Raw genomic sequence first — 121896 nt, 5'->3', positions numbered from 1 at the left:
TATAAATATATATATAAAAGCATATTATATAAAAAAAATACTGTACCACAAGAAGATAGAACCAAACACTACGGAGCAGATTAATTTAAACAACACTGTGTACTTCCAGATCCTCATTGAGGCCATTGGACGTTAAAGAACCGAATTTATAAATCCAGAACACCTCCCTTCTACAAAGAAGGGAGAAACGTTCATTGTCTCCAAGTGTACCCTTAGGTATGGTCTCAATCGCCATCACCTTTAGACACTTGAAATTCTTATTGTGTGTTTTGAGGAAGTGATGAGGGACACTGTGTTTATCACATCCTTTCTGTATCAGCCTACGGTGCTCCCCTATGCACTTACGCAATGTGTGCATAGTGCGCCCAACATATAGTAAGCCGCAAGGGCACCTTAGGACGTAGATGACGTATTCTGTAGAGCACGTAATAAACTGCTTGATAGTGAAGACATTGCTCTTGTGATCATCAATAGTTGTGCATGCATGTGTAATGGACTGACAGGTTAAGCAACCCCGTTTTTTGCATTGAAAGATGCCAGTCCTACTATCAAAGTAGGATCTGATATCGTTCAAGAACCTTGCATTTAGAATTTTTAGCTTGCTGGAAGTCAAAATGTTTTTAATAGTACGGGCTCTTTTAAAGGTAACCTGTGGGGTTGAGGGTAGAACAGGGGCCAATCTCTGATCTAACTGGAGGATGTCAAAATGTTTTTTTATGATATGAGATATGGCTCTATATTGGTTATTAAAACCCATGGTAAACCTCACCATGTTATTAGTCTTTGGTACGCTTCTTGGTAGGGACGGGGACCATCAGATGTTCATTAAAGGCACCTTCAACAAGGGATATGGGATAGCTCTTGTCTGCAAAGCACCTCATCATGGTTGGGCCTTGACTGAGATAAGTCAGTTGGATCAGAGCAGTTCCTACGAAGTCTGTGAAACTGACCACTAGGAATTTTAAGTTTCCAAGCCAGATGGTGGCAGCTGGAAAAGTGGAGGTAGGAATAGCCACTGGTAGGTTTGGTATGGTTCCTGCTGGTGATATGGGAACCAGCATTAAACAAAACCAAATCAAGGAAAACTATCTCCTTCGGGTCAATCACGTGGGATAAAGAAAGCCCCAAAGAGTTGGCATTACAATGGGAGACAAAGGTGTTGAAAGCATCAATGCCCCCGCTCCAGATCAAAAGGACATCATCGATATATCGGCCATAAAAGACGATATAGCGAGCAAATGGGTTGTTGGTCCAAATGGACTTCTCCGCCCAAAGACCCATAGTTAGGTTTGCATACACGGGGGCAAAATTAGCCCCCATGGCAGTGCCTTTGACCTGTAAATAAAACTGATCCAAAAAAGAAAAATAATTATGTCGTAAGCAAAATTCCGTACCTTCAACTATAAAAATAGACTGTTCGGAATTGAAGGTGCCCGACTTGATCAGAAAGTGTTGAATGGCCACCAATCCTACCTTATGTGGAATGGAGGTGTATAATGAGGTGACCTCCAATGATGCTCACATGTAGTTGTCATACCATGTGTAAGACCCCAAAGTGTCCATTATCTGACTGGAATCTCTAATGTAAGAGGGCAGTTGACATACAAGTGGTTGAAGAAAAAAACCAATATATTTAGAAATACCACTGGTGAAACTGTTAGTACTGGCAACTATGGGCCTCCCAGGTGGATTGTCCAATGATTTGTGTACCTTGGTAAATGATAGAAATATGGGGTACTACATTCTACAGGAAGCAACAATTTATTGTCTCTCTACTAGATGTTTCAATTCCCGCTGGAACCCAGGGAGTGGGTCCCCAGTTAGTTTGATGTGGGTATTGGTATCGGCCAAAAGGCGGCAAGCTTCCTGAAGGTAGTCTGGTTGTACAAAACAGGGCAGACTACCTCCTTTGTCATTTTATGCTTTCCACTGTGCTATTCAAGTGCCACAGTACTATATCACACTGTTGTGCGCCATCCCTCTTTCTAGCCATTTTACATTTCATACATCATCCTGTGTCAGGGATTTGGCAGCATCACGTGTATCACCTATTTTCCATCCCCATTTTCAAACTGTTGGGACTATTGACTCCCATCATCTCAAAGGGGGTCGTCCAGAAGACCAGTGCCAGGACTTTTTCTGTTTGCACAAAGATGGATGCCCATACAAAACATAGGAAGCTGCAGGGAAAATGACTGCCCCATACAAGTCTATGGGAAAAAATTCCATTGGCCACACCTAAGATGACGGCGCACCATGCGGCTAGGGACCGACACATGAAGGGCTCAGGAACCACAACAGGGACCAGCAAGCCCAAGGTACCACCATGTCACCCCCCCCCAGCACCAGAGCACTCCAGGCACACAGCCCCCGCAGGAACAGAGAGAGGGAAGGACACACAGACCGGGCAGACATGGGGGATCTCTTGGGAAGCACAAGTCCCATTATCCCCAGGGGAGGGCCCACAACACCCCCTGAGGCCAGCAGGGGCAAGGGGGACACAGTTACTCACCCCCGAAGTGGGGGTGCTGCCAGCCAAGGGGTACGCTGCGACTAAGGGCGTTCCAGCTCGTTGCGTCCCGGCGAGGCATCCGCTCGCAGGTTCATTCCCTTTCGGACAATGGGGCACCGTCATGGCTAGGCCTATAACTATAACCTGCTCACACTCGTAGGCAAGACTGGGCGGACCATAAGGATCTAGATTATCCAGTACGAAGCCCCAGCCGGCATCAATGCTTTTAGATCACCAGGAAATTCTTCCCTGAACACTAGGTAGCAAGTGAGTAAAGAGAAATGAAAGAAAATATTCTAAAAAGAATTAAAAAAACTGAGATCGGAGTCCCAGCAGGAAACCTAGGTCCACTCCTTCTCTAGGCAGAAAACAAACTGATGTGCTGGGGGTTTATGCCTGGAGGGACAGCCCCCTAAGTGTATATGCTATATTGTTTTTTTCTTTATTTGCTGATTTTTTTTTTCCCCTCATGAAAGTGGAGTTACCCTTTAATGCAGAAGATGAAAAACACATTGGAAGATGTCCAGCGGTACCATCAGCACAGAACTGGCAGAAACCAGCAGAACCCAGGTACACCCATCTACTGTCTGGAGAAGTCTGTCCAGAAGTGGCCTTCATGGAAGAATTGCGCCCAAAAAGCTATACCTTCGACGTAGAAACATGGCTAAGTGATTCAACTATGCACAAAAACATTGGAACTGGGGTACAGAAAAATGGTAGCAGGTGCTCTGGACTGAGGAGTCAAAACATGAAGTATTTGGCTGTAGCAGGAGGCAGTTTGCACGTGAAGGGCTGGAGAGCAGTACAATAAGGAGTGTCTGCAGGAAACCGTGAAGGTTGCGTGGTTCCTTGCAAGTTTGGGGTTGCATTTCCGCAAATGGAGTTGGAGATTTGGTCAGGATCTATGATGACCCCAATGCTGAGAAATACCCACCATGCCATACCATTAGGAATGCGTATGATTGGCCCCAAATGTATTCTGTAGCAGGACAACGACCCTAAACATACAGCCATGTCATTAAGAACTATCTTCAGCACAAAGAACAACAGGGAGATCTCAACATCAAGTCTGTCTGGGACATAAGGATTTGAGGCAGCCTACATCCACAAAAGATGTGGTTAGTTCTCCAAGATGTTTGAAACAACCTACCTGCCGAGTTCCTTCAAAATCTGTGTGCAAGTGTACCTAGAAGAATTTATGCTGGTTTGAAGGCAAAGGGCGATCACACCACCAAATATTGATTTGATTTGGATTTCTCTTCTATTAAATTACTTTCCATTTTGTTAAATTGATAAACTATTAACACTATTTCTAAAAGCATTCTTAATTAGAGTTCATGCCACTCCTTCCCTCATATATGGAGAATAGTGAATTCTTGGAAGTACTGCGCAATTCAATGTCGCAGAGTAGTGCTTTAGGCCTCTGTGTTCATCCGATTATATCAAGGCTCAAATCAAGATGGTCATTCTACAGCATGGGCCCATTTACATCTTCCAGGCCTGCTGCAGTGCATTAGGGCAGCCTAAAGTCTATTGGTAGGTCTGTGCGGGAGAACCGCAGACCAAACAGGAATAAACATAACCAATCACGTTTAACTTCCGTAAAACTAAGAGGGGTATATGCTAATGCCAGGAGCCTAGCTAATAAAATGGATGAGTTGGAAATGTTAGTACATGAGGAGGACATAGACCTAGTGGGAATAACGGAGACTTGGTTCGACCCCTCACATGACTGGCTGGCAAATATCCAAGGGTATTCAGTGTACCGGAAGGACAGGGTAGGAAAAAGAGGGGGAGGGGTATGTCTCTACGTCAAGAATAATGTAAGGGTGATAGAGAGGAGTGACATTACGGAAGGGATGAGTATGGAGTTAGAATCCGTGTGGGTAGAACTCCATAGGGAAGGAGAAAAGGGAAAAGTAATTGTGGGGGTTTGCTATAGGCCACCTAAACAAGGGGAGGAGGTAGAGCTGGAATTTTTAGCACTTTTGGGTAAAGTGGCAAAGCTAGGATCAGTCATCATATTGGGGGACTTCAATTATCCCGACATTGACTGGGGAGAGGGGACTACACACTCACATAAGGGCCGTCAATTCACGGAAACCTTACAGGATAATTACATGTCACAGTTGGTGGATTCCCCTACCAGAGAAAACACAATCCTGGATCTATTGATCACTAATGACCCAGACCTAATCTCGGAGGTAGGAGTCCAGGACAACCTGGGCTCTAGCGATCACAGGATGATCACATTTAGCGTAAATAACAATATAGCAAGGCAAGTGGGGAACATAAGAACCCTTAACTTCAGAAGGGCAAACTTTCCAAAATTGTACTTGTTGATGGAAAGGGTAAACTGGGACCGAACCCTGGGATCCCTGACCACAGAGGAAAAATGGTAATGCTTTAGGAACATATTAAGCAAAGACATCTTGCAGTGCATTCCTATGGGAAATAAATTTAGAAGGGACGAAGCCAAACCTGGCTGGCTAAACCGGAGCGTTAAAAAACTTATTAGGGGAAAAAAATTGGCCTTCAGGAAATATAAATCAGAGGGCACAGTATTGGCTTTCGACCAATACAAGGAGGCAAATAGGAAGTGTAAACACAAAATCAAGATGGCTAAAATAGACTTTGAGAGACAAATAGCGGAGGATAGCAAAAAAAACCCAAAGAAATTCTTTAAGTATATCAACAGCAAAAAAACTAGGGCAGAGCATATTGCACACATAATTAACAATGATGGGAGGATGGTTACAGAGGACACTAAAAAAGCAACCGTACTGAATGCTTTTTTCTCATCAGTCTTTACACAGGAATCGGAGGGGTACACTGACCATGACTGTATAGTTAGTAGTAATACACAGGACTTGCCACTATGGCTAACAGAGGGTGAAATCAGGGAAAGGCTGGATAAACTCAACACAAACAAATCACCAGGCCCGGATGGCGTACATCCGAGAGTACTCAAGGAACTCAGTAAGGTTATATCCAGACCACTGTTCCTGATCTTTGCGGACAGTATTAGGACAGGAGATGTACCAGGGGAGTGGAGGAAAGCTAACGTGATTCCGATATTCAAAAAGGGTCAGAGGCATATACCGGGAAATTATAGGCCTGTCAGTCTGACATCAGTAGTATGTAAACTTCTGGAGGGGATGATAAGGGACTATATCGTAGAGTTTGCTAAGGACAACAGCATCATCAGTAGTAACCAGCACGGGTTTACAAATGGGCGTTCTTGTCAAACCAATCTCTTAACATTCTACGAGGAGGTGAGCTGTGAGCTAGATAGGGGCAGACCAGTGGATGTGGTGTACCTAGATTTTGCTAAGGCGTTTGATACAGTTCCCCATAAGCGCTTAATTTATAAAATAAGGTCTGCAGGTATCGACAGCAGGGTTTGCTCTTGGATACGGAACTGGCTAAAAGGGTGGTAATAAACAGCGCGTACTCAGACTGGTCTGAGGTAGTAAGCGGGGTCCCCCAAGGCTCAGTCCTAGGACCAACCTTGTTCAATTTATTCATAAACAGCATTGAGGACGGGATCAGTAGTTCAATATCAGTTTTTGCAGATGACACAAAATTAGGCAGGACAATAACAGCACAGCATGAAGCAGATATCCTACAGAATGACCTGGACAAAATAACGGAGTGGGTAAAGACATGGCAAATGAGGTTTAACGTGGAGAAATGTAAGGTTTTACACTTGGGGACTAGAAACATAAAAGCACAATACACGTTAGGAGGGGAACCCTTGGGAGAATCAAAAATGGAGAAGGATCTGGGAGTCTTGGTTGATGATAGACTAAGCAACAGCATGCAATGTCAAGCGGCAGCTGCCAAGGCTAGCAGAATATTAGCATGCATAAAGAAAGGGATGTATTCCAGAGATAAGACTATAATCCTTCCACTTTATAAAACTCTGGTCCGACCTCATCTGGAGTATTCCGTCCAGTTCTGGGCACCAGTCCTCAGAAGGGATGTGTTGGAGCTGGAGAGAGTCCAGAGAAGGGCAACTAAACTAATTAGGGGATTGGAGGACCTTGATTATGAGGAGCGTCTGCAATCGCTTGATTTATTCTCCCTGGAGAAGAGACGCCTGAGGGGGGACATGATAGCAATTTTTAAATATCTAAATGGGGATCTAGGCTTAGAAAAAAAGCTGTTCAGTCGAAGGGATTGCATGAGAACTCGGGGGCATACAATGCGATTAGAGGAGAAGCGTTTTAACCTCAGGCAACGTGGGGGGTTCTTTACTGTTAGGTCTACAAGCGCGGTCGGGAAGTGATTAAAAAAAAAAAAAAAAAGAAGTAGTTGCACTAAAACAGTATTTTGGAGCAATTAAATTAAAACCAAAAGGCAAAACATATTTTTAATTTTTTTTTATTTTGGATAGAGCGTACAGGGATTAGAACACCTGTCAGGTTGTTATGGCTGTCTGTGCTCCCCTTGGGAAATTTACCCTCTCTATTTGTCCTAGTGATTGAAGAGTGGAAGAAAAAATTATGGAATTTTGGGTTGACACCAGAATATAAATAGAGGGTAAATCTTCCAATGGGGATATTTGTTGTGGGGACAACCAGGGATTCCCTCCCTTCCCAGGACAGGAAGTGAAAACTGATAGAGGTTAGGCTTACTGTACCCAAAATCATTAAAAAAAAAAAAAACTCTCGTGGTGGTGTTGTGCACCACAGTTTTACCCAGATTGTAATGGGTTTCAAAGATTTTAGAAGTTATAACCACATCTATTAATAATAAAAAAAAAAAAAACCTTCAGTTTTGTAAAGAAAATATTCAATACATCAAAGGCATTGGACAATCAACTAATAAGCATCTGCCATATACAAAGCACCAATATTTACATCCTCTACTATACAAGTCTTTACAGGTGCCTGGCTGTACACTATGTATAGCTCCAGAAATCTAATGGGAACATTAAATACAGATTATTCACAAACTATACAGATTTTTTTTCCTTTTCATATTAAATACTGTCTTGACAAATCTAAGCTGGTCACCATCCAGCGTACACAGGTTCAGCATCGTACGTGATTCCGTATATGGAGCTTGAACGTTGTGGCTGTAGTAGGGGAGACTTTGGGGTAAAAGCGGTCAGAGGTGGTCTTTGCACTGCCTTTTTGTGCTTCCGCACCACATAAATCACAGCAAACAGCAGCACTGCATAGGAAAAGAAGAGAATGGAAATAATTACTAAAACCATGGCAGTAATGAGAATTTCATTAAATATGGACAAATGTTAATTATTAGGATATCAAGATTCCCCAAATTCTTCCATGACTAAATAAAGACTGCAGACCACAGCTAAAATATGCTCATAAGGGTCGGAATCTGTGAAGAATTCTAATTTCTTTATTCTATAGGAGGGAAATATAAGGATTATTGTATTCTAAAGCTGTAATTTCATAGGGACACACTGTGAGCAATTCAGGTACATAGGGTTATGCTGCCTTCAGGAGATTGGACAATGGCAAATAAAGCTGTAAGGCCTAGTATACAGTGCCTTGCAAAAGTATTCACTCCCCTTGACTTTTCACCAATTTTGTTACATTACAACCTTAATTAAGATCAGTGTTTTGTTAATTTGAATGTTATGTGATGGATCAGAACACAATAGTCTAAGTTGGTGAAGTGAAATGAGAAAAATATATACATAAAAAATTTTTTAGAAATAGAAAACCGAAAATTTTCATGTGCGTATGTATTCACCCCTTTGTTATGAAGCCCATAAAAAGCTCTGGTGCAACCAATTACCTTCAGAAGTCACATAATTTGTGAAATGATGTCCACCTGTGTGCAATCTAAGTGTCACATGATCTGTCATTACATATACACACCTTTTTTGAAAGGCCCCAGAGGCTGCAACACCTAAGCAAGAGGCACCACTAACCAAACACTGCCATGAAGACCAATGAACTCTCCAAACAAGGGACAATGCCGTTGAGAAGTACAAGTCAGGGTTAGGTTATAAAAAAATATCCAAATCTTTGATGATCCCCAGGAGCGCCATCAAATCTATCATAACCAAATGGAAAGAACATGGCACAACAGCAAACCTGCCAAGAGACGGCCGCCCACCAAAACTCACGGACCAGGCAAGGAGGGCATTATTCAAAGAGGCAGCACAAAGACCTAAGGTAACCCTGGAGGAGCTGCAGAGACTGGAGTATCTGTACATAGGAGGACAATAAGCCGTACGCTCCATAGAGTTGGGCTTTACTTTCAGCAAAAAAAAATTGCACGTTTTGAGTTTGCGAAAAGGCATGTGGGAGACTCCCAAAAACGTATGGAGCAAGGTGCTCTGGTGATGAGACTAAAATTTAACTTTTCGGCCAAAGAAAACGCTATGTCTGGCGCAAACCCAACACATCACCCAACACCATCCCCACAGTGAAACATGGTCATGGTGGTGGCAGCATCATGCTGTGGGGATGTTTTTCAGCAGCTGGGACTGGGAAACTGGTCAGGGTTGAGGGAAAGATGGATGGTGCTAAATACAGGGATATTCTTGAGCAAAACCTGTACCACTCTGTGCGTGATTTGAGGCTAGGGCGAAGGTTCACCTTCCAGCAGGACAATGACCCCAAACACACCGCTAAAGCAACACTTTGTGCAATTGGATGTGCAAACGATTGCACAAACTATTCTCTCCCTGCCTGAAACACCTTCCTGGCCCTCCCTACACTGCTAGGAATGAATCACTGGCACTGTCTGACAAACTGCAAAGAAACAAATCTCTCCCTGCCTCAAACACTTTCCTATTCCTCCCTACACTGCTAGGAATGTCTCTCTGGCTGCACTGTGACAAACTCCAAAAAAAGCTACTCTCGCCCTGCCTCAAATTCCTTCCTCTCCCTGTCTCCTCACCTGCACAATCACACTACACGCAGTGGCTGCGTGCGCAGCCTTTATGTAGTGTGGGGAGTGTACTTGGCCCCTGAGCCATGATTGGCTAAAGGCAGCCTGCCTTTAGTCCAATCATGGCAGAGATCATTTGATTGGCCAAAGCATGAGGTCAGGGTGCATGCTTTGGCCAATCACATAACGTGCTGCACGAGCAGTGCATTATGGGAATCTCTAATTTCCCACGAAGAAGCACATTTGTTCGTCATTCGACGAACGATCGAACAACCGATGTTCGAGTCGAAGTTAGCTTCGACTCAAACTCGAAGCTCATCCCTTGTCTTGATAATACATGTCAAAAACAGCCAGTGTAGACAATTTGCCACATCAATTGAGTATTATTAATTATTGAAGACAAACTGGAAAGTGTGACAACTGTATGCCCCAGGGCCCCTTGTGCTACTTCACTCTTGACCTCAGGAACATGATAAACTAACTCCTCATAGTCAACGTTAGTAATTATGGCCAATGGAGAACCAAAATGATCCAGAAGAAAACGGAAGTGCTCACTGAATATAGATTAACAGCATTATAACAGAGATATTTAGGCAAGATGCTTGTAAAGTAATTCAAATATAACCCTACATGGGTTTAGGTAGGAAGAATGGGGGAAAAAAAAGTCACCTCTACATAAGTAAGGCATTGTGTTCCAGCTTACCAGCTGCACAGGCGACAAGAAGCACGATAGTGAGAGGGGCCAGTCTACAGGAGTCCCCAGACTTCCGCAAGAACGTCTCCATACAGTAACTGGGCTCTGTGCTTCCCTCAGGGCAGAAGGCATCTTCTGGACATGGTATAGGACTGACGTCAGGGCTCTACACACAGAAAACATTGTATTTAGGTTACTTGACAGCTTCTGTATCCTTTGGAAAAACAAGCAGAAAAAGAAAAAGAGCTGTCTTTTTTGAGATTCAGAAGGTTCTAGATTTATTACAACCTATACTTTACCTTGAAGATCCACCCTTCTTGTATATTACCATAGTAGTTATTTGCTATCTTTCAGTCTATTGAATATACCATTAAAAGCATTTTGTTATACATGTTTGGGGAGTGAAAAAAAAAAAAAAAAAAAAAAAGAAGAAGATCCAGTTGATTCTGCCAGGTATCTAGCACAATATGGAAGAATTATCTAATGTTGATTTGGAATAACCACATACTAAAACAGAAAACATCAAAGTAATCTGGAATAATGTATCAGCAATCTACTTACCGGACAATAGTGATCTATAGGACACAAGTTACAGTGTTCCGCTCCTGACTCCACTTGGTATTCACCATTTTGGCAATACAGACATCTTGAGTCTCTGGGTCCTTTATACATTCCTAACAGGAGGGGGAGAAATACAGATTATTCATGCTACATTTACACAGGTCCCTACCATTGTGATATTTCCTCAAGTTCAGCTCACTGTATGCTGCCACAATTCACAAAGATTGTACTGACAGGTATATGAATGTTGCCATTGCTAGTCTTCACTAAATGCCGTTTGACTTACTGTCCCTATTTGATCTAATGACGTTACACTCATTAGGGTTGATTTACTAAAGGAAAAAAAAACTATTCACTTTGTATTGGAAGTCGAACTTTGCAAGGGAATTTTCCCCAGAGCTTAGTGAATGTGGTAAAATTCTACTTTGCAAAGAATACTAAATCACATGCAAGAAAAAATTGAACAAGATTGTATCACGGAAGTCAGCAGAACTTCCCCCCATTCAACCCCATTAACTTAGAAGTGAAAATTTAAACTTTTTTGGCTGCATACTTGTTCTAGGTATGGGACTCAGAATAATAAAGCCAAAGGCAGCCAGGTACCTAGTACTTTCAGTAGGTAAACCAAAGCTGCCTACGTACAGTATACCTTGCAAGGGAGGTATCCTTTACAGTCAAATTTAACTTGACTTGCGTGGGTCATTTCTCAAAAGTGCCCTCTATTCTGTCTGCAAGTGGTGAGCACCTCCCTTATCCACAACAGAAAGCTTCCTACCTGGTTTGCAGTGGCTGCCCCCTCCCTTATCCACAGCAGGTAGGGCTATGCACTTTCTACAGTGTAGAGCCCCTTACTCTGTCTGCAGAGGTGAGCCCCTATCGTACATGAAGAGGAAAGCCTCCTATCCAGCTTCAATGGTGGGCTTTTCCTATATGCTTGGCAGAGAGCCACCTGCCTGTCTGCAGTAGTGAGCCCCTCCCCTATCCCCAGTGGGGAGTCCCCTACCCTGTATGCAGTGGGGAGCCCTTTACCTGTCCACAGCGGAGGGGACCCTACCCAGCCAACGATGGCCAGCCCCTACCTTATCCACAGTCTTGAGCCCCTATTTTAACAGTGTCAAGGTGCCAGGAACCCAGACCACATGGAAATGCTGGTAAAATAAGGCAGTTTATTGGAGCAAACAATAAACGCACAGCAAGAGAAAGGAGCGAGATCAGGAAAAGCCAGGGGCCAAGTCCAGAAGAGGTTGGTCATCCAAAGCGGGGGTTGAGTCCAAAAGTGGGTAGTCCTCCAAGCCAGGGTCGAGTCCAGGAGTTGTTAAGTCATCCAAGCAGGGGGTCGAGTCCAGGAGCGGGTAGTCTACTGATGCCGGGCCGTCTGCCGATGCTGGTTCGAGAGCCAGGAGAGTCATCAGCCAAGCGTGGTCAGACACTGAGAACAGAAGACTGCTAGCAGTGATGCACCTTGGAGCACAAACGCAAGGGCAAGGACTGCAACCCATCGATTGATTGATATTGTCAGGTGTGCAGCATCATCACTGTGTGATACCCAAGCAACAGTGATAATGCAATCAGAGTTTATAAGAGGCAGCAGTCTGCACATGTCCAAGATGGCTGCCAACAGGAGGGCAAGGTAAGACCTTTACACACAGGACAGAGCACCAACTCCATTCACATAAATTATAAATACAAAATGCTACTTTGCATGTGCTTAGCGGTGCCTAGAAACTGCCAGTCTGACATGTTCTTGTTATTTACATGAGCAGCGTAAATGCACATGGTCCATGGAACTAGTTGGCAACCACAATAATGGAAACAGAACCATCTGCCTATACTGTCTTACTTTTATTTTCATCACATGCACTTACTGTATTTATATACAATATTAAATAAATTACATACCAGCTAAACAGCTACACGAGTAGTTGAATTACCTGTGTGCTAAATCACACCATCATAAATTATAACCTGTGTCCAAATCACACATCCATTTAATGCTACATAGACTGTGGGGTGACACCACTAATTCCTGTTGTAGCTTTGTAACTTCCTGAGTATCCAGAGTGCTCTTTGGACCCTAAGCAAGCATCGTCAACCTGCTAAAGTCCTTTTTTTTTTTATCATCACCCTGCCGAGGTCCTCTCTTTTTCATCATCACCCTGCGAAGGACCTCTCTTTTCGTCCAACAAGTTTCCCAAGCTGCTACTTGAAAGAATGCTATATTGGCAGCACTGCACAATAAAATACATTAGTTACATAGACAGTTTGACAACTTAGTTCTGCACAATGCAGGACACAGTTGGACAACTCACAGACAAGTGCCTCCCCCTCTCTGCCTCAACCTGGCCCTGGCTGTGAGTATCTGTATTTAACCTAGTATTAGCAGTGGGTGAACTGGTGCTTTATTTTCACTAGGGTGGCAAGTTTACAACCTTGTACTACAGTTGAGAAAATGGTGTCATGCTGTCTCCATTGTTTAACATGGCCAAGTAAGTCTCAAGACTGGATGGACAGAAATACAAATCCTTTTGTAGGGTTAAACATTTCCCACATATGCACTTCCTTTGTGTATAAAGCAGTTTTCCTGGAGATCAGCTTTCAATATCATAAGAAAATAAATATGTATTTTACCAGGACTACATAGAGTGCAGTCTGCCGAGCCGCCATTTACAGCCTCCTCCCCAGCAGGACATGGAGCACAGCTGGTACAGCTGCTAGTACTGGGAAAATGCAGAAATAGATGATTAGTACATCACCCCTTGATGTGTATATTACATCACAGAAACACATCAAACAATACATTTTCCCCTTGTTGAAGCTCACAGAATAGGAGTCCTGACAAATTTATACAGACAAGCCACCAGACTACATGCGCTGTGGGTTTTTAACTTTTTGGTTTACATTTTCAAGTGTTCCCCCCCCCCTTTTGTTTTCCATGGGGAGAAGACACCTCCTCTATAAACTGAATTTAAAAATTCCTGTATTGTAAACCTGTAATGCAGCTCCTTTAATTTCCATGGCATTTCCTGCATACACTACCAGTCAAAACTTTTAGAACACCCCCAATTTTCCATTTTGTATTGAAATTTACCAAGTTTAGGTCCAGTGAATAAATTGAAATGGTACAAAAGATGAGCAGTAAATTGCCAGAGATGAAAAAAGGAAAAGAAAAAAAAGTTTAGTTTAACAAAAAATGAAAACTACATTTCAGAGTTGTACAAAAAGACCTTTTCAGAGAAGAAGTAATGGGTTAACAACTCACAGTTATTCTGCAGCAATTTAAGTAAATCAAGATTTGAAAGTTTATGCTAAACAATTCCTACAGGTGTTCCATATTTTCTTGATTACTTTTTGTCTGTATAAAAGCAGTGTTGAAACAGACTGTTACTACACTCTCTCAATGTTTGGACAGTATTGTACAGCAGGAAGTAGTATATTGCTCTCAAAATGGTGGGAAAAAAGGCAATTAACACAGAAAGACCATTATAAGCCTTAAAAGTGTAGGTCTTTCTTTAGAGAAATTGCAAAGAAAATCAAGGTGTCAGTGAGTACAGTTTCCTAAACCATCAAAAGGCACTTGGAAACTGGAGGAAACTGACAGGAGGTGGTCTGGCAGACCAAAAGGCACAACAGTCTCAGAAGAAAAAAAAGTCAACCGCTTGCATGAGAGTGAACCAATTGCATGACAGGCAGCTCACAGGACAACAGCTTCAAGCACTGCTTAACACTGATCAGCAAGTTTCAGCTTCAACTGTGAAGAGAAGACTTCAAGCTGCAGCTGAAGGAAAATCATTACTAAGATGGCAAAAAAATAAAACGAGGCTGGCCTGGGCCATGAAGCTCTGCCAGCAAACTACAGGACTGAAGAAGGTCTTTTGGACCTATGAATCAAAATTTGAGATCTTCGGCTCATCACGCAGGGTACTTGTACGCTGCCGAGTAGGTGAAAGGATGGTTCCTTAGTGTGTGACACTAAATGTCAAACATGGAGAAGGAAGTGTGATTGTCTGTGAATCTTTTGCTGGATCCAGAGTCGATGACTTGCACAGATCGAGTGGCATCCTAAACCAAAACCACTACCGCAGCATTTTGCAGTGCCATACAATACCCTCGGAATTACGTCTACTTGGTCAGGGGTTCATTTTACAGCCAGATAATGACCCAAAACATACCTCCAGGCTGTGTCAGAACTACCTTAGAAAAAAAAAAAAACAAGAGGGTTCAAACCAGGGAATGACAAGTACAGTCTCCAGACCTAAACCCCATCAAGCTAGTTTGGGATAATCTGGAAAGAAGGGGAAAAGCAAAGCAACCTACAAGTGAAACACATTTGTGGCAATGTCTGCAACAGTGCTGGGAAGAACCTTTAGAAAAATAATTTAGTTTCTGTTGTAGAAAGAATGCCACAAGTGTATTTGGCTGTTCTATCTTCAAAAGGTGGCTACTTTGAGGAGTTAAACATTTTTTTTTTCACAATAAAAAAAGTTTATTGAAAAATGTATAGAAACATAACATAGATAAATGCAGAAACATTAATGAGTAGACAATGTTTCAGTGAACAAAGATAACAAAGTAAAATTTACCAGAATAGTAGGTAAAGGTGCATATTTACAGACATATGTGTTGTAAAGATGAAGAGGGATACAAACTTTCTAATCACACGTCAATCACATCTCAAAAATGATATATTATTTGTGAGTTTGGACCGTTTATTTCTGTAAGAGGGCATTCGGATGCACCAAGATACCTGAGATTCATAAGTTCTAGAAAAGAAAGAGAAAGAAAAAAAGAGGGAAAAGTAGAGCTAGAATAAAGTAGTGATTAAGGGAGGGGGGGGGGGGGAGATGGGAAGTGAGGTGTTGTATAACCCAAAGATCTTTAGTTCAAAGTTCAAGTTCCGAAGGTGACCATCTGGTATTGATCTAGGTATTCATAAGAGCCTCATAATCAGGTGTAAGAGTGAATATCATCCAGGGGTACCATATTTTATGGAAAGTGGCTTCATTTTCTCTTTTGATGGCTAGGGTTTCCTCCATTTCAAAAAGATTTTTAACCTTCATTAACCAGCTTTGTATAGAGGGGACCCGTGTTGAGTTCCAGTTTGTCAGGATTTTAGCTGCATTCAGCAAATGTCTAATTGGCAATTTTTTAGAAACTCTATATGAGAGATCATTTAAATGGAGAAGACAACTAGCTGCATCTAAAGTCATTTTTGTGTCAGTAATTTGTCTGATCAAGTCATTCACATTGGTCCAGAATTTTTAGATTTCTGAACATTCCCACCATATGTGTAAGAAAGTGCCTACGTTTCCACCGCACCTCCAACAGGTATTATGTTGAGCATCCGACCAATAAACATTTAGATTACATTCTTTTAAAGAAAATTATTCTGTGATTTATTTTCAGAGTACATTGAGACATTAAACTGTATACATTCCAATTAAATTGGAAAATTGGGCGTTTTTAAACTTGTGACCGGTAGTGTAGTTGTTCCGTAAACCTATTGCAGATTGCACAGTTAGACTTTATTAATTCCTTATAGAAGCCAGCTATTAAAGGAGTTGTAAAAAGTCAGAAGGTTTTTTATCTTAATGCATTCTATGCATTTGGATAAAAAGCCTTCTGTGTTGTTAAACTTTCAGTGCGAAATAGAAATACATTTTTATTATTACAGGTCAAGAATTGTGAACTTTGAGGCCTCCATTGACCTTGCTACATATTGAGTCAAAACTCTTTCAGTTTGAAACACACATTGCGTCCATTGTTTGACATGGTTTTGTTTGCCTGAACTTTGAGATGAGAAGCTGTGTCATCTGCCCCAAAAGGAAAATGTGTTTGACAAACTTTTAAATACAATACTCAGAAAGACAGATAAATAAATCGCTTATCACAGGTGGATCGGCCTTTGGGGGAAAAGGTTTACATAAGACATCCTTCCCCTGGTCTTGAAACACGAAAAACCAGAGAGGTCGTAAAACTTTATGTTCAGGCCATGACTCACACAATGGGCGAAACTCAATTTCAGGATAACACCTGTGTTCAACCATACACAATGCAAGTAAACTATTGTTTCCACCCTGAGAAGACAAACAAAACTGTCTGGACAAAGACGAGAATCTGTCATTTATTTACCTAAACACAAACAGGGGGATAAAGTTGTTGAAATCTACACGGAGTCACATAAACATTGTCACTTAGATTGATGAGAACTGCAAATCTCAAAATGAATTTCAGAAAATCATAAATTGATATCTCTGCCCCATCATATACAAAAGGTGTTTTGGAACTATGATGTTATGACAACCTCCTACTGAGAAGTACATTATATTCTATCATATAGTAGTGTCAAATGGTCAGAAATTTCACCCATATTTTATCATCCAGTCCAAATCATAAATGTACTGTTGTTAACATAGTAATCCCTTAAATGGATAATACTCTAATTGGAAACAAACCATGTATAGAAAAAGTTACATATACAAGCTGTTGTGTATCAATATATATAACTGTATATGTATCTATACAATTCTTACTGCTACTAATTGAAGTCTTGGGTTAAAAAGTAAAGTCCAATATATATATTACATAAGATATATTAAATATTAGAATAGTGTTACCAAGATTAATCTTTATTCAGATACCTGGTGGATTAAATGGACGTCATAGATGAGAGCATGATTACATTTTATGTTTTTTTTTATAATAGTCTTAAATGGAGAAATTTTAATTAATTTTAATATACTGGTTAACCAAGAGGTGTCACCCTATGACATCACCAGTTAATGAATAAGATGTTCCAACCAATAGGAATAATGTTCCTCCCACTGGGTTTGGCTTATGATAATTTTTACTGCCCTTTTGTTCAACACAAAATAAAAAGAAACCAGAGATGTAATAAGAGAACACAACACAACAGACACACACAAGACACAAGACACATCACACTTACAACATACACACTACTAACAGCCATGCATAGACTCATCTACACAGACGCCATCTTGGTCCACCCTGTATCTGAACCTTTGAGGGACGCCAAAAGAAGCTCCTCCCTAATTGGCCACCATCTTGGAAATGCAGCCATCTTAAAGGAACCTGGTAACTACTATTCTAAGCTAAGCGGCCATTTTAAATATGGTAATTATGCCTTGCTGTTATTTGATTATTATTCAATATTGTTTATGTACTTCCTTAAATGTTTTACATTTCCTATTTAAAGGGTAACGAAAGTACAATCCCAGCCGTATAAACCATATGTAGATTTTTCTCTAAAGAGATGATTTTTGTTTTTATAACATTTTTTAATATCAGATTAAGCGCATTATTTGCAATTTTACGTCTTCCGTTTTGCATGGCTTATTCTCACTTCATCTGCAGTGGAATGACTTTCGGCCATGTGATTCGCAGACTATTGTGGTCTGATTATATAGAATATTAATGTATGGTTCATACTACACCTGGGAAAAACATAATCTTGTTTTATTTTACTTCATCGTTTAGCTAAATATCACATTGCATTTATCGTTTTAAGTTGGTATTTTATGTAAGGTTATCTCTTTGTGTCACTCAAGTATGATCATTTATGGTGAAAATATGTCTTGCGAATAAATATTCTTATATATATATTCCCTACTGTAGACTGCTTCACTAAGATTGGTATATGCTTTTAAAAAGAAATTAACTGATATAAAAAAAAGAACTTGGGAAAATTGCGTGGTATACTATGAGTGTCTGAACAAAATTAATTGGGTTTTTTTTCTTAGATATTAAATTATTTGCCGTAATCGGCTGGAGGCACTGCGTCATAATTCTATTGATAGTTCAGACACCGCCTTTTAGTAATAAATTAAAAATAGTCAAATTTTATACCAAAACGCACAACATATTAAATGGAGTTGCACTGCTGAGATATCATTAATTTCTTACATATGCCAATCATAATTTTGATCATGGTGACATAATTAATAACTTTGCAAAAAAAAAAAATAGAATTTTTTTTTAATATTTTTTTTTTTTAATTATTTAATTGTGAATATTAATAGTAATGCCCTAAAATGTCTACATAAGGTAAGGTTCACGCTGCCAACTCTGGCTAGATGTTAATCCCACAGCCCCAGTAGATTCGGCACAGATCTAGAATATGTAGAGACACCTCTCTGAGTCTAAAATGGTGGTGTATGTATAGGCTAGTTGGAGTCATACCAAAATCCTCAGAAAAAGTCGGGCCAAAAATGGGCACCAGACGTGGGTAGGGGAAAACCTGATGTATGAACTCACCGAAAGCTTCTCTAACCCCAAAGACGTCAGGAAGCGTGATCACATACTTTTAGAATCATGGCCAATCTTACTGTATCTCTGTGAGGAACTGCACCATAAGGCTCAGCAAAAAGGAATTTAGTAAAGTTCTAATCTCCACTCCAAATAATAAGAAGTGAGATAAGGAACCTCCTTGAGCAGGTGAAAGTGACCTCTATTGGGACACATAGGTTAAGAGAATGTAGCGTGAAACTGTAGGAAAAAGTAGAACTGTGGCAGAAGTTTTATTCAGAAAGCTGTAATATAAGCAACCATTTGAAAGAACAATGTAAACGATTAATGCAATAAGTAGGAAGTTTTGAGCAAGGAAATTTTTTTTTTTATTAGTGGAAGTTGCAGAGTAATCAGTAGTTGAAAATTAAGTTGCCGAGTAACCAGCAGTGGAAAATTTATAAATAAATAAATAAAAATAAAAATGTAACAGTTCCAGTAAGGACAGGAATTCATAAATAAATAAATAGGAAAGTTCAAAAAGGTTATGGTGGCCATACAAAAGGGTACTGCTTATCAGTCCTGCATTATAAATAAAATGAAGTAATTAATTAGACCCAGATATGACTCCCAGTCTGATGGTTAAGACCCAGACAAGGGGGGGAGAGTTAGGCAAAGAGTCCACGTCCTACCCCAGCCATATTCCTAAGATAGGAGGGCAGAAATTGGGCAGCCATACATAACTAGGTATGAGTCATATCGGGTCACCGCAAAACGACTAGCACCCCTAAAAAGATACCATACACCTCTAGAATTTAAAAAGTTTGTTTTAAAAAGAGTACTGTCCCGATTTTTATTAAGACAGGGTCCTTAGATATTACTAATCATTTTGAGGCCTATGAAAACAGCCTTTCTGTGTTGTGCCTCAAGGATGTAATTTAAAAGTCGGCCCACACATAAAAAAAAAAAAAATCCTTAACGCTGCTAGAGCTGCTATATATAATTTAAAAGGTACACAGCACCAAAGCCCACTGAATTTTTGCTGTACTGTACTCAAAAGTGCCTAACACCCTTCAATGGAGGAGCCTGAGTACAACTATCCAGAATTTAAAACCCTGTGCTTTGAGGCATCGGCCAGGTACATAAAAATAAGTTTGGCCAGGGACTACAAGTTGGGATGTTCACTGGAATGGTTGGCAAAAGAGAGCGACAATTTGCACTCCATCCAACAGACCAGTGAACCTAAGAAAGGCGTGAGCCTGTCACCAAAATTGTGGCAGAAACACACCTTTCTCCTCAACCTTAACACTAAAAAAAAAATAATAATAATAAATAAATAAATAAAAAGGAGCAAGATTTTATACCGGATACCTCAAGGAGGACACCGGACACCCCACAAATAAGGAGGGGGGAGGCCATTTTAGGATTTCTTTCCAAGGGGACAGAGCCCAAGGTTCAAAGAATCTCCAGGGAGCATCCCCAAAGAGCCCAATTCACCCTTGAGGATGGAAATCCTCGCTATGCCAAATATCCTCAACAAAAGGGGGGACCCCACAAATAAATAGGGATTTGCCCTATCTTAGGGCTCCTCAAAACCCTCGGGAAGATGAAGAGACATTGAGGCCCAGACCCCTGCCAGAACCGAGCAAATGGTTCTGAGGGGGATCTGTCCCATCTGTCTGTACCCGAGAGACAAAGGCACCGCAGGAAGCGGAGCCAAATAAAAAAAAAAAAAAAGCCAATAATTCTATTTCTGAAAAGATTTTTCAGCAGAGTAGATGCCAAGGTGGATCGGATGATCACTTGGTTCACTCAGGGCACTGTAGCCCGAACTAAAATAATTCCTCTTTAGGAACAAATCTTGTGGCCAGCCAAAGGCCACAAAATCCTTAAATGCCCAAATAGCAAGGGATCAGAGGGACACACTGAATGGATGCATAGGAGACAGAGGTTCTAACACCATTTTATCCCCAGGTCACAGTATTGAGGATCCTGAAAATCCCTGCCAGGGGGATCTTGGTTGTTAGATAATAACTACTCTCCTATTTTTCAGTGGTCACTTCATCCCTCTGACTCAAACAGGTCGCTCAAAGCGGGCACATTTCGAAAAATCGCCAATGGCGGTGATACAAGGAGGATCAAACCCTAATGACGTAATGAAGTCAAGAGATTAAAGGTGGTATTACGGTAACCAAGAAAAATCCTCAATGTCAGGTAGTTTTGTTGCCTACCATGAATTGCATTGATGCCCCAAAGGGGGGATATTATATTTTTTTTCCTCCCAAGTAGAAGGTAAATTCTAACAAAATAGTATATCACTGTTCAATTGTTCAATGTGTGGTATCCATGGTGATGAATACGTCCCCATGTTAATGGGCCCCAGAAGTCAGTCTCCCCTGGGAAAGGTTGCATATATAGTCTCACCATCCATGGTGGTCAGATAAAAGGCTGATCACACAATGGAATAAAAGGAGGACTCTGAGGAAGCTCAGGATACCAACCTCACATTGAAATCCCAACTAAAAGTTATGGCTGAAAACTGTATGTATCATTTTCTCATGGAATCCATTTCCCTTTATAGGACTAAGAGACCCAGGAAGTAAGCAGGAAACCGAGAGTCTGATGTATCTGAGACACCCAAAGGGGGGTACAGTGTGAAGGACCCCGGGATACCCCTGATGGCCAGTCTACCAAGACAAACCCGTCAAGACAGCCAAAGGCAAAAGTGCCCGGAGAAATCCACATTCCACTGGCCAACAGATGATAACCCTTGGATCCACACCTCACTCGGAGTCACCATGCTTGTTTACTGAAGTCACTACACCTACTTGCAGGTGTCTACACCCCATTCAACTATTCCATACCTATCTACAAAGCTGTCAAAGTCCGATTTAAGCCCTATTTCTTCAAAAGTTCTGCCTTGGAAAAATGTTTCAAACGGCTACGGCAATTTTCACAATTTTTCCAAGAGGGGGGATTTGTTAAACTTTCAGTGCGAAATAGAAATACATTTTTATTATTACAGGTCAAGAATTGTGAACTTTGAGGCCTCCATTGACCTTGCTACATATTGAGTCAAAACTCTTTCAGTTTGAAACACACATTGCGTCCATTGTTTGACATGGTTTTGTTTGCCTGAACTTTGAGATGAGAAGCTGTGTCATCTGCCCCAAAAGGAAAATGTGTTTGACAAACTTTTAAATACAATACTCAGAAAGACAGATAAATAAATCGCTTATCACAGGTGGATCGGCCTTTGGGGGAAAAGGTTTACATAAGACATCCTTCCCCTGGTCTTGAAACACGAAAAACCAGAGAGGTCGTAAAACTTTATGTTCAGGCCATGACTCACACAATGGGCGAAACTCAATTTCAGGATAACACCTGTGTTCAACCATACACAATGCAAGTAAACTATTGTTTCCACCCTGAGAAGACAAACAAAACTGTCTGGACAAAGACGAGAATCTGTCATTTATTTACCTAAACACAAACAGGGGGATAAAGTTGTTGAAATCTACACGGAGTCACATAAACATTGTCACTTAGATTGATGAGAACTGCAAATCTCAAAATGAATTTCAGAAAATCATAAATTGATATCTCTGCCCCATCATATACAAAAGGTGTTTTGGAACTATGATGTTATGACAACCTCCTACTGAGAAGTACATTATATTCTATCATATAGTAGTGTCAAATGGTCAGAAATTTCACCCATATTTTATCATCCAGTCCAAATCATAAATGTACTGTTGTTAACATAGTAATCCCTTAAATGGATAATACTCTAATTGGAAACAAACCATGTATAGAAAAAGTTACATATACAAGCTGTTGTGTATCAATATATATAACTGTATATGTATCTATACAATTCTTACTGCTACTAATTGAAGTCTTGGGTTAAAAAGTAAAGTCCAATATATATATTACATAAGATATATTAAATATTAGAATAGTGTTACCAAGATTAATCTTTATTCAGATACCTGGTGGATTAAATGGACGTCATAGATGAGAGCATGATTACATTTTATGTTTTTTTTATAATAGTCTTAAATGGAGAAATTTTAATTAATTTTAATATACTGGTTAACCAAGAGGTGTCACCCTATGACATCACCAGTTAATGAATAAGATGTTCCAACCAATAGGAATAATGTTCCTCCCACTGGGTTTGGCTTATGATAATTTTTACTGCCCTTTTGTTCAACACAAAATAAAAAGAAACCAGAGATGTAATAAGAGAACACAACACAACAGACACACACAAGACACAAGACACATCACACTTACAACATACACACTACTAACAGCCATGCATAGACTCATCTACACAGACGCCATCTTGGTCCACCCTGTATCTGAACCTTTGAGGGACGCCAAAAGAAGCTCCTCCCTAATTGGCCACCATCTTGGAAATGCAGCCATCTTAAAGGAACCTGGTAACTACTATTCTAAGCTAAGCGGCCATTTTAAATATGGTAATTATGCCTTGCTGTTATTTGATTATTATTCAATATTGTTTATGTACTTCCTTAAATGTTTTACATTTCCTATTTAAAGGGTAACGAAAGTACAATCCCAGCCGTATAAACCATATGTAGATTTTTCTCTAAAGAGATGATTTTTGTTTTTATAACATTTTTTAATATCAGATTAAGCGCATTATTTGCAATTTTACGTCTTCCGTTTTGCATGGCTTATTCTCACTTCATCTGCAGTGGAATGACTTTCGGCCATGTGATTCGCAGACTATTGTGGTCTGATTATATAGAATATTAATGTATGGTTCATACTACACCTGGGAAAAACATAATCTTGTTTTATTTTACTTCATCGTTTAGCTAAATATCACATTGCATTTATCGTTTTAAGTTGGTATTTTATGTAAGGTTATCTCTTTGTGTCACTCAAGTATGATCATTTATGGTGAAAATATGTCTTGCGAATAAATATTCTTATATATATATTCCCTACTGTAGACTGCTTCACTAAGATTGGTATATGCTTTTAAAAAGAAATTAACTGATATAAAAAAAAGAACTTGGGAAAATTGCGTGGTATACTATGAGTGTCTGAACAAAATTAATTGGGTTTTTTTTCTTAGATATTAAATTATTTGCCGTAATCGGCTGGAGGCACTGCGTCATAATTCTATTGATAGTTCAGACACCGCCTTTTAGTAATAAATTAAAAATAGTCAAATTTTATACCAAAACGCACAACAGTGTGCAGCAGCCTCTTCAGCACCCCCTAATACTTACCTGAGCCCCATCTCTATCCAGCGATGTGCACGAGTCCCTCGGCCATCTGGGACTCTCCCTCCTGATTGGCTCCCGGGGCTGTCAATCAAAGTCAGTTAGTCAATCAGGAGAGAGAGGGGGCAGGGCCGAACTGCAGCTCCGTGTCTGAGTGGACACAGGGACCTGCAGCTCTACTCAGGTGCCCCCAAAGCAAGTTGTTTGCTGTGAGGGCACTTGACAGGAGAGAGGGGTTCGGAGCAGCTAAAAGGGACCCGAGAAGATAGGATCCAGGCTGATCTTTGCAAACGCAACTTCACAGAGGAGGTAAGTATTTCATTGTAAAAAAACAAACAAATAAAAATGAGACTTTACAATCACTTTAAGTTCAAAGCCACATTGTACAATTGGCAATTAGGCAATTATTCAGAGTCCGAGCATCAGGAGGAAGATTGACCCATCCTACATGCAAGCAACTATCTGGAATCCAGATGAGTGGGTTACACAGAAATTAGATTAAGGAAAGGTAAGCTGACTTGCGGTCTTCAATGAGTTTTATTTGCTGTCCATGTTCACCGGAGTTTTACTTGCTGTCTTGTTTCTTGGCAAATTGGAAACAGCACTATGCATACTCTTACTACATCTTTAGTAACCCTAGAAAGTCCAAGCAGGATAGAAAGAGCTCTGTTTAAAAAGTTATAGTTTAATAGGAAAGAAAAAATTAACTTACTTGCAAAATGACCCTGGTGCACATGGCTGGCATTGTGTGGCATTCTGAATTGAAGAGAAGTAACCTTTAGGAAGAAACAAATTTTGGGTTAGATCATGGCATAACTAGGGAAGTGTGGCCTACCCCACAACTTTAATGGATGTGTTTAACAGTTTAAACCTTAAAACAATGAACAAGCTTTAAACCGCTGTATGGGTTTTGGATATGTCTATTATTCACATAGTATGAATGGGGGGAGAGGTACAAGAACCAGGCTAATATAACCTGCTGGATGCAGCGAGACATTGAAGGAAGTGGCTGGTGCTGGAGAAGAGGAGCTGTGGCAACATATTTCCAATAGGACACAACTACCCAGAGGCAGGGCTGCTTCTAAAAAGATATATACGGAAAGGAGAATGTTCAGCTGATCTGGCCATCTATGATCAGATCAGGTAAAATTTATAAAAGTCCTCCCCGAAACTCAAGGGAAGGAATTGGGAAGGAATTGGCAAGGATGGATTTTGTCCCAATCAATCACTATTGGTTGTGGCAGAGGGTGTCAACTGAGGAACAAGTATCCATGACTATCTAAAGTAAATATGCATGTTCCTCCAGCACTAACTGCTACATTAACCTTCCAAACACTGGATCATACAACACCCAAGTCTGGTGTCTGATGCTCGGATGGGTCAAAAAATGTTGTTAACAATGGTATAGTGGTACTCCAGCTCGTATAAATTATTGGTTTTAAATTTTAAATGTGCTTATTCACTTTTCAAATCAATGGATCAAGGACTATCCAGTGTCCTGTGCAGCAAAAATATTGTACATGTTAAAATAATGCTTCTTCAAGGTCTACTTTATGTAAACATTGATGCCTTACAGCACTCTACCTCAGCAAAGCAACAGACAGAGGGGTCAAATCTGATAAAAATCAATTTGTCTTTTCCAAATTAACTAGGGCATTTCTGCTGGGGCACACATGTTAAATTCTGCATTTTTTTCTAGAAATAACTTTAAACTCCCAAATAATGGGACTTTTGACTTACCGTAAAAGCCATTTCTCTGATGTTCATTGACGGACACAGCTCCTGATTCTTCTTAACCATTGGGTTTAACAGCCCCCTACAGGAGTTACGGTAAGCTTGACCCAGGGGGTATACACACACTCTCAGCTATAGGCACTCAGTTTTATTACAAGCAGTGTCAGAAGAAAGCCAACTCCACAGAGGGGTGGGTGCTGTGTCTGTCAATGAACAGAGAAATGGATTTTACGGTAAGTCATTTTGTTCATTGACGGACACAGCTCTTGATTCTTTTTAACCATTGGGATGTCCCAAAGCAGTGTTAAACATGAGGGGTGGGGAAAAAAGCAGAACAAAATTCCCAAGGCTAACAATAGCCAACCAGGTAACATGGAGCTCAACCATAAACAACTGGAGCTCACCTGAAAAAAACAATATAACCTCAAAGAGGACCAGATCCTCTAAACAGCAGCCAGCAAAACCTTGCGGCCAAAAGAAGCATCCGCAGATGCCAACACATCCACTTTATAAAAATGTTGTAAAGTGTGCAACGACGGCCAGGTGGCCGCCTTGCAAACCTGCATCCCTTACGCTTGATGACGGAAGCCCAGGAGACACTAAGCGCCCTAGTAGAGTGCTCCTTGACAGGGAAAGGAGGAACCTGACCCCTGATGCAATAGGCCTGAACCACCATCTGTCTGATCCATCTTGAAATGGTCGCAGAAGAAGCGGACAACCCCTTGTGAGGTCTATCCGTGAGCACAAAAATAGAGAGTCTGACTTCCTAAAAGACTCCATAGCTGCAAGGTACACCCTTAATTGCCCGGACCACATCCAAGGCATGCAAGGCAATTTCTTTCAGATGTGTAGGCCTGGGACACAGGAAAGGCAACACAATGACTTCATTCAAAGACAATCAGGAGACCACCTTAGAAAGGAATGACAGACAAGGGCATAGCACCACCTTATCCTTGTGAATCACCAATAAGGCGGACAGGATAATACCGCCAGTTCCAAAACCCTGCATGTAGAGGTGATAGCCACTAAAAAAGGCCACCTTCTGGGGCAGTGCAAGCAGGGAAATCTCCCGAATATTTTCAAAGGGAGGCTTCTGTAGAGTGGAAGGCACCACACTAAGATCCCAGGGTGGCAACGGAGCCCGCACTGAAGGAACCAAATGTCGGACACCCTGAAGAAAGATATACACCAGGGAGTGTGAGGCCAAAGGTCATTGGCAAAAGACCACCAAAAGCGAAACCTGGCCCTTGATGGTACTCCAGGCCAATTTCTGTTCAATCCCCATTGAAGGAAGGTTAAGATCCGAGCCACCGAGAAGGAGCAAGGATGAACCCCAAGAAACTCACACCATGCAATGTACGTCTTCCACGTAGGATGGTAGATCTTCCTAGAAGTAGATTTCCTAGCTTTCAACAGCATAAAAAAATCACAGACTCAGACAAACCTCCATCCAAGTCGTCAAAGCCAGCTACTGTAAAGCAGGAGTGAAGATCAGTCCTTGGGACAGCAGATCCTCCCTGAGAGGAAGTCCCCAAGAAGCAGCGGCAACCAGCCATAGCTGATCAGCGTACCAACACCAGCGAGGTCAGTCTGGACGGAATCCCTTCTGCTTTGAACCTGCACTGGAGTCGTGACACAAATTTGAGAGGGCTGGAAGGAACTGGTCAGCCCACCTTAGAATGCTGGCTACTTACAGAGCCGCCAGGACACTACTTTTGCCCCCCTTGGTGATTGGCATAGACCACGGCCGTGACATTGTCCAAATGAATTCGTACCATACACCCCTGAAGATGAATTGTCCAATGAACAAAGGCTGATCACTCGAATTTCCAGAACATTAAAATCGGTAGTCTGGATTCTGCCAGAGTCCGGACCCCCTGAGCACATCTGCTGAGGAGGCCTCCCCACCCAGACAGGGTGGGATCCGTTGGGACAACTGTCCAGTACAGGGGGAGAAAGGATTATCCCTGTCGAAGTGCCTGAGAACTAAGCCATCTCTAGAGACCGTGGATCCTTGCCCCATTTCACCACAATCTCTTTAGCAGAGATCTTGTGTGGAACTGTGCAAACAGACCGCCTCGAGGGTGGACAACAACATCAGGCCCAGCACCCGCATGCAAGCCCAGAGGGATAACCATCTGCTGAACAACAGAAGCTGAATTGCCTCCTGCAAGGTCTGGAGTTTTTCCAGAGGAAGAAACACCCTGGCTGAGGCCGAATCCAGAGTCAGACCCAGACAGTCCAGTTTTGGTGGACAGAACCAAAGAAGACTCCTGAAGGTTTAGAATCCAACCAAACTCCCTTAGAGTTTGCAGAGCAATCTCCAGTTGTCCATCAGAGCAGTCCAGAAGATAATCGTCCAGGTACCCCAGTACCACAATCCCCCGCTGACTCAAACAATGCGAGCACCAGGGCCAACACTTTTGTAAACACCCGAGGTGGCTAGACCAAAAGTTCACAAATCGATAATGCTCCTCGCCCACAGCAAAACAGAGGAAGCATTGGCGATCTGCATATATTGGAATGTGCAGGTAGGCGTCCTTGATGTCGATAGAAGCGAGAAAATCCCCCTGACGTAGGGGCGCCACTACCGTGTAAATGGACTCCACACTGAACTTCTGTACTCGCACAAGCAGTTTAGCGCCTTGAGGTCCAGAGACATCCAAAGACGTACCTTGTCTTTCTTCCTGGGAACTGTAAAGAGGTTTGAGTAAAAACCCCTTAAAACTTTCCTAATCGGAACAATCACCCCTTGAAGGAACAAGGCTTGCACTACCCCAAAGAGACCCGTAAGTAAACTGGGGACAAGTGCAGGTTGGAAAGGAAGAACCTTTCCACAGGATAAGACCGAACTCGATCTCGTAGCCTGACTGAATAACTTTGTGGACCCACGTGTCCTATACCAGGGAGTTCCATGGATCCAGACACCAGCGAAGACGTTCCCTCACCCCAAATACTGGAGAGGGTGCCCCTTCATGCGAAGGTGAGACCTGAGGTGGGACTTGAGGAAGGAGGCTCCGCCTCTGAAACGCGTTGTCCATAGCAACAGCAGAGGCAGTGTACCCGTGTTTGTACCCTCCACCTCGAAGCTCTCTGCAGTTTGTGGCTTCGGCTCCGGCTGAGGCTTCCCCGAGTCGCTGTAGATGACGTCGGCATAGTGCGCAGGCGCACTGGTACTGGCACTCGGTGACCCGGCGGTACAGGAAGTGGAGTGCGGGGTCATAGCGGCGGTAGCCGCAGGTTAGGAGACCAGAGTGTCACCATCTGGAGGGACGGGAGGAGCGAGCAGCTCTTGTTGGAATGCTGATATGCGATTGCCAAGAAGATAAAGTGTGAGTGCATTTTAACTGTACTGTGTTAATTGTCCTATAATAAAGCGTTATTGCCCGAGGTCTGCGTGCGCTTCCCTTTATAGATTGGAACCCCTTCATGCAAAACCTCTTATGAGCCAAGGAGAATGGCCCACATCTACGACAGGGCTCCTTCCCTTTGGTAGCCTGCGGAAGAAGAGTACTCTTCCCCCTGCGAGACCCTTAATGTCAAGGAAGCTCCAAACAGAAAATCCCCTACAAAGGAGGAGATCAGATAGAGGTCTGGTCTGCAGACCGGTATTTCAGCCAAATAATATGCCAAAGAACCACTGCTGATAAAGACAGGCTAAAAATCAAAAGGAGCCGCATCCAAACAGGCATCATAGATAAACTGTAGCCCCTGGACCAACATATCCAACAGCTCGGTAAGACAGGGGGAAGCAGTTTCCCCTCCAGGTCCCGCCATGAAAGTTTAGCCCACTTGGACAGAGCTTGCGACACCAGGGCAATAGTAAATACTGGTCTAAGTGCCGAACCAGCCACAGTGAACATATGGCAGGCCAGAGCCTCCGCTCTCCTATCAGCTGGATATTTAAAAGCCTGGGACTCTTCAACCGGAATGAAGGTAGCTTTATTTGACCTGGAAACCGATGAGTCCACTACAGGTGGGACCGTCCACCTTTAATGCAGTTAATCCTCAAAGACACCGCAGCAAAAAATGCTTATGAACCACTGCATTTTGGACAACCCCACTGTTTTGTGACAATGTTGTCAAAGTAAGCGTAAAAGGGAACACCCTTACTGCTTTGGAGGGCCTGTGGGTGCCAAAAGGGACCGAGCCTCCGGAGCAGCATAAACTGCAACCTCCACTTTTAAAAGTGTCATACACTGACACATACAGTGCATCTACCAGCGCCTTTTTATGGGCAGCTAAAAGGAGCAGAGGAATCATCCTCACTATCGGAGCACTCAGGGTGCGTGGACGCAGACCCAGTAGGGTCGTTATATTCTAAGCTCATCCGTAAAAAACATAACAATCAGGGGAGGCCACCAACTGCGATCCCGCAAAGGGGACGCCGACTAAAGGGTCCACGAATGGACCACACAAAAAAAAAAAACAAGGGGGTCGCCCTGCGAGCCCTCTATAGAGGGCATAATAGGAAATAGCGTCCTTAAAAAGGGGTCCACCCGCCGTGACATAAACGCGCAGGCAGGGTACCCTGATGGTCCCACAGCACTAAAAGGGGTAGGTGCCCCACACAATAATGGTGACAAGGCTGTCATTTAAAAAATTAAGCGCCCCCACAGTACCACCTCTTCCAACGGAGGAGCCAAGCTGACCACAGGGCCTAGCAGGCCGGAAGACGCGGCCTAAATTTTGGGAAGGCCCAGCCGCAAGTGCATAGATCCAAGCCTAGCAGATGCCCAAAGGAAGATTGGGGGCTTCAGCTAAATGCACTGGGGCCGCCCCCCAACTGAGGCGCCCGACTCGGCCGCAAGGCCTAGTAGGCCGCAGCCTAAATTTTTGTTGGCGCTCAGCAACTTGCTTGTGAGCCCCAGCGGTGCAGGGGAGGGCGGATGCCCAAACGGGAGGCAGTGGATTAAGCCACCCTCACAGGGGCCGCCTCACTTAGTTTCTGACCAGTAGGCCGCAAAGCCGCGGCCTAAATTTTTGGCCAGATCTGGCCGCATGTTTTGTGTACCTGCGGATGCTAAACTAGCACTTCCCCAGCCCAAAAACCGCCACAGGGAGCCCAGAGGACATCCCTGCCCCAGTCACCAACCCTCGTTGCTCACAAGGAAAAACCCGGTCAGCAGCAACTCCAACCAGCCCCCCCTAATAGCATGTGGTAACAGCCAGCTCATAACCTCACCCAGGGGGGAGGGGCCAAAATAACCAACAGTGACCACCAAAATTTTAGAGGGGCTGGGGGGGAGAGGAACCCGGGGTTCCCACCGTCCCAGGGAGGGACCCATGTCCACCCCGAAATCCTCCAGGAGTAGAGGGGGGGGGGGGGGACAGATACTTACCATACCAGGAAGAGGGTGGCCACTTCCCTGGACAGACCACCGCTCCATCGTAATGTGAGTGCTGTCGGCCAGGAGAAATGCTGTGATCAGGCCAGGTCCTATGCATCCTAAAGAGACGTTTAACTCGCAGGCCAGCCCCTGTCCAACGGGGTTATGTCGCGGCCAAACTAGCGTGGAGCTCCGGTCTGCACGCGTTTGCTGGCCAGACTGGGGGGGGGGGGGGAATCTCTGGATCTAGATTATCCAGTCCGTTGCCCAGTCCTAAAATTGATTGTAGTTTCTCACAGGAACAAAATAACATAGGAAAGATAGGAAAAAAAGAAAATCGCTAGGACCAGAGATCCCAGCAAGGAACTAGGTCCTTACTCCCGACTAGGCAGAAAAAAACTGAATGCCTATAACTGAGAGTGGGTGTATACCCCCTGGGACTGCCCATAGGCGTAGTCAAGCTTTTTCCTGCCTAGAGTCTTACTGCTGTAGGGGGCAGTATAACCCAATGGTTAAGAAGAATCAGGAGCTGTGTACGCCAATGGACGAAAGAGAAAATATTTTCTGAAAGCAAAGACCATGGAGAATAAAATAGTGGCAGTTGCAATTTTGTATGTCACACTATATATGCATAGCTGTTAATCCAAAGCATATTTTCAGGAAAAAATATACTAAAACAAATTTTAGGGCAAACAACCAACTTTTGGTAAAATCTAAAAGATGTGGTTGTGCCAAGTAAATAGATACCGAGCATGTCATGCCTTAAAGAGGAAGTAAACCCTCCTCTGCAACTTGTACTAATAAGGCTTACCTATAGGTACTGTAAATATCTCCTAAACATGTACCCTTTAGGAGATATTTACTTTGCATGCAGCCAGTGACATCACTGGCGCATGCGCTCGTGCCATTCCTTCAGAGCCCCGTGCCATGACCGTCGGCTCCCGCATGCATGCGTGGGAGTGACATCATCGCGGCTCCAGCCACTCAGATGGCCGGATGCCGCAAACCCGGAAGAAAGGCGACAGAACAGGTCACCCATGAGACAGGTGAGCGGTCGGCACTGCGAGGCTTCGTTCTAAGGTAAGCATTTCATAATGAGCTAGTATGCGATGCATACTAGCTCAATATGTGTTTGTCTTTCAGGTGTTTGTTTTTTTTTTTTTTTTTTTTTTTTTTTTAATTCTGAGGTTTACCACCTCTTTAAAAAAGTGTACATGCCTGCGAAATTGCAAAAGACTACAATACCCCAAATGTTCTATATGTCTTAAAAGCCTTTACAGGACATAGGTTAAGAGTTAAACATGAATTATGGCCCTAGAACTACTGCTTTCACTCTGATGTTTGAGGCAATACCTCACTTGTGTTATTTTACAGACATGTGCATGCCCTGCAAGTTTGCATTGAATGCGGGTGCATACATTTTTTTACATTTTTCCACTTCTGTTCTTATAATATTATTGCTATCACAAGAGGACTAAGAAGCCAGCTTGGGCAGATGACAGGTACCCTTTATGGAGACATCAGGGGTCTATTGCACCCTCAATGTCTCCCCTGCCCTCCACACTTCAGCTACTCAAGCACAGATTGTGCTTGAATATCTTCTGCTTGGTTCATTGATCTTCTCCAGCTTTCGATGTTACAGCATTTTACCACAGCCCTGAGATCCCAGAAGGAATGGGAGCCTGAGAAACTGCAAGAGCCAGCGATGGCCTACACCTTCAGGTCCCCTTAAAAGTGAATGGTTGGCTCTAGAAAGTTGCCTGAAAGCTGATCGCTGGCAGTAGACAAAATCAATACCAAGCTTACAGCAGAAACCATGAACTTGCTATAACCCCTAGACACTTGATATCTTTTGCACTGCCAGAGCTGGGCTTTAATCCTGTAAGTTCTGCTATTGCATTCCATCATATAAATACATGAACATACCTTTTTCACACGATGTACACAACACGGATGCGCTTGCATTAGAAAAAGATCCTGGCTGACATGACTGGCAAACCTCACTTTTTGAAGTGCTACAGGAAGAATAGCAAAAAAAAAAAATATATATTACTTCCATATTTATTGTATCACATAGACATAATGAGCCTGTTAAAAGAGGAGTAGATATGTGGGGTTTATACATCTGGCCTGTAGATGTCACCATTTACAATCGTTACATCTATAATACTTTCTATAAACTGTAAAAGTTAAATGCAGTTCCTGTTATGGGATACTCAGAAGCCTGCATAGATATTACTGACATCTGAACTTGTTACTAAAGCATTCTATAAATCTTTATTAACATTTTCTCCCTTTAATAAGATATGCACCAATATAGATAAATGGAGTAATTTTGGTGAAAATGATTTGCCAAAGGTACCAATTTCACCGCCTGCAAAATGTCACTCAAATTCCACCTGTGCCCAGATTATGGACAGTAAATCATTCCTAAACAAAACAAGAGATTTAAAACAAATCTATCACTGACCACTATAGTTGCATAAAAACTGAATTTAAAAATATAACTAAGACTCACAGAAATCACAGCCCTTTTTGTGTTTTTTGTGCCTCTGTTGTGAACTTTGAAGATTAATTTCTCCACAATGCCCATAGCTACAGAGACTTTTACTGATTCTTTACAATATGTAAATACTTTTAGTGTACATAATCTGGGCCCAGAATCACTTAATTGAAAACTTAGTGTTGCTCAATAACTGCTTGTTCCTTTCAATACACGTTTATAGCCTATGATAAATTACAAGCAGTTCTGCTTTAAGTGCCAGTTCACAATATCTGCATTTTTCTTCAAGGATAAACACAGGTAACTACAATGACACAAAGAAAATAGTCATGTGTGTCATGTTCACTCCAGAACACCGCTGTGTTTCAGAGCTGTGTGATATTATGCAACATGTCTACATAATATCCCACTACTCTGAGTGACCCTGCATGCCACTGAACCATAAGTGCAGTGCATCGGCTGCTGTGCAGTAATGTGAATGAAGTGTCACTTTTTAAACTTTGAATACATTTTGATAAAAAAAAAAAGGGGGGGGGGGCTGTGTGATGCGATAAAATGTATACCCCTGTGCAGGCAGCAGTGTTTTGGGCTGCGGGCTAGTATGAAAGTGTTAAGTAAAAATTAAATGTCAAATTTATATGACTTACTTGGTATAAAAGCCCTGTGGACATGGCAGGCAATCAGCTTGACCACTCTGTGGCTGATAATATCCAGACTGGCAAGGTAAGCAATATGAGGCGTTTACACAGGCACCGCTGGAACAGCACAGACAAACTTCTATACCTGTTGTAAAGAAAGGACATATGAGTATAAAGGATTTATTTTTTTCCTCCCTCTTTCTCGATCTCCCTCTCTCTCGAAAAATTTCTGCAGCATTGAAGGTCCCAATGAGCACAGTGGCCTCCATCATCCGTAAATGGAAGAAGTTTGGAACTACCAGGACTCTTCATGGAGCGGGCAGCCCGGCAAAACTGAGCGATCGGGGGAGAAGGGCCTTAGCCAGGGAGGTGACCAAGAACCCGATGATCATTCTGACAGAGCTCCAGCATTTCTCTGTGGAGAACAACAAAAGAAAAAAAATCTCTGCAGCACTCCACCAATCAGGCCTGTATGGTAGAGTGGCCAGACGGAAGCCACTCTGCCTGGAGTTTGCCAAAAGGCACCTGAAGGACTCTCAGACCACAAGAAACAAAATTCTCTGGTCTGATGAAACAAAGTTTGAACTCTTTGGCCTGAATGGCAAGCGTCATGTCTGGAGGAAAACAGGCAATGCTTATCACCTGGCTAATATCATCATTACAGTGAAATGTGGTGGTAGCAGCATCATGCTGCAGGGATGTTTTTTAGCGGCAGGAACTGGGAAACTAGTCAGGTTTGAGGAAAAGATGAATGCAGCATTGTACAGAGATATCCTTGATGAAACCATGCTCCAGAGCACTCTGGAGCTCAGACCAGGGTGAAGGTTCATCTTCAAACAGGACAACGCCCCCAAGCACACAGCCAAGATAACAAAGGAATGGTTACGGGACAACTCTGTGAATGTCCTTAAGTGGCACAGTTAAGAGTCCAGACTTGAACCCAATTGAACATCTCTGGAAAGATATGAAACCGGTTGTGCACCGACGCTCCCCATCCAACCGGATGGAGCTTGAGAAGGCCTGCAAAGAAGAATGGTAGAAACTTACCAAAAATAGGTGTGCCAAGCTTGCAGCATCATATTTAAAAGGACATGAGGCTGTAACTGGTGCCAAAGGTGCTTCAACAAAGTATTGAGCAAAAGCTGTAAATACCTATGTACATGTGATTTTTTTTCATTTTTTATTTTTAATAAATTTGCAAAGATTTCAAACAAACTTCTTTCATGTTGTCATTATGGGGTATGGTTTGTAGAAAATAATGAATTTAATCCATTTTGGAATAAGGCTGTAACATAACAAAATGTGCAAAAAGTGAAGTGCTGTAAATACTTTTCGGATGCACTGTATATACACACACTGTAGCCATTTTATTAGATACATATTTGATACGCATTGTCACCAAGAATACTCAAGTAGACTGGTGCACTGGGATAATGCCAACATATGCAAAGAACATCATTCCCCCACACTATTACATCATCCTTTACCTCTGACACAAGTGGTAGAGGGGCGCTGGACAGATTTTCACAGGTTATCAAAATGTGGACAGAGTCATTACTTGACCCCAATTGGCCTTTATTTGGCAGCTCACCGTAAAGATGGGAATACCCAAGGAGAGAACTTGAGAAAACCAAGCGCAATAGGTCAAATAGTGTCAAATGTAAAATTCTTAGAACAAAGTCTTTATTGCTCAACTGGTTACAACAAGCTTGGCAAAGGACATCCAATGCATTTTGGGGGTCACACAAGCCTCCTTCTTCAGAGTTGGGTGAAAAGGCAGAATGTTAAATGGACTCCAGAGTAGACTGATCTGCAGGCAGAAATGTTATAAAACAGTGCTGTTGTTTAAGCTTGCTACTTCTACGGTGAACACCAGCACTGACTGTTGTTTAGAACATGTAGATCAGTCTGCTTTGGAGTACCTTGAGGCCAAATTTGTCTTTTTGTAAATTTGTAATCATTTAGGCAATACAATTCTAAGGACGTTTCATTCGGCGCTCTTTAACCTCTGACACAAGATATGGGTTCATAAATGCATATAGTCATGCATTTCAAAGATTACATAATTAAGCTGGTTGAAAAAAGATCATCCAGTTCAATCAATAAAGAGGAAAAAAAAACAAACATACAAATTGAAAACCTCCCTGTACACTATCCAATACCCACAGTTGATCCAGAGGAAGGCAAAAAAACCCCAATAAATCATGATCCATTTGCTCCAGCGGGGGGGGGGGGTGGGTTCTGTAAATAATTCCTGATCCCCCAAGAGGCGATGGGATATTCCCTGGATTAAGTTTACCTATACATACTAGTACTCAGTTATCTTATATGCATTTGGGAAAGAATCCAGGCCAACATAACCGGGGTTCTTGAGGGAGTCAATTCCACATCTTCACAGCTCTTACTGTGAAGACTTTCCATATTTGAAGATTAAGTCTTTTTTCCTTGAGATGTAAAGAGAGCCCCCTTGACCACTGTGATGACCTTAAATGTGAATAATTCAACACCAAGTTTACTATATGGACCATTTATGTATTTATACATGTTGATCATATCTCCCTTCCCTTTAATCTCCTCTTCTCAAGAGAATAAATTCAGTTTTTCTAATCTTTCCTCATAGCGGAGCTCCTCCATGCCTCTTACATTGGTTGCCCTTCTCTTCACTTACTCCAGTTCCCGGATATCCTTTTTGAGAATCAGTGCCCAAAACTGAACTGCATAGTCCAGATGAGGTCTTGCTAATGATTTGTACAGGGACAAAATTATATATCTCTCTCTCCGCAGTCTATACCTTTTTTAATACAAGAAAGGGTTTTGCTTGCTTTGGGAACAGCAGCTTGGTATTGCATGCTATTAAGCTTATGATCTACCAAATAGCCCAGATCTTTCTCCACTATTGGTTCCCTCAGTTGTACTCCCTCTAGTATGCATGATGTATGCATATTCTTAGCCCCCCAGGTGCATAACTTTAAATTCATCAACAATTAACCTCATTTGCCACATATATGCCCAATTAAACAGTGCATTAACCACTTGCCGACCGCCGCACGACTATCTACGTCGGCGGTCAGCCCCTCACAGGCAAACTAACGTAGGGCTACGTTGCTTGCTTGTGAGGGTCTAGGGAGCGAGCGCGCGCCCCCGGAGGCGCGCTCCCGCGTGGTCACGGACCCCCCCGCGCGTGTGACCAGCGGACCCGATGTCCGCCGGTCACTCGGCGATCGGCGGGGGAGAGGGAGAATGTCAGGCAGCTTGTGTAAACAAACTGCCTGTCATTCTCCTCGCTGCAAAGACACTGATAAAACGGATCTGGTATGTAGATCCGTTGATCAGTGTCCTTACAGCTAGAGCCACAGCCAATCACAGTAGAAACCACGCCCCTAGGGACACACACAGCCCCTCCCTTCCAAATAAAGTTAACCCCTTCACTACCAGTGTATTTTTACAGTAACAGTGCATATGTATAGCACTGATTACTGTAGAAATGTCACTGGTAACCCCAAAAGTGTCAAAAATGTCAGTCAAGGGTCCGATCTGTCCGCCGCAATGTCGCAGTACCGCAAAAAAAATCGCAGATCGCCGCCATTACGCGTTAAAAAAAAAAACAACAAAAATGACAAAAATCTTTCCCTTTGTTAGTAAACGCGATAACTTTTGCGCAAACCAATCAAAATACGCTTTTTGCGATTTTTTTTACCAAACATAGGTAGCATAAAACAAATTGGCCGAAAATTTTTAAAAATTTTGATTTTTACATTTTTTTTGGGGGGAATTTCATATAAAAAAATGTGAAAAATATTGCTATTTTTGCAAAATTGACGCTCTTTTTTTGTTTATAGCGCGTGATCAAAAAAATCGCACAGGTGATCAAATACCACCAAAAGAAAGCTCTGTTTGTGGGAAAAAAAGGACGTCAAATTAGTTTAGGTACAGCGTCGCACGACCGCGCAATTGTGCGTTAAATTCACGCAGTGCCGAATCGCAAAATACCCCCTGGTTGGAATGGGGGTAAAATCTTCCGGGGCTTAAGTGGTTAAGGTCAGCTTGTAAGTTGGAGACATCCTGTAAGGACTTTATTCCACTGCATAGCTTGGTGTCATCTGCAAAGACTGAAATGGTAATTTTAATCCCAGACCCTAGATTATTTATAAATGTATTAAAAAGTAATGGTCCCAACACTAAACCTTGGGGTTACACCACTGATAACCTTAGACCATTCTGAGTGAGAATCATTAACAACTACTCTCTGAATTCGGTCTTTTAGCCAGTTTTCTATCCATTTACAAACTGATCTTTCCAAGCCTGTAGACTTTATCTTACACATTAGCCATCTCTCGGGAACTGTGTCAAATGCTTTTTCAAAATCCAAGTGTGAGGAGTGTCACTTTGGGTGGGGGGGCACGTGGATCCCAGCTTCCCTTGGAGAGGTTGGGAAAATTGGATTTTTGACTTACCATAAAATCCTTTTCTCTTAAGCTCATTGACAGACACAGTCCTCTTTGATTAATATCAGTAGGGTTATACTGCCCCCTACAGGAGTAGGACACTAGGCAGGAAAAACTTTCTGGCCACACCTTTGGGGCAGTCCCAGAGGGTATATCCTCTCTCTCCCTGCTACAGGATGTCAGTTATGTCACAAAGCAGTGTCAGAGAATTTAACCCAACCCAACTCAAAATAGAGGGGTGGGTACTGCGTCTGTCAATGAGCTTAAGAGAAAAGGATTTTACGGTAAGTCAAAAATCAATTTTTCTCTGTCGCTCATTGACAGACGCAGTCCTCTTTGATTAATATCAGTAGGGACGTCCCAAAGCAGTGCCACAAATGAGGGGTGGGATAACAGAAATCAAAATCCAATCCAGAAGGCCCAACCGGAGCCAACCAGAAGCATCAAGGACTCATCGAGCAAAAAGATGAGAGCCAAGTGAAGAACCCAACAAACCCTCGAGGTAGACCAACGGTCTCCTCAAACAGCGGCCTGCAGAGCCTTGCGGCCAAAAGAGGCATCTGCCGATGCCAGCACATCAACCTTATAAAATTTTGTAAAGGTATGAACCGACGATCAGGTAGCCGCCTTGCAAACCTGAACCACTGACACCTGATGGCGGAAGGCCCAGGAAGCACTAAGCGCCCGAGTGGAGTGCGCCTTAACAGGGAACCCGACCCTTAATAGAATAAGGCCGGTACCACCGTCTGTCTGATCCATCTGGAGATAGTCGCGGCAGACGCAGGCAACCCCTTTCTAGGGCCATCCGTGATCACTAACAGTGAATCCGTCTTACGGAAAGATTCCGTAGTAGTCAAGTACACCCTAATCGCCCGAACCACATCCAAGGAGTGTAACGCAAACTCCCGAGGATGACTGGGCTTAGGACACAGGGAAGGTAGCACAATATCCTCATTTAGATGAAAATCTGAAACCACCTTAGGGAGGAAAGATGGATTCGGACGAAGAACCACCTTATCCCTATGAACCACCAGATATGGGGAACGACAGGACAATGCAGCCACTTCTGACACCCTGCGTGCAGAAGTGATAGCCACCAGAAAGGCCACCTTCTGGGATAAAGTAAGCAAGGGAATCTCCCTAATATTTTCAAAGGGAGGTTTCTAAAGAACCGACAACACCAAATTAAGATCCCAGGGCGGCAAGGGCGCGCGCATCGGCGGAGCCAGGTGTCGCACCCCCTGGATGAAATTCCGCACCAAGGAATGAGTAGCCAGAGGCTTCTGAAAAGATTGCTAATGCTGAAACCTGACCCTTGATAGTGCTCAAGGCCAGTTTCTGCTCAACCCCCTGTTGCAGAAAAGCCAATATTCGGGTCACCGAGGAAGAACGTGGAGGAAACCCAAGGGATTCACACCACGCGATATAAGAATTCCATGTGCGATGATAGACTTTTCTGGAAGTCGCTTTCCTCGCTTTAATAAGAGTAGGAATAACTGAAGCTGACAACCCCTTGTCCTTCAGCACCTGGGTCTCAACAGCCAGGCCGTTAAAGCCAGCAATCGTAAAGCAGGATGGAAGATCGGTCCTTGAGACAACAGATGCTACCTGAGAGGAAGTCGCCAAGGAGCGTCTGCGACCAGCCTGACCAGGTCGGCGTACCAAGCCCGACGAGGCCAGTCCGGAGCCACCAGGATCACTGGAATTCCCTCCACCTCTATCCTGCGAAGAAGTTTCGGAAGCAATTTGAGAGGAGGAAAAGCATACAGTAGCTGATACTGCCCCCACGGGGAGACCAGCGCGTCTGCGGCGTCCGCTAGAGGATCGCGGGAGCGGGCTACAAACCTCCGCGCCTTCCTGTTGAGTCGAGATGCCAACAGATCCACATCCGGGGTGCCCCAACGAAGGCACAGTTGATGAAATACCTCTGGATGAAGAGACCATTCCCCTTGATCCAGAATCTGACGGCTGAGAAAATCTGCCTGCCAATTCTCCACCCCCGGAATGAATACCGCGGAGAGGGCTGGAACAAATCGTTCCGCCCAACGAAGGATGCTGGCCACTTCCATGGCCGCCAGGACACTCTTGGTGCCCCCCTGGTGATTGACGTAAGCCACGGCCGTGGCATTGTCCGACTGGATCCGCACCGGGCTGCCCCGGAGCTGCTCGGTCCAGTGAATCAGACAAAGTCTGATCGCTCTCAGTTCCAATACATTTATCGGTAACCTGGATTCTTCCAGGGACCAGAGCCCCTGAGCAGATTGTCTGCCGAGAACCCCACCCCACCCGGATAGACTGGCATCCGTGGGGACAATCGTCCAATAGATTGGAAGAAATTACTTCCCCTGACTGAGCATTGGTGACCGAAGCCACCAAACCAGAGATTCCCTGGTCCGTTCGCTCAGCCGGATCCGATTGTCCAGGGAATCGGGATTCCGGTTCCATTTGAGAAGAATCTCTTTTTGAAGAATCCGGGTATGAGACCGGGCAAACGGTACTGCCTCGAAGGAGGCCACCATCAGTTCCAGAACCCTCATGCAAGTTCGCAAGGGAAGGCCAGTTGACGGTCAATAATAACTGAGTCGTCGACTGAATCTTCCGGAGTTTCTCCGGCGGGAGAAACACTTTTGCCAAGGATGTATCCAGAGTTAGGCCCAGATAGTTCAGTCTCCTGGTGGGGACCAGGGATGATTTCTGCCGGTTCACCAGCCACCCGAACTCTTCCAAAGAGATCATAGTGATCTCCAAGTTTAGCAACAGAGCCTGTGGAGACTCCGCACGGAGTAGAAGGTCGTCTAGGTAGCCTAGAACCGAAATGCCCCGCTGTCGCAACAGTGCCAAAACTGGGGCCAAGACCTTTGTGAAGACCCGGGGAGCAGAGGCGAGACCAAAGGGTAACGCTGTAAACTGATAATGGTTCTCTCCCACGGAAAAGCGAAGAAAACGCTGATGTCCTGCGTAAATGGGAATGTGAAGATAGGCATCCTTGATGTCTATGGACACCAGAAAATCCCCCTGATGCAGGGAGACCACTACTGTGCGAATGGACTCCATCTTGAATTTTTGCACCTGGACAAAATGATTGAGTGCTCTCAAGTCCAGAATTGGACGCACCTTGCCCTCTTTTCTGGGTATTGTGAATAGGTTCGAATAGAACCCCTGAAAACGTTCTGTCCGAGGAACGTGGACCACCACTCCTTGTTGCATTAAATCCGTCACTGCCCCCGCAAAGCTTCTAAGCGGTCCGGGGATAGTCGGATATTGGAAGGGAAGAACCACACCGGTGGAAGTGATCGAAATTCAATCTTGTATCCCGACCGTATGACCTCTTGAACCCATTTGTCTGGAATCCTGGAGAGCCATGGGTCCGGAAACCGGTGAAGACGTCCCCCCACCCCAGATATGGGTGGGGGCGCACCTTCAGGCTGTATTGGTCTTATCTTCAGGTCTGGCAGGGCCAGACCTTTGTTTACTCGACCAGCGCCCTTTGAAACCCCCTGGGGGGGCTTTGGAGGACTTCGCCTTATCGCCCGCCCCAGAGGAGCGAAAAAACTTCTTATGAGCGGAAAAAGAAGGTCCCTGTCTGCGACGAGGTCCTTTCCCCTTAGTAGTCTGTGGTAAAAAGGTGCTCTTGCCACCAGTGATACCCTTGATGATCTCATCCAAGGTGACACCAAACAGGCGATCCCCCTTGAAAGGGGAGATTAGTCAAAGCTTTTTTGGAAGCTTGAGCCGCCGACCAGCATTTTAACCACAGCATGCGCCGAAGGACCACCGCCGAGATTGATATGCGCCCCATTAATGGAGCGGTGTCCAGGGCGGCGTCACAGACAAACTGTAGCTCTTGTACCATCTGCTCCAGCAAGTCCGATACTGCCGGGGGGGGACTTCTCCCCTCCAGATCTCGGCGTAACAACTTGGTCCACTCTGTCAATGTTTGTGCAACCAGAGCAATGGTGAACACTGGCCTTAAGGCTGACCCTATCAGGGAAAATATAGAGCGGGATATAGATTCCGCTTTACGGTCCACCGGATCCCGAAAAGACGGAGCGTCCTCCACCGGGATAAGAGTAGCTTTATTTAATCTGGAAATCGGTGAATCCACCGACGGTGGTACCGTCCATTTATTAAGGAGGGATTCTTCAAACAGATAGCGTCTAGCAATCCGTTTGGAAATACCAGGGGTTCGTTTTGGACGGACCCATTCTTCCTTAATTATATCTTGAAAACATTGGGGTAAAGGAAATACCTTTGTCATCTTGGTAGGCTTTCGAGTACCAAAAGCAATTTCAGTATCAACCGCTTCCGTAGGTATAAGCTCAAGTCTTAAAGTTTCCCGCACAGACACAATCAGTGCACCTACCAGCGCTTCATCTTGCGCTATAGCGGAGGGAGAAATGTCTTCCTCGCTATCCGAGTATATGGGATACGAGGCACTAGCCCCAGAAGAGGGACCTGCAGCCGCCGCGACAGGCTCAGAATCTGTATCTGAAGTGTCAGACGAAATGGGGGTAGGCGGGGGTCGCTTTTTAGCCCCCCGTCCCTGACTGGCCACCTCCACCCGGGATACAAAAGACTCCAAAAACCGCTGACAATACAGTCAGTAAGTGGAGAACTGGAGGGTCCTGCGGCCACCTCGAGGGGATCAGGTGGGGATACATGTGTGGCAGGGTCCATGACAAATCCAGGAACACTTGCCAGCAAACAAGGATTGCAAAAAGAAAAAATTTTTTTTGTATGTAATCCCCCAGCGCAACAGCGCCCCTCAGTGCCACCTGCTTCGGACCCCCACAGAGAGAGAGAGACCCCAAGGGCTCACCACCTGATGCACAGAAGCTTCTACCGAACTGCTCTCAGCGCTCTCAGCGCTGTCCTTACAGAACATGAAGTCTTTTGGATCGATTTACCCGGGTAAAGGAGGCGGCACCGCCCCTTTACATGCCTTCCGGCACTCCCACCGCTACTCCTCGAGGTAGCTGGGTGTCCAAGATGGCCGCCGCCATGCAGGAGACATTAGGCTACGCCAAAATGGCGGCCGGCGGAAGTATGGCGGCTCCGTGATACAGCTGCATCGCTATTAGAGGACTCCCGTGCGATAGGTAGGTGCCTGATAGTATCACCCCTCTGCACGACTGTTTTAACAGTAACGCCAGCGGCGCCCTGTCTCCATCCCTGACCGCATCAGTCATGGATCCTTAGTCCCCTGGGAGCTCCAGTTTGTCTGCCAATGACTCTACTTGCTGAGCCACCTGGAATGCTGTTTTTACAATGCAGACTTTCCTTGCAGTGACAGACTCATATAGATTGTCAGCTCCCAAACCAAGCCTCCTGGAATGGTATACCTTACTCACCACTCACATTAGCAAGGGGGAGATCTGTGAAGTGTGTCACTGGATGGAGGGGAACCCCGGATCATGAGGGTCCGACCATCCACAGAGGGGCCCGCATCTATTCCCAAAACCCGACAGGGGGAGAGGGGGAACATTCTACTCACCATACCGGAACAGGCGGGCACCCACTCCTAACAGAATCCCTCTCCACCGAGGTGGGGGGGCTGTCGACCAATAAGGACGCCGCGACTCAGTTTCCTGACTGGTCGTAGGCGACCTGGCGAGACGTTTAACTCGCGGGGCCAGTCCCCGTCCAGTGGGACTATGTCGTGGCCGACCCAGCGCGGAGCTAGGGCCTGCACGCGCTCGTAGGCTGGCTGGGGTGACCACTGGATCTCAACATCCAGCCCGTCGCCCAGCTCCAGCATAATTGCTTGAAGATCTCACAGGAACAAAAACTGGAGAGAAAATGCTAACTAAAAAAGATTGATCTAAAAAAGCTTGCCAGGACCAGAGATCCCAGCAAGGAACTTCGGTCCTTACTCCTGACTAGGCAGAAAAAAAACTAACATCCTGTAGCAGGGAGAGAGAGGATATACCCTCTGGGACTGCCCCTAAGGTGTGGCCAGAACGTTTTTCCTGCCTAGTGTCCTACTCCTGTAGGGGGCAGTATAACCCTACTGATATTAATCAAAGAGGACTGCGTCTGTCAATGAGCGACAGAGAAACCCTTGTTTCAGCTCCCCTTGCCCCTCTTATGTGTAAGTTACCCTGTGTCTATTAGGGGCACAGGGTGACCGAGAAAATGATGGACAGCTACCTAATGGACACGAGAATGTGGCAGCCTGGGACTGTTGTACAGGAAGATGTCAGGGGACCCTAACTTTGGGAGCGATCTGGAGTGGTGGTTGGAGGAAATTATGGATTACAGATCCTGAACATCTCGGAATCTGGGCACTGGACGACATAGAATTTCTGGCAGTTCAGGAATGGGAGCTGGAGATCGCCTACAGACGGCTGCTAGACTCTACTCAGTGCCAAGGCTGGGCTCTATTTGCCTGGGACTATACAGAAGTACCAGCTGACAGTCCTGAAATCTCATCTGAAGCGTCAGCAACGTGGCAGAGTAACAGTGTGCTTTGCCCATCTCCGCCCACAGCTATGGAAGCGGAGGTCTTATGGTGGATGCAGCAAGTGTTGATTGACCTTGATGAACCTGTTTCTGCACAGGACTAGCTTGGATAGAGGAATGAGTCTGTCCAGAGCTGGATAAAGGTACGAGAGAGCAGCCAGCTCATCTTCCCAGCTGCAGTTCAAGGGCTTGGGGGAAGAGGAAGCTGCCCTCATTTCCCAGCAAAGGATCACAGAAAACATGGATGTGACTTTTTATCGAAGGATGTTATGGATGATGAGTCACCTGCCAAAGTGTTTGCACTAGGCCCAAAAGCCACCAGCCCGTGCCCTGGACTTTCAGCAATCTCAGAGACTGGGGATTTAATAGACTTTTCTGTAGAAGAAGAACCACCTAGCGAACCTCCAGCAGAACAGCGGGCATCAATCATGGCAGAACATCACTGAGGTCTGCCCAGCACCAACAGCAGCTTCAGGCTTCCTGAGAGGAGGGGCAGCTGGCCTTTCTCTGACACCACTGACAGGGACATGGGATTTCCTGCCAGCAGCATCTGTGGTGTTACAAGAAACTTCTGCAGCTGAAGCGTTGACAACTGGACAGAGGGTTCAAGACCTCTGCACTACACCTGCGGCAGTTCCGGAGGCCCAGGGTGAGAAGGTGGCAGTAACTCCCTAGCAGCAGATCAGGATCCAGGGGGAGAAGGGAGAGTAGGTTGTCGTCCTCCCTTCCCAACAGTCAGTCAGAGCAGAGGAAACGGTCACTCCCCAACAGCACTGTAAGGACTTAGGAGCAAAGGAAGTTGTCCTCGCTCAACAGCGGGATTTGAGGAGTCTGGGAGATGAAGCAACTGGCTCATCTCCTCAATGGCAGATACACAGTTCAGAAGAGAAGGGGATCGTCCTTACTCCCCAGTGAGAGATCCATAGTCTGGGAGTGGAGGAAGCCGGCCTCCTTCCCCAACAGTTAGCCGGAACTGATTATGTGGAGTCCCCAGCAGAAGAGCTGGTAACAGAGCAGAGTGCTGCTGGCCTCTGCCCTCAACTAACAAAGGATGGATTTCCTGAGGGAGTGGACTGGACTACAGTCCCCACATGTATATCCCAGGGATGCTGGGCATCAACTCAGATCCCCAACAGCATGATGGAGTGAGCCAAGCCACCTTCTTTCCAGCGGCTGACAGGACTCCAGGGAGAAGGGCATGTCCACACGTCTCCCCAGCGGCAGGCATGTTCTATGAGAAAAGGCAGAGGTTGGCTGACTGAGTAATGATCTGTTTGAGACAATTTGTTTGGGGTACTGTGTAGGTACGGGCTTTGGGGGACTGGAACTACAGACTAACTTTGAAGTCAACTCGTCTGGGGTCTCCTCATGTGTTAGTCTCCTTCTAAAGGGGAGAGATGTGATGGGAGACATTTTGGCTGGGGGGCTCGTGGAACCCAGCTTTCCTTGGAGATGTTGGGAAACCCTTGTTTCAGCTCCTCATGCCCCCCCCTTATGTGTAAGTCACCCTGTGTCTACTAGGGGCAGAGGGTGACAAAATAAATTATGGACAGCTACCTAATGGACACTGAGAATGTGGTTTGGATTACTTCAAATGGGACATTGTATGAGTTTTGCCATATAGCCAGTTGTAGACCGTTGCCATGCCGTCTGCAATTCCTGATTATTTCAAGCATTGCTTAGATGTGGAAGCCATGGTTAATTTGTAATTGGAACACCTTTTGTCTCTGATAGCAAACCCCTGTGGGATGCGTTTATACTTCTAATGTGTCCTTTGTATTCACTGTTGTATGGGGCTAAATAGTCTAGTCATCCAGGCTGGTTAAGGGACTAGTTAATTAGCAGATGTAATTATGTTATTGGTTACAGTTTGTCTTGTTAGGGTAATATGATCAGGAGGGACTCTTTAATGACTGGAATAGTACCACTGGCTTGGCATAAGGCCAATGTGTTGCCTATATTTTAAAAAGGGATGCCATCTGGTCCAGGTGCTTTATCCACCTTTCAGCTGTCTAAATATTTCTAGACTATATAGGTTTTGAGCCATGTGGATCATTTGGGGCTGTGTCAATACCATCCCCATTATGGACATGAGCTCCCCCATGCTCCTTTTTTATACACAGAGCTGAAGAAAGTATTTAATTAGCTTTCTCTTCATCCCCAATTACCCACTCTAGATTATTTTGTAAAGGACCCACATGCTCAGACCTGACCTTTTTACTATTAATATATTTGAAGAATTTTGTGTGGTTTGTCCTACTAGCTTTTGTAATCTGTCGTTGGTTTTGAATTTTTTTTTTGGCCCCGATTGTCCCCAAAAAGTGTCGCTTAGTGTCAGATTTGTCCACTGCAACATTGCATTCCCATTAAAAATCGCTGATCGCCATTACTAGTAAAAAAGTATAAAAAATAAAAAGCCTATAAATATATCCCATAGTTTGTAAAAAATGTAAAAACTTTTGCACAAACCAATCAATATACATTTATTGGGATTTTTTTTTTTTTTAACAAAAACATGTAGCAGAATACAAGACACCCATAGGTGGTGTGAAAGGCACTGTGGTGATCAAAGGCAATTACTGAAGAGTTTTCTGGTGTATGGGACTGCAACCTTTTTTTCACAGACATTGAATCATTTCTTGATGGACTGTATTTATATTTAAAAGAAAAGATGGACTCACATTAATTTATTATATATAGAGGATTTTTATACGGTCTTCAGATATTTATGCACTACAATTTGAATGGACTTTATTGAAGGACAGTGCTGTGACTACAGAATACATATTGGCCTGAACTGGACAAGAAATTAGATTTTTTAAATTTTTTTTATGGGATGTGTTTTATGGCAGAACATAAAAAAAAATGTTTTTTTTTTTCAAAATTGTCGGTCTGTATAGCACAAAAAATAATAACCGTAGAGGTGATCAAATACCACCAAAAGAAAGCTCCATTTGTGGAAAGAAAAAAAGACATCAATTGTATTTGGGTACAGCTTTGCACGACTGCGCAATTGTGTTAGCAAAGCTAAAACCTATTCTGTTCAAAAGTAAATAAATCGATTTTCTTTGGTTGTAAACTATCAGCATTTCAAAAATACATTTTGAGGATTAAGAATCAAATTAAGCAGCTTTCTCCAAAAACACCCCAGTCTATGGCAGTTTTGAAAAGTACAGGTGGTCTCCGGGTTACAAACTGTAGGTTTGTTCTTAATTCAAAATTTGCATGCAAGTTGGAACAGGTACAAAAAAAATTTTTTTATGTTTTTTGGATAGCATAGGGAAGGGTTAACACCCCTGTAACATTTGTTTTGCTGTCTGTGTCCCTGTTCAGAAGATTTCACCTCACTTTCTGTCCCTGTGACAATTTGATTTTGAAACTTTTAGGTTGTTGTGGAAACAAGGATTGGTGATAAAGCTTCAGTGGAGACACCTTTTTCCCATAATAACTTATACAGGGGTAAATTTCCCTTCCTAGGGGTAGATTCCCTCTCACTTGTAGTCTTCCTCTAAGTAGGAGTCATATGTATGAAACTCAGGGACTGCCTGTATGGGCTTATTTTATTTAATTTTCTAGGCATACAATATTACCACAAGAAAAGACTATAGAACTGTATACACAAAATTTTATTTATTTTTTTTACACAATTTTTAAGTGACAATTATATGCTATTCCTGCACTTTTGTTTAACCACTTGCCGACCGCCTGCCGCTGCAGCAGGCTGAGCTCGGCTGCGCGAATCGACGTAGGGGTGCATCGACTCACGCCCCACTAGGCAGCAGGGATGCCAATCCACGGGACCGGCGGGTGTGATTCCCGCCGGGCACCCGCGATCGCTCCCCGCTGAGAGAGGACGACGGTCAGCTGTTGTAAACACAGATGACCGTTGTTCTCTCTATAAATGATCACAGAGCACCTGTGATCCTTCTATATTAGGATTACAGGTCTCTATGATCATTTCACAAGTCCCTCCCCACACAGTTAGAAAACACTCCCCTAGGCTCACAATTAACCCTTTGATCACCCACTAGGTTAACCCCTTCCCTGCCAGTTTCAATATTACAGTTAACAGTGCATATTTTTAGCACTGATTACTGTAGTAATGTCACTGGTCCCCCCAAAAGTGTCAAAAAATGTCAGGGGTCTGATCCGTTGTAATGTCGCAGTCCCGCTAAAAATCGCAGATCACCGCCATTACTAGTAAAATAAATATGACATCTCTCCCCTAGTTTGTCGTGATAACTTTTGCGCAAACCAATCAAAATACACCTATTGCAATTTTTTTGCCAAAAATATGTAGCAGAATAAAAAATTTGCCTAAAAGGATGAAACATTTTAATTTTTAAATTTTTTTTTGGGGGGGGGGGGGGGGATGTTATACAGCAGAATGTGAAAAAAATTGGATTTTTTGTAAGAACTTACCGTAAAATCCTTTTCTCTTAAGCTCATTGACAGACGCAGTCCTCTTTGATTAATATCAGTAGGGACATCCCAAAGCAGTGCCACAAATGAGGGGTGGGATAACGGAAATCAAAATCCAATCCAGAAGGCCCAATCGTGCCAACTAGAAGTCTTAAAGGCTCATCCGACAAAAAGATGAGACTCAACTGAAAACCCAACAGAAAAAAACCCTCGAGGTAGACCACCGGTCTCCTCAAACAGCGGCCTGCATAACCTTGCGGCCAAAAGAGGCATCCGCCAATGCCAGCACATCAACTTTGTAAAATTTTGTAAAGGTATGAACCGACGACCAGGTAGCCGCCTTGCAAACCTGAACCACTGACGCCTGATGGCGGAAGGCCCAGGAAGCACTAAGCGCCCGAGTGGAGTGCGCCTTAACAGGGAACGGAGGAATCCGACCCTTAATAGAATAAGCCTGTACCACCGTCTGTCTGATCCATCTAGAGATAGTCGCAGCAGACGCAGGCAACCCCTTTCTAGGGCCATCCGTGATCACAAAAAGTGAATCCGTCTTACGGAAAGATTCCGTAGTAGTCAAGTACACCCTGATCGCCCGAACTACATCCAAGGAGTGTAACGGAAACTCCCGAGGATGACTGGGCTTAGGACACAGGGAACGTAACACAATATCTTAATTTAGATGGAAATCTGAAACCACCTTAGGAAGGAAGAATGGATTCGGACAAAGAACCACCTTATCCCTATGAACCACCAGATATGGGGAACGACAGGACAATGCAGCCACTTCTGACACCCTGCGTGCAGAAGTGATAGCCACCAAAAAGGCCACCTTCTGGGATAAAGTAAGCAAGGGAACCTCCCTAATATTTTCAAAGGGAGGTTTCTGAAGAACCGACAACACCAAATTAAGATCCCAGGGCGGTAAGGGCGCGCGCACCGGCGGAGCCAGGTGCCGCACCCCCTGGATGAAACTCTGCACCAAGGAATGAGTAGCCAGAGGCCTCTGAAAGAAGATTGCCAACGCTGAAACCTGACCCTTGATAGTGCTCAAGGACAGTTTCTGCTCAACCCCCTTTTGCAGACAAGCCAATATTCGGGCCACCGAGTAAGAACGTGGAGGAAACCCAAGGGATTCACACCACGCGATACAAGACTTCCATGTGCGATGATAGACTTTTCTGGAAGTCGCTTTCCTTGCTTTAATTAGAGTAGGAATAACTGAAGCTGACAACCCTTTGTCCTTCAGCACCTGGGTCTCAACAGCCAGCCCGTTAAAGCCAGCGATCGTAAAGCAGGATGGAAGATCGGTCCCTGAGACAGCAGATCCTCCCTGAGAGGAAGTCGCCAAGGAACGTCTGCGACCAGCCTGACCAGGTCGGCGTACCAGGCCCGATGAGGCCAGTCTGGAGCTACCAGGATAACTGGAATTCCCTCCACCTCTATCCTGCGAAGAAGTTTCGGCAGCAACTTGAGAGGAGGGAAGGCATACAGTAGCTGGTACTGCCCCCACGGGGCGACCAGCGCGCCTGCGGCGTCCGCTAGAGGATCGCGGGAGCGAGCTACAAACCTCCGCACCTTCCTGTTGAGCCGAGATGCCAACAGATCCACATCCGGGGTGCCCCAACGAAGGCACAGTTGATGAAATACCTCTGGATGAAGAGACCATTCCCCTTGATCCAGAATCTGGCGGCTGAGGAAATCTGCATGCCAATTCTCCACCCCCGGAATGAATACCGCGGAGAGGGCTGGAACAAATTGTTCCGCCCAACGAAATATGCTGGCCACTTCCATGGCCGCCAGGACACTCTTGGTGCCCCCCTGGTGATTGATGTAAGCCACGGCCGTGGCATTGTCCGACTGGATCCGCACCGGGCTGCCCCGGAGCTGCTCGGTCCAGTGAATCAGACAAAGTCTGATCACTCTCAGTTCCAATACATTTATCGGTAACCTGCATTCTTCCAGGGACCAGAGCCCCTGAGCAGATCGTCTGCCGAGAACCCCACCCGGATAGACTGGCATCCGTGGTGACAATCGTCCAATAGATTGGAAGAAATGACTTCCCCTGACTGAACATTGGTGATCGAAGCCAGCAAACCAGAGATTCCCTGGTCCGTTCGCTCAGCCGGATCCGATTGTCCAGGGAATCGGGATTCCGGTTCCATTTGAGAAGAATCTCCTTTTGGAGAATCCGGGTACGAGACTGGGCAAACGGTATTGCCTCGAAGGAGGCCACCATCAGTCCCAGAACCCTCATGCAAGTCCGCAGGGAAGGCCAGTTGACGGTCAATAATAACTGAGTCGCCGACTGAATCTTCCGGAGTTTCTCCACCAGGAGAAACACTTGCCAAGGATGTATCCAAAGTTAGCTCAGATAGTTCAGTCTCCTGGTGGGGACCAGGGATGATTTCTGCCGGTTCACCAGCCACCCGAACTCTTCCAAAGAGATCATCGTGATCTCCAAGTTTAGCAGCAGAGCCTGCGTAGACTCCGCACGGAGTAGAAGGTGGTCTAGGTAGCCCAGAACCGATATGCCCCACTGTCGCAACAGTGCCAAAACTGGGGCCAAGACTTTTGTGAAGACCCGGGGAGCAGAGGCGAGACCAAAGGGTAACGCCGCAAACTGATAATGGTTTTCTCCCACGGAAAAGCGAAGAAAACGCTGATGTACTGTATAAATGGGAATGTGAAGATAGGCATCCTTGATGTCTATGGACGCCAGAAAATCCCCGATGCAGGGAGGCCACTACTGTGCGAATGGACTCCATCTTGAATTTTTGCACCTGGACAAAATGATTGAGTGCTCTCAAGTCCAGAATTGGACGCACCTTGCCCTCTTTTCTGGGTATTGTGAATAGGTTCGAATAGAACCCTTGAAAACGTTCTGTCCAAGGAACGTGGACCACCACTCCTTGTTGCATTAAATCCGTCACTGCCCCTCGCAAAGATTCTAAGCGGTCCGGGGATAGTCGGATATTGGAAGGGAAGAACCGCACCGGTGGAAGTGATCGAAACTCGATCTTGTATCCCCGACCGTATGACCTCTTGAACCCATTTGTCTGGAATCCTGGAGAGCCATGGGTCCGGAAACTGGTAAAAACGTCCCCCCACCCCAGATATGGGTGGGGGCGCACCTTCAGGCTGTATTGGTCTTATCTTCAGGTCTGGCAGGGCCGGACCTTTGTTTATTTGACCAGCGCCCTTTGAATCCCCCTGGGGGGGCTTTGGAGGACTTCGCCTTATCGCCCGCCCCAGAGGAGCGGAAAAAATTTTTATGAGCGGAAAAGGAAGGTCCCCGTCTGCGACGCGGTGCTTTCCCCTTGGTAGACTGTGGTAAAAAGGTGCTCTTGCCACCAGTGATACCCTTGATGATCTCATCCAAGGTGGCGCCAAACAGGCGATCCCCTTGAAAGGGGAGATAAGTCAAAGCTTTTTTGGAAGCTTGATCCGCCGACCAGCGTTTTAACCACAGCATACCCCGGAGGACCACCGCCGAGATTGATACGTGCCCCATTAATGGAGCGGTGTCCAGGGCGGCGTCACAGACAAACTGTAGCGCTTGTACCCTCTGCTCCAGCAAGTCCGATAATGCCGGGGGGAGACTTCTCCCCTCCAGATCTCGGCGTAACAACTTGGTCCACTCTGTCAATGTTTGTGCAACCAGAGCAATGGTGAACACTGGCCTTAAGGCTGACCCTATCAGGGAAAATATCGAGCGGGATATAGATTCCACTTTATGGTCCACTGGATCCCGAAAGGACGGAGCGTCCTCCACCGGGATAACCGTAGCTTTATTTAATCTGGAAATCGGTGAATCCACCGACGGTGGAACCGTCCATTTATTAAGGAGAGATTCTTCAAATGGATAGCGTCTAGCAATCCGTTTGGAAATACCAGGGGCTCGTTTTGGACGGACCCATTCTTCCTTAATAATATCTTGAAAACATTTGGGCAAAGGAAACACCTTTGCCATCTTGGTAGGCTTGCGAGTACCAAAAGCACTTTCAGTATCAACTGCTTCCGTAGGTATAAGCTCAAGTCTTAAAGTTTCCCGCACAGACACAATCAGTGCATCTACCAATGCTTCATCCTGCGCTATAGCTGAGGGAGAAATGTCTTCCTCACTATCCGAGTAGATGGGATATGAGACACTAGCCCCAGAAGAGGGACCTGCAGCTGCTGCGACAGGCTCAGAATTATTTATCTGAAGTGTCAGATGAAATAGGGGTAGGTGAGGCTCGCTTCTTTGCGCCCCGTCCCTGACAGGCCACCTCCACCCGGGATACAAAAGACTCCAAAACTGCTGATAATGCATCAATACTAAGTGGGGAACTGGAGGATCCTGCGGCCACCTCGAGGGGATCAGGTGGGGATACATGTGTAGCAGGTTCCATGATAAATCCAGGAACACTTGCCAGCAACCAAGGATTGTAAAAGAAAAAAGTTTTTTTTTTTCTTTGTATAATCCCCCAGCGCAACAGCGCCCCTCAGTGTTACCTGCTTCGGACCCCCACAGAGAGAGAGAGAGAGAGAGAGAGACCCCAAGGGCTCTCCACCTGATGCACAGAAGCTTCTACCGAACTGCTCTCAGCAGAACAGGAAGTCTTGTGGATCGATTTACCCGGGTAAAGGAGGCGGCTCCGCCCCTTTACACGCCTTCCGGCACTCCCACCGCTACTCCACGAGGTAGCTGGGTGTATCCAAAATGGCCGCCCCCATGTAGGAGACATTAGGCTACGCCAAAATGGCAGCCCCGCGCGGCCTGCGGAAAAAAATGCGGTCTGCAGCAGAATGGCGGTGTGTGCGGCCTGCAGAAGGATGGCGGCCCGTGCGGCCTGCGGAAGGATGCATCGCTATGCGATAGGTAGGTGCTTGATCTTATCACCCCTCTGTATGGCTGTTTACAAACAGCAACGCCAGCGGCACCCTGTCCATCCCTGACTGGGCTCAGTCATGGCTCCTTCCTTTTAAAATGCAGCCTCCTTGCAGTGACTCATGTAGATAGTCCGCTCCCAAACCAAGCCTCCTGGAGTGGTATACCTGCAAGTAGGGAGATATGTGGAGTGTGTCACAGGATAGAGGGGACCCGGGATCCTGAGGGTCCGACCATCCACAGAAGGGCCCGCATCCATTCCCAAAACCCGACGGGGGGGGGGGGGGGGAACATTCTACTCACCATACCGGAACAGGCGGGCACCCACTCCTCACAGAACCCCTCTCCACCGAGGTGGGGGGGCTGTCGACCAATACGGACGCCGCGACTCAGTTTTTGACTGGTCGTAGGCGACCTGACGAGACCTTTAACTCGCAGGGCCAGTCCCTGTCCAGTGGGACTATGTCGCAGCCGACCCAGCGCGGAGCTAGGGCCTGCACGCGCTCGTAGGCCGGCTGGGGTGACCACTGGATCTCAACATCCAGCCCGTCGCCCAGCTCCAGCATAATTGCTTGAAGATCTCACAGGAACAAAAAAACTGGAGAGAAAAAGCTAACTAAAAAAGATCTAAAAAAGCTTGCCAGGACCAGAGATCCCAGCAAGGAACTTAGGTCCTTACTCCTGACTAGGCAGAAAAAAACTAACATCCTGTAGCAGGGAGAGAGAGGATATACCCTCTGGGACTGCCCCTAAGGTGTGGCCAGAACGTTTTTCCTGCCTAGTGTCCTACTCCTGTAGGGGGCAGTATAATCCTACTGATATTAATCAAAGAGGACTGCGTCTGTCAATGAGCGACAGAGAAATATTGTTTTTTTTTTCCCCAGAATTGTTGATTTTTTTGTTTATAGTGCAAAAAAAAAAAAAAAAAAATCGCAGGGGGTGATCAAATACCACCAAAAGAAAGCTCTATTTGTGGGAAAAAAGGACATCAATTTATTTCAGTACAGTTTTGCACGACCGCGCAATTTTCCATCAGAGTAACCCAGTGAAAAAATCACAAAAAAATAGCTGGTCATTAAGGGGGGGGGGGGTAAATCCTTCTGGTCCAGAACTGATTAATATACACCCCTTATGGATTTCAACCACATAAGTTATCAAAAAGCATTAAAGGATTATTAAAAAAAACCAAAAAAAAAACCAAACACGCACATAAGTTGCTGACACCCCCCCAAAAAAAAAAATATTTCAAACAGTGCTGTTACCATTTCTTTAGATTTAGACATGCATGTCTATACAGATTTGAAACAACAACTGGGAAAATTTTTAAAGCTCGCCTCACAGTTTAAAGGAAAAAACGCAGTCACTAATCTCCCCCCCCCCCATAAACATTTTTATTTAAACTTCAAAACACAAACCACAGAACATACGCATATCTAGGTATATGAGATCTGTCCATATTACTGCAACCACGTGAAATATATTTTAACCATATTTTGTATGCCAATGGCAGAATAAAGAAAAGAAGTGAAGCATCAACAGGAGGGGAAAGTTAGTACAGCAATCCCCCCCCCCCCCCCATTTTTTTTTTTTTTTTACACATATAATATAAGAGACACAAAAACAGAACAACAACATTCCCCCGTACCCCAATTAACATAGTACAAATAAGTGAAATAAGACCATCTTGTACCAAAGGAACCTCCTTATGATACGGAAAAAATAAAGTGAAATAACAAACCCAAGAGAAAAGAGAAGAAAAAAAAAAAAACACGTGTTCAAATACATCAATTGTGCAGTATACTCAAAAATAGTGTAGAGGAAAAAAAGAAAGGAAAAAAATATATATACACTCATGTTCAGATGCATCGATTGTGCAATATAATCAAAAATAGTGTTGAGAAGAAAGAAAAAAAAAAAAAAGAAAAAGACTTTTTTCAGTATGTGCCACACTTGTTGAAACACACCGATTTGTGTGAGTATGAATTAAAATATTAAAAGAAAACACAAGTGCAACTGCCCATCCAATTATACTTTGCCTCCCATTTTATATTAAGTGTCCTAGACCACAATGTACCCTTCAAGTGTTACCTATGCTATTGGAGCAACATCAAAGGGGGGAAAAGAAAAACAATCACAAGGAAAAATAAAAATAAAAAAATTCCTTCTACTACTAATTTCCCTATGTCTAATCTCCCGTGTGGGCCGGGGGCCGTCCAAAGGCAGTATTTAACATGACGAGACAGGGGGAACCAGCCCATCCGTCTCCTGTTGATATGTATCGGTGCCAGTGTAATGTACCCACGGTAGCCAACGTATTCTAGTCTGTTCTTCCGTATTCCTCAATGCGGCAGTCAATTCTTCCATTTTATGGATCTCCATTACCTTTGAGATCCAAAGCTTAATTGGTGGTGGCACATTTTGCCTCCAAAATACTGGTATACACGATTTTGCGGCATTGAGGAGTCGGAGTGTCAGAGACTTTCTATATATGTCTTGACTGAACTCGTCGTCAGATGGAGCAGACATTGCACAGGATCATCCCGTACCTCTACATTGCTCAATTGTTTAACCACTTTACCGCTGCTCACTGAGCTGCTACTGCGAGAAAGTGGTTCGTTATCGTCTGGCGACGTAGACCTACGTCGCCAGACACTCCCCTTTCTCGGCGGCGCGCGCGCGCCACCGGAGGCTCGCTCCCGCTGTATTCAGTCACAGCAGGAGACGGGCCAGGGGAGGAGCGGCGATCACCGCCGCTCTTCCCCGATCGTCGGGGGATCGTCGGGGAATCGAGTGTGGAGAACCACCCGCTTGTGTAAACAGAGCAGGCGGATCTCCTAAGTGACAGGCAGGGTCAGATTGCAGGATTCAGCATAGCTGAACCTGCGATCTGTCCCTGTGTCACTCAGTCACCTCCCCCCACACACGTTAGTAAGCACCAGGCATACATTAACCCCTCCCTCTCCAATAAAATTAACCCCTTCCCTGCCAATGTCATTTTTACAGTAACACTGCATAGCACTGATTACTGTAGTAATGTCACTGGTACCCCCAAAAGTGTAAAAAATGTCAGTCAAGGGTCCGATCTGTCCGCCGCAATGTCGAAGTCCGGCAAAAAAAAAAAAAATAATCGCAGAGTGCCGCCATTACTCGTTTAAAAAAAAAAAAAAAAAAACACCAAAAATGACAGAAATCTTTCCCTTAGTTAGTAAACGCAATAACTTTTGCGCAAACCAATCAAAATATGCTTATTGCCATTTTTTTACCATAAATATGTAGCAGAAAACAAATTGGCCTAAAATGATGATAAAAAATTTAGATTTTTACATTTTTTTGGGGGGGAATTTCATATAAAAAAAATGTAAAAAATATTGTTGTTTTTTCAAAATTGTCGCAATTTTTTGTTTATAGCGCAAAAAGTAAAAATCGCACAGGTGATCAAATACCACCAAAAGAAAGCTCTGTTTGTGGGAAAAAAAGGACGTAAATTTTGTTTGGGTATGGCGTTGCATGACCGCGCAATTGTCAGTTAAATGTCGCACAGTGCGGAATCGCAAAAAGTGGCCTGGACGTAAGACAGCAAAATGCTCCGGTGGTAAAGTGGTTAATAACTGAGGCAACCTCTATCCAAAAAGGTGCAAGAGAGAACATTCCCAAAAAATATGGATCATGTTGCCCTCCTTAAATCCACATCGCCAACACTTATTCGAGCCGGTTGCATCCATCTTGTTTAATACTACTGGGACCCTATACCATCTGGTGAGTATTTTGTAGCCTATTTCCTGAAATTTACTGTCCACAGAAGATTTGTGAACTAAATGCAATATATTGTTTGTTTTTTCAGGTGTCAAGGTAATCTTAAGTTCCCGCTCCCATTTTCGTAAAAATGACAAATGCTCTTCTGGATCTTCTAAGAATGTGGTATAGAACCCGGATATTAGATGTTTGGGCGCCTCTCCTGACAGACAAAGTTTCAAATTGGGTCAGATCCATCTCCCCCCCCCCCCGTTTAACTATTGTGTTCTGGCGGGGGGCTGTCCCCTATGAGAACACTCCAGATAGCCATTGGCAGAGAGAGACTATCAGATGCAGATCCACTGACCTTTTTCAGTCATGCCCCTTTGACAGCCCGGCTGCAGTACACACGGGCCAAATATCTATGTCGTCGATATTTAGCCAGTGTGTATGGCCCCTATAGTGTCCATGTTCACTGCGCTTCATGGGTGAAAAAAAAAAAAAACTATATAGTGCGTTTTTCTACAGAAGTTTAGAAGCTTTTGGGAGAGCTGTGGAGCATTGATTTTTTTTTCTCTCAAAAAACTGCTATCAAAAATGCAAAACAGAAGGGTTTTGTTTGCTGGCTTTTAATGCTGAGCTTAAAATATGCCTTGAAAGCTGGATACACACCATAAAACTTTTGTTGTTAGATTTACCTTCAACTATGTAGTGCAGGGGCCTGCCTGATTGCATACATATTGAAAGTGTTTAGGTCTGACCTCATATTATATGGTTTTGGTAAATCTAAAAGGAAAAAATCTAAAAAGACAATTGTATAGTGTGTATGGCCCATAAGGGCCACACCTGAACGTATCGTTTTCAGGCGTTTTTTTGGGATTTTTAAACGCATTTTTTAAGGCTTTTTTCACGCTCTTTTCAGGCATTTTTTGCAGGTGGAGGCAGACATTGACATCTAACAAAAACGCTTGTAATCAGCCAAAATAGAAGCTCATGTACTTTTTCGAGCTTCAGGCGTTTTTCTTCTGGAGACAAAATGCTCATATGTGACCAGGGGCCATTGAAATGAATTGGATTTTGCTTGTTGGACGTTTTGAGACTTCAGAGATGAGCGTTTTACGAGCTGAAATACGCTCAGGTGTGAACAGGGCCTAAACGTCCCAATACACATGGACACATAGGATAAGCGTGAGCTGCTTCTACAGGCATATCACAAAACATATCAGTGTGCATGGACCTTAGAAGTCGACAATGGAGTTTAATTTGGGGCAAAATGACTCCATTAAAGATCATCACCCATACTAATGCTGGCTATACACTAGCCGAAAAATCGTTCAAAAATCTGTCATTTGGTCCATTCGTTCGTTTTTCATCCAGTTAATGGGCACAAATAGAAAAATTGGTTTTAACTTTTCAGAGCTAAAAAAAAAAAAAAAAATCGAAGGAACAGTTTGGAAAATTCTGCTGAATGAATGATAAATTGAAAGATTAAGGTGTTTCTCGCCCGAACTGTTTGCACTAGGCATATATGACAAAATGAACGAAAAAACGGTTTCATTTATGTCCATTGAATGATTTATTGTTCAAAATTTGGTTATTACATGATGGCACGATCGTCTGCTCTCATGGCCGAGTGTTCGTTTTTTCGAAAATGAGTTTGAACGATTTTTCGGCTAGTGTATGGCCAGCATTAGAGTAGCGAGTAGGAAGACAAAAGGAGGTAGGGGTTGTAAGGCTTTAAAAAAATAAATAAAAAGGCAATAAAAAGTCGCAAAATAAGAGAGGTACTGTGGAGCACTCCCTTCTGCCCCTCAACCCCTTACTGATGGGGGCAATTACGTATCATAACAATACAGTATTACCTGCAGGGCCAGATCAACAGGCATAATACAATTATTGAATCGGATGGTATCACCAAACACCCTAAATTCTCTCTCATTCTTTTCTCTCGCTCCCACTGTGTAGTACAGGAGCTGTTCTAATAGGAGCGACAAAAGTCGCTCTGACTTAGAAAAAGGGTCCTGTACTACTTCGGGGCGACCTGGAGGCGACTTGCATTGACTTCAATTATGTGAAGTCTGTGCAAGTCACGCTGCACGCGACTTCACAGGTCGCCCCCTAAGTCAGAGCGACCTAATGTGAACGGGGGCTAATACAAATATATGTATTTTTTTTATATATACTCCATGCCCCCCAACCCCCAGCATGCTGTCAAGTTTTATGAAGTTTTCTACTTTAAATATTGGGGTAAAAAAAAAAGACTTTTCATCTTGTTCTGAACTGTTGAGATGGGGAGGCAGTCAGATAATCTTGCATTATTACACAGGAGATGAGCTGTACTGCGTGCTCTGCTCCGCCTCCGCCCTGCCTCCGCTCAGTGAGCTGTACTGTATGTATTGTATTAAGGCCGTGCTCCGCCCCGCCTCCTCTCAGTGAGCGAGGACTGAAAGCATTATATCCTCACTGAGCTCACTGAGAGGAGGCGGGGCGGAGCACGGCCTCAATACAATACATACAGTACAGCTCACTGAGAGAAGGTGGAGCAGAGGTGGGGCAGAGCACGCAGTGCAGCTCATCCCCTGTGTAATAATGCAAGATTTAATGCCCTGAGATACATCCCAGCACACACTGCGAATCGCCGAATGATGTAATCGCCGACTGGACTGGAAGTGAGAAGAGGATAAATAAAGCAGAAAATAAGGTATTTACTAGCAAAAAAAAAAAAAAACTTTCCATTGGTAAAAGTCATTTTAAAAGGGGATTACATACATCTATGTAATTCAATTTATTAAAAATGGGTGGAACTCCACTTTAATATCCAAATGAAATGCAAACGTTTCCACAGTCTGTGATGATTTGGGGAGCCATGTCATCTGCTGGTGTTGGTCCACTGTGTTTTATCAAGTCCAAAGTCAGCACAGCCCTCTACCAGAAAATTCTAAATCATTTCATGCTTCCCCATGCTGACCAGCTTTATTGAGATGCTAATTTCATTTTCCAGCAGGACTTGGCTCCTGCCCAAAAGTACCAATTTTAATGATTTAATGATCATGCGATCACTGTGCTTGATTGGTCAGCAAACTCTCCTGAGCAAAACCCCATAGAGAATCTGTGGGGTATTGTCAGGAGGAAGAGAAGAGACACCACACCCAATAATGCAGATTAGCTGAAAGCCACTATTAAAGCAACCTGGGCTTCCATAACACCTCAGCAGTGCCACATGCTGATCGCCTCTATGCCACGCCGCATTAATGCGGAAATTCGTGCGAAAGGAACCCCGACCAAGTATTGAGAGCACATTACTGTACATGGACATACTTTTCAGTAAGCCAACATTTCTGTATTAAAAATTCTAATTTTCTGAGATACTGAATTTTGGGTTTTCACCAGCTGTAAGCCATATTCATCAAAATTAAAAGAAAAAAGCTTGAAATAGATTACTCTGTGTGTATCGCATCTATATAAAATATAGGAGTTTCCCTTTTTGAATAGAATTACTGAAATTACCTTTTTGATGATATTCACATTTTCTGAGATGCACCTGTGTGTGTATGTATGCATGCATGCATGTGTACGTATGTACGCACACACACATAAAAATCGCATCTCACAAGTGAAAATGTCCAAATTGGGCCCAAATAGCCATTTTCCCTCCCCGGGGTCATCTGACTCATTAGTGTTACAAGGTCTCAGATGTGAATGGGGAGCAGGTGTGTTAAATTTGGTGATTTCGCTCTCACTCTCTCATACTGATCACTGGAAGTTCAACATGGCACCTCATGGCAAAGAACTCAGAGGATCTGAAAAAAAAAAATTGTTATTTGCTCCACATAAAGATGGCCTAGGCTAAAAGAAGTTTGCCAAGACCCTAAAGCTGAGCTGCAGTACAGTGGCCAAGACCATACAGAGGTTTAACAGAGTTGGTTCCATTCAGAACAGGCCTCGCTATGGTTGACCAAAGAAGTGGAGTGCACATGCTCAGCGTCATAAGTAGAGGTTGTCTTTGGGAAATAGACGTATGAGTGCTGCCAGCATTGCTGCAGAGGTTGAAGGGGTGGGAGGTTAGCCCGTCAGTGCTCAGACCATACTTCACACACTGCATCAAACTGGTCTGCATGGCTGTCGTCCCAGAAGGAAGCTTCTTCTAAAGATGCTGCACAAGAAAGCCTGCAAACAGTTTGCTGAAGACAAACAAACTAAGAACATGGACTACTGGACCATGTTCTGTGTTCTGATGAGACCAAGGTAAACTTATTTGGTTCAGATGGTGTCAAGCATGTGTGGCGGCAACCAGATGAGGAGCACAAAGACAAGTGTCTCTTGAATACAGTCCTGGTGTGGGGCTGCATGAGTGCTGCCGACACTGGGGAGCTACAGTTCATTGAGGGAACCATGAATGCCAACATGTACTGTGACATACTGAAGCAGAGCATGATCCCCTCCCTCCAGAGACTGGGCCGCAGGGCAGTATTCCAACATAAAAACGACCCCAAACATACCTCCAAGACGACCACTGCCTTGCTCAAGAAGCTGAAGGTAAAGGTGATGGACTGGACAAGCATGTCTCCACACATAAAACCCTATTGAACATCTGTGGGGCATCCTTAAATCGGAAGGTGGAGGAGCGCAAGGACTCCAACATCCACCAGCGCCATGATGTTGTCATGAAGGAGTGGAAGAGGACTCCAGTGGCAACCTTGGTGAAACTCTGGTGAACTTCATGCCCAAGAGGGTTAAGGCAGTGCTGGAAAATAATGGTGGCCACACAAAATATTGACACTTTGGACCCAATTTGGACATTTTCACTCAGGGGTGTACTCACGTTTGTTGCCAGCAGTTTAGACATTAATGGCTGTGAGTTGAGTTATTTTGAGGGGACAGTAAATTTATACGTTATACAAGCTGTACACTCACTACTTTCCTCTGTAGCAAAGTGTCATTTCTTCAGTCTTGTCACATGAAAAGATATAATAAAATATTTACAAAAATGTGAGGGGCGTACTCACTTTTGGGAGATACTGTACACGCTTTTCTGCACTTCCAGGTAGGTGGTCGTGCCGCTTCTGCTGCGATTTGTCACAGCAGAAGCTGATCAGCAGGTGCCGGCAAATGGATGTCCGCTGGCACCCACCAATTGTTGAGAAGAGACACAGGACGATGCTCTGCCTATGTAAACAAGGCAGAGCTCTGTCCTGACAGGGGAAGTGATGGATTTTCTTCCCTGAAAATCCATCACTTTGATTAGTAAAAACACCACAGTGTACACAAACACTGGCTACACACACATTTAAGCTTTTGATCGCCCTAGCAGTTTAACCCCTTCCCAGCCAGTGTCATTAGTACAGTGGCAGCGCATATTTTAGTGCTGATAATTGTATTAGTGTCACCAGTGGCGGCCAGCGGCAGAGGAGACACACAGACACGAGGCAGCGGCTTCACTTACCTGCTCCTGGGAGACGTCTTGCGACCGCCGACCACGCTGCTCCTCCTCGCTCTGACGGCGGGCGGGAACAGGGAAGGTGAGTGAGTCAGATTGACTGACGCACGCACCGCCCCCACGACGACGTCAGACCGGAGTCCTGAATGATTGGTCCAGGCTGAAGTCTGGACCAATCACAGGACTAGAAGTGTAGAAGTGGGGAGTATCGGGCGCATTGCTCTGCGCCCCGATGACACCCAAGATGGCCGCCAAATCGGCGCCTCTGCCTTGCATATATCTCCTTGCAATGGGAAGTGACAAGCAGGAGGAAGGCACACCATCACACACGGTTCACCGCTAAGGTACCAAACATTAACCCAATAGGTAGTAAATATCGACTCCCAGGCACTTGCCTACAGACAGGCATCTATTTGAATGCCTGCAGCTGCACCTGAAAGGGAAAAATGCAGCATTTGACAAGAATAAGCTGCATTTGACCTGCTTTGGCTGCAGTTCAAATGCGCCTTACTAGGAGATGTGTATTAAGGAATCAAGCACAACACAATGCAGGTCAAACTCTGCCATGTGTACTACTCATTTAGGCCTACAGCACACTGGAAGCCATTAAAACGCCAGTAGAAAGCTGTAGAAGTTTTTCAGCTTTTTTGCAGTCGTGTTTTTCAGCTGTAGCGTTTTTAGCTTTTTTTTTTTAAAGCAAAACTATACTCCTACAAAAGCTTATGGCTCAAAAAACATTGATAAACGCCAGATAGCCCAGTTTTTCAGTGTATTTAAGTTTGCATCAGAGTAAATTATCAAATTACCGAAAGGTCAGTAGAAAGCTGTCGCTGTAGAAGGAGTTTTTCAGATTTTTTGCAGTAGCTTTTTTCAGCTGTAGCATTTGTTAGCAAAACTATACTCCCACAAAAGCTTATGGCTCAAAAACATTGATAAAACGCCAAATAGCCGCGTTTTTCAGCATTTTTAAGCTTTTATCAGAGTTAGAGTGTTTTTACAGCTGAAAAACTCCTGAAAACACACTAGTTCTGGGATTTTTTTTCCAGCCAGAAAAAGCCCCTGCCAAAAACTACTGATAACAGCCTGTGTGTGTATGGGCACATAGAATAACATGCTGGGGAGTGAACTGGCTGCTGGAAAAAAAAAAATGTCTGATGCCAAAAACAGCCGCTGTAAAAACATCCAGTGTGCATAAGGCCTTAAAAGTCAATGGAATTTTTCTGTCCTGAAATTATTACAAAATTAAATGGGAAAACAATTGCTCTGTTTTTCTCAAAACACAAAATGTTGGTTTCAAGTTCTTTTTTTCCCCTTCCACCATATCCTACACCTACTCCATGATATCAGTGTCCCCTGCCCTGCTGAAGAGGTTTGTTATTTGTTCTTTACTTGTTTCCTTGTTGGTTCGAATTGGAACCCTGAAACCACAGACACAGGATTCTCCCATATACAACATTGAAAACACCAGATATGGTTGATTTGGGGAGTATCTGATTGACTTTGGGGAAATGGGGGGGGGGGGGACAGGAAGGAATTTATTTCCTTTCTCCTTTGGAGCAAACTGGACCATGCTTTGTAGAGGTTTTCTGCCATCCTCTGGATAAACTGTGGGTATAGGGTTCTCTACATGGAGATTTTTATTTTTTTGTTGTTGATTGGTGGAACTTGATGGATTTACATATTTTTTTAACCTATGTAACATTCCTCATTCTGCCTTCTCTCAGAAACGAAACTTTTAGCTATACGATTTAAGCCTGGTACAAACTAGCAGATATTTTGGGTTGAAACTAAAGAGCTCAGGAGGAGATCCTGTACCAACTACCCGATGTTAGTATAGCAATTTCCCTCACTAAGCTATTGTATTCTGACAGGGGGGCAGCTCCCCCACCACAAAACACTGGTCTTCGCTCTCAGACATTGACTGAGACCACTGATTGGATGCCAAGTGGCATACCTTTTTCGTTCATGCCCTTTCAACTGAAGCTTGCCATTCAGACGGCTTCTGTAGGACTAGCTGGCGGAATGTCAGTCGATTTCTCTTGAAGTGGCCGACACTGCCCGATATTCGGCCTGTGTACATGGTTCTTTAAAGTAGAACTCCCAACACACAGATCTGTCAGCTAGGAGCATTTTTAGAGCCAAAATGATGTCCTTAATTGTCCCAGGCATAATCCAATTAGATAAGGAGAGCAAAGAAGACAAAAGGAGCGCCAGTTTCACTAGATTGGTCTTGGTTAGTGCTGCACTGTGTCCAATCTGATGCCTGGCTCCCCCACACAAAAACACCACACACTCTTCATAAATGACAAATTTATGTGACATCACCACCTTTGGCAGGTTTGTGTTCAAATGTTCATATGGAAATTTAGAAAAATCCTTGTCTAAGTGTTCAGCCTTGCCATCGTTGAGTCCATAATTCAGTTTAAAGTGTTACTAAATCCACAACAATTAAATCAGTCTGTATATGCAATAAAGCATGCTTTTTATACTCACTATGGAACCTAAGGGGTTAATCCTGCACATTGTGTAAAAAAAGCTGTTTGATCCTGTCTTCTCTGATTCTCTTCTTCCACTGTCCCCAATCCATCTCTTGATAGAGCCAGGGGGCAAGCTGCACAAGCTCAGTTTGGTGTCTTTTGCTAGAGAGTTGTTTTTTTTTTTTTTTGGGGGGGGGGGTGCATGTGATCAGCACAGAGCCAATCAGCACTGTCCAGACAGAGGATCATCAGGAGTCATGCAGCCTCATAGGACAATCAGGAGAGAATGAAAACTCCTCCTACAAGCTTTAACCAGACACTGATAGAAGTCACAAAACTGCTATATACTGCTGATGAGAAAAGGTATTTAGTAGGGATAGACCGATTACCGGCAAGACCGATATATATATCACTATATATGCACTTTCCCTGATATATCGGCCCCAGAACCGGCCGATATTGCCGATATTTTTGCGACGTCATTCTGCCTTCTTAGGCCGCTTCCCTCGCCTTGGACAGCCTCGTCTGGAGTTGGGACTAGTCTCACAGGAGAGTATCACAGCCATACACCCACCCACAGCAGCCTGGTGCCAGCCAGCCACCCACCTCCACAGGCCCTGTACCAGCCAGTCAGCCACCCACAGACAGGGTGCCAGCCAGCCAGCCACCCACAGACAGGGTGTCAGCCAGCCAGCCACCCACAGACAGGGTCCCAGCCAGCCACCCACCCACCCACCACAGGGTCCCAGGCAGCCACCCACCCACCCACCACAGGGTCCCAGCCAGCCACCCACCCACCACAGGGTGCCAGCCAGCCAGCCACCCACCACAGGGTGCCAGCCAGCCAGCCACCACAGGGTGCCAGCCAGCCAGCCACCCACCACAGGGTGCCAGCCAGCCAGCCATTAAGCATTAAACAACAATTAGCACGTTCAGTACCAGATTTGTGTAAAAAATTGTCTTTATTTTTCAAAACTTTAAATGTACAAAATATCGGCCGATACCGTTACGCTGTGACCAAAATATCGGTATCAGTAATAAAAAAATTTAAACCTGCGCTTGGAACTAAAATGTGAAAAAATTAATAAGTATATATTTTCAGCTGCTGCTCACTAAGTGAAAACTCAGAAAATAGATGTACGACAGCGCTTGCAAAAAATTTGAATTCCAATAAAAATAAAAAATATAAAAAATTATATAAACTTATACTTTACATTTATAATGTATCCAATAATAACCATAAAGTGCAATAGTGCTAGATACAAACTTATAATAGTTGATTATATGGGTGCATAAAGTGCAATTGTGCTACATCCAAACCATAATACTTGATATCAAAAGTGTAATAATAATCATCAATAAGAACAGTATAATCAATATGAGGTGCAATAGTGCAAATTGAAGCAAAAATAAATGTCCACTGATGTGACAATCCAAATGATGAATGATATAATGATGCAAGAAACATTCTATCGCACGATATCAGATCATATGATTTTTGTTTAATCAGTGCAGTGGTCGTTCGAAAATGCAATACAAATACATTACATCACTTCCAAATCTTCATTGTCAATAGGTGACAAAATACAGATGTTTATTCCTCCGATAATCTCATTGTGTGTACCAGTCATAAAAGGGAATAAATGGCATAACAAGCTGGTAATGTTCCTTACCTGTAACCTGAACTCCAGGCAAACATCTAAAATCATACAGATTAAATTTAGAGAAGATAGCTACTTTACCAGCAAGATTTGAATGTGTCCACCCAGTCCTGAGACTTATAAAGCTCTGCCAGTCAGCACAAGCACAGATAGAAAAGACATTACTTTCTCCATTAGTTACAGACTGTACAAGGAACACAGTGGTGTCTTCTCTCCCCCCCCCCCCCACACTCCCCTTAGTCTGAGCTACTTATACTATTGGCATAAATGTATTATTTTTCTTTTTTTTTTTATAAAAATGATATAAAATACTAATGTGATAGAGGTACAGTATCTGCAAAGACAGTCTAAATCTGGCCATAGAGGGGTTTTTTTTACCCTTCATTCAGCCAATAGGCTGAATAAAAAAACAAAAAAAACAAAAAAAAAAAAAAAAAGCAAAAAAAAAAAAGCAAAAAAACAACAAAAAAACAAAAAAAAGACTTCACTATCCTCAAAAAGGAAATGGATAAAGTGACGTGAACTGCCCCCCCCCACCCCCCACCAGGACTTTGCAATCTGACAGTGGGAGAGTTGGGCCATCTACAAGCCAATATGGCTTCCTCTTCATTCTTTCACCCATTCCCATCTCTGATTAATTCAGGTTGAATGAATGATGAAATTACCCAACATTACTGGATTACTCAAAAAGTTCAGAACAGTCCTAGTTAATTTAGGTTTAAACCTTTAGCCCTCCTTCACATTGAATGAGACTTTGAAATCATGTGACTTCATCTGAAATCGCACAATTTCAAAGTTACATGTCAGTGCGACTTCGAGTGCGACTTGGAAGATATCTATGTGGCTTTTTGCACAGATGTCTATGCAAGTCACAACCAAAATCAAGTAGCGCAGGAACTATTTTTTTCAAACCGATGTGACACTGCCACTGCTGACAATAGGGTGCGACTTGTCATGTGATCTGACCCTCAAAATCGTACGACGAGTCGCTCCGGTGTGAACGAGGGCTTATACTTTAATGCAGCCTCTCTCAACTGGGGTTGCTCCAGAGGGGACAACCAATTATTACCTCTCAGATAAGTTACCATTGAGCTTTTCCCACTGACCACCAATGTAAGGGGCATTCCATCCACCAATGTAATGAGGCCCTTCGTCAATGACCACCAAAGTAATGGGACCTTTCTTCAATGACCACCAATGAAATGGAGCACTGACCATTGTGGCTATTATTTGTTTCAGTTCATTATTATCAGTAAAAATAATTGACATTTTAACCACTTGCCGACCGCCCCATGCAGATTTATTGCGGCAGTGCGGCTCAGCTGCGCATAATCACGTAGATCTACGTGATTATGTGCACGCGGGTGCATGCGGTTTCGGCAGAGTGCACGTGCCGCCTAAGCCGCGCTTCCACTGTTATTAGTCACAGTAGGAGGCATACCGCGGGAGGAGTGGGCTTGATCACCGCCAGCCTCCTGCGATCTTCAGCAAAACTGACAGGACAGGCGTCTGGTATGTAAACAATGTAAGACGGCTCTCCTGTCAGAGAGGCAGGGAAAGATCGTGTGATTCAGCTAAGCTGAATCCCTGATCTCTCTCTGCCTCTGTTAAATCCACCCCCCTTACAGTTAGTAAGCACATCCAAGGAACACATTTAACCCCTTGATCATCCCCAGTGTTAGCCCCTGCCCTGCCAGTGTCATTTATATAGTAACAGTGCATATTATTTAGCACTGATTACTGTATTAATGTAACTGCTCCCCAAAAAGTGTAATTTAGTGTCAGATTCGCAGCCCTGATAAAAATCGCTGATGGCCGCCCACCACCATTACTAAAAAAAAACAAAAAAAGTAAAATAAATCTCATAGTTTGTAAATGCTATAATTTTTGCGCAAACCAATTATTATACCCTTTTTGGGATTTTTTTTTACCAAAAATATGTAGCAGAAAACAAATTGGCCTAAACTGATAAAAAAAATTAGATTGTTTTAAAAATGTTTTTATTGGGAATGTTTTATAACAGAGTAGAAAATATTGGTGTTTTTTCAAAATTTACGCTCTTTTTTATTTCTTTATAGCGCAAAAACAAAAAATCAAATACCACCAAAAGAAAGCTCTATTTATGGGGAAAAAAAGGACAATTGTATTGGAGTATGGCGTCACAGGGCCGCGCAGTTGTCAGTTTAAGCATCGCAGTGCCGAATCGCAAAAAATGGCCTGGTCATTAAGGGGGGTAAAACCTTCTGGGCTTGAAGTGGTTAAGCAGCTCCAGGTTTCAAATAAACCAAGTGCATTTCCTTTCCATTAATTATTATTTGATTTACTGCTTTATCCACAACTTCTTACAGTATTCATGCTAATGTCCCATTAGGCAGAGGTTCCCTGCAATCTGGAAGTTTAAGGGTTCCTCTATGTTAAAAAAAAGGTTGAGCAAGGCTGCGGTAATCAGACCATGAATGGTACCAACTGATGATCTTGATATACAGTTACAGCACAGCACATGGTCTCTTCCTTTTAAAATAGGACAACTATTGACTTGGTGCAACACTGGAGAAATTGCAGACTTATTTTTCATCCTCAATAATTAAATTGCTATTTCTTGAAAAATACTTTCCTGGTTTCCTGTAAATGCTGCTCTTGCCACTTAAATCTTAAAGACTTTATTCCTTATGACTTATAGGACCAAGATAGAGGGTAAAATTACCTCCCAGCTTCTTATCTTGGCTACTCTGTTTCCATCCCTTTCCACTCATAATGAGGGAATCCCTATCACTGTGCTATGGACAGATGGATTCCAGGAAGTAAATGCTTCATGAATCATTTGCCCTAACTCAAAATGGCCCCTGCAAGGAATGCTGGGGGATGTTTTTCAAAGTGATTTCTCAAACAAAACAAAAAGACATGGACGAATGAGGGATTTTGCTTTAAGGCTCCATGTACACGGGACGCTGGAAATGGCCGTTTAGGAGCAGTTGGGCGTTTTTTTCAGAAGTCCCTGAACGCAGCTCCATGTTATCTTATCTGTCCATGTACACATGGTCATTTACAGTCATTTGCAGGCAGTTGCGTTCAGGGACTTTTTTTAGAACACAATTATATTGCGTTCGAACGTATGTTTCCCGACGTTTCAAACGCAGAAACGCGGCCGAACGTGACTAAACGTGACTGAACGTGATGAACCTACGTTCAGCCACGTTATACGTTTTTTTTTCTTCCATTCAAAATCAATGGTTCCCTATGGGAGCCTATTGGTTTGAATGGAAGTCGCACCGCAAGTCGGATCAGGATGATCCGACTTGCAGCGCGACCTGCACTGTGAGAATCTTGAGGGGGAACTCCACCCAAAAATGGGAAAAAAATTGCGTGGGGTTCCCCCCCAGGTTCCAAACCAGGCCCTTCGGTCCGGCATGGAATTTGAGGGTAGCCCCACGCCGAAAAAACGGCGTGGGGTCCCCCTCAAAATCCATACCAGACCCTTATCCGAGCATGCAGCCCGGCAGGCCAGGAAAGGGGAGGGGACGAGCGAGCGGCCCCACCCCCCCTGGACCACACCAGGCCACATGCCCTCAACATTGGGGGGGGTGTTGGTGCTTTGGGGCAGGGGGAGCTCTGCACCCCCCACCTCAAAGCACCTTGCCCCCATGTTGATGAGGACAAGGGCCTCATCCCCACAACCCTGGCCGGTGGTTGTGGGGGTCTGCGGGCAGGGGGCTCATCGGAATCTGGAAGCCCCCTTTAACAAGGGGCCCCCCAGATCCCGGACCCCCTCCCTATGTGAATGGGTATGGGGTACACTGTACCCCTACTCATTCACCACATAAAAGGTAGTGTATGGAAATAACGACAGGAGACGTTTTGGAAAGTTTTATTAAAAATCTTCATCCGGCTCTTCTTGTCTTCTCCTCTCCGGGGTCTTCTCCTCTCCGGGGTCTTCTGCTCTTTTGCTGTCCCCTCTCCAGGGTCTTCTGCTGTCCCCTCTTTTCTTCTCTACTCCGGGGTCTTCTGCTCTTTTGCTGTCCCTCTTCTGCTGTCCTCTCTTCTTTTCTTCTCCTCTCCGGGGTCTTCTCCTCTCCGGGGTCTTCTGCTCTTTTGCTGTTGGCTGTCGGCTGTCGGCTCTTCTTCCTCCGGTCCTCCTCCGACGACGTCTCCTTGATTATGACGATCTCCGGTCTCTGCAGCTTGTTATATAGCCATTAGGGCGTGGCCACGATGACGTCATCGGGAGGCCCCGCCCCTCACGTCACAGATGACATCATCTGTGACGTGAGGGGCGGGGCCTCCCGATGACGTCATCGTGGCCACGCCCTAATGGCTATATAACAAGCTGCAGAGACCGGAGATCGTCATAATCAAGGAGACGTCGTCGTCGGAGGACCGGAGGAAGAAGAGCCGACAGCCGACAGCCAACAGCAAAAGAGCAGAAGACCCCGGAGAGGAGAAGAAAAGAAGAGAGGACAGCAGAAGAGGGACAGCAAAAGAGCAGAAGACCCCGGAGTAGAGAAGAAAAGAAGAGGGGACAGCAGAAGACCCTGGAGAGGGGACAGCAAAAGAGCAGAAGACCCCGGAGAGGAGAAGACCCCGGAGAGGAGAAGACAAGAAGAGCCGGATGAAGATTTTTAATAAAACTTTCCAAAACGTCTCCTGTCGTTATTTCCATACACTGCCTTTTATGTGGTGAATGAGTAGGGGTACAGTGTACCCCATACCCATTCACATAGGGAGGGGGTCCGGGATCTGGGGGGCCCCTTGTTAAAGGGGGCTTCCAGATTCCGATGAGCCCCCTGCCCGCAGACCCCCACAACCACCGGCCAGGGTTGTGGGGATGAGGCCCTTGTCCTCATCAACATGGGGGCAAGGTGCTTTGAGGTGGGGGGTGCAGAGCTCCCCCTGCCCCAAAGCACCAACACCCCCCCCCCATGTTGAGGGCATGTGGCCTGGTGTGGTCCAGGGGGGGTGGGGCCGCTCGCTCGTCCCCTCCCCTTTCCTGGCCTGCCGGGCTGCATGCTCGGATAAGGGTCTGGTATGGATTGTGGGGGGGACCCCACGCCGTTTTTTCGGCGTGGGGCTACCCTCAAATTCCATGCCGGACCCGAAGGGCCTGGTTTGGAACCTGGGGGGGAACCCCACGCAATTTTTTTCCCATTTTTGGGTGGAGTTCCCCCTCAAGATTCTCACAGTGCAGGTCGCGCTGCAAGTCGGATCATCCTGATCTGACTTGCGGTGCGCCTTCCATTCAAATCAATAGGCTCCCATAGGGAACCATTGATTTTGAATGGAGGCAGAAAAACGCTGCTAAAAGCAACGTGGCCAAACGTGCAATAACGCAAATGGAAAAAGCTACTGAAAGCACGTTTAACAGCTGCTTTTTCCCAGCGTCAGAAATAGCTTTGCAGGACGTTTTTTCTAACGTTCCGTGTACATGGAGCCTTAATATTAAAAGTGAATCAAATTGGGTATTTGGTTTGTGGTACTCAGATGCAGTGAAGATCCGCTTTAAAAGGCATTGTATGATTTCAAAAGTTTTAACTAGGGATCGACCGATTATCGGAAAAGCCGATATATCGAGGGCCGATCTGCACTTTCCCCGATATATCGGAATCGGCCTCTGAGGTTACCGATATTGCGGGAAAGTGCTGTACCGGCTAGGAGGCATCACCCCGGTACCGGCGTCCATAGCCGACGGTCAGCTGTCTTGTAATGACAACCAATGCGGCTGAGAAGCCGCTCAGCTGTCATTACAAGGAGCGGGAGGGGACGTCCCCCCCCTCCCGCCGCCTTCGCGCAGCTCGCCCCGATCCTACCTGCACGGCGGTCGAAGAGAAGACCTGATCAAAGCCACATTCGGCTCTGATTGGGTCTCCCTGTCATGACATCACTTCTGGGTACTTGGCGCCAAATTAAAAAAAATTGACAGCATTCAAAGCAGCCAAACTTGGCGTTTTGAATGCTTTTAAGTGCAGAGGAGGGGTTTGGGGTCTCTTAGACCCCCCAGATCCCTCCACAACAGTACCTGTGAAAAAAAAAAAATATATGTTTTAAATTTTCGAAAATATCGGCAGATATCGGCCGATACCGATATGCGATGACCAAAATATCGATATCAGCAATAAAAAAACGATATCAGTCGATCACTAGTTTTAATTAAGTGTAGTTCCATTACCTGTGCCATTTGTTTTCCTTAGCTTGTAATGATGGACTCACATGTTGCGGTTGTAGTGTCATGGCTGATCGTTTCCTCTAGGTCCATGTATTCATTCACCTAGCTTGTCCTTATTCATTAACTTGTTCCAGGTCACACAGCGGCAAATCCATGACTTGCCAGTTCTTCTGTGTAAAATCACAAATTACGGATTTCTAATGTGATGAAACAATTCCTCCCTTCTTTGTCCTGCCTGTTTATGTCTGTCAGATTACCAATTAGCTCTCACCTGCAGAGCAATAGCCTGAGACCCAGGGATTGTGGGATATTTAGTTCACCACAGGAAGTGTCAGTTCTCACACTACAGAGGTCATACATAAACCTGTGCAGTGTCATGCCAAATATTCCATGCTTGAACAAAAACAAACTGCTGACACTGGAATAAGAAGATTTACTCCACTATAGGCTGTTTGTACAGAGCAACAAATGACACAATGAAACTACATAATCAATGCACAACTAAGGCCCCTTTCTTACGGGCTTTTTGATCAGGTCTGCCTGTCAGTTTTTCAAGCGGACCTGATTGAACGCTCCATGCACCTATGGAGCAGCAGATATCAGCGGTAACATGTCCACTGACACCCGCTGCTATCCAATCCGATCCTGTCCGTAAAATCCAGATGAATGGTAACCCTATTTTCCATCTGCCATCTGGAGGATCGGATCCAACCTCCCATAGAGGAGAGGGGGGCTCTGACAGGTCCATCTTAGTACAGTGAGCAGAGACAGACCCAGCATCCACCTGCTCAGCGGGGATCGATCCCCGCTGAACAAAAACGGAGTCCGCCGGGTGGAAAGCCTGTGCGAAAGGGCCCTATAGCTGGTGAAAAAACAAAAAGGTTAAAAAAGGTTGCGTATTCTTATTAGAAAGCATAGCCATCAAATATACCAGTGATTGGGACAATTCCTGTTTGTCTCTAAATTACTGTGAATGGTTCCATTCTGTCATCTGAACAAAAATAGCTATGCAGCTGACTCACTCACCCAATTTAAGCTCATATGACAGAAGAGGATTAAATAACTAAATTATGACAAGCTGCCTCTTCCACACTAACTCCTACTCGAGAAAGTCCATGGCCGCCCTCGGCTAAAGTCACTGCGCAGCTATACTAACTGCAGATTGCAATGCTCTGGGAAGCTTCAGAGAAGCCTTTGATAATCTGGTACACATTGGTTAAAAGGATTGTGTCCCAATCAGGTCATAGTAATAGCATCTCAAAACAAAGCTCACCGATTCTCACCATCACGGCACTCCTCCACCACCCTGTTTACTTGTCACAGCCCTAGGTCAAATCATTTTGTGTATAGACAATGTGGGCTATGTGGGACTTTAGATGAGACACCGGCAGGTATGCCCAGCGTCTCCATCCCTATATCGGAAAAAACTAATTGAAAAGGATTAAAAGAGGTGCATGGAAGCCAGCCAGCCCCCAGTCTGATGTACTCACCCTCCAGTCTGCTTCCACCCAAGTAGACCTGTCTCAATATGAATAAAGAACAGGGGTTTAGTTGACACGCATTTGCAAACGCATGTGAAAGCTGCAGAGCCACGACACGGCACCCTGTTTTATCTGCAGTCCCTAACACTTGTAAATGTGTCTCCACTCTGGGAGCACATGGCTGCTAATGGGTGGATAGGAGGCAGGTGGGAGGGAGCAGCCCAAACTTCCCCCAACCCACTTCCATCCACGACTGGTATGGTATCTCAATGCTCTAATAGCAATGTTCTTAAGATGGTACAAACTGAAAACGACCAGCTGAGAAGCATACACCTCCAATCCCTTGGCGGATGCAGTGTAAAACACAGATTGAGACTTTGTATGAGGCAGTTTGCCTGTATAGCTCAGTGCCAGTCGTGGATGGAAGTTGATTGGGGAAGTTTGGGCTGCTCCCTCCCACCTGCCTCCTATCCATCCATTAGCAGCCATGTGCTCCCAGAGTGGAGACACTTAAATTTACAAGTGTTAGGGACTGCAGATAAAACAGGGTGCCGCGTCGTGGCTCTGCAGATTTCACATGCGTTTGCAAATGTCAACTAAACCCCGGTTCTTTATTCATATTGAGACAGGTCTACTTGGTTGGTGGCAGACTGGAGGGTGAGTACATCAGACTGGGGGCTGGCTGGCTTCCATGCACCTCTTTTAATCCTTTTCAATTAGTTTTTTCCGATATAGGGATGGAGACGCTGGGCATACCTGCCGGTGTCTCATCTAAAGTCCCACATAGCCCACATTGTCTATGGAACCAGGGATGGAGGCACCTCGCCTACAGGCTGGTGCTTCATTTAAAGTCCCACCGTGAGATTTCCGTGCGTTTTTGGTGGGTGAAGTCTAATTTGACCCCAGTTTTTTCATATACAGGGATGAAGACCATAGCATGACCTGCTTGTCTCATGTAAAGGCCCAAATATTTTATGAAATTAGGGATGGAGGCACTGAGCTATACAGGCAACACTAGGTTCTGTACATACTTATATAAAAGTAAATTTGTACAGCAAGATTTTTACAAAGTATTTTGCAAAGTTTTCAGCAGCTTGTTCAAGTGGTGTATCAGCATAATGTGGGAAATGGCTCACAATCCTTGGTCAGCAAGGTCATGTGATAGCACTGACTAAGGTTTGTCCCAAAAGTATGAAAAGACTCCAAATGGTCAGTGATGTCATGTCAGTCATTGGCCACATTATGCTGCTACACAGCCTGGGGTGACTGTCAGCACTACCATGATCTCTATTTAACCTACCCAATCTGTAATAAAAGGCTTGAAACAAAAAAGCTTTGCAAATGCTCATGGTACACATTACTTTTATACAAGCTGGAGCCCATATGTACAAAGCCTTAAGCGCAGTGGTGTATTTTGGCTTTGTGCTGCCCTAGGCAAGACCAAAAATGGGCACCGCCCCCATCTAAATTTGTCCCACCCCATCCGCTTTAAAATAGCGCATGCCCGTGCAATGGCAACAAACGTAAATTTTACAATCCATAGGTGACACTTTAAAAAGCCTTCACAGGTTACCAATTTAGATCCACAGAGGAGGTCTGCTACTAAAATTACTGTCCATGATCTGACATTCGTGGGGATACCTCACACGTGTAGGACGAACGCTGTTTGCGTGCATGCGGGATCGACATGCATGTTCGCCTTTTCGTGTGAGCGAGGGAGGACGGAGGCACTTTACATTTTTTTTTAAATCACTTTTATTGCCTGCACAAGGAATGTAAACATCCTTGTGACAATAATAGGCTGTGACAGGTACACTTTATGGAGAGATCTGGGGTCTGTAAGACCCCCAAATCCCTCTTCTGTCCTTAAAAGCATTCAAAGCACCAAGGGAGCTGACCGTTGGCTCACAAAAATGATACCGGGGTGATGCCTGCAGCTGCACAGATGCCGCCCCCCCTAAAAAATACCACCCCAGGCAAACGCCTTGCTTACCTAACAGTAAATACGCCCCTGCTCAGCCAAGACTTCCTAACCATAAATATGTAGACAGAATAAAGTTGAAGAACTTGGACCAGATGGTATCCACCCACGGATCCTAAAAGAATTGAGCTCTGTCGTTTCAAAGCCATTGTTTCTCATTTTTAGGGACTCTAATGACTGGAATAATACCATTGGATTAGTGTAAGGCCAATGTGGTGCCTATATTTAAAAAGGGATCAAGAAAATGTACCCTTGTTACACGAGTGAGACTATAGGTATTGAGAACAGGATTCCCTATGTCTAAACGGAAATTTGGCACACTCCTCTCACTGTTAGAATTAACAGTACCTTAAAATCCTCCCCTATGGTTTGTTTCATTTGTTTTTTCGTTTCATGTTCTCCTCATGCATATGTTTTGTCTAATGGAGGTTCCACTTAATTGTCAATTTTTCTGTCTTTGGATTGCAGTTGGTAATATGTCAATTTTATACCTTTTGTTGTTAGTAAAATGATTGAAACATAAAAAGGGATCAAAGCCTTTGTCAAGTAACTATAGACCGGTTAGTTTAACTTCTATAGTCAGGAAGATATTGGAGAGTTTAATAAAAGACCACATAGATGAGTTTTTGCTTGGAAAAAATTTTTTAAGCAAAAGTCCTGCAAGACAGAAGTTGTCAGACAAATCAGATTTCTTTTTATTTTATGAGTAAAACCTTGGACAGAGGGGTGGCTGTGGACACGGCATATTCAGATTTTTCAAAATCATTTGACACAGTTCCCCACACGTGGCTAATGTGTAAGGTAAAGTCTACAGGCTTGGAAAGATCAGTTTGTAAATTGATAGAAAACTGGCTAAAAGACCGAATTCAGAGAGTAGTGGTTAATGATTCTTACAGTAAATGGTGTAAGGTTGTTCGTGATGTACCCCAAGGTTCAGTATTGGGACTCATGCTTTTTAATATATTTATAGCACCCTCTATTGTCCAATGTAGGGAGATACATTTTTGCTGACTCTCAGTAGTTTGCGAGAGTCCGAATTTGCTGTGGGTTCAGCTTAAGGTCAGGCCTCTATCCCCCCAGTTCTGGAGGTCCATTGGAAACTTCTAGAAACTAGTGGGCAGAGGTAAAGAGGCAGGGTCTGAATATTGATGAGAGTTTTGACCAATCCCCAGACAGGAGGCTTGGCAGGGCGGTAAGACTGGCCCATAAATATTGAAGAACCTGGCTAGTGAGGAGGTTGTGGTCGAGTGAAACATGGAGTGCTGAGGTTGAGGTTCTGAGGCCTGGGAGGGGACCCAAGGGTTGGGGGGCTCCACCTCTAGGCATGAGCGGAGGAAGGAGGGGGACACTACACCACCCTTCAGTCTCAACCAGGAGACAACCTGTCTAGTATGGGAAGATCTGTCCAGCAGGAGGCCCAAACATTAGACTTATCCAAAGCAGTAGGATTGAAGGGACAGTGTGAGTACCTCTACACCCCCAGAGCCTACAAGGTAGAAGACTACCAGGTGCAATATTCAGCCTGCTTTCATAGGGATAGTGTCACAGCTAACCCAAATCCCTTGCTGAGGGACACTTTTCAAGGCAGCTAGGTGGGCCGGTATTTTCTGAAAACGTTGAGACTTTGTGCGATTCTACTAAGGGGACACAGGGGGACATGTAACTGTGGGGACTTCGCTATATTTTACTAGGGGGGCATACTGTAGAGCTCCTGAAAGAGGAACCTTGTTATTGATTCACAGAAATTGATATCACTCCAGCGGGAGTACAATCTAGGATCTGCATTCTTTGTGTACATAGTGAAGGAAGTTTGTCCTCAAGTTGTTCTACCAAGTCAAGTTGGGCACCCCATTATCACTAATCCCCATCCAAGTGGCTTTCTCTCAATAAAACAACAAAAACAAGCCTATGGACTGGTCAGTTCCCTGGCAGTTCAGGAATTGGGGGGGGGGGGGGGGGGGAGTACAACTGGGGGAATCAATGGTGGAGAAGAATCTGGGTGTTCTTGAAGATCATAAGCTGAATAATAGCATGCAATGCCAAACTGCGGTTTCCAAAAGTTAGCAAAACCCTTTCATCTAGAATACGCAGTTCAGTTTTGAGCACCAGTTCACAAAAAGAATATCGGGAACTGGAGAAAGTGAAGAGAAGGGCAACCAAACTGATAAGAGGCATGGAGAAGCTCAGCTATGAAGAAAGGTTAGAGGAACTGAATTTATGCTCTCTTGAGAAGAGGAAATATGATCAACATGTATAAATGCATAAGTGGTCCATACAGTGAACTTGGTGTTGAGTTATTCACCTTAAGGTCATCACAGAGGAAAAGGGGGTAATTTTACATCTAGAGCAGGGGTGTCAAACTCAAAGTTCATTGCGGGCCACATCAGCATTATGGTTTCCCTCAAAGGGCCAGGTGTATCTGTAATTCTGTAAGACTATACAAATTTATCTACTCCATTGTAATATAGCATTGCCTCAGCACTCCATTACTGGTTTTAGTAATAACTTAAAGCATAACTTCACCCAAGGGATTTTTTTTTTTTTTTGGGGGGGGGGGGGGGGGGCACAGCCTAACAGCCACCCGGCGGTGGCTGCAAGCAGACAGACGGCCTCCCTTCATTCTTTTCTCCTCATCCCTCAGGCTCTGGGCACTCAGCCAAGATGGAGCCCGGCCAAGACTTGGCTCAGCGCGCCTCCCCAGCTCACAGCGGCGGCTCTCCGGTGCTGTCGGCCACACCGCAAGCTACAGTCGCTCCACCTCCATGCACTCAGCTGATCAGTTCTCCCTAGCATCAGAGTTTGAGGCTGCACAGGAGGATTGGAATCTCAGGGAGCACATTATGGCCCTCCCTACTAAGTCTGATATAAAGGAAGTTATAGCTGCTGTGGAGCAGTCATGTAAACAGGCAGTGGAGTTAGGGAAAATGCAGTGGCCTTGGGTAGAAGAGTAAAGGCCCTGGAGGCTAGCCAGGACAATATTATGCATACAGTGGCCACAATCCAGGACACGTATAGGCACCATGAGGATGTCCTTAATTCTCTGATGGATAAGCTGGACGATTATGAGAACAGAGACCGGCATCAGAACATCCGCGGTCTGCCTGAGGCCACACATGCTACTGAACTGCTTTCTACTGTACAGGGTCTCTTTCGACAAATTTTGGGGGACTCTGCCCCCGACTCCATTGAAGTGGATAGGGTTCACTGCGCCTTGCTTCCCGTCCCTCAAGGTACTGACAAGCCGCGAGGTGTTATATGCAAACTACACAAATCCTCTCTGAAAGAGGTGATCATGAACACTGTTCGTGACAAGCCAACTGTCAATTTTGATGGTGCTCAATTATCCTTGTTACAAGATCTGTCTAGGAGCACCCTAATGCAACGCAGAGCAGTCCATCCTCTGTTGAAGGCCCTGTGCTCTGTGCATGTTGTCTACCGCTGGGGGATCTCCTTTTTGTCTGACGGCAACTCGGAATGGCAAAACGGCAGTCCTTCACACAAAAGATGACTTGCAGCTACTTGTTGAAATACTGGAACTCCCACCAACTGATTTCCCGGACTGGAGATCGAATAGCTCGATACCTTCACCACAGCGGCCTGAGAGATGGCGCCAGAACTCTTCTAGACCTTGCAGGAGAAATTGTGAACACTGGCGCAGTCAGAATATGGCTGCAGCTTCCCCTCTTTAAGTTTCCAAAAGGACCCTTAAATCTCCCTGACTTCTGGTATTTGTCTTATGGTCACAGGTGTTGGTTAAGATTCTTGTGTAGCTGCCGCCACCATGCTATAACTTTCAGTATTTTTGCATGCTATGCCCAGGTTGTTTTAAAGGCCTTATTCATGCAGTCAGTCATTACCTCCCCAATAGGCAGACCTATTAACTCGGGGTCTTGAACTCTGCATATTTGCAGTCAGGGCGTTAGCCCCAGGGGGGGTGATGTCTCATTCCCGCCGTGTCTACCTTCCCACCTTCCTTTAGGTCTGCCCCTTATTTTTTTTTTTTTTTTTTTAGGTATGGTGAGTTCTATTTTCTTTTTATAATTCCTGTTTGTTTTGTCGTTTCCTATGTTATTTTCGGGAGATACTGGGGGGGGGGGGGTGTACTGATGTGGGTGTGCCTTTTTTGCTCAGTGTATATATTTTTTTCAACTGGTTGTGCTGTACTTATGTTTTGAATCCTAGGGCTTATTTTGCATTCCTGTCATGGCCAATAACTTAAAAGTTAATGTCTTACAATGTCCGAGGTCTTTGTTCCCCCATAAAAGAGGTCATCTTTGGCAGGAATTGCACCAACTGGCTCCTGACATTGTTTTTCTACAGGAGACTCCCTTTACTGCCAAGTCCACTCCTCGTCTGCCTCTCATTATGTTCAATCAATGGTACCATAGCCCCTCCCCCATACCCAAGGCTAGACGGAGTCTTGATTGCCATAATGAAGTCTTGCCTCTTTTCTCTGGGGTCCATGATTGCTGATCCCAAGGGCCGCTTCCTGTTTATTAAAGGGTCGATAGATGGCCATATGTACACCTTTCCTAATATAGTTATAGTATAGTATATGTCTCTAACTCTCGCAAAGTCCATTTTCTTTCTACAGCCCTTAGGAGGCCAGAGGACTTCAGGGAGGGCTTGCTGGTGCTGGGAGGGGATTTCAATATCATGCTAGACAATACTTTGGACACTTCATTGGGTAAATCCTCTCTTTCTAAGCCATCAAGCGTGTTAAACGATTGCTACGCTCCCTCCATCTGGTGGATAGCTGGCGGGTGACGCATCCCCCAAGGACAGGGATTATAGTTTTTACTTCAAATCCGTTGATACATATTTTCCGAGTGGGCCTACTTTTAGTGGATCAATTCTATTTGAGTAATGTCCGGTCCTCTACCATAGAATCTATAACTATTTCTGATCACTCTCCTGTGACTGACTCTCTGCCAGGCTGCTGCCCACCACATGGAGAGGGCTTGGAGGCTCAACGAGGCCCTTTTGAATGACCGGGGGGTCCTTAAACCAATCTCCCACTCTTTTGAATTCTTATTTTGAACTCCATTCTCCCGATGGGGTGTCCAATCAGGCGGTCTGGGAGGGTCACAAGGCTGTTATAAGAGGCTAGCTGATTTCCAATGGCTCTTGCATTAAGAAAGAAAAACTGAAAGAAATTGTTGAGCTGCTAGATAGGATTCATGAACTTGAGGTAAAGCACAAAACATAATTTACTCCTGCAGATGCCAAACAGCTGGGTGAGCTACGTCTCCCGTTGCTTGGATCGCAGGCTAGAGACACGCTTCGGTATTACATGCACCACTTCTATGAGGATGGGAACAAATGTGGGAGACTTTTAGCAAAGCAATTGAAGAAAAAAAACAAGCCTTACGTCTTATGGCTCAGGATAGGCAGATAATAGATACCAACGCTATAGCAAAAGAGTTTCAGCAATACTACGCCTCCCTATATAACATTCCACCACCTTTCGGTGCTTTTTTGGGACATGGGGCTCCGATGGAAAGGTTGCCTGTGCTAAAAATTGCCCCACAGGGCACTTTATTGCCACTTGCAACCCTACAGTCATCTTTTGGAGTCACTGCGTTTGCAGCCTGGAGATATCTCCAGATAGCAAACTTCCTCCACAAACTACAACCTCCTCTGAGATCCCTAGATACTCTTACTGCCTTTAAAGCTCTGTGTGTGAATCTCCCAGACCCTAAACACTTGCTAGCTCAAATGTACCGCCTAGTACTGGGTTTATAGACCTCAGGGGTCCCGTACTACATTAGGGAATGGGAGAGGGAACTGGGTCAGGAGTTTACTCCCTCTCAGGTTCAGAGAATATTTAAACTCACTCCTCCTCTGTTAGCTCTCGAATCCAGGAGTCCTCATATAAATTCCTTTCTAGGTGGTAAAGGACTCCGTCCCGATTAGCACAAATGTTTCTGACAGCGGATGCTAGGTGTTGGAGGGGATGTGTTCAGCGGGGCACATTTCTTCATCTTTGGTGGTCATGCCCTAAGATTAGGACCTTTTGGAAGGCCATAACCCCGTGGATTAAAAAGACTCTGCGACCCGTATAGTGTTCCCCATTACACTTTCTTTTCCACGGGGCACCATCCTTCCTAAGGCTATACAAAAAGAGCGTTACACCGCATTTGCTCAATGCTGCCAAATACTTGATTCCCATGTTTTGGAAACAATCCACCTGTCTTTCTCTTAAAGATTGGAAGAAGGAGGTAGATGCTACTATGGATGCAGAATGCTGGATATACACTACTAGAGACCAAAACAACAAATTCAAGGACATTTGGTCAGTTTGGATGAACTATTCCCACAGATTAATTGCTATACCTGTAGGATCTTTGCTACTTTGAGGGCCCATACTGCACATCTTCCTCACCCTGCTTCCCACCTCTAGGCATGGGATTTCCAACCCCCGCCCCCCCCCCCCCCATTTTTATTTTTGTTGTTTCATGCCTCCTACTGTTTCTCTGCTGTTCGATCGAACCTGTGGTTTCTTAAGCACTGATATAGTACATGTACTTATTACTCTTTGGGTCTATTTAATGAATGGACATTGATGGAATATCTACCTCGGGTCTATTTCCCCCTGATCTTCCGCGCCCATGTTGATGATGGGTGTGGGGACAGGTAGCAGATCTGGGTGTTTTCGTTACTGAGAGTCCCATGTGTCACATATGTTTAATTATTGAAGACCTATGTTAGCTTCACCCATATTCTATAAATCTGTTATTGAATGTTTGTATTACTTACTTTCTGTATCTGTCCTATTTTTTTGATGGGAAAGTAATAATAATAAAAAAACACCCTAATGATATGTGCACTTACCATTATCAGGGTAGGTACCAGCAGGGCACACCGTGCATTCAGTGGTATTGACGGAGCTGCAGTTGAAATCAGCAGTGGTAGTCACAATGCTGGTTGTGGTCAGCTGACTACCAACCAAACATGCTGCAAGGAATAAAACACAACAAATCAATTCACACCACCAAACCAGTGTTATTCTGCAAACAGCACATGTACTTCTCTTCCCCCCCGTCTTGTAACATTTCAATAAAGTTATATAGAGAGGTAAATCATGCTCTGCCCTTTAAAAATGCAGGGCACCACCAGCCAGAATCAACACTTCCTGTATGGGAAAGCAGCAGACCTTCAAAGAAGATAACCTGGTTTGTGCTTTGGACTCACAGGAAATGACATGAACACAGCATTTCTAAAACAACCAAGCTAAGAAAATGTTCTTAGCTTAAAAAAGAAAATGAATGCAGCCACCACAACTAAGATCTGTTAAAGTGCGATATAGATACAGTACATTTTTGTTCTTGAGATTGGATAACCTTCAGATATCTCATTCTAGAAATGTAGAATCTAGGTACTCTAGACTTTCCTTCTGTACGTGCCATAGGGCACATCCTAAAGATCCCGTGTGCACTGACACAGCTTCAGGAGTCGCTAAAGTGATCCTGTCTATGCTCTAGGGGGCCCATGCAGCCTCCTCTTCACATTCGGTTTTACACCTGGACAGGAGGGGCAGTGGGGGCGGTAGATTCTGGAACCAATCCTCTCCATTTTCCTCTTGTTGCCGCTGAAAGCCTGCTTCTCCTCCTCTCCCTCCCACTGGCATTCAGCGGCTGCAGGAAGAAAATACATAGATCCTATCCTGGTTACTCTTCCTTCTCTCCTGCCTGTGTCCCCTGCATGCTCCCCTGGTTCTCCCCCCCCCCCCGCATTGCTGTTGGCTCCTACCCCCCACTCCTCTCCAGCGGGCTACTGCGGGGGATGTTTCAGGATGAGAGCAGGGAAGGGGCCGGTAAATATGTAATTTACCGGCTCCTTCCTTTTCTGATTGAACACAGTGAATGTCAGTACCGACCGCTCACTATGTTCATTCATAATTGAGGCATTGTAACTGTGTTTACTATGCTTCAGTTTGTAAATGAATAAGAAGCGGTGTACAGAGCTATTCTGGTTCATTTATTCAGTGAAGCGGAGGCTGAAAAGATGTAGATTGATGACTGTGTCATCAATCTCTTTCCTCTGTCTCAAAAGTGGGACTCTAGTTAGACCCCTGATATTTCACCAAAGCCCCCTTAACAGGGCTGCTAAAAAAATAATATGTTAAATAAGAAAACATAAAAAGAACAAAAATAAAAAAAAAAACTACTATTACCATTCACTGCTCTACTGAATCCAACCTATGCCCTACTGACATGCATGTGTGTTTGAGCTCTGGGGTGCACACCCTAATGCAATAGGCCATGCACACCTCTGGTAGGTGCCTTGCCATCTCAAAGTTGATCTTTACAGCTATTCTACAATTTTAAATGTATTCGTTGTTTTTACTAAGTATTAGTATTCCCTGTGTTTGCCTCATCTTGTAATGTTGGGTTCACGTGGCTGCAATTTGTAGTGTCATGGCTGATCAATTACCCTATGTCCATGGTTTGCCACAGCTAGCCTGTCCCTAATCGCCAAAGGGACAAGATAACTTCTTGTCCAATGCATGTGTTGTTATACGCTTTGTATCGCATCACAAATGTGGGAGTGCTAATATAATAAACATCTTGCAACTGCATCAGTGAGCTCACTGTGTTGGTCTGTGAACCTTCTGCTTGCTTGTGTCAGATCTAATTACGGTGTAGATCTCATCTGTATGAGCACTAGACCAAGACACCCAGGGATTGTGGGATATATGGTTTATTCCCAGGAAGTGTTATTTCTCACACTACAGACAGAGGTCATGTATTAACCTGTGCAGTGGCATGCCTCATGCTTGAATACAAATATAAAGCGCTGACACGGAAATCTGAAGATTTATTCTACTACAGAGTGTGTGTGTGTGTGTGTGTGTGTGTGTGTGTGTGTGTGTGTGTGTGTGTGTGTGTTGTACACACACAGTATTGTACAAAAGCAAGTACACCCCTCACATTTTTGTAAATATTTTATTATATATCTTTTCATGTGACAACACTGGAGAAATGACACTTTGCTACAATGTAAAGTAGTGAGTGTACAGCTTGTATAACAGGGTAAATTTGCTGTCCCCTCAAAATAACTCAAAACAGCCATTAATGTCTAAACCACTGGCAACAAAAGTGACTACACCCCTAAGTGAAAATGTCCAAATTGGGCCCAATCAGCCATTTTCCCTCCCTGGAGTCATCTGAATCGTTAGTATTAGGGTCCTTTCACACGAACGATCCGATCAGATCCGCCTGTCAGTTTTTTTTTAGGCGGATCTGATCAGATCCTCCATGCATCCCTATGGGGCAGCGGATGACAGCGGAGACATGTCCGGTGACACCCGCTGCCATCCGCATCCGATCCTGTCCATGAAATCCGGACGGATGGAAATCCTATTTTCCATCCGTCCAGGGGATCGGATCGGATGAGAGCGGAGCTGTCACCTGCCTGCTTAGCAGGGATCAGAGTATCGATCCCCCACTGATCAGCACGGAGTCCGCCAACGGATCGGATGAAAGGAGCCTTACAAGGTCTCAGCTGTGAAAGGGGAGCAGGTGTGTTAAATTTGGTGTTATCGCTCTCACTCTCTGACACCTCATGGCAAAGAACTCTCCGAGGATCTGAAAAAAAGAATTGTTGCTCCACATAAAGATGGCCTAAGCTATAAGAAGATTAGGGTTTAGGTCTGGAGACATGCTTGGCCAGTCCATCACCTTTACCCTCAGCTTCTTTAGCAAGGCAGTGGTCATCTTGGAGGTGTGCTTGGGGTCGTTATGTTGGAATACTGCCCTGCTGCCCAGTCTCCGAAGGGAGGGGATCATGCTCTGCTTCAGTATGTCTCAGTACATAAAAAAAAAAAGGAGAAAACAATTGCGCTAATCCAAAAATAAAATAAAAGCAGCAACCTCAAGTGAGACTAGCACCCAAAAAATGTCCAATATAAAATAAGTTGCGCTGTGGATGATGTATACAAGTTGATTGTATGGTGAAATAGTAAAGGATCCGAATAATGTCCAGAATATGGAAACAAAAACGGGTAACTTGTGCAGGTACCGCTTACCGGAAATATGATAAACAAAGGCCCATCAGTATGTTCAAATACGTCCTAGGGATGAGGTCCAAGTGGACTACCAGGTTCCAACGCGGATCCCTCAATGGAGTGGTAACATGTGTGATACAAAAAAATATACCGCCATAGCGTAAAACCAAAAAATATGTGTAAAGAAAGGACACCCAAAGTGCAATGAGAACACCACTGCTCCCGTAGTGAAAGAAAACGTGATAAAAGGATGCCACAGAACCCCAATAGGTACTCCTTACCGAAATATAGAAGAAAAATAGCAGATGCACCAAAAAAGGGGGGGAAGGGGGATTACCCCAATAGGACAGCAGCTTACCACAAGGATGAGTATGGAGAGCTTATATATGACTGGATAGGTGTGACTTGAACATGCAAGCAAGTAGGGGGACACCTCTGATGGATAAAACACCCTTACCGACTCCCGATGATTTGGAGGCAGGAAGGATATGTATGGAACCAATCCGTTGTGTCTCCTCACTCAGATAGGGAACTCAGATGGACGGTATTGGATCAACCATGGATGATACAAAATATGGAAAACGCCATAGTGTAAAACCCACGGATGTATTTATTGTTAAAAATGGTGATGCACTTACAGACAATCAGAAGATCAAATGCAGAGAGGAAAGAAAGCCGCCGGCCGGACGGCTCCGCTCACCCGTCCCTCGTGGACAGCAACGTGTAGGTGACGTCAGCACGCCGTGACCTGACGCGTTTCATCAAAGAGGATATTCTCAAAAGGTGGGAATATCATCTTTGATGAAACGCGTCAGATCACGGCGTGCTGACGTCACCTACACGTTGCTGTCCACGAGGGACGGGCGAGCGGAGCCGTCCGGCCGGCGGCTTTCTTTCCTCTCTGCATTTGATCTTCTGATTGTCTGTAAGTGCATTACCATTTTTAACAATAAATACATCCGTGGGTTTTACACTATGGCGTTTTCCATATTTTGTATCATCCATGGTTGATCCAATACCGTCCATCTGAGTTCCCTATCTGAGTGAGGAGACACAACGGATTGGTTCCATACATATCCTTCCTGCCTCCAAATCATCGGGAGTCGGTAAGGGTGTTTTATCCATCAGAGGTGTCCCCCTACTTGCTTGCATGTTCAAGTCACACCTATCCAGTCATATATAAGCTCTCCATACTCATCCTTGTGGTAAGCTGCTGTCCTATTGGGGTAATCCCCCTTCCCCCCCTTTTTGGTGCATCTGCTATTTTTCTTCTATATTTCGGTAAGGAGTACCTATTGGGGTTCTGTGGCATCCTTTTATCACGTTTTCTTTCACTACGGGAGCAGTGGTGTTCTCATTGCACTTTGGGTGTCCTTTCTTTACACATATTTTTTGGTTTTACGCTATGGCGGTATATTTTTTTTTTTGTATCACACATGTTACCACTCCATTGAGGGATCCGCGTTGGAACCTGGTAGTCCACTTGGACCTCAACCCTAGGACGTATTTGAACATACTAATGGGCCTTTGTTTATCATATTTCCGGTAAGCGGTACCTGCACAAGTTACCCGTTTTTGTTTCCATATTCTGGACATTATTTGGATCCTTTACTATTTCACCATACAATCAACTTGTATACATCATCCACAGCGCAACTTATTTTATATTGTCTCAGTACATGTTGGCATTCATGGTTCCCTGAATGAATTGTAGCTCCCCAGTATCGGCAGCACTCATGCAGCCCCAGACCATGACACTCCCACCACCATGCTTGACTCTAGGCAGGACACACTTGTCTTTTGTACTCCTCACCTGGTTGCCACCACACACGCTTGACACCATTTGAACCAAATAAGTTTATCTTGGTCTCATCAGACCAGAATATGGTTCCAGTAATCCATGTCCTTAGTCTGCTTGTCTTCAGCAAACTGTTTGCAGGCTTTCTTGTGCATCATCTTTAGAAGAGACTTCCTTCTGGGACGACAGCCACGCAGACCAATTTGATGCAGTATGCGGCGTTTGGTCTGAGCACTGATAGGCTGACCCCCCACCCCTTTAACCTCTGCAGCAATGCAGGCAGCACTCATACCTCTATTTTACAAAGACAACATCTGGATATGACGCTGAGCACGTGCACTCAACTTCTTTGGTCGACCATGGCGAGACCTGTTCTGAGTGGAACCTGTCCTATTAAACCGCTGTATGGCCTTGGCCACCGTGCTGCAGTTCATTTTTAGGGTCTTGGCAATCTTCTTATAGCCTAGGCCATGTATGTAGAGCAACAATTCTTTTTTACAGATCCTCAGAGGAGTTCTTTGCCATGAGTTGCCATCTTAAACTTCCAGTGACCAGTATGAGTGAGAACGATACACTAAATTTAACACACCTGCTCCCCATTTACACCTAAGACCTTGTAACACTAACGAGTCACATGACACTGGGGAGGGAAAAATGGCTAATTGCACCCAATTTGGACATTTTCACTTAGGGGTGTAGTCACTTTTCTTTCCAGCGGTTTAGACATAAATGGCTGTGTGTTTAGTCATTTTGAGGGTACGGCAAATTTACACGTTATACAAGCTGTGCACTCACTACATTACATTGTAGCAAAGTGTCATTTCTTCAGTGTTGTCACATGAAAAGATAGAACAAAATATTTACAAAAATCTGAGGGGTGTACTCACTTGTATGAGATACTGTGTATATATTATATATCATTTTGCTTTCTTGGTGCTTTAAAGTGTCACCAAAGCCTCTACAGAATTTTATCACAATGCTTGCTAACAGCACCTGCAGTATTTGAGAAACTTTTATTCAGAGATAGCTTTGCTTTGTTTTGGAGGTATTGGAAGCATGAGATATCCCAGGATGCACTAGGAGACAATTGAAACAGAAAGACATCATCAGAAGTCAATTCTGGTTCATGTGTATATATTTAGGGAATGTCTGGTGCAGACATCACATCTGGTGTGCAGCATGGTGCAACAGGAATGCAAGGAGGGTCTAGGTCAGAGTGGAGCAACTAGAAGACAGCTCATGTGGTGCGCAACGTGCGAACGCTACAGAGGTGTGCGAGCTGGGACCAAAGAGATAGGACTGAGCAGCGAAGGATCATTAGAGCTGGAGGACCAGAGCAGGAGAAACTAGCAGATGTCACATCTGCAGGGGGGGGGGGGGGGGGCAACTGACCAGCAGGGCATCAGCAGAGCTGAGGGTGCTACTGGCGAGCAGGGAATCAACAGGGCTCGGGGTACTACTGAGTCAGGGATCTGCTGAACAGGGTTACTACTGAGCTGAGGATCTGCTGAGTGGGATTACTAATGATCTCAGGATCTGCTGAGTGGGATTTCTAATGATCTCAGGATCTGCTGAGTGGGATTTCTAATGATCTCAGGATCTGCTGTGTGGGAGTACTAATGAGCTGGGGGTATTACTGAGCCAGGGTTCTACTGAGCCCCTTTAAAACAAATAGAAAATCAACAAACTTAAGGCATTTGGCAAGCTTCATTAAAAGCTCAAAAAAAGCATGTTAAAGCGGCTTTTTAATTGGTTTTAAAGTCAAAGCAAGTGTAAATAAGCGGTATCTAAAAATGGCGGCCAGGCAGGTTTTTTTATTGCAGATGAGTTATACTGGGGTTGATTTACTAAAACTGGAGACTGCAAATCTGGTGCAGCTCTGCATGGTAGACAATCAGCTTCTAACTTCAGCTTATCCAACTGAGCTTTGCCAAAAAAAGTCTGAAACAAGTGTTGAGCGAACACGGACTGTATTGTTCGGGTCCGTACCGGATAATTGGATTTTTGCTACCCGGACACAGACCCGAAAACTTTACTGTATGTTCAGGTTTAAAATCCGTGTTCGGTAATTTTATTTCCTGTTTTGTACGTAATGGCGCGCTTTTAATGTCGGGCTTTCAACAGCCAATCAACAAGCGTTTAACTGGTGTGCCTTAAGCCATCCCAGCCATGCCTACTAATGTATTAGTAGCTGTGATTGGCCATATGAAGCATGGTGACCCATGTCTTTATAAGCTCGAGAGACACAGCGCGGTGAGTCATTCTGCTGTAGTGTAGGGAGAGAGCACACATCATACGTGCTGGCTGCTGCTGATTAGGGACAGACAGGGAAAAATTGTGCCCGAAAACAATGCAGGGACAGGTCGGAGTGTAGGCAGGGAAAGATATTTGAGCATTTTAGGGACAGGCAGGAGAGATTAGGCAGGGACACATAGGAGACACAGGACAGAACAATCGTCCGTTAGCAATCTACATCGATTTTGCTGTGTGGGGGGTGGTGCAGTGAACGATCTTTTTGCCCTCACTTGAGCCCACTGAGGAGGAGGAGGAGGAGGGAGAAAATATATTTTTATCAGTCTGTTGTGTGCAGCATTCAGCTATATTTTACTACAGATCGCTGTTCTAATCTGCTATTTAAAAATTACAAAGATAAAGGGGAATTTTTTTTTTTTCCCTTCATAGCCTGCTGCTGAGCTGACCGTGACATAAAACATAAGACACTGCTGTGTTCACATGTGCTATTGAAAAATAAATCACCAATTTTATATACTTTTTTCTATTCCACTATTCAATATACACCCTTTTGGGTTAAAAAAAATTAAATAGTGGCATAGTCTGTACTAATCTGCTATTTAAAATTTACAAATTTAAAGGGGAATTTTTTTTTTCCCTTCATAGCCTGCTGCTGACCGTGACATAAAACATAAGACACTACTGTGTTCACATGTGCTATTGAAAAATCACCAATTTTATATCATATTTTCTATTCCGCTATTCAATCTACACCCTTTTGGGGTAAAAAAAAATTAAATTGCGGCATAGTCTGTATCGGTACGTGTGAGATACACCTTCCAAATTTTTGGGGCGCATCTTCCACCGCCGAGGATTGCAGGGCGCTTCAGTTTGCCTCCTGTTCCGAACTCCTCCTACTCCTCATCCTGCCTTTAGGGTACAAAAAAATTGTAATCGGGGCCTAGTCTGGGTTTGTACGTGTGAGAAACACCTTATATAATATTTTCTATTCCGCTATTCAATCTACACCCTTTTGGGATAAAAAAAATAAAATTGCGGCATAGTCTGTATCGGTACGTGTGAGATGCGCCCCAAAAATTTGGAAGGTGTATCTTCCACCGCCGAGGATTGCAGGGTGCTTCAGTTTGCCTCCTGTTCCGAACTCCTCCTACTCCTCATCCTCATCCTGCCTTTAGGGTACAAAAAAATTGTAATCAGGGCCTAGACTGGGTTTGTACGTGTGAGATACACCTTTTTACATCATATTTTCTATTTCGCTATTCAATCTACACCCTTTTGGGGTAAAAAAAATTAAAATTGCGGCATAGTCTGTATCGGTACGTGTGAGATACACCTTTCAAATTTTTTGGGCGCATCTTACACCGCCGAGGATTGCAGGGCGCTTCAGTTTGCCTCCTGTTCCGAACTCCTACTACTCCTCATCCTCATCCTGCCTTTAGGGTACAAAAAATTGTAATCAGGGCCTAGTCTGGGTTTGTACGTCTGAGATACACCTTTTTATATTTTCTATTCCGCTATTCAATCTACACCCTTTTGGGGTAAAAAAAATTAAATTGCGTCATACTCTGTACTAATCTGCTATTTAAAAATTACAAATTTAAAGGGGAATTTTTTTTTTTTTTTCCCCTTCATAGCCTGCTGCTGACCGTGACATAAAACATAAGACACTGCTGTGTTCACATGTGCTATTAAAAAAATCACCAATTTTATATACTATTTTCTATTCCGCTATTGAATATACACCCTTTTGAGGTGAAAAAAATTAAATTGCGGCATAGTCTGTATCCGTACGTGTGAGATACACCTTTTAAATTTGTTTGGTGCATCTTCCACCGCCGAGGATTGCAGGGCGCTTCAGTTTGCCTCCTGTTCCTAACTCCTCCTAATCCTCTTCCTCGTCCTCTAACGCCTCCTCATCCGGTCAGCGTAACACCTTCACCGCAAACTTCAGCACAGCCAGGAGTAAACGACAGCAGGCAGTTTTAAAACTTGCCTGTTTGGGTGAAAAATCCCACACCGCGCAGGAGTTGTGGAGGAGCATGGAACAGCAGACCGATGAGTTGTTGGTGCCAGCAAGCCTCAAGCCCGGCCTAGTGGTGTGCGATAATGGGCGAAATCTCATAGCAGCTCTGGCCCTAGCTGGTTTGACGCACATCCCTTGACTGGCGCATGTGCTGAATTTGGTGGTGCAGAGGTTCCTTCAAAATTACCCCGATATGTCAGAGCTGCTGCAGAAAGTGCGGGCCGTCTGTGCGTACTTTCGGCGTTCTCACCCTGCTTCTGCTCGCCTGTCAGCGCTGCAGCGTAACTTCGGCTTTCCCGCTCACCGCCTCATATGTGACGTGCCCACAGGGTGGAACTCCACCCTGCACATGCTGGCAAGACTGTGCAAGCAGCAGCAGGCCTTAGCGGAGGTTCAGCTGCAGCACACACGCGTGAGTCGCTCTGCAGAACAGCACCAATTCACCAATAACTGGGCTTCCATGCGAGACCTGTGAGCCTTGTTGCGCTGTTTTGAGTACTCCTCCAACATGGACAGTGCCTATGGCGCCGTTCTCAGCGTTACTATCCCACTTGTGTGTATATATATATATATATATATATATATATATATATATATATATATATATATATATATATATATATATATATATATATATATATATATATTTTGATAGAGGAGGAGGAACCATGTTCACAGCAGGGTGGCACCCAGGCCAGCTCGTGGCCATCACTGGTGCGTGGCTGGGGGTATACAGAGGACACAAACGATACACCTTCCACAGAGGGCAGCCTTTCGTTGCCTCTGGGCAGCCTGGCACACATGAGCGATTACATGCTGCAATGTCTGCGCAACGACCGCCAGGTTGCCCACATTCTAACTTGTGCTGATTACTGGTTGGCAAGTCTCCTGACGGGGACATAGGGTTTCCATGATCTGCCTAGCCAGAAGGCCTGGCAGAACCCCGTTCTTCATGGTAGCCGAAGCCACCTCGAATACTAGGTCAGGGTGCTCTCCCGAAGAGAGAACTCCACCTTGCACATGCTGGAAAGACTGTGCGAGCAGCAGCAGGCCATAGTGGAGTTTCAGCTGCAGCACGCACGCGTGAGTCACTCTGCGGAACAGCACCACTTCACCACCAATAACTGGGCCTCCATGCGAGACCTGTGTGCTTTGTTGCGCTGTTTTGAGTACTCCACCAACATGGCCAGTGCCGATGACGCCAGCTTAACTATCCCACTTCTATGCCTCCTTGAAAAAACGCATCGGGCGATGATGGAAGAGGATGTGGCACGGGAGGAGGAGGAGGAGGAGGAGGAGGAGGAGGAGGAGGAGGAGGAGGAGGAGGAAGAGGGATCATTTCCATGGCTTTTAGGGCAGTCATTCACAAGTGGCTCCGAGGGTGGGTTCCTGCACCCACAAACGCCAGGTACACAATTGTCCAGCAGGGGCACAGTTCTGGAGGATGAGGAGGAGGAGGAGATGGAGGAGGAGATGGAACCATGTTCACAGCAGTGTGGCACCCAGGCCAGCTCATGGCCATCACTGGTGCGTGGCTGGGGGGGGATACAGAAGACACAGACGATGCACCTCTCACAGAGGACAGCCTTTCGTTGCCTCTGGGCAGCCTGGCACACATGAGCGATTACATGCTGCAGTGTCTCCACAACGACCGCCGAGTTGCCCACATTCTAACTTGTGCTGATTACTGGGTGGCCATGCTGCTGGATCCCCGTTACAAGGACAACATACCGTCCTTAATTCACTCACTGGAGCGTGATCGCAAGATGCGCGAGTACAAGAGCACGCTGGTAGACGCGATGCTGCTGGCATTCCCACCTGACAGCGGGGCCACAGTGGAAGCACAAGGCCAAGGCAGAGGAGGAGGAAGAGGTCACCAACGCAACCAGGGCACCGCCAGCATCTCAGAAGGCAGGGTTAGCATGGCCGAAATGTGGAAAAGCTTTGTCAGCATGCCACAACAAACAGCAGCACCAGCTCATATGGAACGTCTTAGCAGGAGGCAGCATTTCACCAACATGGTGGAGCAGTATGTGTGCACACGCCTACATGTAGTGAATGAGGGGTCTGCCCCCTTCAACTTCTGGGTCTCCAAATTGGGCACATGGCCTGAGCTTGCCCTTTACGCCTTGGAGGTGCTGGCGTGCCCTGCAGCCAGTGTATTATCTGAACGTGTATTTAGCACGGCTGGGGGCGTTATCACAGACAAGCGCAGCCGCCTGTCCAGAGACAATGTGGACAAGCTCACGTTCATTAAAATGAACCAGGCATTGATTCCCACAGGACTTTTCCGTACCTTGTGCAGAATAGAGATGGATACCGACCTTACCCAGCCATTGTTATATTTTTGATCTTTCGCACTCTTTTGGGGTGTACCCTAATTTAAAATGACTGAAAAAAAACAGTGTTGGCTACCTCGTCCCCCTCCACCGCCGCTTCCACCTACACCGCCACATCCACCGCCACCTCAACCTCCCTCCTTCTCCATATGGGCCTCGTCCTTCACAGATGAAGAAAATTGTTTTAATTTTCTGTTTTTTTTTTTGTTGTTTTAAGTTATTTCCCTATCCACATTTGTTTGCAGAGCACTTGCCATGCTCTTAACTACATTTTGCTGCCATTTGCAGCACTCTAACCCTTTCCATTGTTTTTTTAGAGCCATTTTAGTGCCTGAAAGTTCGGGTCCCCATTGACTTCAATGGGGTTCGGTGTCCGGGTAAAGTTCGGAAAAAGTCCAGGACACGAACCCGGACTTTTTTTTCAAGTTCGGCCGAACCCGCCGAACACGGACATCCAGGTGTCCGCTCAACTCTATCGGAAACTGATTGATTTCTATGTAGAGCTGCACCAGATTTTGCACTCTCCAGTATCAGTAAATCAACCCCACCGTGTCTCTTTTGCAATAAAAGATTCTCATCTGTTTGCAATCTTCTTGATGATGTACACTGAGCGCCATTCCTGCATGCACACATCATCCCAGCCTGGCCAATCAATATAGCAAAAGATCCCGAACCTGGAAGCCTAGCAACTGCGTCATGTAACAAAAAGCGGAAGCACGGGATTCCATTGCCGATCCTAAAAACAAGATTGAGGTATTTAAGTGTGCTTTTATTTATACTCTTGAGAAACTACCAAAACATTTCAGCCAGAGTTGGGCTTTAACAAACAAAATAGAAAATCGCTGCGTATGTTTGGTTTGCACGAATGCCGCCATAGCACTACACTTTGGATGCTACATTTCCCAACTTGGTTTAATAAACCCTTTTTAACATCTCCCCCTTCCGGAGTGTGTTTACTTATTTCAAGTGCCCCTGAAGTGCTAATTTATTACAGCGATTTCCATGGGAGTTCTTTCATGGCTTTCTGCAGATAATTTGCTCCTTGCTTTGGACTAGGCGAGGCAAGGTTTCTTTACTTTCTGTGTTCTTATTTTGAAAAAAATGTCCTCGCCTTCTGTTGTGTCACCAGGGAAGAAAGTATTTAGATTTGATTGAATATGGAGAAAAAAAAGTGCATTTTTCCTGTACCACACTTTGCTGGAATGCTGTAAAACACATTAAAAACGCACCTAAATGCACCAAAAACACACTGAAAAGCGTTAAGGTTTTAAGGAGAAAAAAAAAATGCACTGGACTGTATCAAAACCGCATCAAATACGCACATGCCAAAAAGCATCTGGAATGCATCTGGACTGCATTTCTATGGGGTGCACTGGCCCTGAAGTCTGAAAGCCCAAAATTAAGCCAGCTCTTAGAATTGGAGAATAGTTAGACCTTCATCTTTTTCCCTGCGGCTTGTGCGGGTAAAAAAAAAAAAGGGGGACAATTTGCTTTGTGTTGGGCTTGCATTATGCAGAAAACAATTCTGCCACTATTAAAAAAAAAAAAAAAGTGTGTGTGTGTGATATATATATATATATATATATATATATATATATATATATATACACACACACACACACACACACACACACACACACATATACACACACACCTTTTTAAGTAATAATAATACATTTTGTTTTATTATTCTTATCATATAACTTGTGTGAAGAAAAAAAATAAATAAAGTCATTGCTTTAGCCCATCATTGATAATAGTCATATTATAATAAATAATTTTTTGAACGAGTTTAGTGAAAAAATATAAACCCTGGCCCATTGTAATTAATATATTTACATAGTACTTAGTGAAAACAGCAGTAATTAATAAATAATAATAAATTATAAAAATAAATATAATTTATAATTGTGTTCAGTGAAAAAAGATTTATGTTCACTTTTTTTTTTTTTCACTGGTCAAAGCTTAGCCCCTCAATTATCTTAAACAACAATAACTCATGGGCTAAGCTATGACTGCATTTTTTTTTTTTTTAATGTATTTCTATTATTATTATTATTATTATTATTATTATCAGAACTTGTATTCAGTGATAAAAAACAAAATGCAGTCATAGCATGGCCCAGGAATTACAATTATTATTTTTTCCCAGTATTTTTTACCACATTATCTTACGCAAAGCAATTGCAGTAAAATGCTACTAAATATTCATCACCCAAATTATTCATAAGAGTTTTTAAATGACAGTCATCAAATCTTAATAGCTTTAGGCGATTATAGAAAACAGAAAGTATTAAAAATACAGGTGCTATGGCAAGGAGTAATGTTTTAAAGTGCACAATAAGGAGTATATGTACAAAAGTTTTGACACATTTTTCACCCAGTATTCACACATCTTCCTAATTAAATCCAAATTGAAAAACTGCATAAATCATGCGTAGAAACATTTCCAATTAGTGCCCTTCATTTCAAGCCAAGCAGTAAAAAAAAAAAAAATAATAATTTTGGTGGCTCTTTTTGCCCACCATGGCAGCAGACATAAATCTACAGGCCGCCGGTTTGTGCAGTTTCTGGCCTTTGTTAGATAAAGCTCCTAATAATTCCAGATAAAGCTCCTAATAATTTCAGTAATGTTTTCACATCATGTGACATTTTAATCAGAGCTGCATTGATCCACTGAAATCAGAATAAAAGCAAATGAAAGAACCTCTGATTGTATGGATGGGATCTACTCATCACTCACCTAAGCCGAAGAGGCCACCAATGACCCCCCAGAGTCTGTTCATGGTGACAGTGGCATGTCCCCGGCCAGCAGACTTCTTCATGGGACTTGGGGGAATACAAAACAAACTTTCAAACTTCCTCCTCCTGTGATTGCAGCTTGGCTTGTCCTGAGACTGGCTTGTCAGCTGACTGCAATCATGTGTCTGACTCAGCTCCAAGAAATCCAGGCAGATTGGGAACCTCAGGCACAGGGCCCTCCCCAAACCTATTGTTCCTGTGCTTTAATGTTTACATTCTGCAAGAGTCTAGTGTCCAGGATTTTATGGGGGGGTTGCTTGGATGGTTATAAAGGACTTTTATTATGACAAAAAAATCCCATCGGATCTCAAATAGTAAACTGTTTACCAAGTCTTCAAAAATTGGCTTGAACATATTAATTTCTCAAAGACATTTCTGTGCTGCCAATATATATATATATACCACCCAACTTTTTTTAAATTGCGACGAGGGACACCTTTTAGCAAAATTATGTAGGCATAGGACATGGCCCCTGTCACTCCTGCTTAAAGGAGAATTATAATAAAAAATAATAAGGTAAACCCAAAAGTGCTTTTTTTCTTTCTATTTTTTTTTTTAACCTTAAAGCGGAGTTCCGGGCACAAAATTGACCTAATCGATTTTGTGTCCATCCGCTTGCTCTTCTTCACCTGAAAAGGAATTGGATAGTTAGGATTATTTTTTTTTTTTTACTCACCATGTATTTGTAGAAAGAAATACTCCCCTATTTTCCACTTCCTCCCTTTGTGGCCTCAGCCCGCGCCGTCACTTCCGGTTTGCAATGATTCCTGGGAGCTGAACGTCATCGCTCCCAGGAATCAATGCGACGGCACCGGCCCCGCTCGTCACTTCCGGTGCGACGCCGCATTCCCTGCTAAACAGCTTCTGGGCATGCCGCGCCGCACTGGAAGTGACGAGAGGGGCCGGTGCAGACGCATTCTGGGAGAAGAAGACGCGGAAGAGGACGCAGAAGAGGATCGCGCTGGCTTCAGTTGCCCACAACAGAGATGGAAACGCTGGAGAAGAAATTTTAAAAGTGAGTTTTCTTCTTGCAGGTAAGTGCGAACCGGGACAGATCAGAGGCTAGCCATTGTGGAATGCACTAGCCCTGACTGTCCCGGGGGTATGCTTATTGAAAAAATGTTTTAGTGCCCGGAACTCCGCTTTAACCTCTACTATACTTTTATATTGGCTCTTGAAATTTCCACATGCAGCAATTTAGGAATTGGATGAAAGGTTTAGTGCTGTGAAACATTTTTTGAAAGACAAAAAGTGCATTTTATATACAACTATATAGATCAGACTAAAATGAGGGACAAATGAGGAGGACAGAGGGACTTTGTTCCAAATCAGGGACAGTCCCTCAAAATCAGGGACAGTTGGGAGCTATGAGATAGATAGATAGATAGATAGATAGATAGATAGATAGATAGATAGATAGATAGATAGATAGATAGATAGATAGATAGATAGATAGATAGATAGATAGATAGATAGATAGATAGATAGATAGATAGATAGATAGATAGATAGATAGATAGATAGATAGATAGATAGATAGATAGATAGATAGATAGATAGATAGATAGATAGATAGATAGATAGATAGATAGATAGATAGATAGATAGATAGATAGATAGATAGATAGATAGATAGATAGATAGATAGATAGATAGATAGATAGATAGATAGATAGATAGATAGATAGATATTATCTAACTATGATGTGAATGTACAATATATATGTAAAGCCTAATGTAAATTGACAGGGCTATATAAGATCCTGTGATAATAAATAAAAATATGAAAAACCTATATATAAAATTTTTCCTCACTAATATTTTATTAGCAAATATTGCAATGCTCTCAAAACCCAACTATAATATAGGGGGAACAGATTTATTTCGAGGGAAGTTCAACTTTAAAGCTATGTTTACACCTAAGCGTTTTGCGGTGCGTTTTCCAGAAACGCACTACAGTTCATTTAACATTTATTTTGCGGTGCGTTTTCCAGAAACGCACTACAGTTCATTTAACATTTATTTGCTATGGATCACATTCATACCGCCGCGTTTTCACCTGGTGCAGTTTTTGGAAAGGGTCAGGGGACTTTTTTTTACATCCAGCAGTTTGGGTTTTTGGTTCCATAGACTTCAATGGAAATGCATCAGTACTGCGTTTTTGACGCATTTCCTAAGCGATTTTCCTTTTTTTTTTTACCTGCATGCCAACAAACACCTTCCCTAACAACAGACTTCCCAGGATGCCCAGAAAACCAGGAAGCTGATTCATGCAAGAAGCATGGTGAAGACAGAGGAACAGGATCAGGCTGGAAAGGCCAAGAAGCCACCTATACAATACTGCAGACCCATAAGGAGCGGTCCAAAAGAAATAAGGAATCGTATAACGGGACACTATTTTCCCACTTACACCAATGATGGTCCACTATTCTACCCACTGACACCACTGATGGGAAACAGATCCTGCCACTGACACTAATGATGGGAAACAGTTCCCACCACTGACACCAATGATGGTCCACTATTCTACCCACTGACACCAATGATGGGGAAACAGTTCCTGCCACTAACACCAATGATGGTCCATTATTCTGCCCACTGACACCAATGATGGGAAACAGTTCCTGCCACTGACACCAATGATGGTCCACTATTCTGCCCACTCACACCACTGATGGGAAACAGATCCTGCCACTGACACTAATGATGGGAAACAGTTCCCGCCACTGACACCAATGATGGTCCACTATAGTGCCCATTGACACCAATGATGGTCCACTATTCTGCCCACTGACACCCCTGATGGGAAACAGATTCTGCCACTGACACTAATGATGGGAAACAGTTCCCGCCACTGACACCAATGATGGTCCACTATAGTGCCCATTGACACCAATGATGGTCCACTATTCTGCCCATTGACACCGATGATAGTAAACAGTTCCCGCCACTGACACCAATGATGGTCCACTATAGTGCCCATTGACACCAATGATGGTCCACTGTTCTGCCCATTGACACCGATGATAGTAAACAGTTCCTGCCAGTGACACCAATGATGGTCCACTATTCTGCCCACTGACACCATGGATGGGAAACCATTCCTGCCACTAACACCAATGGCAACTTACTTCCCATGACATCAAAGCTGTCACATACTGTATTTCCATTGGCCAAAACAAAAAGTGTCAAAAAAATGCAAAACGAGCCTGAAAAACAGAAAACCGCAAAAAAAACATAGATGTGACTGTAGCCTTAATAGAACAAAAGGTAAAACATTTTTCTTCTTTTTGGATAGGGTAAGGGAGAGGCATAACCCCTGTAAGGTTTATTTTTGCCACCCATGTCCCAATGGGCTGTGACCCAATTGGCAGGAAGTGAGACAAAATACTTCAAAAGTGAGGGCATGCCTGGTTGTCACCAGAATTAGTGTCCCCATTGGAAAATATCCCCACTATTTCTTTTCTGGGGGCAACTGAAAATTTTGGGATTTTCTTTTACTTTCGCTCTCAGTGATAATGGTAAATAGGACAAACAGAGAGGGTGAATCTCCCTAGAGACAGCAATAAAAACTGACAGGGGTTCTAATCCCTCTCCACTCTAAAACTAAAAAAAAAAGTTTTCCTATAGTTACAGTATATGTTAAAATGATTCTAAAGTCAGAAGGTGTTTTACCCTAATACATTATGTGCATTAAGATAATAAACCTTCTGTGTGCAGCAGCCACCCTCAACCCCCCTAATACCTGAGCCCCTATCGCTATCCAGCGATGTTGTAAGAAAGCCTCGGCTGTCTGGGACTAGCCTCCTCATTGGCTGAGACAACAATCGGGGTCCCTCGGCTCCCGCTGCTTTCAATCAAAGTCAGTGAGCCAATGAGAGAGAGGGGGTGGGGCTGAACCGCGGCTCCATGTCATAAGAAAGCCTCGGCTGTCTGGGACTACCCTCCTCATTGGATGAGACAGCAGAGGGCGCCATTGGCTTCCGCTGCTTTCAATCAAAGTCAGTGAGCCAATAAGAGAGAGAGGGGGTGGGGGCTGAACCGCAACTCCATGTCTGAATGGTGACACAGAGCAGCGGTTCGGGTGCCCCCAAAGCAAGCTGCTTGCTGTGGGGGCACTCAGCGGGAGGGAGGGACCAAGAGCACCAGCGATGGATCTGAGAAGAGGAGGATCTAAAACCACTGCACAGAGCAGATAAGTATAACATGTTTGTTATTTTTAAATCAAGACTTTAATATCACTTTAAGTGTATCTAAAGCCAAAAACAAAAATGTATTCATTTTCAGCTTACCAATCCTTAGATGTAGTGGCTGCATTCGTTTTATTTCAGTTTTTTTTCCTTTTATTTTTACCCGGTGATCCTGCTATTTACATCTTACATTTACTCTCTGTGCTAGGGTAACAAGGAATTGTTACTTTCTCATTGTGCTGTATCTATGGAAGAGCAGTGTCAACACTGCAGGAATAGAATGCAAGCACCTCTCCCTCTTCTCCATACCATGGGGGAGGTGTTCTGTAGTCCTCAAAGACAGCGCTAGGATCAATGTTTTCAGATGACAAGATTTATGGTAAGATCAACAGGTTTTTTGTACTTATCAAACATTTATTACAAAACGCTTTGAGTGGTAAATCAACTCTTTGGCGCCGGTGCTTTATGGGGCAGTGAATTCCGCAAGGCAGGGCGGAACTTGTGATCATTTGAACCAAATGTGATTGGCTGTCACGGCGGTCACGTGATCAGAAAACTTCAGACGATCAGGGTCAAGCCAGCTGCCTGGCACTGTGCAGGAATGCGTAGGGCGCGCACACTATATGTGGCCGATTGGCGGCCACCAAGAGGCTGTATATTTGTGTGCGCTCAGCACCTAGGGGTTAACAAATCCAAATAAAACACGCCAATTAGAGTCGTTTATTGAGGTTTACATCCCCTTTATATTTTTTAAAGGAGTTCTATTTTCACATACACTTTCATTTTATAACATCAACATTGTATCCCATATAAGCTTACTAGAAAAATCTTCTTTTATGTTGTGTTCTGCCTGTCTGCTGGATGTCTCTTTCCACAAAGTCCTGGATTCTGCAGATGCTTTGCAGCTTCTCCTCTGCCATTTAATTTCTATTTCCAAGGACCACATATCCCATCGTACCTCGGTGCATGCAAGTAGTGATTCCTGACTCCGCCTCCTGAAACTCCTCCTCTTAGCACCTCTGCAGATCAGAAGGCAGGCTCTGTGACATGTGTCACACAACAACCTCTCTAAAAGCGCTTAGGACTCAGACATAATGGCACTGGTATGATAATGGAACTAAGTCAATTTGCATTAAAAAAGGGTTTATTAATCATAAATAATAAAACCATAAGAGCACCACAGTAGTAAGGGTAATTCATAAGCCTCATGATAAACACTCCACCAACCGCATAATCCAATCAATGGCTGAATCTACTTTAGTCCATGGATGGGTAGGGAATCTACTTTAGCCCATGGATGGAAATGTAGAGGCAATCCTGCAGCTGGATGCAGAAATACCAGTGTGATCTGGTGAGTTGCTGTTGTAGGGAATAGACCCTCAGTGTCTATAGCAATGGAATCCACGGTCAGGCTGCAATCTGTGTCGGGGACACAGCCTCGAGGCTCTCAGTTACACCAGACCTCCTGCATGCATATCAGGGTGAAAAGCCCGGGGACTAGGAGGGAGATGCAACGAGGCGATGAGGAGCGGGATGCCTGAAGATGATGTCATGGGCAGGTGCCAAATGGTGGAGAAGGCCAAGCAGGAGCTTGTGTAGATGGTCACCAAGTCATTCCGCAGATAACTGCAGCTTCTGTTGCCATAGGCACCGAGGGCATGTTCCCTACAACAGCAACTTACCAGATCACACTGGTATTTCTGTCTCCAGCTGCTGGATTGCTTCTACATTTCCATCCATGGGCTAAAGTAGGTTCCCTTCAGCCATTGGTTGAATTATGCGGTTGGTGGAGTGTTTATCATGAGGCTTATGAATTATGTCAATTACCCTTACTACTGAGGAGCTCTTATGGTTTTATTATTTCTAGTTAATAAACTCTATTTTAATGCAAGTTGACTTAGTTCCAGTATCATACCAATGCCATTATGCCAGAGTCCTAACTTAAGCGCTTTTTAGAGAGCTTGTTGTGTGACTGTTTTTTTTTTCTCCTTTTCTCCCAAGGACTTTTTCTCTTCAGCAACTATGGACAATTGTCTTCAATAACTTTCCAGTTGTGTCACATACACTACTGGCACCTGATCATCTTTTTTTGTGTCTGTGAAATGTGTGACACAGCAGTGCCTAACCACAGGGCACGACTACGTGTCACCGAATACAAGTAAGTAAATGTGTGGAGATCTTCACAAACACAAATAGCTTATCCATCCTCAAAGAAGGAGTAGAACAGAGGTGTGGGCTTTTTAAGGTGGATTATTTTTAAATAAAAATGTCAATACACACATTTCTGCTAAAAATCCAATCTTTTATTAATAGGCACGTAACCACTAAACACAGAGTTGTTGATGTTCAGTCATTTAGTCGTGTCTGACTCTTCGTGACCTCATGAACCATAATGTCCTCCACTGCCTCCCGGAGTTTGCCTTAAAACACAGAGTAGCTAATATTAAAAAGGCAATATCACAGCACCCAGCTTCCTCCTCCACTTCCCACACATCTCCCACCACCCCACACCATATACCTGTGGGGAGAGATGCAGCCAACACCTGGCCCCTCGCATACAGCACCTTCCACTCCACACCTCCTGTGTGCAAGGCACTAGGCTATCAGGTCCTCTGCTGCGACTGGTATGTGAAATTCATCATACTGGCCACAGACTTCCTTCCCTTAGGTGCCAGGATTAAGCGGCATGGCATGCTCCTCTTCTTCTTGTAGACAAAGAGCTCCCCCTAGCTGATCGCTTGATGTGGCCATGTAGAAAGGGGATGGGGCCTGTTGCCCAGATGATCTGATTCTAAGCATTAGGTTGCTTGAGTCACGAGATCGTGTCCTGGCTTGGGTATATCTACCTGCGCTGGGGAACCCAGTGTGTAAGGGTAGGTTGGTGATGAGTGTGGGAGCCATGTCCTCCATGCATCCTTCCTCATTGGGCCCAAGCAAGGATCACATGAGAGGACTACCCTGGGCTGGGTTCTTCTGGGCTCCACTAGGCACTTTGTACAGAGTCTCTTACACACCAGGTTACCATTACTGGAACAGACGACTGACTTGAGTAAACTCTCTCGATGTACTAACCATCACCACAGTTACTTGTGCATTTGGAGGGACACGCAGAACCAATGCCCTCCCCACCTGTTCGGTGTACCACCACTATCTCACTCCCAGTAACGGTGTGGGGCCTGCCATGCACCTAACGCAGACACCATTTTGAACGCTTTACTTCAATAAATTATCATGATGACAAAGACAGTTGACAGTTCAGAATAAAGTGAAAACATTCCCTTAACGTCCCTAATCCCTAACTGAGGCTTGTAGCTACCCCAGTGTACCTGCATAGGAAAGAGTCCATCTTTAGCAAAGTCCATGACTGGTGTGTTCAGAAGGGACTGCAAGCCCAAGCAAACCTCCTGGACAATGGACACTCAGACTTCAGCACAACACTGGGAATCCAGGTGGTGGCAAAGAATGGGTCCAGCAGAACAGCAACAGTAATCCCCTAGGTAGCTCGAGGGTCCGGGCCTCCATCCCTTTTTATAGGACACAGGACCGGGGTCGGACCTCAGGAAAACCCGCAAAGAAAACCCAGGAAACACAATTAACTCTCAAATTCCTGGCTGGGGCAGCATTAACCAAGTGTGTAATCCTTCTGCCAGTCCCACTTAATGCCACATGTGCCTGTGAGAACCCTAGACTGAGGTTGGTCCTCCAGGTAGCTACCTCATTACCCAGCTGCTTGTGCCTGTTCTCCTCAGCTCCCGATCTGTGGCCAGGGTACCCAGCGCTCCTCTTCCTCTCTCTCTTTTGACCCAGTGGACATCAGGTCTAGGACTTCCCTCAACAGACCCTCTAAAACCAGCCATCTGTCACCCAGACCACCTCACCAGCAGCCTGGGCCCATCAGGTGTTCTTAGCGTGAGTCCCTAAACCCTCCTGTCTCTCCCCCTTGCTGTACCTTATTGTTGCTGTGTGGACTGTTCCCCTTTTGCATTTACATATTTCCAGCTCACTGACTGTTAACCCTTGCTATGCCATTCTACTGCCCAGAGGATCACCTCCCCTTGCTGTTGCCTGTTTCCTTTTGCTGTGCCATACTTTTACTCCATAGACTGCTAGCGCTTGCTATACCCATTTCTGCCCTGAGGATCATCTCCCCTTGCTGTACCATTAAGCTACCTGTGAACTGTTTATCCTTGCTGTACCCATTGCTACTCTGTAAACTGTTTGTTTGTTCTGTGACCTTTGCTGGACCATGAACTGTTCATTTGTGCAGTGCCCATTGCTACACTGTAAACTGTTTTTCTTTGCTGTATCATATTGCTAACCCATGGAATGTCTCTTTGTGCTGTGTCTTAACGTCATTCCTCCTGTACATGTACAGATAACATATTAAGATAGTTGTTGGTCTAGTAATCACTATATTGGCTGTGGAAGTGTTCTGTATCCCAAGGCGTTTCGCTTGATGCTTCTTCAGGAGAGGGGTGTTCTAGAAAAAAAAAACCAAAAAAACAGAGGGAATGTAAATGTGTGGGGATCTTTACAAACTAAGTTTACAAAATTCAAGAATATTCAAATTATTAGGAGCTTGAAAATTGGCAATATAGCAATCTGTAGTTCAGCTGATTAAAAACAATACTAACAAGCTATAATATCAAGAATATTCAGTAGTACCCAAATAAAAATACATAAAATCCCTAGAAAATATATAAACAAAAGTGCAACTCATCCTATATAACAGAAATATTGTATTATTGACAAGAGTTATATAACTAGAGTAGAGGTCCTGGAATGTTTTGCAGAAGTTATATCCACTTCCTCATAAGAGTCAGCAGCGGTTGCTACCAGTTAATCACAAATAAATAATAAACATCCAGTATTAGTATGAATAAATACTATTTCCACCCATTCGCTCCAGGGTGTTGCCGCATCACAAGGTGATTTTTGTAGTGTATTCCAGAATGATTCATTGTACATGGCCTCTAAACTCAGTGTACAGTAGTGGCCAATGCATACCACGTTGCATTGTAAAATAAAAAAAGGGTTATGTGCATTTTTTTGTCCATTGAGGTGTGTTGGCAGCCCAATCATAATGAATGGCTTACCTTAACCCCTTGCCGACCAGGCAGGTTGGCTCTGTTACACAAAACTACATACCTGTACATTGTTTCATGCAGCACTAAGTGGGGGGCGTGGCTAGAGGGGGAGCCAATCAGCGGGTCCGGCAGACGCGATGTCCGCCGGGCACCCGCGATGTCCGCCGGGCACCCGCGGTCGCTCCCTATGGAGACAGAATGGCCGTCTGCCGATGTAAACACAGCACACCACTGTTCTGTCAGTGATGAACACAGGGATCCTGTGTTCCTCCTATTTAGGAACACAGGTCTTTGTGTTCATCCAGCAAGCCAACCCCCCACAGTTAGAAAGCTCCCCCTAGGCACGCATTTAACCTTTTGATCGCCTCTGGTGTTAACGCCTTCCCTGCCAGTGCATATTTTTTGCACTGATTACTGTGGTAATGTCACTGGTCTCCCAAAAGTGTCAAAAATGTCAGTTAGGTGACCAATCTGTCCGCCGCAATGTCGCAGTCCTGATTGCTGATCTCCGCCATTACTAGTAAAAAAATGTAATAAGAATGACCTAAATCTTTCCCCTAGTTTGCAGACGCGATAACTTTTGCGCAAACCAATCAATATACACTTATTGGGATTTTTTTTTACCAAAAATATATAGCAGAATACATATTGGACTTAAATGATGAAAAAAATAGATTTTATTATTTTTTTTTTATCAGGAATGTTTTATAGCAGAAATAAAAAAATATTATTATTATTATTTTTTTTTTTTTCAGAATTGTCTCTCTTTTTTTGTTTATAGGGCAAAAAATAAAAACTGCAGAGGTGATCAAATACCACCAAAAGAAAGCTCTATTTATGGGAAAAAAAGGACATCAATTTTATTTGGGTACAACGTCACACGACTGCACAATTGTCTGGTAAATTAACACAGTGCCGAATCGCAAAAAATGGCTTGGTCATTAAGGGAGTAAAGCCTTCAACTCCTTACGTGGTTACACAGACAGTGGGACTCGGCCCTGCCCGCTGCGTCACTGGATTTTTTTTTGAGCAAATTAATCTGTCCAATGAGGAGAGAGACAGCAGCTGGAGCTGCTCTGCTCATGCACATCGCTGGATCATCGGATCAGGCTCAGATAAGAAAAAGATGGGGGGGGGGGCAGTCTGGGGGGAGCTGCAACACAGAAGGTTTTTCCCCACTTTCTTATTTTTACCTACAGGTAAGCCTATGATAAGACTTACCTGTGGGTAAAATGAATATTTCCTGAACCTGCACGGTAGGAGATATTCACCCTGAATGCAGCCACTGACGTCAGCGGCGCATGCGCTCTGAAGGTCCAGTGAACTGTGCAGGAACTTTAGAGCTTCTTGCTGGAACCGAGGGCTCCTGCATGCAAACACAGGAGTGACATCATCACGGCTCCAGCCACTCACAGTGCAGCAGCCCGTGACTCTGGAAGAAAGGACGGCCCTCCCAGCAGTGGCCAGGCGCTGCTGAGAGGGTTTCATTCTAAGATGAGTATTTCATAATGTGCTAGTATGCAATGCATACTAGCACATTATGCCTTTATCTTGCAGGGTTTTTTTTTCCAGTGGGTTTACAACCGCTTTAATGCATAGAATGCATTTCCTTAAGGCTTTACAACCACTTTAATGCATGTTAACTCATGTTGTAATGTGTGCAGTGGCACACTTAAAGTGATACTAAAGTCTCATTTTTTTTTTTCTTTCCTTAAAAATAACAAACACGTTATACTTACCTCCTCTGTGTAGTTGGTTTTACACAGGGCAGCCTGGATCCTCCTCTTCTCGGGTCCCTCTTTGGTGCTCCAGCTTGCTATGGGAGCACCCGTGCCAAGTCACAGCTCTGTGTGTCCATTCAGACACTGAGCCGCCACCCTGCCACGCCCCACCCTCTTTCTCACCTCATTGGCTGAATGGCTTTGATTGACAGCAGCGGGAGCCAATGGCATAGTACTGCTGTCTCAGCCAATGAGGGGGAGAGTTATGGGCAGCCCGAGACACTCCTGCAACATTGTTGGATCTAGTTGGGGTTTAGGTAAGTATTAGAGGGGCTGAGGGGGCTGCCACTAACACTTTACAACCACTTTAAGTGTCAATCTCCCTTAAAGGGGCAGTCCTGCCAAACTTGATAGTTCAATGTTTGGTAGACATTTGCGAGTTAATCCTCTCAAGTATTTCATATATATCTGCAGTTCCTGGGTTCCCAGACCTAATGTGGCCATTATTAGGGGCTCCCTCTCTCCCTGTTAGATTTACATGTTTTTAATATTATAAAGAACATAACAGGAGAAATCGAAACACACTAAGGTGGATAGGAACACCCAAAACCTTGAATTAGACATGAACACTGAGGAATATGGCAAGGAGACCTATATTGTGGGAGTATCCAAGACATAAAGACTCAGCCCGCCATACTCCACCAATAAATAAAATATACAATTGGTTGGACTGACTCTTTAAAGATATCTGCTCACTGAAAATAAATTACCGTCTCCCTTTAAAGCGGAGTTCCGGGCACAAAATCTATATTTTTTTTTGTGCCCGTCCGCTTCTACACCTTCACCTGAAAAGGAATTGGATAGTTAGGTTTTTTTTTTTTATTTACTCGCCTTGTAATTGAAGATCGAAGATACTCACCTAGTCTTCACTTCCTCCCTCTGTGCCGAGGCTCAGTCGTCTCTTCCGGGCTTGCACTGATTCCTGGGAGCTGAACGTCATCACTCCCAGGAATCAATGCGACGGCACCGGCCCCGCTCGTCAGTTCCAGGCGACGCCGCATTCCCCTGCTAAACAGCTTCTGGGCATGCCCAGAAGCTGTGGAGGAATGCGGCGCCGCACCGGAAGTGACGAGAGGGGCCGGTGCAGGCGCATTCTGGGAGAAGAAGACGCGGAAGAAGACGCCGAAGAGGACCGCGCCGGCTTCAGCTGCCCACAAGAGAGATGGAAAAAATTTTTATAAGTGAGTATTTCTTCTAAAAGGTAAGTGCGAACCGGGACAGATCAGAGGCTAGCCATTGTGGAATGTGCTAGCCCTGACTGTCCCGGGGGTATGTTTATTGAAAAATGACTTCTGTGCCCGGAACTCCGCTTTAAGCAGTTAAAACTTTGTGACTGACTTGGAAGTGATGCGGTATTACAAGACTTTTTGGCAAGTTCACACAACATTTATAATCAGAGTTTATCAAACACCCCATTCATTGATCAAGTCTTGACATGTGTTTGTGATACATTCAGTTATGCTCAACAGGAATTTTTGACGCCTGTCAGAAGTTTGCTACTTTGACAATTGTCTTCAGATTCAGAGAAAATGGACTCCTTAAACTTCTTAAATACTTTTAAAAGGCTACACATTGAAAAATGTTTGGAGAAATGTTCCAGTTGACTTCTATAACAGGCGTGAGGAAGTGTCCATAAGCTGCTTTAACAACCATCAAATGTCCAGCAATGCAACTTTTACTAAGGCAGGTTTACACATGTGCGATGTGAACTTTCAGGTCCATTCTCACTGTGAATTTCCAAAGTAGCTGTTAAGCGGTTCAGCTGCAATTTAAATATGGTCCTGATGTGAACTGCAGGAGCTGGTTGTTAAGGAACGGGCCAGCAAGCTGGCTGCCACGACCTTAACAATCAATGACTCATCAGCTGTCAGTGGATTCCCCGCTGACAGCTGAATGTGAACCAAAGAATTGCTGGCAATAACATTTGAGAAAAAATAAGCATTTAGTTTCCCTTTAGAATTCATACCAGACCCCCCCAAAAAAAGAGCTTTGTACCTGACTCCCACCGTCTGACAGCCCTTCCGCCCCTCCTGCCGCCCCTCCTGCCGCTAAGTAAAGAAAGAGACGGAACCACCTGATGATGTCACTGATGGCCCTGCCCTTCGTCACAGCATCAACCCAGCATGCCCAGTTGATAACATCACAAACAGGTGGGGCCACCCAGTGATACCACCTGGTGGCCCCACCCCTTCACATTTATTTAGCGGTAGGAGGAGGTGGAGCTGTCAGACGCCAGGAGTCAGTGTCAAGTTTGGACCTTTTTGTTTTGTTTTTTACGGGTCAACAGTGGCTGCGTTTATCGCGATTGACGCTGGATTTACTTTAAGGGACATTTTACTTTAAGGGGCATTTTTTTTTTTTTAAATAAAGGACTTGTCAAAAACTGTCTCTGCCTTTCTATTTATTTTTGACAATTATTTTGGTGAATGAGTAGGGATACAATGTACCCCATACCCATTCACATGGGGAGGTGGGATCTGGGGGTCCCTTTGCCAAAGGGGGCTTCCAGATTCCAATAAGACCCCTGCCTGCAGACCCCAACATCCACCAGCCATGTCCATAAGAGGGCATGTGGCCTGGTATAGTTCAGGATGGGGGAGACTTGCCCATCCCAGGCTGCATGCTCAGATAAGGGTCTGGGAGGGACCCCACGCCATTTTTATTTTTTTTTCTATTTTGGCATGGGGTTCCCCTTAAAATCCATACCAGACCTGAAGGGGGGACACCACGCTGTTTTTTTTTTCTCAATTTATTTTCATAATTGATGATGTATGATTCATAAGTGTTCCCATAGAAGGCAATGACCCTGGAATTCACATCTGAACCGCACCCCAGGGCACAGAAAAAGCACAGTACTCATTTTAAATTCATTAAGTAAAAATTTTCCCCCCTCCACTCCCCCTCCCCTGTTGCTCTCCGCTACAGTAGCTTTACCCTAAATTTATGTGCAGTAATTGAGTGCTAAGGGGGAATTTCTATTCCTTTATTTTAATACAGGTAATCAAGGATGGGAACGTCCCTGATCCACTCTATGGTCTAGGTAGGAGACTGGAAGCGATGAGTATTTCGTAACTTCCGGTTAGGGAGAATGTAAACAAGGCCATTTTTTGAGGGGGGTGGAGAGCATCAGATCAATTTGTTTTTTTTTTTGATCTGATGATTTTGAGGGTAGAGGAGAGATCCGTGGTCTTATATACCCCCAGATGTCTCCATAAAGAGGTCCTTTCATGCTTTATTGCTATCACAATTTCTTGTGATAGCAATAAAAGTGATCAAAAAAAATGTAAAGGGACAGTGTAAAAATAAGATTTTTAAAATGAAATAAATAAGGCAATTCCATACATGCATATGTAAACGGTGTATGCACCACACATGTGAGGTATCTCTGCGAATGTTATAGCAGGAGCAATAATTCTAGCTCAGACCTTCTTTGTAACTCTAAACTGAAAACCTGTAAACATTTTTAAACAATGCCTATGGAGATTTTTAGGTTTTGTCATTTTTCGCCATTTTATGAGCATGCGCAAATTAAAAGCGTGACATGTTAGGTATCTATTTACTTGGTGTAACATCATCTTTTATATTTTACCAAAAACTTGAGTTATATATTGTGTTTTTGTGTATTCAAATTTATTAAGTGTATTTTCTCCCAAATAATTGCATTTGCAAAACTGCTGTGCAAATCATGTGTGACATAAAAAATTGCAACCACCGCTATTTTATTCTCTAGGGCTTCTGCTAAAATATATATTTATGTTTTGTGGTTCTAAGTAATTTTCTAGCAAAAAAATACAGATTTTTACTAATAAATAATAAATAAGATAAATAATAAATAAATAAAAAGTGTCAGAATTGACCTGGTCTTAAAGTGGTTAAAGCATCATCCTTATGTTGAGAAACGTGTATAATTTTCTAGTATTCTATTTGATGATGCTGACTGATGTAGGTGTCTATATCAACAGCAGGTACATTTATCATGAAATACGGGGTCCATATATTAGTTGCTAGTAAAGATGCACTAAGAAGGCAGATGGTGGACCTGGTAATAACTTTGAGAAGGACCAGGTAAGCTTCGAAAGCAGAAATCTCGTTCCCATTCACTTCCTCCTAGTGGTTTCCAACAGAGAGATCATATGAGATCAGATGTGCAGTATATACTTTGGATATGAAGTGTGACCTATTTTGAGGGCAAATATGAATTTAATTCTCAGGTTGAATATTGACAACCACACTGTCTTTGTATTATGGACCAAGATTAGAGAAAAGACAGCGACAATGATTCTCCATTAAAAAAAAAAAAAAAAAATGGATCTAAAGAAAACCCAATTCATTACACAATGAATTGATGAAAGGAATGTTTAATTTACTAGTTATAATAATGACTGCAGAACTACAATTAGGGTGTTGGGGAGAAGATTTTATCATCAGTGTGCCTTTATGATTGTTCAAGAGGGTGACCAGATAATGAGTGCCTAGACCTAGTAATGTCCAGGGACATATATGTGGAATGCTCTGAAGTCTGTACCATCATTACTAACCCGTCTGTTATCTCCACTCACATATAAACAATGAAACAGCATTATTAAAGCATTACTAGACCACCAAATGACTTATAAGTCCCTAAAGCAGACATACATATTAGTCATCATGTCTGTAGACTGTGAGAGTATATACATATATCATATTATCTATTATTATCTTTTTCATAATAACAGTTCATCAGTTGCCTATGCAGTGGCACCACAGCTATCTATCTATCTATCTATCTATCTATCTATCTATCTATCTATCTATCTATCTATCTATCTATCTATCTATCTATCTATCTATCTATCTATCTATCTATCTATCTATCTATCTATCTATCTATCTATCTATCTATCTATCTATCTATCTATCTATCTATCTATCCATCTATCTGTGACTGTACTCACCGTCACTGACAGTGAAAAAACTATGTGACAGATAAATTGATGGTTTGGACTGCTTCAGTTGGTCAGACTTGTAACAGATGCATGTCATCAGCCTAAACACCTGTCTTCCACGGATTGTAAATCATGCTGATTTGCTCACCTATTGTTTACGGCAGGTTCTCAGTATTTACATTATGATATGTGTATTTATATCTTGTTTTACCTTTGGTGCCGGCAGTCTGGGCTTCCAGGCTGACTTAAGTACGCTGAGCTAATTAGCATGTGAATAATAACCTTGTCTAGATGGGGTTAGCCATGAGTCAGCTGTACCTCGTTAGCTATTCATTGTGTGATGTTTTGGGTAAATATTCATGTAGTGACCGACCTACTTCTAAAGTGTATAAAAGTCTGTTTGTTTTAATAAAGGAGTTAGTTGTTTCCAGTATACAAACTGTAAGGCTAGTTTTGTATGACGGCGGCTGGGATTTGATATCTATGTTCATGAGTGCGAGGAAGCCGTATACTGACGGAAGACCACAAGTACAGTGTGGGTCTGAGGTTCCGTTACACTATCTATCTATCAAGAAATGGAATGAGCATCCTTTGAATGTGCAGCAAACATGAGCATAGATGGTGCAGCAGATTGGCACGCTAAATTAAAAACAACACTTCCTCATTTAAATACAATAAATGTTCAAAGTAATTTTTGGCCAGTGAATATAACACTGACTGTATTATAATTGTGGCAAATATTACAGAGATGGGAAATCTAAATGTAGGGTGAATAACAGTGAATGTTACTCGTTCAGGAGAATGCAGGCAGCAAACTTACTTTATTAGAACAAGTCTTGGCATTGGGAGGTATTCAGCCTGACCACTTCAGTGTGTTTATCAGCTAGCAGCAATTTTCATTCTATGAAATCTTCATAGAAAGCCATTTTGGTGTAGAAAGTGTGCAATTTTCTCTTGTGAACTTGGTCTAATCATGGTCATTACTGCCATGGCTGTGGCGGTATTTACAGTATATAGGAGGCATCTGCTCTCACAAGGTTCTCTCTCAAACCCATTTAAACTTTGAGGTGAGCTATGTGAGCACCTGGCTCTATAGAGAGATTCTGTGTGGCAGCAGCATCAGACAAGTCAAACTACTATTATTGAAGACTATTTTCCTTTTCCGAAAGGGACTTCTTGAATACAGCTGGACAGGTTAGAATGTATTTTTTGTACTACCTTTTATTGCTGTGGACAAGCTGAGTATGTTATCGCATACTGGAAATTCTGATTATATATTTTCTTATAAAGAAAGAACAGTAAAAATGTTTGCTGACAATTTCTATCCACCTGCTGTGTGGACTAACACTACCTGAATATGAAAACCTCCAATTTGACTATGGCAGGAGACGACAAAAGCAAGACTGCTTCCATTACAGCTTATACATTGCTAAACCTTTGTGACCTTAAAGTTTAGAGCGTGTCTAATGAGCAGATTATATGTGAACTTCCTTATGTCTTTCATTCATCTTCATCTTGACCGTCATAAGTAAAAATGTCACAGTGGAGAATTTTTTTTAGTCTTCGCCACTAAGACATCATATGCTTTCTCCACATTGAGCAATCTCATGGTTCCTGTTAGTGAAAAGTGTTTTAATTGCGGCATATTTTTAAAATTGTAATTATATTTAAGCATTTACTTATTATGAGCTCTTCTAAATAATTAGCCAATAGGCTGTGTAATAGTACCATAAAAAATAGTTGGGCTATACAGGCCTGATTGTTTCTGCATGAAATGGATTTGTGCTGTGTTGATATCAGTTTAGGCATGTTACAGCAGATTATTGCACACATACTATTTCTCTGTCGCACTAATTAAACCCACAGTGGGGTTGTCTGCTTTCAGCTGACTTAAATTTGACTTTGGGAACTGATTTACAAAAACTAGAGCATCCAATCAAGTTCAACCAAAAAAAAAAAAAAAGTTTTAGGAAGTTATGGGTAATTGATCCAATGGTTTTCTATGTTTTGTAAATCAGCCACACTGTCAACAAAAGGGTGTGTTATCCACATTCATTAAGGTAACATTACTATAATTCCTGTATACAGTATATAAAAAATGATAAAGACTCAACCAAAATTAGAAGGGAGTAAGCACTACATTCAGGAAATGTCATATAATGTGCACACACTATATTTTTTAAAGGACAGCAGGAGCAAGATAAATATGGCAAGTTATCAATTTGTTCTACTGGTATCTCCAGTTTTGGGAGATGACTGTACAAGTCTATGAGAACTCTGCACTGGAGTGGCCAACCTTGAAGAGGCGTGTGACCAGGGTTAATAGGATAGGTAGTTGGTCAGGAGGACTAAAGACATGGATAGGTTTTGGGGGGATTTGATGTAATCATACCCAGACCACATCCAATCGACCCTTTTGGCCGCCCATGCAAATTTTTTTTGTGGTTGATCCTGTGACACTGCAGCATCCTCTTGCTCTTTTTCTCTTCCCCAGGTTGGGCAGTCCTCACAGATACAGAAAGAACAGCTCTGAAATGATTACACCAGTGCCGTTCTCTAATCAAGTTCACAAGGAATGAAGGACACAGTGATGACGCCCTGCACTCAAGGTATGTCCTCAGTCTTCTGAGTTAAATTAAGCTGGAACATGGAAGACTGAGGACATCTTGTGGTAGAGAAAAGATACTGTTATGGATAGCTCCAGATTAAAAGTGAGCTGCTTTTTTTTTTAACACTGCCTGTTTGAGAGGAAACTGTGTCCAGAAACAGGCAGGCAGAGGACAAAGGATTAGTCACCAGCATTGCCTGTGGTCTCCGTGCAGCTTATCTTTCCCATTACTGACTTGCCATGTCTGGTTCTACACTGTGTCATGGTATGGAAGCGGCCATCTTGGTAGAGGCAGAGCTTTACTTTCTCATATCAGAGCCTCCAGCAAGAACAAAAGTGAGCAGCACAGTAGTAACATCAACAAATCTTTCGAAAATGTCGTAAGAATAGTAATCCGAGGCATGAGTGGCTTACATCCCACACTGCGGATATATAGCACATAAGTGCCTAGGCACACATACACCAGGAAGTACACTGCTATTTTCCAGGAGGATTTCAAAACTAAAGGTAACATTTTCAGGGTACCACTTAAACACAGTTGTCATTTGTAAATGTTACCTAAAACAAAGCAAATCTTCCATTTTTTAATTTATTTTTATTTTAAAGCAGTATTAAACCCAAAAGCAAATGTAATATATTGCAGAATTTTGAATAATTTTGCTAGAGATGTGAGGTTGACCGTAAATACACCACATCCCAAGTTTGATAAACATTTTTCTCAGAGAATAGATTATGGGATTTTTTAGATGCTCATCAACAAAGAATTAAAAATTATAGCTAAAAACAGCTTTTTTATTTCAAATATTTAAAGTTAAAAACAAGTATTAAAAAGCCAAAAAACCAACATGACAAATTCATACGGTCATTGTATGTTGTTCCGCTCAACATGTTTCACCACGACTGTGGCTTCCTCAGGAAACGTATAGAGCCTTGTACATGATAACACTACAGATAAATAAAAAAATTTGTAAGTTTATTGCACAAATGAGGACAATAGCGGTCCACAAAAATCCATATGAGACACAATTATACATTATAAACAATGTAATTATGTGAGTGAAGGCGCCTGGTTCTGCTCTGACACCAGCGCCTTCTTCATTTTTTCAATACCACAATTATACATTAGTTGCAATATAGTACAAACACTTATAACATTCTTGTATTTACAAGACATAAATGAATGGTTCTCACCCCAGATGTAGGTAAGGTTTCAAAAATTTGATGGTAAAATCATGAGTGAACAGATCCACAGAGTATCAGTGTGCCATAAAGGGAATATGCCCCCTAGTAGAACCTGCAAAGATGTGAGATTATTCCTAATTGGGGTTTTTTAATAAAAAATACATTTACTAAAATTTTATATTATGAACTCCCCACATTATCCTTTTTAATTACAGCAGCCTTATTACCCACCGTGTTTCCATCGTGATTCCAAAGGTGAAAACCAATAGGATCCTCTGATAAACTTTCTACTGTTTTCTACACCAATGTTCCAAAAGCAGTGATTTCATTAGTAGGAGTAGCCTATGTGGAGATATACAGCTAATAATCACCATGGGAATTCAGCCAAATCAACAAAGATGCACAGCATCAATCCATTCAAGCATCTTGCATACCAATCTTATCTCAATAAGAATGGCCTTTAATGACCAAATGGAAAAGAAATTGCCAATCCACGTTTGGAATGATCTGTACCGTTTAAGCAGGAAAATCAGGCCCCATATGTCTGTGATGCTTTCAAATTAAAACCATCCCCTAGGTAAAACAGATACGACATTATATTGCGATGCAACTAAGTTATATCCTCCTAGCCCAGAATGAGCAAAGACTAAATTGCTCCAATTTCTGGATCAGAGTAACGCCTCGGACGTTTGTATGACCACCCACCCTGTAAGAAATCAAATTCACTCATATCAAAAAACACAAGAGCCTTTTGGTAACCTCATCAAAAGACCCCCGGTAAAACCAAATCATTAAATGACCTTTACAATCAAAAAACTTTTATTTATAAAAAAAAGATTGCAAGTACTGTATTTGAGCATTACGGGTGGCACTGAGGGGCACCGACGGGCGGCACTGATGGGCACTGACTGGCAGCACTATGGGCACTGATTGTGGGCACTGATGGGCATTGGTTGGGGTGATTTATGGGGACTGTTTTTTTTACTTTTCTGTAATTAGGGCACTGATGATCAGTGCCCTGATTACCTTTCATAGACTCCCCTTTAAGGAGGAGCCACTGATCGGCTCTCCTTGTCACACACTCTGCCAGTGTGAGGCGAGGAGAGCCGATAAACAGCACTTCCTCATTTACATGTGACCGGCTGTGATTGGACACAGCTGATCACATGGGTAAGGAGCCAAGTCATTGGCTCTTTACCAAGATCAGGGTCGCGCTGTGTCTTAGCAACCTGGCGCGGCCTCGATCGCCACACTGCACACCCCCGCAGGCGCACAAGAGAGGCCGTTCTGGGGAGCCATCATATGACGTAGTCTCAGAACGAGAGCCGCACCGCTCCGCCGTCATTTGACGGTAGGCGGGCGGCAAGTGGTTACATTATTTCTTTGCTTATTGTTTGCCACATTGTTTTTACCCTGGGCTGATCACCTGAAGGGTGTCAGCTGTGACAAACAAAATTCAGCCTAAGCTGCTCTCACCCCATGTTGCTGTTTTTGCCTTAGCGCATAAGCACCCGTGTGTTCGTCTCCTCCCTCGATAGTGAGTCTGTGGCGAAGGCCCATTCACGCGCGTGCAAATCTTCGCCTTTTAAAACATGCATACACCGCATGGAGAGCGTGTTTGAGTGCGATTGGCATGCATGAGGACACCACATAGCACACTGCGCTTGTGCAATACAGCATAAATGGGCACGAATTATAAGGAACTGCAGGGACACAGGGCAGCAGCAGCTGGATTGCGTGAGTCACTGTTGGTGTATGCTGCTGGCACAATCACGTCCTGTATCTTAGGATAATCAGTGCTGTGTGTGATAAGCTGTATAAGCTTGGCACTAGCCTTGAGCACACTGAAGTTATTACCTCAAGTTTGTCTTGCAATAAAGCAATGTCCGCCTGAAAAAGGGCTGGGGGGCACAGTTGGAAGGGGCAACTTGAAGGTCCTATCATGCTTCCTCTGTGTCTACTTCCCCCTGAAGAGCCAGAGGCGACTAGCCAATCTGACCCATTATGGCTGTCAGGCATATTAGCTACTCCAGGTGCTTCTGACGCAACCTACGTCACTAAGGACGATTTGGCATCGGCATTGGCCAGCCTTGAGGGTAAGATTGCTGGCATGATTGCAGCATCTGAAAGAGGGAGGAAATGTTATAGATCCCCCTCACCTGAGTCACCCCCTGACCAGTGGCGGCTGGCACTCAAAATTTTGGGGGGGGGGGGCGCAAAAAGAAAAATGTAATAGGTATTGCTTCGCGGCAAAAAACGAGGTAAAAAATTGCGTGACTTTGAGGTCATGGTACAGGCATGGCACAGATGGTATAGGCATGGCACAGGTGATGGTACAGGCATGGCACAGGCATGGCACAGGTGATGGTATAGGCATGGCACAGGTGATGGTATAGGCATGGTACAGGTGATGGAATAGGCATGGCACAGGTGATGGAATAGGCATGGCACAGGTGATGGTATAGGCATGGCACAGGTGATGGAATAGGCATGGCACAAGTGATGGAATAGGCATTGCACAGGTGATGGTACAGGCATGGCACAGGTGATGGTACAGGCATGGCACAGGTGATGGTATAGGCATGGCACAGGTGATGGTATAGGCATGGCACAGATGGTATAGGCACGGCACAGGTGATGGATTAGGCATGGCACAGATGATGGTATAGGCATGGCACAGGTGATGGAATAGGCATGGCACAGGTGATGGAATAGGCATGGCACAGGTGATGGTATAGGCATGGCACAGGTGATGGAATAGGCATGGCACAGGTGATGGAATAGGCATGGCACAAGTGATGGAATAGGCATTGCACAGGTGATGGTACAGGCATGGCACAGGTGATGGTACAGGCATGGCACAGGTGATGGAATAGGCATGGCACAGATGGTATAGGCATGGCACAGGTGATGAAATAGGCATGGCACAGATGGTACAGGCATGGCACAGGTGATGGTATAGGCAGGGCACAGATGGTACAGGCATGGCACAGGTGATGGAATAGGCATGGCACAGATGGTATAGGCATGGCACAGGTGATGGAATAGGCACGGCACAGATGGTACAGGCATGGCACAGGTGATGGAATAGGCATGGCACAGGTGATGGTAAGGTCATGGCACAGGTGATGGAATAGGCATGACACAGATGGTATAGGCATGGCACAGGTGATAGAATAGGCATGGCACAGATGATGGTATAGGCATGGCACAGGTGATGGAATAGGCATGGCACAGATGATACAGGCATGGCACAGGTGATGGTATAGGCAGTGCACAGATGGTACAGGCATGGCACAGGTGATGGAATAGGCATGGCACAGGTGGTATAGGCATGGCACAGGTGATGGAATAGGCATGGCACAGATGGTACAGGCATGGCACAGGTGATGGAATAGGCATGGCACAGGTGATG

General features: G+C 44.1%; 1 protein-coding gene across 1 annotated transcript; it reads right to left on the bottom strand.

Annotated features, from left to right (window-relative positions):
- Positions 1 to 7346: 7346 nt before the first annotated feature.
- Positions 7347 to 98819, bottom strand: LOC309558742 (uncharacterized protein). Its single transcript, XM_082261789.1, has 9 exons — positions 98650 to 98819; positions 84319 to 84441; positions 34369 to 34504; positions 33145 to 33233; positions 24867 to 24930; positions 13275 to 13363; positions 10647 to 10759; positions 10095 to 10251; positions 7347 to 7693 (listed from the first exon to the last, which is right to left on the bottom strand). The coding sequence occupies exons 1-9, from the start codon at positions 98729 to 98731 to the stop codon at positions 7530 to 7532; spliced, it is 1017 nt and encodes a 338-aa protein (XP_082117915.1). The 5' UTR covers positions 98732 to 98819; the 3' UTR covers positions 7347 to 7529.
- Positions 98820 to 121896: the final 23077 nt, after the last annotated feature.

Source organism: Pelophylax lessonae (genome assembly GCF_965119305.1).
Source record: "Pelophylax lessonae genome assembly, chromosome: 1".
Taxonomy (NCBI): domain Eukaryota; kingdom Metazoa; phylum Chordata; class Amphibia; order Anura; family Ranidae; genus Pelophylax; species Pelophylax lessonae.
This window is presented reverse-complemented; position numbering and strand designations above follow the sequence as displayed.

Coding starts and splice junctions, on each gene's coding strand:
- LOC309558742 (XM_082261789.1), bottom strand. CDS start 98,731: ATGAAGAAGTCTGCTGGCCGGGGACATGCCACTGTCACCATGAACAGA. Junction 34,505..84,318: donor TGGTACCTACCCTGATAATG/GTAAGTGCACAT, acceptor TCTTTACAACAG/GTATAGAAGTTTGTCTGTGC. Junction 13,364..24,866: donor GCACCAGGGTCATTTTGCAA/GTAAGTTAATTT, acceptor GCATTTTCCCAG/TACTAGCAGCTGTACCAGCT.